At 35.2% G+C, this 144,179-nt stretch overlaps 4 protein-coding genes, 1 long non-coding RNA gene and 1 other non-coding gene across 10 annotated transcripts; 4 read left to right on the top strand and 2 right to left on the bottom strand.

Moving 5' to 3' along the window:
- Positions 1 to 7,736: 7,736 nt before the first annotated feature.
- On the top strand, positions 7,737 to 11,360 carry LOC147394200 (uncharacterized). Of its 2 annotated transcripts, XR_015181285.1 has the most exons (5): positions 7,737 to 8,059; positions 10,112 to 10,263; positions 10,381 to 10,452; positions 10,554 to 10,957; positions 11,059 to 11,360. It is a non-coding gene; the product is annotated as an uncharacterized LOC147394200 (long non-coding RNA). The 2 variants fall into 2 exon arrangements; XR_015181284.1 differs by having other exon boundaries at positions 10,112 to 10,452.
- A 20,232-nt stretch (positions 11,361 to 31,592) lies between these two features.
- On the top strand, positions 31,593 to 35,744 carry LOC147394199 (putative serine/threonine-protein kinase PBL7). The gene is made up of 6 exons (XM_086454524.1): positions 31,593 to 32,401; positions 33,056 to 33,313; positions 33,394 to 33,566; positions 33,730 to 33,809; positions 34,065 to 34,212; positions 35,200 to 35,744. Exons 1-6 carry the CDS (start codon positions 31,786 to 31,788, stop codon positions 35,545 to 35,547), a joined length of 1,623 nt encoding a protein of 540 aa, XP_086310650.1. The 5' UTR covers positions 31,593 to 31,785; the 3' UTR covers positions 35,548 to 35,744.
- A 19,347-nt stretch (positions 35,745 to 55,091) lies between these two features.
- LOC147394198 (putative fructokinase-6, chloroplastic) lies at positions 55,092 to 89,735 on the bottom strand. Of its 3 annotated transcripts, none has more exons than XM_086454327.1 (8): positions 89,425 to 89,735; positions 73,881 to 74,092; positions 68,349 to 68,561; positions 67,514 to 67,711; positions 67,277 to 67,414; positions 59,087 to 59,203; positions 55,377 to 55,511; positions 55,092 to 55,289 (listed from the first exon to the last, which is right to left on the bottom strand). In XM_086454327.1, exons 1-7 carry the CDS (start codon positions 89,591 to 89,593, stop codon positions 55,377 to 55,379), a joined length of 1,182 nt encoding a protein of 393 aa, XP_086310453.1. In that variant the 5' UTR covers positions 89,594 to 89,735; the 3' UTR covers positions 55,092 to 55,289. The 3 variants fall into 3 exon arrangements, with proteins under 3 accessions (XP_086310453.1, XP_086310452.1, XP_086310454.1); XM_086454326.1 differs by having other exon boundaries at positions 55,092 to 55,253; positions 89,425 to 89,734; XM_086454328.1 differs by lacking the exon at positions 89,425 to 89,735 and adding an exon at positions 75,332 to 75,371 and having other exon boundaries at positions 55,092 to 55,253.
- Positions 89,736 to 111,463: 21,728 nt separating this feature from the next.
- Positions 111,464 to 112,510, top strand: LOC147394196 (uncharacterized). The gene has a single exon (XM_086453241.1). It carries the CDS (start codon positions 111,464 to 111,466, stop codon positions 112,508 to 112,510), a length of 1,047 nt encoding a protein of 348 aa, XP_086309367.1.
- LOC147394197 (small nucleolar RNA R71) lies at positions 111,872 to 111,978 on the bottom strand. The gene has a single exon (XR_015181891.1). It is a non-coding gene; the product is annotated as a small nucleolar RNA R71 (small nucleolar RNA).
- Positions 112,511 to 122,991: 10,481 nt separating the features above from the next.
- On the top strand, positions 122,992 to 140,589 carry LOC147394195 (protein FAR1-RELATED SEQUENCE 6-like). Of its 2 annotated transcripts, XM_086453239.1 has the most exons (4): positions 122,992 to 123,146; positions 130,548 to 132,820; positions 133,455 to 133,529; positions 140,055 to 140,589. In XM_086453239.1, the coding sequence occupies exon 2, from the start codon at positions 130,548 to 130,550 to the stop codon at positions 132,588 to 132,590; it is 2,043 nt and encodes a 680-aa protein (XP_086309365.1). In that variant the 5' UTR covers positions 122,992 to 123,146; the 3' UTR covers positions 132,591 to 132,820; positions 133,455 to 133,529; positions 140,055 to 140,589. The 2 variants fall into 2 exon arrangements, with proteins under 2 accessions (XP_086309365.1, XP_086309364.1); XM_086453238.1 differs by having other exon boundaries at positions 130,548 to 133,529.
- The last annotated feature ends 3,590 nt before the right edge of the window (positions 140,590 to 144,179 follow it).

The raw sequence follows: 144,179 nt of genomic DNA, 5'->3' as shown, positions 1-144,179 counted from the left end.
CGAAGTACTCCATGTGCTGCTGTTTGCTTGAACTGCTACTAACTTGACGTTCTGCGAGAACTTTGTTGACAACACGTTCTGACTGGATTGCTGAATAAGAATGTGAACGTGTTGGAATGTTGAGCGCTGGATCTGCTGGATTTACATGGAATGGCTTGAGACAGCTGGCATGGAAGACATGGTGGATGTTGCGTAACCAGTATGGTAACTTCAGCTTATAGGAGACCTTGCCTACTCGAGAGAGGATGAGCATTGGACCTTCATAACGCTGTAGTAGTCTCCTGTGTGCTCGCTATACTCGGTTGAACCTTCTCAACTGATCTGTCTTGAGTAAAACTAAGTCATCAACTTTGAAACGATTTGGTCAATAATGTCCATCCGTTCATTTATTCATCCGCTTTGACGCTTTTTCAAGGTAAGATCTGGCAATTTCATTGTTGTCTTGCTAAAACTTTACAAACTTGTACGTCTATTCTGAAATAATAGTATGAGGAGTTAAAGGTTGTTGACCAGTAATAAGTTCAAAAGGACTCTTGTTGGAGGAAGAGCTCTTCTGAAGGTTGAAACAGAACTGTACAACATCAAGAAAATTCGCCCAATCCTTTTGGTTGGTAGTGACAAAATGCCTGAGATACTCCTCCAACATAGCATTAAATCTTTCGGTCTGCCCATTTGTTTCAGGATGTCCGTTGGTCGAAAAGTCAAGCTGAGACCCAAGTAATCTGAACAGTTTGGTCTAGAACTTTCCTGTAAATCTTGAATCTCTATCGCTGACAATGTTCTTAGGCATACCCCAATACTTGATGACATGCTATAGGAATAAGTTCGATGTTTCTTCTACTGAGCAATATGTCGAGGTCGGTATAAATGTAACATATTTCAAGAAACGGTCTACAACCACTAGGATGGACCCATACTCTGCAACCTTCGGGAAACCTGTGACAAAGTTCATAGAAACACTTTCCCAAGGCCTTTGGGCTCGATCTTATCTTGCTGGCAAATGAGGCAGGTCCTCACATAATCTAACACATCATTTCTAATGTTCGGCCAATAGTAGCCTCGCTCCAAGAGAGCTAATGTGCAGCGACATCCCGGAGCCCATGGAGTGTCGTGACACTCTCTCATTAGTTCTCGTCTTAGCTCGTCCGCACGTGGAACAAACATGTAGCTCTCGGTGGTATATAACAACCCATCCTAAAGCCAGAAACGACGTGCTTTCCTCTTTTGTACTATATCCAATATGGCCTTCGCCTGGGGATCACTGTTCAAACCATCATGAATTTTCTGCTATAAAGTCTGGTAACTTGAGAAACTTGTAGCTGAAGTGTTGCTAGCTCTGTTTTGTGACTTAGGGCATCGGTCACGCTGTTGTTCTTTCCTAACTTGTAATCCAAGGCCAAGTTAAATTCTACAAAGAACTCTTGCCAACGAGCCTGTTTTGGAGTCAACTTCTTCTGAGTCAAGAAATGACTCACGGCCACATTATCAGTCTTCACCTGAACTTGTGATCCTAACAAATAATGTCTTCAAACTCTCAAACAGTGGACGACAGTTAACAACTCTTTCTTTTGCGTGGTGTAACGTCTCTCAGCATCATTGAGCTTCCGACTTTCATAAGCAAATGGATGCCCATCCTGTAACAATACTCCTCTAATAGCAAAGTCAGATACATCTTTCTGAACCTCAAACGGCTTGGTGATGTCGGGTAAAGCTAAGACATGGTCTTACATAACAGCAAGCTTGAGGTTTTCAAACGCCTCATGACACTTGTCCGACCAGGACCAAGTGTGATCTATCTTCAACAAGTCTGTGAAAGGTGCGGCCCTTTTGGAATACCCTTGGATGAAACGTCGATAGTAGTTCACAAGACTAAGGAATGACCTGAGTTCTGTGACGGTAGAGGTGGTCTTCCATTCATCAATAGCTCGCACTTTCTCCATGTCCATCCGAATCTATCCATTACCCACAACGTGACTAAGAAACATGATCTGTTCTTGAGCAAATGAACACTTCTCTAGCTTGATATACAACTGATTGTCGCGAAGTACTTGGAATACCTTGCGTAAATGTTGAACGTGCTCTTAAAGGGTGGAACTGTATACCATAATGTTATTAAGATATACCATAACAAACTTGACGAGATACTATCTGAAGAGGTCGTTCATCAAGGTACAGAATGTGACAGGTGCATTTGTAAGGCCAAAGGGCATGACTAAGAACTCATAAGCACCGTACCTGGTAGAACAAGTAATTTTTGGCTCATCTCCTTCTGCAACCTATACTTGATAGTAACCTGATCTCAAATCCAATTTAAAAAATTGACTGCTCCAAGTTGATCAAACAAATCGACAATCAGTGGGATCAGATACTTATTCTTGACGGTAATCTTGTTTAGCATTCGGTAGTCTACACAAAGTCGCAATGACTTTCTGGAACAAAACAGGTACCCCATAAGTACCTTCGAAGGTCTGATAAATCCAGACTCTAGAAGTCCATCAAGTTGCTTGCGTAGCTCAACTAGTTTCGGAGGACTCATTCTGTATGACCCCTTTGCAGGAAGCTTGGCACCAGGTACTAGTTCGATCTGATGATCAATCGGCCTACGTGGCGATAGGACCTTTGGAAGCTCTTTCGGCATCACATCATCAAATTCTGTTAAGACCTGCTTTACCAATGAGGAAATTGAACTATGGTTCTGATCATCAGGTTCAACTCGTAAGGTAGCAAAATACGTTTGCTCACCTTTCTTCAACCCTTTTTTTAACTACAAAGTTGAAATCATTTTTCTCTCTTCTTTACCTATAGAGAGGGGAATGAAGTTTGGACATTCACTTAGCATGCCCAAAGTGTTGGTGAATGGCATTGGTACGGTCCTGTTCTGTTGCAAAAAGTCCATCCCAATGATGACTCTGAACTCATCGAGTGAAACTGCGAGTAGATCTAGCTTACCCTTCCATGTGCCTATCTTGATGGCCACGGACTTGGTCGACTCTTGTATAGGAGTGCCCTCGGAGTTAATAGCTTTCACACGATTTGAATCTTTTTCGAACCAGATATTGAGGTGTTTTGCCTCTACAAGGGCAATAAAGCTATGCGTAACTCCCGTATCAATCATTGCCTGGGTGGTCTTACCACCAATCTCTATGTCAACATACATGAGACCTTTACGTTGACGAATCTTTTGAGTCTCTGAGGTCTGCTTCATTGCATTCAACAGATGCATACCTCCCATGTGAGAAGAATAATTCTTATTTCTCTCACTTGAACTCTCATGACTAGGGTCACTTTGAAAAGTTAACAGTGCATTCAACTTGTTTTTCTACGGGCACTTGAATGTCATATGAGGACCACCACACAAGTAACACATAATCTTGCTGCGGTGATTGTTAGACTGGGTACCTATGTTCTTCGAAAGGGAGGAATCCCGTTGGGATCTCCTACTTGGACTGTGTCTAGATTCTCTATTTTTACCTTTAGAAAACCCATTGTTGTGTTCACGCTGCGAAGAGTACCCCTTTGACTGAGGAGGTACCTTATTTCTGCTCCCATCTACGAGAGAATAATCCGTCAACCGCTCAGCTACGACAATAACAATCATGAGATCTTGCACATGTTGCCTCTATAGTTCTGTCTGAACCCAAGGCTTAACCTTCTATAAACGAGAACAACTTGTCTTTCTCTGACATATCACGAATATCAAGCATCAAGGCAAAAAATTGCTTGACGTAGTCGTGCACGGTACCCGTTTGTTGGATTTGCCTCAACTTTCTGCGAGTAATGAACTCCACATTCTAGGGTAGGAACTGATTCTTCAGCTCCTTTTTGAGGCCTTCCTATGTATCAATGGAACATTGGCCACTTTCCATCTCGATGTACTTTGTTCATCATCATAGTTTGGTGTCACCTGCAAGATACATAGAAGCAGTTGTTACTTTTACCTCTTCTGAATTCAGACGAGTTGCACGGAAGTACTGTTCCATGTCGAACAGGAAAATTTTAAGCTCTTTCATATCGCGTGCACTACTGAAAGTACGTGGCTCGGGGACTTGCAACAGCAATGGAAAAGCATCACTACTGGTAGGCTGTTCATTATTGACGGCTCTAACCAAGAGACATACTTTCGTAATGAGCTCCGTAACCTGTTCCTATTAATTGACTATGGTTTCTCGAGCATCTTCCTCGATGTCAGTTACTCTAGCTCGTAGGGTCGTGGATTCTTCTTCCAGCATGTTCTAGCGACCATTTAATTGCACAATACCATCAACGAGACTGGATAGCATGGCTACCTTCTCTTCTAATACCTCAATACGTTCCTTGTTTGTACGTGGTGGTGGTGTATTTGGAGCGGGTTGGTCTGTAGTATTTGCAGTTCCTCTTGGCATTGTTCGCGTGAACTAATGAAAATTAGGAGAAGAGCTTGGGGATAAAATCAATGTGAACCTTAACCAACGTGATTGAAAGGCCAACTATGTTCAAACAACTATAATTCTGATACCAACTGTCACAGTCGTGTTCTTTCGAAGCGAGGTCGTGCAGCGCAAGGGGTGTCAAATCCACTTGTAAGCCTGTAAAAATGATCGTACACCACAAACGTAGTTAGCAAACAAGTAAACAAGGCAACACGAGGCAAAGTCCGAAGACAACTTTATTGATATAATATTGATTACATGGGGTAACGTGTTAGAAAAGTATAAAAGTGCATTACAAAGCAATAGATGATCCTAAAACACGCGGGACTTCCACGCAACTGGGTTTGAGGGCTTCGATCAACGTGGGTATAGGCTGGAGATTGGGAAGCACTAGCCACCCTTCCTACAAGGTTCATAAATTTCTTTCCTAGGTTTCAAGAAGGAAACATTAAAAGTGGAGGCCGATCATACTCCCTTATTATAGAAATGCCACTAAGCTAACAGATATGCCTTGACACGGGGCTGACATGTGCCTCTAAGCTAATAGATATGCCTTGGCACAAGGGCAGACATGGCTTCATAGTAAGCCTTACATAGTATTACATGGGTGCTCCAGGGTGACTCCGGGGCGAGCTACACCTAAACTCTAGGTTTCAGAGTACATGGCTGTTACACGGTGGCAACCGTTGGCATCAGGTCGTAAAGAGAGAGAAAGAGAAGAGCCGATGGCATTGGCAGCCGTTGGCGACGGATCGCAGAGACAAGAGAGAGAGCATATAGACGAGAGAGAAAGAGAGAGACGGTGGCAGCCGTTGGTCGCGGATCGCAGAGACTATAGAGAGAGAGCGTAGAGACGAGAGAGATGAAAGAGACGAAGGTTTTATAAAAAATTAAAAATCAAATATATATATTATTTTATTTTAAATTAATTAATTCGATTTTCGATTTGGTTCGATTTTTTATATTACCTGAACCGAGAACCGAACTGAATTCATCGGTTCTTTATTTTTTAAATCCGAAATTGAACTGAATTCAGTTTAAACCGAACCAAACCAATCCAAATCTCACAGTTTGGTTCGGTTCTTGGTTTGAACAGAATTAAGTTGCACCCCTAGTAACAATAACTCTCGTAGGGAAGGATATATGCCTGACAAGCTTGATGGTGGCCCAACTATTCTTGAGGCCAAACAATTATCATCAGGAAATAACGACCAAGTAAGAAAAATGACGAAGGGGAGGAGGAGAACCCATGAAACTCGTGCTAACACATGGGTCATTATGGGTATTGCACATATAGCATACCAACATTTTCAAATCATTGCCATCGAAGAAAAAATTTCTACAAATATCTATAGAGCCTACTGTTATGCATCAACAAGCCATCAACCATTGATACCAATACGTATTTTGAGGCTTTTTGCATGAACAACAACATTACATAGATGTCATATCAGAATAATATATACAAATCCAAGCTGATTTTTGAAGACAAATGAGCGATTACGAGTTCAAGGAAATTTGATTATGATTAGGATGTACAATAACAATGGGTATTCGAAAGGTATAACTCAGTAGAGGCAATCCTAAATCATTTTTAAGATCAATTAAATTAGTTAAAGAATCTTCTAACCAAACTTCAAAAAAAATTAAATGGAGAAGTAGACGGATCAAGGATCGAGGTGTCTTCAACATAAATAATGAATAAGCCCTTAGATTACATTCTAAGAATTTTATAATTGGAAAATTTCTCCTTGTGAACCACACATACCCTTCTAACTACTTTTGGAAAATCTACAATAAAGAAAATGACCAAGGATGACCTACAAGAAATTGAAAATGCTAGACCGTCTATACACCTATTTGCCTCCCTAAACACATGTTTAACATCCTTAGTGAAACATTATATAAAGTTTTGAATAAGTAATACTCATTCATCCTTCCAAAGTTCAAAGGTAGTTGTCCACCTCTTAACGCATTAAAGAGAATAAAGGAATCAATTACTATTATCCTTGCCATTATAATAAGACAAAAGCGGAGTAGAAGTGTTCCACACCAAATTTTAGATCTCACAAATGCCCCCCACCTTACATTTAAAACTTAATATAATCAGAGTCATTTTGGCCAAAAATCAAGAAAATTGCAACGCACCACGTAGGAGTGTCAATGGATAATTGAAAATTTGAATTCGTATTCGAAAATTTGGATATTATGCAAAAATTTCGGATATCGGATATCGGATTCGGATACATTTATTTATTCAATTTATTTTCAGATTTGGATATTGACATATTGAATATCGAATATGGCCGTTAATATCCAATCTGAAATAACATTAATATTATATTAATTATATTTGTTATATAGAATATAATATATAATAAAAATTTAAAAAAAATTTCTTCCTCAACACGTCTCCTCCTCTATACTCTCACTTTACACGCCATCTAGGGTTTGGGGATGAGAGCTACTACATCGATCTTATTTTTCAACAACTTCAGCCGTATCATTCCCTTTCCAAGTAAGTTCTTTATTTCTCTCTCTTTTGTCCACTCTTCCTCTCTCTCTCAATCAAGTTTTTGTGTTGATTTCTTCTCCAAGTTATCAAAAATGACTATTATAGTGCAATAAAAACAAGAGCTCATGACAAACAAGAAGTTTGAGGTTGAAGATGGTTTATTTTGATGATAAAATTGAAAGAATTGAAGATAGGTTTGAGAAAAATTGTGGGTTTTATATACATGATGAAGGCTAAGGCTTTTTTTTATATAGTGGATCTTGATTGAAGATGATTGATAGTTGGATTTGGGGGATATTTATTTATGTTTTTATGAATAAGTTTGAGAAAAATAAAATTTCTCATACAGGATGAAGGCTTTTTATTATTATTTATTATTAGTACATCTTTATTGAAGTTGAATAATGGCCGAATTTGAAGAAAAAATCAATTTTTTTCTCCATAGGATATTCAAATTCAAGTCGGATATTATTCAATATTCGATAGGATAATCAGATTCGAATCTGAATAGAATTTTATAGTATTCGATGGATTCGAATATGAGATAATTTTTTTTTTTTTTTGGATTCAAATATGAATATAGCTATATCTAAACCGATAGGCACAACGTCAAAAAATCCCAAATTCGTTACTATTATAGCATTAAAATCGACGGCCCAAAACTAACATTTACTTTTACTGGTCCAAAACCCAAATTTAAGCCCAACAACGAATTTCGACAGTCTGAGCCCAACGAACCACCGAATTTTTTTTAAATAAAAAAAAAACCTTAATGTCTTAACTCTTAATAAACTTCCTTCTCAGCATTTCAGACGAAAATCAAATCAAAAAAATTTGCAGAAAACACCCACACTTACTCACAGACAACTTTCCCTCTTGATTTGGTTCTATCAAACCAAACATTCGAGAACTCTGAGAGATCGAGAGCACCGAGCGATCGCTCACTCTTACTCATGTCCCTCAATCTCCCATTTCGGATCGATCGAGAGCATCGAACAAGCTATTGTCACTTCATCGATGGATTTTTAATCTCTCAGAGCTCAAATCGAAGAAGAAATTAGAGCTCAAGTAAAAAATCCTACGAATTGAAGCTCACTCATCAATGCCACCAATCAAACCACTCCAGATCTGATCTGTAAGTCCATCTCTCTAAAAAAAAAGCCCTAAAAATGTTTATTAGTTTGTTTTCAAATGATGTGATTCCATCCCTGTTTTGCTCGACTGTGTAATTTGAGCATGTTAAACTAATTTACTCAAGGGAATCGTGAAGGTGTCTCTTGATCTTCTACAGATGAACAACATTGCTAAGGTCATCTTCTTTGAAATCGAGAAAATATCTTCTCTTCTTGATCTTTGATAAATAAACAATATTGCAAAGGTTAGGTTTTACTGTTTAAGAAATAATTTTTTATATTTTTAATATCTGATTCGATTCATTTCTATTCTTTGGTTAAGTGAGTTTATGTTTAATTCTTTCAATTATTGCTACAGAAACCTTACAATTTGCTTGATTTTGTTAAAGAAAGTTTTAAAATTTGCAATCTTTCCTATCATATAAGTTGAAATTTAGGCATTTTAGTCTTTCTTCTCATGTTTGTTTAGAATTTTGAACTTATCTGGATTTTATCTTCAGCTCTGAATCTCAATTCCCAACTCAATTATTGAATATCTATATAAGAAACACTCAATACTTCCATCGGTTTAATTGTTAAATGGGTCAGATGTTCGATTCATTAGAACTTAATCAACTTACATTTATTTGTTATTGAAATTGAGCATTTATAGCGTTTAAAATTGTTGATTAGAACTTAATCATTTTGAGAATTTTGGTTCATGAGATGTTCCATTATTAGTCATAGAGATTAGCCCACCCTTCATTCTTTGTAAATTTTATTATGATTTACATTAGCTCCTCAGTCCTCCCTTCTTTAGAAAATTAGAAAAAAAAAGTTTATTTGATTAATTTGAGTAAGTAAGGGTTATCAAAGGTCCAAATGGATATAGGTTGATGGAACACCACGTAGAAAAATAATAATAATAACAACTCAGTCTTCTAAGGACTCAGGTTGTTGATTAGATTTAAAATGAAATGAAATAAAATAGATTCCTTTGGGCTGGCTAATCAAAGGCTTGACATCAGGGGCGAAGCCAGGATTTTCTTGTAGTGGGGGCAAAATATGATTAGTTGTATAGTCGAAGAACTTGAATGGAGGAAGGTGAGGGTGTGGGAGCAAATGGGGAGAGAGGTGAAGGAGTGGGGACAAATGGGGCATGTAATTAGTTGAAAATATAGGGGTGTCTCAAAGTTCTGTGGGGGCAATTGCCCCTACCAGCTCCTTACTAGCTTCGTCCCTGCTTGACATGGACATTTAAAATGTGAAATTTTGATGTCTTGATATGTGTGGTGCTCTCTCAATTGTTGAAAAGGCAAAAAACATGATAGAGGATCCGCTTCCAATGATTCCTTCCCCTCAATCCTCATTCTCATTTCCTCAATAAAATTTTTTTTTAATGTTTTGATGTATGTAACAGATCTTGGGGTTTTGTTTTGAGGGTGGTTGAGCCATAGTAAGGCGTTTTTAAACCTTACTAACATAGTTAAAGAAATGGTAAGTATTAGAATCCCTCTTGTTGTTTATAGAAATGTTAAATTTGCATTTTGAATATTGTGTCGGTTGTGTTTAATCTTGTTGTTTTCATGAAGATAAATGGCAATACTACCACTTCATGCAGACAATTGTTAAGAGTGATAGACCTTAAATTGAAGAAACTAGGCACTACATAGGACTTTCTTTTTTTTACCTTCAAGAGTTTGGAGTATACTTTTCATTGTGGGGATGATTAGCTTTCTTTGTTTTTGCTGTAGAATTTCTAATATACTTCTTTTGATGAATATGTATTTGAATTGCTTAGCTACAAAGTGACCTTATTGTGGGGATGATTAGTTTTTTTAACTATCCATTATTGGATGTTTTGTATTAGTTGATGTGTGGCAGTGTTTCTTGTGCTTTTAAATGGTAGCTCCATATAAAGTTTGGTTGCATTTGTGATTATGGTTTTAGTTAAAGAAAGACAAATGCCAAAATTCGGAATTAGTGAAAACAATTGTAAAATGGTGTTTATGCGAGGTTTCTAGTGATATTTTGTGGACAATGATAATATGACTCGCCGGGTGGAACACGTGTAGGTCCCTGTCGTGATGTGTGCAGAAGATGGTTGCTTTCCAGGACTTTATTGCTCTGGTTTACTAAGTAAACCATGTCTTTTCGATGGACATACAATGATTTTGTCTTCCCACTGGGGTAGCATTCAAGTAATACTTTCCATAAACATATTGAGGTAACAAGTAGTAGTTTTACATGTTCTGCATGGTGAAATGCCAACCTTTTTTTTTCTATGGAAAGTGTCTAGCAGTCCTATAGACCTCCTCAAGTCATGTATGGATTCTCGGTTCAGAAGGAGGCAATTGAAAATGTTAGATGGAGTTGGCTAGATGTGTCAAGTCCCATATCAAGATACTCTGAGAAGGTCATCTATACACATTCTTGGATTTGATAAGTTATTTCTATTAAACTTTAACTAACTTTTTTTTTTAATTCGTTAACCATATTTCTTATTAACTGCTACAGGTTAGATCTTTTTTGCCATCCCTTCAGTTTTGTATAATGAAGATCCCAGTTAGCAATCCTTCTGAAAATCTTACCAAAGGTATTGTACTGAAACTTACTTCTAGATCATGACTCCATTGGAAAAAAATTAATAGCAATGGTTATTTGGAATCACGGTTGTCAATTTGATGAAAAATCAAGTGATAGAGATCAGTGAGGATGATAAAGGTCTGGTGAATTTCTAGACCATTTCAGTTGGTTCGGCTTGCGGCTTCTCTTGTGAGGGTAATCCCTTGGAGTTGTAATGTGAGGATTCAACCATTTCAGCTGTTAAATTTGCTTGCTTTGGAAAACCACAGGGCACGTGTGGATCTATGGTGAAAGGCAATTGTGAGTCTGTTGATAGTTTATCGATCATCCAACCAGTAATTCTCTTTTGAATTGTATTCAATTCTTTTGTCCTTAATGATTATTATTATAGGTCTAGAGTGAAACACTACAGATATATTTATTTTCAATTTTGCAGGCTTGTATTTGTAAAGCAAGTTGTTCGATCGATATCTCAGAGAAAACTCTTGGATTGACCAATTGTAGCAATATAACTAGGAGGCTAGTAGTGGAGGTTGCCTATTAGGAAGCTTTTTCCCCCTTTTTTAAAATAAAAAATAAAACAATGTAGGCATTTATTTTGGTAGAGTTCCCATTTCAAAATTCTTATCTTAATTAAGAAAATAGTATCCATGAATTTAATTATCTGTAAACTATGGTAGAGATTTGAGCTTAACAGAAGTTTTCTTTTTCATTTAATAATAATTCTCTCTCTCTCTCCATTTGTATGTATGTATGTTGTTGTTTCTATTAGAGGATTCCCCATAGTTATCTTCAAAGAATTCAATTCAGGACAGAATCAGATTTATAAGGTTTCAATATTAACTTTTGTATTGGGCTATGATCCTAATTTCAAGCCCATGGTCCATTAGAGAAGCCCTATGCAATTGATTGGTAAGAATCCCCAAATCGACAGCCTATAATCGTCGAAAATATATTATTCGACAGCCTATAACCGTCGAATTTATAAAATTCTATGATTTTTAGCCACCAAATATTTTTTCGACAAAGCCCAATTCGACGATCGAGACTGTCGAATGATCCCATAATTCGACGATTTTGGACCGTCGAATTTTGGGTATTTTCACGTAGTGAGCTATCCATTGACAACCCTAGCACCACCCTAGAGAATCGAATTAGTTAGTTTCAAAATTAATAAAATATCTTTTTGATGCATGTGTGTTTGCACATGCTGCCTTTTAGTGGGGTATTAAAGCAATTGGGTGTGATGAACATCATGCTTTCCGCCAAATCTCAAAACTCTAATTTGTATTACTAATTATAAAAAAAAGATTTAATAACCCATTATGAAACAACCTTCATGATCTCTAAATTACCCCCCCCCCCCCCCCCTCTATTGGTTAAGTTTCCCAAACAAGCTCCATCACATTGAACAGACTAACCCAATAGTTAGCTTGATATACACCTTAGTAGGTGAATTGGTTTTAGGGAAATTGATTTTACCTAAAGGCAAAGGCTGTTTGAAGTATCAACCTCAAGGACTTGAGGAAGATCTTCGTCCAGAAAGAAAACATGGTTTATAAACTAAAATATATGTTGGAAGATCGACAAAATTTATCATCAAATGAACCATGTTGATGTAGCAGGAGCATATGAATCAATAGATTTGATAGGAGTTAAGATATTGTGTTCAATAGAATATGTAAAATCAATTTGAAACAATAGATTTAAGTGATAAAGAAGTAATAGATTGAAAGAAAATAAAAATATAAAGCTAAAAACTAATTAAGAGAGAAAAGATAACTGAATTGATATGTTTTTGAAATCCATTGAATTTCATTTTTAAAGCTTCTTATATAGATAATTCCATCATAATAACTTAGAAATCTTCTAAAATACTAAAAAGTAACTTTCCTAATTATCTATAATATAATAATAACTTTCTAAATATATTAAAAATCAGATTTGACACTTCTAAGCACTTTAATTATAGCCTAAAAAATTTGAACGAATTTAAATAAAAATAGAAACTAACAAGGAATAGTTCTCCTAAAGTAACTAGAAAATAGAAATACTACTAGAATTAGAAAATAGAAATTTTACTAAAATTAAAAAATAAAAACAAATCCTACTAGAATTAAGAAACTATTTAAGATTATTACTAAATATATAGATGTCCTACATCACATGTCTTATAGAGTTTCATTTTTTTTTCCTTTTCGATACACAATTCTTATATATTTTACCAAGAGCAGCATTTCATTGAGAGAATCATATTGGGTATGTTTGAATAGTAAGAATTCACGGTGAGTGTTAAACTTTTGAAAGTTGACAATGAAAGTTAATTATAACTTCAGTGTTTGGTTGTTTATAAGTATTTACCATGGAGTTGTGGTACATTAGAAGACAGAGAAAAATATTTGGAAAAAAAAAAAATCCAACTTCCTAAACCATTATTGAGGATGAAAGTAATATCTTTATTTATTTACTTCTTATTTTCTTATTCTTACTAGATGGGATTTATTAGAAGCAACAGTAGTAGCACTATTACATTTTTAATTTTTCTTTTCTCATTATTACAATAAAATAGTGATATAGGTTTTACATTATATATTTTTTTAAATTTACTTTTAATTTATTTATTACTTTATATTAATGTTATTTTCTTATTATTATTATAAATAAAAGACTAATGATAATTTAACGCTCTTCTTTGAGATGCACCGATACTTTCCTTGACCTGGCAGTTACATGACTATAAAGGATCTAAGATTTTGTGACGAGGGTATATAGGAGGCGTTTGAAAAAAAAACATCAAATTATCAGATTATCACAACACTAAATAAAATTAAAGATAAAAGAAAAGAGAGAGAGAGAGATGCCAAGTTTCACCTCTTAGGGTGAATGTTGAAAAGTTCCAATTTTAAGAAATTTGAGAATTTGGGAGTTGACAACTCACGTGAGTTAAACCCTCTCAACATACTATCTTTAGCCACTTGCGAGAATTGCCAACTCTTGCATTCAGCTTTCATTTTTCAAATGCACTCAATATCTTTCAGACAAGCCAAGAATTGACAAGTGATGTTCTCATCATCTTGATCTTATTGAAGTGACCTCATTAATACAATATATACTTGTTTGTTTCTAAACTTTTATTTTGAATTCTTTTAACTATTCTAAAGATTCTATCTTGTGGCATAACAAAATAGTATATTTATACTTGTTAAGGTCATCGGTATTCGATAAAGACTGATAACAACCTCTCCCAATGATGTTCATGGGATCGTACACATCATGTAAAATTTATGATTTGCAACTTATTTCTTCGCATTTGATTGGCCATGGAAGTAATTATATTATCACAACTTTTGAGTTTTCTACAATATATATATATATATATATATATATATATATATATATATATATATATAATAATACACATAAAGATTGATATTTAAATTTCCAATAGTAATCAACCATTTGCTACCAATGAGGAATTGCTTCTCATCTCAAATTGAGGTCACTAGATTTGCACCAATGGAAATCTTAAAATAGAGGTCTTTTAGTTTAGATTCTTCCATTTTATTGGTACGTACTGGTCATTGATACTGGAAAAATTGTCTCCTTTCTTTTGTTTCAGCTCATGATTTGAACAAGTTGCACATACACCCTAGTGCATGTCCTCGACACTGGATGAAAAGAGTTTTGAGATATGATTCCATGAGGAGAAGGTTAAAGAACCAATGTCTGTTGGCCATAGTTGAAAGTCTAAACAAAGCTTAGATATTGTCTTTGAAAGAGTTGTGGAACCCTCAAACTCATACTTTCATGTCATTTGCACATGAGTTTACCTTCATGGTAGAAGATATCGTCAAACTAGCAAAGTTGCCAATAGGTAATGAAGTAGTGTATGTTCTTTACGACAAACTAGAATGTATACGAATTTGAACTAATTTTTGAAGATAAATAAGCGATTATTAGTTCAAGGAAATTTGGTTATGATCAGGATGTGACATAACAATGGGTATTCGAAAGGTATAACTCAGTAGAGACAGTCCTAAATCATTTTTTAAGATCCATTAAATTAGTTAAAGAATCTTCAAACCAAACTTTAAAAAAAAAATCAAATGGAGAGGTAGACGGATCAAGGATCGAGGTGTCTTCAACAGGAATAATGGATAAGCCCTCAGATTACATTCTAAGAATTTTGTAATTGGAAAATTTCTCCTTGTGAACCACATATACCCTTCTAACTACTTTTGGAAAATCTACAATAAAGGAAATGATCAAGGATGACCTGAAAGAAATTGAAGATGCTAGACCATCTACACATCTATTTGCCTCCTTAAACACATGTTTAACATCCCCAGTGAAACATTATATAAAGCTTTGAACAAGTAATACTCATTCGTCCTTCCAAAGTTCAAAAGGAGTTGTCAACCTCTTAATGCATTGAAGAGAATAAAGGAATCGATTACTATTATCCTTGCCATTATATTGAGACAAAAGCAAAGTAGAAGTGTTCTACACCAAATTTTAGATACAAATGCCCCCCACCTTAAAATTAAAATTTAATATAATCAATGTCATTTTGGCCAAAAACCAAGAAAATTGCAACGCATCACGTGGGGGGGGGGGGGGGGGGGGGGGGCACGTGGGGGGGGGGGGGGATAGTCGAAAATTCGAATCCGATTCGAATTCGTATTCAAAAATTTAGATATTATGCGAAAATTTTGGATATCGGATTCGAATACATTTATTTATTCAATTTCTTTTCGGACTTGGATATTTACATATCAAATATCGAATATGGCCGTTAATATCCAATCCAAAATAACATTAATATTATATTATTTATTTTTGTTATATAGTAATATATAATATATAATAAAAGTTTTAAAAAAAAAAATCTTCCTCAACACGTCTCCTCTTCTATATTCTCACTTTACACGCCATCTAGGTTTGGGGATGAGAGCTACTACATCGATCTTATTCTCCAACAACTTCGACCAGATCATTCCCTTTCCAAGTAAGTTCTTTATTTCTCTCTATTTTGTCCACTCTCTCTCTCTCTCTCTCTCTCTCTCAAATTGAGTTTCTATGTTGATATCTTCTCCAAATTATCGAAAACAACTGATGTGGTGCAATAAAAACAAGAGCTCATGGCAGACAAGAGGTTTGAGATTGAAGATGGGCTTATTTTGATGATAAAATTGAAAGAGTTGAAGATGGATTTGAGAAAAATTGTGGGTTTTTGATACATGATGAAGGTAAAGCTTTTTTTGAGTGAATCTTGATTGAAGATAAATGATAGTTGGATTTGGGGGATTTTTATTTATGTTTTTATGAATGAATTTGAGAAAAATCAAGCTTCTCATACAGGATGAAGACTTTTTATTATTATTTATTATTAGTGCATCTTTATTGAAGTTGAATGATGGTTGGATTTGAGGAAAAAATCAATTTTTTTCTCTTTATAATATTCAAATTCAAGTTGGATATTATTTAATATTCGATAAGATAATCAGATTCGAATCCGACTAGAATTTTATAGTATTCGATGGATTCGATATGAGATAATTTTTTTGGATTCAGATACGAATATAGCTATATCTAAACTAATAGGTATCCATTGACAACCCTAGCACCACCCTAGAGAATCACATTGGTTAGTTTCAAAATTAACAAAATATCTTTTTGAAGCATGTGCATTTGCACATGCTGCCTTCTAGTAAGGTATTAAAGCAATTGGGTGTGATGAACATTGTGCCTTCCACCAAAGCTCAAAACTCTATTTTGTATTAGTAATCACATAAAGAAGATCTAATAACCTTCATGATCTCTAAATTACCCCCTCCCCCCCTCCTCTAATATTGTATTAGTATTAGTATTAGGAAACAACCTTCATGATCTCTAATTTACCCCCTCCCCCCCCCTCCTCTATTGCTTGAATTTCCCAAACAAGCTCCATCACATTGAGCATACTAACCCAATAGTTGGCTTGATACACACCTTAATAGGTGAATTGGCTTTAGGAAAATTGATTTTACCTAATGGCGAAGGCTGATTGAGGTATCAACCTCAAGGACTTGAAGAAGATCTTCATCTAGAAATAAAACATGGTTTATAAATTAAAATATATGTTGGAAGATCAACAAAACTTATTATCAAATGAACCATGTTGATGTAGTGGAAGCGTGTGAATCAATAGATTCGATAAAAGTTAAGATATTGTGTTCAATAGAACACGTAAAATCAATTTTAATCAATAGATTCAAATGATAAAGAAGCAATAGATTGAAAGAAAATAAAATATAAAGCTAAAAACTAATTAAGAGAGAAAAGATAACTAAATTGATATGTTTTTGAAATCCATTGAATTTCATTTTTAGAGTTCTTTATATAGATAACTCCATCAAAATAACTTAAGAACTTTCTAAAATACTAAAAAGTAACTTTCCTAACTATCTATAACATAATAACAACTTTATAAATATATTAAAAATCAAATTGGACATTTCTAAGCACTTTTAATTATAACCTAAAGAATAGAAACACATTTAAATAAAAATAGAAACTAACAAGGAATAGTACTCCTAAAATAACTAGAAAATAAAAATCCTACTACAACTAAAAAATATAAATCCTACTAAAATTAGGAAATTACTTGAAATTATAACCGGATCCATAGATGTCCTACATCACATGTCTTATAGAGTTTCATTTTTTTCCTTTTCAATACACAATTCTTATAAATTTTACCAAGAGCAGCAATTCATTGAGAGAATCATATTGGGTATGTTTGAATACTGAGAATTCACCGTGAGAGTTAAACTTTTGGACATTCAACTCTCTGAAGTTAAACTTTTGAAAGTTGACAATGAATATTAATTATAACTTTAGTGTTTGGTTGTTTATAAGTATTTACCTTGGAGTTGTGATACATTACACGATCGAGGAAAATATTTGGAAAATAATAAAAATCCAACTTCCTAAACCATTATTGAGGATGAAAACAATATCTTTATTTATTTACATTTTATTTTCTTATTCTTTCTAGATGGGCTTTATTAGAAGTAGTAGCACTAGCACTATTACATTTTTAATTTTTCTTTTATCATTACTACAATAAAATAGTGATATAGGTTTTACATTTTATATTTTTTTAAATTTACTTTTAATTTATTTATTACTTTATATTATTGTTATTTTCTTCTTCTTATTATTATTATTATTATTAAAAGACTAATGATAATTTAACGTTCTTTTTTGAGATGCCCTGATACTCTCTTTGACCTAGCAGTTACATGAGCATTAAGCTTTTTCTTGTGTATCCCGAAGCAAAGGATCTACGATTTTGTGATGAGGGTATATAGGAGGCGTCTGAAAAAAGAGCGTCAAATTATCATATTATCACGATTCTAAATAAAATTAAAAAGAAAAGAAAAGAGAGAGAGATGCCAAGTTTCACCTGTTAGGGTGAATGTTGAAAAGCTTCAATTTTAAGAAGTTGGAGAATTTGGGAGTGGACAACTTACGTGAGTTGAACCCTCCAAACATACTATCTTCAGCCACTTCCGAGAATTGCCAATTCTCGCATTCAACTTTCATTTTTCAAATACACTTAATATCTTTCAAACAAGTCAAGAATTGACAAGTGATGTTCTCATTATCTTGATCTTATTGAAGTGACCTCATGAATACAACAAATACTTGTTTGTTTCTAAACTTTTATTTTGAATTCTTTTAACTATTCTAAAGATTCTAAATTGTGGCATAACAAAATAGTATATTTATACTTGGTGAGGTCATCGGTATTCGATAAAGACTGATAACAACCTCTCCTAATGATGTTCATGGGATCATACACATCATGTACAATTTATGATTTGCAACTTATTTCTTCGCATTTGATTGGGCATGGAAGTAATTATATTATCATAACTTTTGAATTTTCTAAAAAAAAATTCAAAAAATACGAAAAAATACAAAAAAATATCGATATTTAAATTTCCAATTGTAATCAACCATTTGGTACTAATGGGGAATTGCTTCTCATCTCAAGTTAAGGTGACTGGATTTGAACCAATGGAAACCATAAATTTCATAAACAATAGAGGTTTTTTTTTTTTTTGTTTAGATAATGAATGGGGTTCTTCCATTTTAGTGGTACATACTGGTCATTGATACTAGAAAAATTGTCTCCTTTCTTTTGTTCCAACTCATGATCTGAACGAGTCACATATACACCTTAGTACATGTTCTTGATGCTGAGGACATCTCCGAAGAGCGGGGGATTTTGTGACATTTCTGATTGGCTGTCTTGTGTTTCTAATAAATTGTGTATATCTCTCTTTATTCCAATATTGGAATTAAAAAGACAGAGTTCAATAACTTGAAATGTAAACTAAATTTCATAATTCTTCCAAAAAGTTCAAAAAAAAAAACCTTTAAAATCATGAGACCCTAGACCATGTTATATTTGTGTAAAGCATGGTTGGTGGAACCCAGCCCAATTGTTGTCGAGCTTGAAAATCTAAACCAAGCCCACAGTCCACACCCTTTTTAAGATCATTCTGAGCCCATAAGACTCATGTTGGGCCCATCCAAGCCTAGTATAATATCCTTAAGTTTAAGTGGGGAAAAAAAAAGTGGCTCGTGAGGTATTTGATGCTTTCTCCATAATAGCACATATGGTATCACACATTCTCTCACTTTTCCTTTTATGATGTGAAATATTTAATTCTGCTAAAAAAAGAAAGGCATCGTTTCACGTGGGTTTCATGTTGAGATTTGAGAAGACTTGTCCTAACTCCTAGAGATACGCAATTGCTAATTAAATTTGGAGTAGCTCATTATATTTATAACCCCAAAAAAGCTTCAATGTGTTCTGAATTCTGATTTCTAACCATGGTTTTAAAAATACATGAGTCGACTCGAAACACAGCCACTTGATGAAACCAAACCGGCATCCCGAGTCAACTCAGAAAAGTCATCAAGACAACTGAATCAACTCAAAATTGCATCGAGTCAGATAATATTTAAAAAAAAAACTCAATGCTGAAGCCATTCGTGACTTTATATAATGACATTGTGGTAAACAAACTAACAAATATATTATTGCACACCAACTTTTGCTAATGCCACCCCAAATCATTTGTAAATCATCAAAGAATTAGCACGCATCTTGGGGTGGCATCAGCCAAAGTTGGTGTGGCGATAGAAGCCCTCTTGATTAACAATTTCATTGAGATGACTATTGGGCCCACTCTTTCTCATTACTATATAATATATAATATATATGGTCTGTTGGAACCAATCTAAAAATAAACAAATAAATACATGTTGTGTTGGATGGTGGTTGATCCACCGTATGTGTTGTATAAATGAGATTTGTTATCAGATGGTGCTCCTCATATCCCTACATGTGGGCCAGACATGATTGCTGTTGGACTGTCCTTAAGGTCTATGGGAAGGAGTACCATATCAGAGCCAGGAACAATGGAAATTAGTTTGGTGTGAGACATCATAACATTAACAGCTGTGTTTAAGAATTTTATTTGTGTACTTGTCAATTGTCATGGACTGATACAACACCCACCCAGCATCCATCAATATGTGTTAAATATTGGTCTCTAAATATGACAGGTGGATGGTCACTATTGGTCAGTTGTTATACCATCTCATCCCAATTTAATTGGTGTGGAACTACCCGCTAGTACGGCCCATGGTGAAAAAAAGAAAAAAATCCCTCCAAATTTGTAAAGTTCCCTCACTAAGGGATTATCATATTAAATTTGCATAATCGTAGAAACGGATAATATTTTTTAGAATCGTGATAATCTGATTAATCGACTTCCCTGATGTGATAAGTTTGAGAATCATAGATTTGTATGCCTTGGGATACATGATTCCCTTGGGATACACTTTTTTTTATGGGGAAGTACAGTTGTGTACATGGTTTTAAAACTCGACCGAGACTGAGACGTATCGCCCTAGTTAACTTATCGGAATTAAACGAGACCAACTCACAAAGTCACTTTTTTTTATCAAGATTTAAGACTCATGTTCAATTTTTTTATTTGTCTCAAGAGATGTCTTAAATGTATCGAAAAACTCATCCGAGAACGACTCGTTATCTGGCCTGGAGAAGAGACGAGATGTGAAACAGAGTTTTAAAATCATAGTTTTGTATCCCAAGGTTTATATATCTATGGTTCCCGAATTTGTCATGTTAAGAGAGTCGATTGAGTGTGTGCCACATGGGTTAGTCGAATTGTCACCATCAAGTTGGATTAGATATTAAACCAAGGACTTGAATGAAAGTTTATCAAATTGGTGTGACTTTGGTTCAATATGATTATATTGATTTATATTTATAAAATATTAAAATTATATATTATTTTATGTATTTTTATAAAAGTTAACATTCAATTAATGAGTGTTGGGTGTAGTGAGTGACCAAGGCATCCCTCCAAAAAGGGATAGGTATTGAATTCAAGCCCCTTGTTGGCTGCTCACATGGATTTTTCCCTGCTTACCTCGTCCCTACTAGTCGGGCCTATGGGTCCGCATCCCCTATCATAAAAGAAAAACGTTAACATTCAATGAAATCGATAGATCACTAACCAAATCAGATCCATTTCAAAATCCGATTGATATTATTAGATCCTCGATTCAATCTGATTTTTAAAACATGGAGTCATTTTGAAAGGAAAAAAAAAACCAAACATGACTCTAATTTTTTTTTTTTTTTTGTTTAAAAAGATCATATATTTTATACATAAATATAAGAGAATTTTATCAAAACGTGATCAACTTTTGACGAAATTTCAATTCCTGCTCATTGTTCATTTTAATTCCCAAAATGTGAACAGTGACGATCTTGAAGGTTTTAATGTTAGAATTTTGCAAGTTTAAAGTAACAATCTCGTAGGTATCAGATGACCATCTCGTAGATTCGTTACTTTTAGGAAGAACATCACTATATAAACCAGCGAGATTGTTACTTTGGAGGAATCAACTTGCAAGTTGCCAAGTTGACACACCCTACATCACCTCTTTCTATCATGAGTGGTCAAAATATTCTTGGGATGTTTGGTTGTGGACACAATTTTATTAAGAAAGAATTATCACCTCAAGAAGAAGAAATCTTATTCTTTCAAGAATAGTTTTTCATCAAGATGGAATGCTTTCTTGCCGAGTGCCTTTTGGAGAGCCCAAAAATAAAGCAAGGAAATACATGAGTCATATATATATGGGAAATGTTCCAGCACCCTAAGTTTTACCACACACTTTAACAAACGTTTTTTGTCCTACATGGGTTAGAAGTTTTGGAATGAGCTGATTTTTGGTGAGGATGATCTCTATGATTAGAAGATCATCCTCCCCAAAAATCAGCCCATTCCGAAATGTTTAGCCCCATGTTTACACGTTGAAAAATCGTGGACCGTCCATTTTTTGTAAATCAATTTTGATGGGGTTAGAAGTTTCGGAATGAGCTGATTTTTGGTGAGGATGATCTCTATGGTGAGGAGATCATCCTCACCAAAAATCAGCTCATTCCGAAACTTCTAACCCATGTAAGACAAAACGCGTTTGTTAAAGTGTGTGGTAAAACTTAGGGTGCCGAACGGGACCCTATATATATATATATATATATGAGCAGTTAATAGGACATAAGTAAAAACATATGTAAAAACAATCATTTTTCAAAATAGGGGCTAGAAGTTTTGAATTGAGCTGATTTTTTGTGAAGATGATCTCTATGATGAGAAAATTATTCTTAAAAAAATCAACCTAATCTGAAACTTCAAAATCCATCAAAAGTGATTACTAATTATTAGTAAAAAATCGATGGTCAACATTCAAAATCCATTTTGATGGGGTTAAAAGGTTTGGACTAGGCTGATTTTTTGTGGGAATGATCTTCTTATCATAAAGATCATCTTCACAAAAAATCAGCTGAATCCGAAACTTCTGACTCATATTTCGAAGAACCATTGTTTTCTCATAAGTTTTTACTTATGTCGCATGAACCATCCTCTAATATATGAATATATTCTTTCAAAATAGCTCTTCACCAATATTTTTTTCTTTTAAGAATAGTTCTTCACCAATGCTTTTTATTTATTTATATGAGCTTTTCAAAAAATAAATGTTAGATAAAAGTCTCGAAAGATATATTATTAGAATTTTTTTTCTTCTTCTGATAATGTTATATTTAAGAGTGGTGATAACATGACTCCCCCCACGTGGCATACTCAATCAACTCCTTCATATGGGGTGTGCCATAACCATAGACTTTATTTCTCGGGATACACAATTACACATCCTCATAAAATTTATGGTTCTGGCACACCCTACGTCAAGGAGTCAATTGAGTATGTCATGCAAGAGAGTCATATAATCACGACTCTATATTTAAACAAGAATACTTAACATGAATATGATTACGAAGATATCAACGATAGTTTTCTAATGGAATATGCCAAGGTGACATCATTAGTAAATCAGTAATGATTTTCTAAGTAGAAAGTCTTCACCCAGTTAATACTTGATTGTCGTGTTACGAATATAGAATCATAGATTTTTCTTCGGGATACACAAATGCAAATCCCCATAAGAGATGTGCATTTGTATATCCCGAGAAAATATATCTATGGTTCTATGTCTATAACACGTCAGTCGAATATTAAGGGAGTAAGACTTTCTAATTAAAATATCAACGGTCTTAGTAAAATCAAAAGTTGTGGTAGTTGCCAACACTCTGTGAAGTTTTTGACATTATTATCATTCACTTTTCTAACAATATAATTTTTTATCCACTAATACTGGGGTAACATAGGATTTATTGCGATTCTTACCATTTTGACGTGAAGGTGCACACATAACCGTAAATGTGTTTTCTTGTGACACGAGTAAAAACCATCTATAGTTATATGCTCACCTCCACATCAGAATTGCAGTAAATCCCGTGTCGCCCCAGCACCACTCTTTTTTATCACAACCTCACTGTAATATTTTAATTTTAAGTTTGGGAGTTAATGGGAAGTTTAATAGCTATCCAGTTTCAAAACCTTTGATCAAACTCAAAAGAAATCATTTTTTGAATTATTATTCTTTTTGGATTTGAGCATTTCGATGAAATCTAGAGGGTTGTGGTGTTGGATTGCTGATGTGATAATCTATTTGAACAAAACGACTTTTAGCAAGGCTAGAAATCTTACTAGGTTTGTAAGGAAAGTGTTTCGCTTAAATTTTTTTATTTACAAATTACTATTATAAAATTGCTATAATTGTTTTATAATGGATTAATAAACAAAGGAACATTCTAGAAAAAGTGATTAAAATGATCAACATGATGAATGATTTATTTTTGTCATATATTTTAGAAACTAGGAACAATTACTGCAAAGACCTATTTTTTTGAAGATATATATCAAAAAGTCCCTTAAAAAACATATGGACGCTTTAGTACCCAATTTATCAAATATTAGTCTACAAAGAATTGTTGAAATGAAAATATCATAATTACCTTTTCAATGATTTTTGAAGTTTCAAGAAACATGTTTATTTAAGAATATTTGAGCTACTCCTATGTTTTATAATTAATGATGCGCCCTTTGACTATGGTCATCTCTTATAGATTAATTTAAAGAAAAAAAAAACATGTTTCACTTATCAAAATTAGTAATTTTTAAATCAAATGGATGATGATGACTACACCATTGATGATGATGGAGATGGGTATGATCAACATCAAACTGATTTGGTCTATGAATATTAGATTTATTAAAATATATAAATAATTTTAAATAATTAAAACATAATTTTAAAACTTGATTTGAAAGTTCATCGGATTGATTCAACTCAAAAATTAGCAAGTCGACACACATGTGTCAAATAAAATTATATTGAATTTAGTTTTTAATAAGTAAAATATTTATTTTCTATTTTTCATAGAAATATTAATAACTAAATAAATTGGTCAAGTTTTTTAATTGACTCCCTATATTTTAAGATCAAAGACTTTGTAAAATTGTTAAAAGGGTATTTCAGGTATTGTCTTTAAAAAATCTTCAAAAAATCCTTAATAGACTAATGTTTTATTAAGTGGGACTCAAATGGTCCCTCTTCTTTAATAGAGGGTCATTCGATACATATTCTCAATAAAAAATCTCTCAAAGTCATTCTCCCTAGAAACTTTTGCAATTGTTTATTTTAATTTCTTCTTTAAAAAAAAAAAACATATTTAAATTGAAGGTAGTTAAAGAAAGAAAGGAAAATCCAACTAAAAAAAATATTTAAATTTAAGGTCTTGCCCGGCGAAGAAACTGTACTTCGATCACCCGCTACCTCTCTTTCCCCTACCGCGTTAGGTGGCTCATTCGTACATGAGAGACTTTCCTTTCATACGATGCCTGCTTCTATCCCTTGACTCGCCGCCTTCTCGCTATTTAATTCGATTGTGGTGGACGTCTAGCTTCCCTTGAATCGTACTACCGGTTGTCCCACCTCGGAAAGAGAAGATGAAAGAAATGCCGTATCTCTCTCAGATGGGAGGGGAGTAAGGAACCGCCCGAAGCATGTTCGATTGGAAAGTCTATCGCCAGCTGCATCTCCCACCTCGGACCCAGACACCCTATCTTCTCGATCCAATCCAATGGAGAAAAAAAAAAGATACATTGAAGTTGGAGGTTATAAAAGAAAGGAAAATCCAACAAAAGCCAATGGAACTTAGAGGGAGGTAGTGAAAGTAGTTTAATGGTTATTATGATTCTTCTCCTACCTCAACTTTATATGAGGATAGAAAAAAAAAAAAAACTTATAACCTACAAAATTAATCTTTTCTAGATTTTTGTAGTGTGAAATAAACAAAACAACAAAGACACAAAAAACACACACAATGATGTACGTGGTTTGTCAATGTACATAAATCCACAGATCAGAACAAGAACAATCACTATTTTCTCATTAGTTGTACAGTCCTAGAGATATTTATTTATAAAATCAGGAGTCACTAAACACATATAAATTTCATATATTACACAATTGCCTTGTCGTAACCATAAAAAATTTAGGTTTGAGGGTTCGCCTAATGAGATCCCTAGTGGGGGCGCTATCCCCTGAAATTCCTCAACTCTGCTTAGCACCAACAAAATATAAAATATCTTATACACAACATGTAGGACTAAATATTTTAATAAAAAAAATTCAAAAAATAGTTGCAACGAAGTTTTCATTAAGCTTAAAAATATTCTTTTCTGGTCATGGAATTAATTTATCAATTGATTAATAGTATAGATCTCAAGATTTCACTAGATAAACGAGCATTATGGATAAACATGGAAGAAGTAGGACCTATAATCCACTCAAAAGTGGATGCTGATAAAAATGAAATTTTGAAAATACTAGTTTTGGGGATTGATGGAACAATCTCTAATAAATATTAATTAAACTCACTTTCAATAATAGAAAGCAGGAGCGGATCCACTGTAGTGGTTTTTTCATATAATTCTTTGTAGTGATTTTGAGCTTTTGAAATATCACCACATCATCAAAACACTAAATCTAAACTCTTTAAGTTAAGAGTTCAATGACCGTTCATTTTCAAAATCATTCATCAGGAATTTTTTTTTTTTTTTAATTTGATTTATGCTTCGAAAATTAGAGGATTTTAGTGATATTGAATTTAAAAATGTTGAATTTGTTCTCAAAATCATTGTAGGGAGTGGCAAAAAAAAAAATTACTTTAGAAGATCCGCTCTCGAAAAGTGAAATGTAGGAATAATTCATTTAGTTGACTTCAAATCTCTGAAATTTAGGGTTTGGCGTTGTTGAAAGAAGGAAAAAAAAAAGTGAGAGAGAGAGATTTTGATGGTATAAAATGATTGTATTCATTCTTTTGGAATGGTATTGTTGAATGGTCCCAAGTAAAAAACATAAAGGAATCCTCTCAAACTAAAGTTGCTAGTTTCATTCATCGATCATTAAAAAAAATCCCCAAGACCTCAAATAGTGGGCCCAGAGCATGGAATGCTTGCCATGTGTCCTCATAATGTTCTTATAAATGTCTTCTTTTTTATAGATAAACCATCATTTTCTTCTTTAAAAAAAAAACTATAATCATCCCAAACCTTGATGGGTACTTGTTAGGAGAACATCATATATATATATATACATTTACATTTGTTACACGTTCAAGGATAGGAACCAATAATCCAAGTGGAGCCCACTTGGGAGATTCCAAATTACTAAAAACTCCCAACCAAATAATTATCTTCAACTTTAGTCCATAAAAATCCTCAAATTCCATTGGTTGATAAGATAACGAATCTCTAGGTAGGGACCCATCAAATTTATACAACGACGGCGCCCACTAATGAAAGAAGGTGGTTGGGTAGGAAGGTTTTGGAGGATGGATGACCCAACTTCAGTTTATAATGCTTTGATTTGGACTTTAAAAACAATGTTTAAAAAAAAATAAAAAAAATTCAGTGTAAATAGACTCATGAGATTTGGGTTGTGGGCTCCCTTTTCATGCCAAGAAGTTAAAAATCAAATTGATGATCAATTCGAAATCTTCAAAAGTCATTAAATTCAAATCAATGGTCCAATCAAAATCTTTTTCACCGAATATTTTGATTTATCACATCCCACTCCAATAATAATAATTGCAAAAGTTTTCCTAATAAATTGACCTTTAAAATAATACCTGACCATCTTGTAGTTGTCATGTATTCAAAAGTATTGTCATGTATACGAATAATGAATCTTAGTGATGTAATAAATTATATATTACTATCACGGTCATATTCTTTCGAAATGAGATCGTGCGGCGTTTAGGGTGATAGTCCGCAAGCAAGCCTGTCAAATAAGCTCACACACATAAAACATAGCTATCAATACAAGAGAACAGAGTAACACGTGGCAAAATCCAAAAGTAACTTTGTTGATATAATATGCAATTACACGGAGTAACACGTTACAAAAACAAATAAGATGTGTTACAAGCAACTGATGATCTAATACATGCGAGATGTCACATAGTTTAAATGAGGACTCAAAGTCAACGTGAGTGTAGGATTAATAAAAATTCAACAATTGCACTCATTCTCAACAACTTTAGGTACATAATTTAGCATTCTCTTATATTATTTTCTCTTTACAATGCTTTATTCATCTAAATCAACTTAAATGGCTACTCTAATTTATTTATTTTACTTTCGTTATTGCCTAAAATAAAATTACTTGAACCCATCGTTAGTCTTCTCACATGCAAATCACTGAACTTGTGAATCAAAAACCAAAAAGTATTACCCCTTCCTTTAAATATCAAAATTAATGTTACAAATAATGGTATTTAGGTAATTTCAATTTGGAGGGGTATTTTAAAATTTTTCAAAAATCAACTTGTTGAATTTTTGTCAAGAAGTTGACCTAACCATACTAAAATATGGTTGGATGCATATTTATTAATCAAATTAAATAAAAATAATATACTTTAAAGCTTATGAACATATATAAGCAAATAAAAAATAAATCTAAAATACTCAATTAAATTCCAAATGGAAATTGTTTCAAGTAAAAAAACAAAACCTTATTTTTGAAAACTCTTATCCTATTCTCAATTGTGTTTTAACAGATGAAGATATCATCAAATATCAAAAGATTGGAGATTCTTTAATGAAGATCTCTGCTCCCATCCCCAATTTTGGATTGGACATGAAATGTCTAAACTTATTGTGGAATAAAAATGTGATTTTATACTCTATTATACTTGTCATGACGAGATAGGAGATAATTGGTATTAATGGAATTCTTCACAACATGTGCACGCCATTGATTTGTCATTAAGGTTGGGATAAATTGTAAAAGATGGTTAACATAAGATGAAGATGATACGAAATCAACAAAGTGGTTATACCTAGAAAGAGACTCGTAAAGGTCATAAATCAGTCAAAATATGGAATGAGGTCGTAAATAGTCTCACGAATCCATTAGAAAGTCAATTTAAGGAGAATCCAAAATTAAAAATAAGATGTTCTAAAGGATAAATACAAAAAATCGATCAATAATTGAAGAATGTATATATAATAAGATATTAAATTCAAGTTGATGAAAGATATTTAAATTATGAATAATGATTTTCTGACACCCCATCACAAAATCATAGATCTTTTGCCTCGAGATACGCAAAATCATAAATCTCTTACTTGTGTGTCCCAAGGCAAATGACCTAAGGTTTTGTGATGGGGGCGTCAGATTATCACGACTCTTAAATTATTGTCTAACTTGAGCAACAGAATTGTGACAAACAATGGTGGATTTAGAGTAGAGGCACTTGTCCTTACAAGAGTTTTCAAATTCTATGGATTAATGTGTTATTGTAACAAGTTTTAACGGCGGATAAAGAAATATGTCACTATTGCCCTATAATTTTTTTTCACCCTTAATTGCCCCCATAAATATTTTTTTCACTCTTGACTGGCCTCACATGAACAAAATCCTGGCTCCGCCCTGGTGATAGATTTCCAAGTAATAACGAAATCCAAGATAATAGGCCATTGTACAACACAAAACAAAATCATCACAAAGGTTGCAATAAGCCTTGAAAGGTCATTAATAACGCAACAAATTAATTGAAATGAATAGAAAGAAATTATAAATCGGTCCACATATAAAATAAAATCATTGAGAATTTCAAAAATTATAGAAATTGACACAATTGACACCAATTAATAAGAATTCCAAAATTAAAACTTAATAAAATATAAATATTAAAGACTATTATTATGTATAAATGCGGATAAAACATATTTTAAAAAAAATAATTAAAGACATACTAATTAAAGATCAATATATTACTACGCATTGAATTATCTTTAGTGTGTAATTCATCGATCGATTGAAGATGATGACTAATATATGGAAAATTTTGTGAACGGATCACGAGGTGCAAGGAATATTAAAAGAAAAAAAATTCCTCGAAATCACCAATCTAATTGATTTTTCTTTTTGTTTACAGATCAGACATCAGTGGGTCCAAAGACAATAGGAATACAGGATCTCCAATGATCAAAAACTGAAAGATTACACTCAACCCTACATTCCCTATGAGCTACACAAAAAGAAAATGTAAGAATGTGGATTCTATTTGTTGTCAAAGGCCCGGCAAGTAGAATCTCCTCTTCGTCACCATCAATTCAGTCCAATGGTCCCCACCACTTGGTTTTCCTACTTTCCCATGTTGGCTTGACTTGACTCGACTCGACTCAATTGAGTCATCTCGGCCTACCAGGTCTGATAAGTAAAGAGAACTGCTATTGCCACACCAATAGATTTGCACTCAGTTGGTGTGGTTGAAGTAAAAGTTAGTGCGGCAATAGTAATTTAGAAAGAAAAAAAAAGGAAAAAACACTTTGAATCAATGTTTTAGAAATTAGATCCATATAAAAAGAAAAATTCATCAAATCGGTTAGACGGCGGTGGGATCCTCATTCAATTTCGATGGACCCATTTATATTTATTTACAAAAAAAAAAATATGTATATATTTTTTTACTTAAATTATCTTCATATATTATCACTTAATTGAATATATTTTGTTGCCAAATTTGGTTAGAAAAATTCTATAACTGGTTTGATTTGGTGTTTAAAACACTACCATGAATTGGTTTTCACATTAACTTGGTCAAGATTCAAGATGATTTTTCTTATATTTTTAATTTTAATAAAAAAATATTTTGATAATTCGATAGTGTAATTTGTGTATGGTATTTTTGATATTTAAATTATTTATTTTTAACAATTTAAGTTGTGATCTATATGAAGTAAGATTTTGTGATTAAACATTTTAAATTCGCCTTGACATTGGAAAATTAATAATTATTTAAGAGGGTTACTATTGACACCCTCAATTTTTACTTGTTACAGATCAATTTCTTAAATTATTTATCACACCCCAATTAAATATTAAAGCACACTTTTCAAACAATACAAAGGTTGAACTCAAATTATAATCTCAATATTACATAACAATATAATAATAGTTTAAATAATTTTAGTAGTTGTGTACAATTATGATTACAAAATTCTAAACCCGAAAAATAACAAATTTTATCAAAATAATAGGAGAGCTTCTATTGGCACCCCAATTTTTACATATTTACTTATGTACTTTATTTTTAATTGGGGTGTAATAAATAATACAAACTATCTTATCTAAATATAAATATATCTTTATCATTACTATTATAATGAAAGAAGGCATAGTAGAAGTTGTTCTACACCAAAATTTGAGTGGTCATAAATACCCGTGGTATGATATTTAAATTTAATATAATGAGAGTCATTTTAATTAAAAACATGTTGTTTGATTTTTCAAAATTATAAAAATATCTTTATTATTATTATTATTATTATTATTATCTAATCTTTAAAAAATATCCTTCAATTAATATTTTAAACTACAAATAAGCCCTTTTGATGCATGTGCTCGTACTCACAAAATTCTTTGAATGAGAAATTAGCCGTTTAATTTGGCGAATCGATGGCTTATCAATTGATCTTGAAATATGGTAAAATATTTACTTTTTCAATCTCTCAATTTCATTTTCTTCAACATTTAAATCGCAAGAACAAGACAAGATATTTTAGGGGTTTAAGGTGACGATGGATTTTGATAAGAAATCCCAAAATATTATTTTATATTTTCTGTAATTTTTCTATTTTATGACGAAAACTTTCATGAATTTATAGGAATTAAAACCACATCGAAATCCAACCTTTGCCACTATGCATGTGCGCACATGCCACCTTCAAGTTTTTTTATACAAAAAATAAATAAATCAATATTAAAGAGTGACTCATAGACATCTCTAATTGACTCGTTCGAGTCAACTCGGTTTCTTGATGAGTTTAGGTTCCATATTCAATCTGACTGGGTGTTGGGATTTGTGAGCATTTTCACCTGCACCTACAGGTCACACCTTCTCCCATTAATGGAAAATTTTAAATGTTTTTAACACTCCATCTCCATTCCTCCATTCTCTCTCTCTCTCTCTCTCGAAATCCTCCCCTTCAACTTCAAGCAAAGGCACTTGTCTACTTTTGCTTTGTTCACCTCTCTTTCTCTCTTTCTTTGGGTTCTTCTCTTTTGTGTTCTTGAGATCTGCTACAAAATGGGTTGTTCCCAACATACTTCTTCCATTGTTTCTGAAGAAGCTCTGAAACCCCAAACTTTTCCTAAAAAACACCAACCCATTTCTTCTTCTTCTTCATCCTCATTCATCACCATTGAACAAAATTGTAATGAAATGGATTCAAAAGTTAAAACCCTTTTACAAAAGATGATTTGGGAAATGGGTTTGGGTTTAGGTTGTGTTTTTCCACAAAGAAAACTAGTTCATCATCACAAACAAAAACCAGAATATCAACAAAATCAGGAGATCAATGAAGGAGCTTTAGAGCATAATAAAGCTTGGTTACTTGCTGAATCAAATGGTGGTGGTGAATGTGTCTCTGTTGATCCTCAATCGGTATCGGTTCACTCGTCTTTTCGGTTCAGTTTTGGTTCACAAGTTGAGTTTGATTCACTTTGCTTGAACTCTTCTTCTACTACTTCTGGTGCTACTGTTCTTATGGTAAATTTAGATTCTGGTTTGAGAGAATCTCAATCTCGAGAATTGAAGTGGAGGAGAATTGAGTCCTTGGAGAGGAGTATTTCTCCTGTTGCTGATACATTGGTTAGATTTAGTTACTCTGAGATCCGATTGGCAACGAAGAATTTCTGCAAAGGTATCAATTGAATTTGGGTTATCTTCTGTTCTTATAATTACTGGTTTTATTTAAGAATTTTAGTGAAATTTGTTGTTTGTGTGAAGTTTTCTGCAAAGGTAACAATTGGGTTTTCTTCTGTTCTTATAATTACTTGTTTTAATACAGTATTTTTGTGAAATTTGTTGTTTATTGGAATTTCTCCAATTGGGATATCTTCTGTTCTTATAATTACCGATTTTAGTGAAATTTGTTGTTTATTGGAATTTCTGCAATTGGGTTATCTTCTGCTCTTATAATTACTGATTTTAGTACAGAATTTTAGTGAAATTTGTTGTTTATTGACATTTCTGCAATTGGGTTATCTTCTGTTCTTATAATTACTGGCTTTAGTACAGAGTTTTATTGAAATTTGTTGTTTTTAGGAATTATACAACAGTACCAATTGGATTTGGGTTATCTTCTTTTCTTATAATTACCAATATTTGTGAAATTTTGTTGTTTGTGTGATTTTCTGCCAAGGTCCCAATTGGGTTACCTTCTGTTCTTATACTTACTGCTTTTACTACAGAATTTTCTCGAAATTTGTTGTTTGTAGGAATCATGCAAAGGTACCAATTGGATTTACTGCTTTTACTACCGAGTTTTAGTGATATTTGTTGTTTTTATGGGTAGGAAAAGTATTGGGAAGAGGAGCTTTGAGCTGTGTTTTTAAAGGTAGAGTTGGATTTCGAAGAACTGTGGTAGCTATTAAGAGATTAGACAAAGAAGATAAGGAATCTGCGAAGGCGTTCTGTCGAGAATTGATGATTGCGAGTTCCCTCCATAACCGAAATGTTGTTCCCCTTGTTGGCTTCTGTATTGATCCAGAGGAAGGACTATTCTTGGTTTACAAGTATGTTTCAGGAGGAAGCCTAGAGCATCATCTCCACGGTACAGTTTCAAGATCTTTTCATGGGAAATTCACTTTAATTTTGATTAATTTGAATGATTTCTTATATACCCATTTACAGAGAAGAAGAAAGGAGTAAAAGGTTGTTCTTCTCTTCCATGGTCTGTTAGATTTAAGATCGCAACCGGGATTGCAGATGCGATTGCATATCTCCATAATGGAACAGAGAGATGTGTTGTTCATAGAGATATTAAACCCTCTAACATCCTCCTCTCATCCAAGAAAACAGCCAAGGTGAGGAATGTAGCGGCTTTTGTGGATTTCTTTATGTTCTGATTTCTGAATGATTCTACGGAACACAGTTAGAACCACGAAATTATATCTGAGAATTTTTTTCTGTTTTATCAACAAAAAAAATAAAATCTGTTTAACCTGAAGTCTTTAATGGTGTTTGCAGTTGTGTGATTTTGGATTAGCCACATGGACTCCTGCTCCTTCAATCCCTTTCCTTTGTAAGACTGTCAAAGGAACATTTGGGTAAGATCTCCATGGAAAACATTTTTATTTTTTTATTTTATTTTATTTTGGATGGAGTAGTGAAAGAAGATATGAACTTATTCTCAGTAACTAAAGACTAAGACTTTGGATAGAGTGGAATGGAGTAACAGTATACGATCCCAAATGAAGGCTTTATTGTTGTTGTTCTTTTTCTTTCTTTTTTTGTTGTTTGGGTGGGAATATTTATTTAAAGACGGAATTTTCATTTTCCTGAAACTGTAATTTAACTTGCAGTTATTTGGCTCCTGAATATTTCCAACATGGGAAAGTGTCCGATAAAACTGATATATATGCTTTCGGGGTGGTCCTGTTGGAGCTAATAACGGGAAGGAAACCGATAGAGGCCAAAAGAGCACCAGGAGATGAGAACTTGGTCTTGTGGGTAAGTTATTATACTTGATTTAGTTTTCGCTCATTGTTTTTAAATCATTCGCCCCAATATACTAATGCTGTAATGACCCAAAGATTTGAAACATGATCACACCCTACCTACTAGAATAATTAACGAATAAAAATTAGAATATTGGCCTTGTTGGCTTATGTAACACAGACAGACATAAGCCAACAAAGCCAATATTCATCCTTTATTTGAATTACAATAGAATCATACCTAAAACTAAGTTCCTTCTCTAGGTTCATGCATGAATAAATATAAATACTTGTGTTTTTCGATAATTTGGAGTTAAATAAGCTACTAATTCTATGAAATAAAATTGTTTACATTTCTATTGTTATTCTTACCAAGAATAATAAGATCTACAAAAGACAATTACATTTAAACTATTATTTTTCCACTCTTGGTAGTTTCTGTTCCCCAAATTATCTGGATAAGGTTTTAATGATGATTATGACGAGTTTCCGTCCGAGTTTTTCAACAAAAGTTGAGGATCCACTGTTTTAGAAATTGAGTATCAATCACAATATGTAGCAATTTGAAGAACAAAAGAGAACCAAACAGAAAATAAGAATTACAAAATGAAGAAAACTTTATGCAGTTCACTATAAAAGGCTATGTTGATGATCAAGAGCTTCCAATATATGCCAATTGAATAGGTCCAACATAACTTGAAGGAAATTGTATAATTTTTTTATATTTTTTTTTAAGAAGTGCAGACCTTGGAAATTGCCCCCCAGATTGGATTTCGAACCATTTAAGGAGTCAAATGTTGAACAATGTTACAATTTGAGATATCCAATCCACATATAACATCCAAACTGATTGATACAACTCAGTATCACTTTGAAATTTTAATTATCCCTTTGTTGTTGCCAAGTCTTGAAGCAAATATATCTTGATACTTAGCTTGAAACTTTTTAAATCAATCATGAAAGTGAAAACAAACAACATTAATTCTTCTTTCTTTTTTAGGCAAAGCCGCTCTTACGAAAAGGAGCCATTGAGGATTTAGTTGATCCGAAACTCAAACTTGGACCACACAATTCAAGACAAATGACCCGTATGGTTCAAGCCGCTGATGCCTGCATCAACAGCGAAGAATTGAGGAGACCAAGCATCAACCAAGTAATTGAGATATTACGAGAAGAGAAATATTGCTCGAACAGGAACAGATCCGCTTTTTCGGGATATGGTTGTGTTGTTGATTGTTATCCTCAGTTACATGATCTACAAACAAATAGTGACATGAGGAGTCACTTAGCTCTAGCTATGCTAGGGGTTTCAGATCTCGAGGATGATGAGCACCTATACTGCCGTTGAAGCGCAAACACCTTTAATAGTTTGGTTTTCATTTGTATCATGTTGTTTGCTTGAAAGGGTAGAAAGAGGGAGAGAGAGATGTTCCAAAAAAAAAAAGGTGTAAACTGTAAATAATGAAAATGTGGGGGGATGTCTCTGTATATATTTCTTCGATTCAAGAAGGAAATTAATGAAATTAGCTTATGAAGTTTTAATTATTTACCCATATTATGTAAACTAGTCCCTCATCTTTACAAGTGAGAGATCACAATCTCCTTGAAAACCAGAAGAGAGAGAGAGACTGAAAGTTGCCCACTATAGTAACACATGTTTTGAAGCAAAAAAATTTGGCAAAAGCAAGCTTTCCAACTCATTGAAGGCAAGGGATATAACATATAATATGGGTTTCTTAAACCACAGGTGGAAGGGCAAATCACCTTCTTAACAACAAACTCTTGATCCAAATTCATCTTATATATATATATAATATATATATATAATATATATATATATATATATTATATTTTACTATATTTTCTTCAAAAATTTTAGAGAGCTTCTTTTGCAACACCAACTTTTGCTAATGCCACCCCAAGATTCATGCTAATTCTTTGTAATTTGCATATGAATTGGGGTGGCATTAGCAAAATTTGGTGTGTCAATAGAATCTCTCAAATATTAATGTTGTGATAGGGGATGTATTGAACAATTATACCCAAATTGGGGGCTGCAGGCTACCCAAATTTATCACCAAAACTTTAAGTCGAAATCAAGGGCAATTTTGGTATTTTAGTGCTTCACGTGTCGAAACCAGAGGCAATTTTTTAGGGATGGGCTGCTCATAGTCTTGAAACAGTAGAAATGCATTATTTCTTTCTTCTTTTTTCCGAAATACAATTGATCACAAAATTGGACATATAATGTTCTAAACGACCATTGAACCAGTCCAAGAGTCAAATTATTTCAATTTCTAATTTTTTATGACACTCACACTTTCAATAGAGCCATTTTTGGTCTTTTCAATAACTATGGTTCAAATAAGTGAACCTGATCGGGTCTAACATTCCAACTCTGAGCCCAACCAACCTTTTCACCTCCAAGTTCAAATCCTATCTGGTTCGGTTGGATCATCCTAGTCAGCTAGGGTTGAAAAAACAATTTAGATGAGAATATACTAAAGCTTTATTAGTATGTATGTAATATATAATATAAAATAGAGATCAAGATCATCAATATGATTTCGATTTTGTGATGCCTATGGAGGGATAAATTCTTAGACCTATGAGAATTACACATGTCATCAAGGAACGAGATGGTTCACATGGGGCAATCTTCCGACCTGGGCATGTGCGGTGGCACAGGTGGTTCACCGAGGGAAGGGGTTTAGAGGTCGAGGAAATAATATTCCGTAAATGAAAATAGCTCTAATCCTTGGGATTTAGGATTTGAGCAATTAAATTAGAAGGGACTTTAGAAAAGGAATGTCATACGATTCTTATCCCTAAGTAGAAGGGGATAAGGAAGGGAAACAAGCAAAATAGCAATCCCTCCGTATAAATAGAGGAGGATACCCACATCAAAGGTATGCAATTTTTCTTCACTAAAACTCTGTCGAATTTTCTCTGGAATTGACTTAGGCATTGGAGCCTCTGTGGAACAAGGAAAAAGAAGGATTCGAGGAGAAACAGATCATTCGATCAGGGAGTGAAGATCTCGAGGTGATCACAAAAATCATATTTGCAATTGGCATCGTTCATGGGAAACAACAAAAAATACGATGTACATATGCCAAACACAAGGAACAGTGGCCGAAAGGAAGTAATTGGACAAGCAATAAGGATGGTAGCAGAAAATCAATCTCCTGCAACCCAGGATGCACAGGGAGATTAGAACAACACTTAGAACGTGCAACGTTTGCTAGCTAACATGAGGGTTGAATTGCAACAGAGCCTTGAATGGTAATCAAAGGAGATCCAGGCCCTCAGAAGAGAGAATGAGGAATTGCGACAATAGAGAACTAGATCACCAGAAGGTATTGGGGGCAAACGATTATGTTTTGCATCAAGCTAGTAATCATGACCCAAAAATCCTAGTCGAAGGAGATCGAGTCAACAACAGACAGGATGTGCCACCTAACCCATTAACTTTGCGGAAGGTGGAAGATTTGCTACGGCGAAGAGAGGATGTTGCTGTTAGAGGGGGGACGTCGACCACCTAGTCCGCTTAGTCATCAGGGATCTAAGAACATCATCATTTACAGAAGCGATTCAGAACTCTGAGCCACCGAGGAAGTTTCACATGCCCAAGTGTGACTCTTTTGATGGAACTAAGGACCATGTAGTGTACGTCATGTACTACAAGAACCTGATGATCCTTTATCAGGGAATAACGCACCCACATGCAAGATGTTCCTGTCCACCTTACAGTCAGGACCCATCTTGTGGTTCCAAAGTCTGCCACAGGACTCGATCGAGAATTTTCAATAGTTGGAGGAGCTCTTTGTGGCTCAATATATTCACAACAAGCACAGGAAGGTCAAAGTCAACGTATTGTTTTACCTGAGGTAAGAGGAAATGGAGAGTATCTGTGCTTTCACGGCTTGGTTCCGCACTCAATTTTTATTGGTAGAGAACCCTGACAATGACATGATGATTCAAGCCTACATCAATGCAATCATACTAGGAATAAAGCTGCATGAGGAGCTGATCACCAACCCACCAGAAAGGTTGGAGGATCTGTACGTCACGACCGAGAAATACATCACCATAAAGGAATCCTGAAAAGTAAGGTTTGGGAGACAAGACCGACAGTGCATACAGTTATGCTAGGCCAAAATTGAAACTGAAAGCAAAGGGAAAAAGGAAGAAAGGGGGTCAGACAGGAAGAGGAAGAAAAAGGCTACGAGTCTAAATTCATGGAATTCAATGAGGGTCCTCACACCCCTAACAGAGAGACCCCTAAAGATACTTAAACACATAAAGAACGACCTTAGCTTCGTACCACCTCCCCTAAACTATTGAGACAGACAAAGGAAGCCATATTGTGAGTACCATAGGGCAAATGATCATCCGATTGATAATTGTTGGAGGTTGAAGCATGTTATTCAGGAAATGATCTACCAAGGGAAGCTAAGAAGGTATGTGGCAAAGACAATAAAGGAACCCAAGAGACAAGATACCCCCCATCCACCTTCGAGAGGACCTACAACATAGGAGGAATAGGTTCAAAAAGTGGTCAACATGAGCATCAAAGAATTTGATTATGATAGGGTGGTGAGAATCTCACATCGGACCAAGGTAAAGAAATCACGGCACGATAGGGAGGTTCACTAGGTTACGGATGGGGCAATCGTGGCTCGGGTGCCCGATTCAATTTGGGGAAGTAAAGTAATAGTGTTCACTCAAGAAGACATAAAAGGAGTTACCAGCCCACACAACGATGCCCTGTCATCACATTGGTAGTATGGAAGGTTGATTTGAAAATGATACTCATTGATACTTGGAGCGCAGTGGACATTTTATTTCTCTTAGCAGTCGAGTGGATGGGAGTGCTCGAAGAACCAGAACAAGATAAGGTCAGCATTTATGGATTTAATGGTAACCCGGTAACCCCAACAAGGGAAATCAGAATGCCTCTTGCAACAAGATCCAAGGTGGCAATGACCAAGTTCATGGTAGTAGAAACCGGTTCGATATACAACCTTATACTAGGGAATAGATGGATACATTCCATGAATGTGCCCTTAACCTACTACCAAGTCATATGTTTCCCAACCAGTCAAGGGCCCATGGAGATCAGAGGTGACTAGGTAGTAGCTCAAAACTATTTCGCTAACATAATAAAGGAGGGTTGGAAGAAGGAACATAACTATCGGATTGCGGAGGTGAAAGCTGACCCACCTAAGGCTTGGAATCGATAGCAATTATAGAAGGAATCATTGGCAGAACAGATATCAACAGTAGAACGGCTGGAGGAGGTAGATTTGGGGGAAGAGGGTATACACCGAGCCTTTAAGGATATACACCATGTCAGCAAGTGAATCAATCCCTTCTTGGGAGGTTACATTAGCATGAAGAGAGGGGGGGACATCCAAGGCAACGTCAGATGGAGTCAAAAGAACTTGAGGAGTGGAAGCGGTCAAAATATCCTCTTAAGGATAGAACCTAGGTAGTAGCCTTCCTAAGCTCAAAAATAGTAGCCTCAAGCTGGGTAGTGAGGGCCCACTCTTCGTCTAAGGCATCCTCTTACTCTTTCACACTCGCATCCAACTGGCACTAGAGCACGGCCTTCTAATCTTCGATTTTTGCCATTAGGTTGTTCTTCTCCTTAAGTTCCCCCGTCATCCCCTCCAACCAACTTTCAAAAGTCAGGGTGTTTTAGGTCAACTAACTCTACAAATCTTGGAATTTCCCTTACAGGTTAGTGACCTGACCTTTGAGGTCAGATATCTTCTTCATTTTAGCCTCCAAGGAGGAGTGCAAGGAATGAGAGCTCCTAATCGTGTTCAACCGCCCTCGAGCCAGGGAAGATGCCGTGTTGTACCTGTAAAGTGAAAATAAACTAAGAAAAATGAAAAAAGAGAGCATGAGAATTTAAATAGGCAAGATGAAAGAAGTACCTGGGCCAGGTGGCCACACAACTTGTCAATAAAAAACACCGGGTCTTTTTTAAAAGGTCAAGGACCACCTTCTTGTTTGAGGAGTCCCCAAGTTATCTTGGGGTTGGCTAGTGCCGAAGCCCCTCGAGAATCCTCATGGTAGTGACTTTCTCTTTTGGGAGGGCCTCTTGAGCAGAGGGGACCTCGGCTACATAAAAAAGGATTAGGGTAATAATTCAAGACCTGATGCTTGTCGATTTTAGGGTAGAGGAACCACTCCTTGTCGATTTTAGGGAGCCAGAGTAGGGTTTCCCAACCCTGATGCTTAAGCATGTAGTAAAACCCAGGCCTCTTTGGAGCCTAGGAAAGTTGAAACTGAGCTCGGATATCCAAGCGAAAAAAAAAAGTATTGATTATCTGACCGGGGCCTTGTGATAATAATTCAAGACCTCTCCGATAAGGGAAGAACGGGGAATCCCGATGCCAGTTCAAAACTGACCCCAGAACACCACTGTGGCCTCCTTTTCCCAAGCTTCCTCAGGGCTAGGTTCACCACACCACTCAGTGGCTCCGAAGTTAGGGATAATGAATGTATCCTTGAAATCTTCCATGGAAGGTTTAGTAGGAACATGGGGTTTTTTGCTCATGGTTCTTAGGGTTTGTTTGGATTGACGAAATAGGAAAAATAATAGAAAATGAGAAGGCAAAAACAAAATAGGGAAAAAAACATAGTAGAAAAAATGGCAAAGGAAAAACCAAAGACAAGAAAAAGTACCTAAGAATAAGGGAAAAAAAAGAGAAGGACAAACGGAGCTTGACTGAAAAAGTGTAACAGAGGATCTTAGGTAGCTTCGAAAGAAATAGAATGCAAGATGTGAAGAAAATCGCAACAGAGATCCAACAGTGCAATGAGAGAGAAGAGAAATGAAAAAGAGAAAGAATGCCTTTCATAGGGGAAATAACCTCAGATTACGTAATCAATAAGACAATTAGGGTTACATAGGGGATAGAGCTCATAATGTTTTGTTATGCCATCATTGCACCCCAAAAATGATAAGATCGAATGTCGTGTACCCTATGTCGAACCAATAAAAGAACACGTGGAAAGAAGCGACTGTTCGATTGAATGAACACTGGCATTAAGTACGCTTTTACAATGAAGCGACAACTCAAGGTCGTAGACTAGTCAGGAAATGACGCATGAAATGGTCATTTAATGTGCGTATTGGGACCTCGCAATCGACTTAACTTATGTCATTTTCAAGACTCAAGGTTAGGAATTTCTAGCTCGGGGGTCAGGTTGTATAAGTTGTATAAGTTGTATAGTTATCTCTTAGGTTGTGGAGGGATCAATTTTTCTACCTAAGAAATAACTACACGTGTCACCAAGGAACGAGAGGGTTCACAAGGGGCATTCTTCCTACTTGGGTTTGTGTGGTCACTCGGGTGGTTCACCGAGAAAAAGGACTTGGATGGAAGTCGAGAAAACAATGTTTCGTAAATGGAAAGGGCTATAATCCTTGGGATTCGGGATTTGAGCAATTAAATTAGAAGGGACTCTAAAAAGGGAATGTCACATGATTCTTATCCATAAATAGAAGGGGATAAGGAAGAAAAACATGCAAAATAACAACTCCATCCCTATAAATAGAGAAAGATCCTCACATCAAATGTATGAATTATTTTACACTAAAACTCTGTCGAATTTTCTCTGGAACTGACTTAGGCATCAAAGGCTCTATGGAAAGGATTCGAAAAGAAACAAAACGTCTGATTGAGGAGTGAAGATCTCAAGGTGATCACAAAAATCACTTCTACAATGCCTTAATCCATTTCCAACTTGAATTTGTGACAAGCTATGAAGTTTCAATCCAGGTAAAAAAAAAATCTACTCAGATCCTTTTGTAAGGAGTGTCACTCTCACTACCAATCCTTTCTCTAAGTGTTTTGGAAACTAATCATTCAATCTCTAGTCCCATAATAATGGAAGCCGCTCTCCACGAAGAACCTCACTCTATCTACCATATCAAGTATTAGAGCTTATGGCACGAGCATCATCTTTGGGGTTAAGGGGGGTAAAAGAGAAACACAATAAAATTGAGGGGTTATTGAAAAAGGAGAAGAAGAGGAAAGACAATAAAGTTGGAAAAATGAGATAAGAAAACAAACAATAGCGTAATTGTGAAAAAAATTAAAATATAATTACAATTACAAATTTCATTAAAAACCTCGGTGTAGAAGAACTTTCAAATGTTAAAAATAAATTAAATATTTATAACTGATCTATTATATATTTAATCAAAATTATTTTGCATTAACTATTTGGGAGTTGTGAGTAGAATAACATCATTGGTGACATTAGTCATGTTGTAATTACTAGATTGTTTGTTATGTTGCATTGTATTAACAATAGTTAGGGAAATTAAACATTCATCATGCTACGGGGCATGAGATGAGTGACAATAACATGACTAAAACCGTAGTAGATTATCTTTTTCAATTTAGACATTTAATTATGAAATATATATATATATATAGGGAAATGTTCAGCACCAAACATTTTGGCAAAACATTTTTCAAAACATGGGTTAGAAATTTTGGAATGGGCTGATTTTTGGTGAGGATGATCTCTACGGCGAGTAGATCATAATCACCAAAAATCAGCCCATTCCAAAACTTCTAACCCCATCAAAAATGATTTACAAAAAATGGACGGTTCACGATTTTTCAACTTGTAAACATGGGACTAGAAGTTTTGGAATGGGCTGATTTTTTGTGAGGATGATCTCACCGTAGAGATCATCCTCACCAAAAATAGCCCATTCCAAAACTTCTAACCCATGTAGGACAAAAATGGTTGGCTAAAATGTTGGCCAAAATGTTGGGTGCTGAACGGGACCCATATATATATGTTTACTTTTGTGAGGATTCCTAATTTTAAGTTGTAAAAGAATTTTTTTTTCATTTGAGGGATAGTAAGTGGCGATGGAGTAGGTAAGGCAAAAGAAAACTAATAATGCTTCAAAAGAGTTATATACCTTATAATATAAAATGAGATTATGTAATGAATCCATATTATACCCAATTATGGATTAGGTCTGGATCATACAAAATCCGATTTTGTCTAAAAAAACAAACTTCACATATTCAAATAAGGGAAGCGTTCAAAGGCCCTAAAGAGAGTCAAACATTGTGCCAAACATTTTTCAAAATAAGGGTTAGACGTTTTGGAATGGGCTGATTTTTTTTGTGAGGGTGGTCTTTATGGTGATGAGATTATCCTTGCAAAAAATCAGCTCATTACGAAACTTCTAACCCTAGTTTACAAGTTGAAGAATTATGGACTGTCCAATTTTTGCAAACCACTTTTGATGGGGTTAAAAGTTTCGGAATGGGCCAAATTTTTGTGAGAATGATCTCCTCATCATATAGATCATCCTTACAAAAAATTAGCCCATTCTAAAACTTCTAACCCATACATTGAAAAACTGTTTTGCACAAAGTTTGGCTCTCTTTAGGGCCTCCAAACACCACCCTTCAAATAAAATATATAAAATACAATTTATTAAATTTCTCACATATAAACACATTGCGACATGGTCGATCTAGAACCGATCTAATATGTTATCAAATAGGATAGAATCCTTATTGAAAACCAAATCCTTTATCTAAATCCAAAGTTATATGATTGGATCTATGATTGGATCGGATATTAAGAATGATCCAATCCATTGACAGCTCTAACCACAAGTAATCATGTATGTACTATGTAGTGTAAGAAATAATATTAAAAAATTTCACATACTTACCTCGAGATTCCCAAAAGAAATAAATGATGGCATGAGACTGATAGCTATTATGAAGAATCAAAAGAGAGATGTGTTGTGTAAAATACTGTAAACAATATTCATGGATCTAGGATTTGATCTTGAACAAAATCAATAGTTGAATAGAAAGGCAATAAATATTAAAATACATGGATTCACTTTTCTGATAATCCATGAAGAACACTTTGATCTTGATCTGCAAAGAATAGATGTACTACCCAAACTCTGCCTACACCTTCGGTGATGGGAACATCTATCTCTATAATAGAATAATCTGTGTGTAAAGAGAGGAGACGACCACATATTTATAAAAGAGGGTAATAGATTTTCTACCTATCATAGAATTCTAGTATTATGTGAATACCACTTAAATTTTGATAGGATGTTCACTAACCCATCATATTTGATGTTGGTAATCAATGCCAAATCACAAGCATGATTTTCAACTTTTACCCTTAATGTTTTGAATAAATTACAATCCAGTATTTATATAAAATTTGTATATGTGAAAAGGTCACAAAATAATTTTAATAATGAAAATAATAATAATAATTCCAACAATCTCCCATTTGGCATTCGCATATACCTTTTGTTTAAAACGACTCTCTGGATTATTACATTTTGAATAATTGAGTGCACTCTTTTGAAAAATAGTTATTCAAAACAATTCAAATAATCTTTAATTGTCACCTTCATTCAAAGATACCACTAATGATAAATCATAAATGTAACAAAGTGTTCATTTGTCGGTCCTAAGACAGTTCCATGATCTCAAAACTAATACCATCAATGAATTCAGGAATTTACCTTTACGTGAACTTTCTTTGTGGTATTAGGGCAATGTACACTCCTCAATATAATCTGTATGTACACTCCCTAGGTGTCCAGCTTTATACTCATCGTATGTCATTTTGATATCTTACTAGCAACCAGCCATATGATATTCCATCACCTTTCTATCCAGAATTAAGACTTCATCAACGTGATGCCAAATCACATCTAATCCAAGCATTTTTAAAACTTTACGAGTACATTTACTCACAAGAAAAGATAACATAATTATACAATAATACATAAATAATGACTAGTCATAATCAATTTCTTTAAGTAGCAATAAATAGTCTATCAAGAGTATCAACAAATCAAAAAATAAGCATAAAATAAACTTAATACTTAAATAACATGAACAAATGACATGATAACTCCCATATGAGTTACATGTTCCTTGAAAATCTTTGGCGGGAGTCCTTTTGTAAGAGGGTCAGCTATCATATTGCTAGAATCTATCTTAGCAATCTTGATCAATCTTTCACGAACCTTTTCACATTCGATGTACTTATTTCCTTTTGTCACTTTTTCATTCTTCGCAAAATCAGTAGCAACCTTGTTATCACAATAGATAACAATAAATCTATCAATGGAATCCATAATCTTTAATTCATCGATAAAATTATTTTACAAAACTGTTTGACGGGTTGCTTCGTAACATCCAATAAACTCTGAATACATGGTCAAATCTATCAGAATGATTTGTTTTGAGCTTTTTCATAAGATAGCTCCATGTCTAAGCATGAAAATATAACCTGAAGTAGATTTCAAGCTATCACGACATCTAGCATGATCTATATCAGAATAATCAACAACTCGAAGCTCACTCGATCTTCTGTATATTAGTGTAAAGTCTTTTGTTCTCTACACATACCGAAGTACTTTCTTTAGTACTCTCCAATGAACAATATTGGGGTTCTGCTAATATCAAGTCGGATACAAATCATTGCATACATAAGACTACCGACTATTGAGGCTGATGCATCGACGTCCATCTTCTCAAACTTATTCTTGAGATACTAATATTGGCTGAATACATCTCCTTTAATAACATCTCATTCTTGAAAGTACACATCACAATCATCTGTAATAGCAGGTCTGCGTTCTCGGGTATATCTCTTAATGGGAATGATTGGTTGTAGAACTGCGATCACTGTCGCTTGAGGATTGGGTTTTTGTTAGATTGTTACATCTTCTTCTGCAATGATTGTATGAATAGGTGAAGCCTTCAAATGAGGTAAAGGTTGCGAAATAAAATCTATTGGTGGATCACTACGTTTCTTTTCAAATATAACATTTATTCGTTTTTCACTCCCACTATTTTGACCATATTCAAGAAATCTAGTATGATTGGTTTCGACGATCTCCATATGTCTCGACGAGCAGGAAAAACTAACCCTTCAATCTCTCAAGATAACCAAGAAAATGACAAGTCGTAGCTCTAGTAGCTTCAAGCTTTCGTTGCTTAGTCATTTTTCCCTTAATACAATCTACACGGACATCAAAATCTGATAAATCGATAAGGCTTAGAATTCCTTCCTTAACTAAGGATTCTAGTGTTCTCTTCGAAATACGACTTAATCTCAAGTGTCATAACATAGAAGAGTTTTCTGATGAACTTAGATGCTTGGACCCTGGAACATACGAATCAACAGATAAGCATAACAGAGAAGAAACAAACGAACTATTCAAGACTAACTGATAAAGGCCATATAATAAAAAATCATGTCCAACAATATCATTATGATAAAGAACATGCATCTTATTATCGTGAAAAGTAAAAGCATAACTAGCAATATCCAATTTAGAAATAGAAATAATGTTCCGACTAAAAGACAGGATGTAAAAACGTGTCCTAAAATGTCATGTATCGAGAATGAGGCGATAAGCTGTAATAGCCTCAACCTGCAATGCCTTTGCATTCCCAAGAAAAAGTTTATCCTTTGGTCTAGGGTTTCTCTTACTTACATTCTTTTGCAACCATTTTTATACGCAAAGCAATCCTTCTTTATGTGTCATTTCTTTTTGTAGAACTAACAATCTTCATTATCTATTTTCCTAGTCTCTATCTTTTCCTTAATTATTTTTTGATTCTTGAAACCTTTGAACCCTTGTTCTTCCTTGAAGTTCTTGTTGCCTCCTTTCTTGAAGTCCTTATTCTTAAATTATTATTTTTTTGCTACTTATATGAACTGTCAAATGTGCTGACTCAACTTTCGAACCTTTCAATCTTGATACAAAAGAAAATCAACTGATTCAGATCCTATTTAGTTTGTTGTGTACTGTAATTGACTTTAAAAGTGTCAAAAGACTTAGGTAGTGATAAAATTTTCATGTGAACTAGAAGATCATCTTCAAAAATAATCACTTGCTCACGAAGACCAATGACGAACTTTGACATTTTTTGAATATGTTCCCATATATTTTTATTACCATCATATTTCAGATTCATCAATTGACCCAAATACTCATACTGAACAAATCTCTTTATTTTCACAAGTTGTTTCTTGATGATTTGTAATAGTTCCTTAGCTGTATCTGTGGTCTGAATACCACATCAAAAAGTCTCACTAATAAATGTTCGAATGATCATCATAGACAATCTATTAGCCTTTTTTCATTTATCAAAATGGGTCCTCACTAACTCCACAGAATCTTGAAGTGGAGTTGATGGTATGTCTTTAAAAAAAAATAAAATCAAAATCCATGCATCCTAGCAAAATGTCAATATTCATCCTCCAAGATGAGTAATTAGAACTATTAAGAAGTTCAATCCTTGTCAGACTCTTTTGAATCAATGACCCATTCATAGTTGGATTAAGATATGGTCAAACATTAATATATATTGTGGGATTCAACTCTTTCAATTCGTACCAAGGATTTTAGTTGAATCGTTTCAAAATGTTTTATTAAGGGTGAAACTTTTCATTCTGCAGGTACAAACAAGTCGCATCATCAAGACTCGCCTTTGGACTGAGATCTTAATATGCCGTATGTTCCTCAAAATTGCGTTGAAGTACGCACATAAACCTTGCCACTTATGTTCCAATTTAATACAGACACAATCCATACCTTTAGGCAAGAGAATTATCCTTCTCTCCCCTTCACACGTGTGACTATTCTATACACTCGATCTATACAAACATCCCTAAATCACCTTTAGATAGAAGTTAGTGATTTCATATAAAAGAGTGCCACAAAGTGATCTTAGTGGGATACTAAGTCTCAAAATTCAAGAACCCGTAATTTTTATAAAATAGTCACCTTTAGGTAAATTACTATTCTATTTCCAACACGTTCCTTGAACGATCACTCAAAGTGTCTTCCTTAATCCCTATAGGCAAGATCTATATCTAAATTTGCTTTTTAATTATTTTTGTTTTGAATGTGGATACATACAGTTGTGATAATAGCAACAATTAAAATTTTAACATAAAAGAAAGTAATTATAGATATATTCTCCAAAAGGGTACAACTTGATCTAAATTTTACTGTTATATGTTGGTGTCAAAGAATTATTTTAATAATTTTATTAAATAGATCTCGAAAAAATATTCAAAATGGACTCTTGTTTTGTCCAAATTAGAGTTAAAACAACTAAGTTATGATTTTTCAAAGTTTTTAAAGGAAAAAATTGGCTTTCTATGAGCTGGTTCAAACTTGAACCAACTGAACCGGTTTGACTCGAATCGGGTCAGATGTTGACCCAAACGGATTAGATTAATGAATCGAGCTGAAAGCATTTTTTTTATTTGAATCGGGCTTAACCCACACTAATGATCAATAAGCGTGGCCCAACAAAAACCCAATAGATCAGCCAAACGGACTTGGCCCAAAACGAATGAAAAAAGCCCAACCGAAGAAAATATCGAGCTTGGCCTGAAATCTAAGAGCAGTTCGTCTTCTTCATCAAGAAGACCGAATTTGCTGTATCAAAAAATCCTAACGCCTCCATCACCCAAACAACAGCCACCCCACCGTCGACCGGCAGGTCTGATCCAGGCGTTGGACGACTAAAACAATCATCGAATGTTATGTGCCTAGAAATTATTATCTTGTATCAAGATTTGATGCATCTTGATGTATTTTATTTTAATTATTTTAAAGTTTCAATTAGTTAAGGAGTCTTAGATAATGGGTAAGGGTAGTTACGAATTGTGTAGGAGTCATGGAGTTATGGTTATGGGATAGTTACTTAAATGAATAGGAGAGTGGGTAGTTTGGATAAGTAGGTAGTTAAGGTAGTGTTTCTTTGTATTTAAATTCATTATTAGATTAATGAAAATATGCAGAGAATTATTATTATTAAAAGTCCTTTGGGATTTGGAGATTCACCATCTTGAATTGGTGGCCTAGGAGGTCCTATATCCCTCGAACGAGATCAATCTCAATCTTTTTCTTCTTTTTTATTATTTTGGTGATCCAATTTAAGTGGGTACGTACCATTGGTATCAGAGCGGCGATTCTCACATGGAAATTGAGTCGATGGATGATGAATTCAAGGAGTTTTGCGAGTTTATGCGTGATGGTTTGAGGGAATGTTGTCTCATAATCAAAGAATTTCTATAAAAAAATGAAGAAATTATTCGAAGAAGAGAAACTATATTTAATGGAGTCGATGACCCTATAAATGAGAACTTAGATGTGATCGAGGATCAACCTCCACAATCATCTTTCTAAAGATGTGAGATAAATGCCAATGAGAGCCTCGTCAAGTATGTTGAAGATAAAGAACATCAAAGATCTAATGAAGAGGACAAAGGCGAAGTCAATATTTTCGAAAAATATTCAAAAATTTACTTTATCCTCCCTATCGAATTCAAAGCGTATGTCATCAAGCCATTAATTATTTTCAAGAATTGTCAAGACAACGACATCCAAAATGATTATCGCAAGGACATCATCGATTCTAAGAGACAAATAGTTTGGGAGTTATGTGTTAAGATGAATATAATTGATTCCAGTATCAATTGGGATCCAGGAGGTTTCGACCTTGAGGACAAGGTCGGTTTCAAGGAGGATGAAATGTTATGTGCCTAGAAATTATTATCTTGTATCAAGATTTGATTCATCTTGATGTATTTTATTTTAATTGTTTTAGAGTTTCAATTAGTTAAAGAGTCTTAGGTAATGGGTAAGGGTAGTTACGAATTGTGTAGGAGTCATGGAGTTATAGTTATGGGATAGTTACTTGAATGAATAGGAGAGTGGGTAGTTTGGATAAATGGGTAGTTAAGGTAGTGTTTCTTTGTATTTAAATTCATTATTAGATTAATGAAAATATGCAGAGAATTATTATTATTAAAAGTCCTTTGAGATTTGGAGATTCACCATCTTGAATTGGTGGCCTAGGAGGTCCTATCTCCCTCGAACGAGATCAATCTCAATATTTTTCTTCTTTTTTATTATTTTTGTGATCTGATTTAAGTGGGTACGTAACACCGAAAAACATCCGATTAAAAACGAGCGACTCATATCAGTAGATTTGATGATTTGATAATCAATTTTTTTTTTTTTAATTTTTTATTATTCGATTTAAACAGATCTGAAATCTCTTCGATTTCAAATTCTCAAAATCGTTTTAGCATATTTATTCGATTTCAGAATTTTCTTCGACTTCGGTTTGTAATGGATTTCGATTTTCTAATTATTACCAACATCACTTCAAAAATGATTTCGATTTGATTCAAGTTTTTCTTGAACTGAATTCAAGAAGATAAGTTTTAAAGGATTTACAAAAATCGATTGCCTTCTTGATTCGGAAAGAAGGCAGATTGTGTTTTTTTTTTTTTTTTTTGAAATAAATCAATTTTAAAAAAAATTAAAAAAATAATTATTTATTTCAAAATAAATATATTCAACTCAGATTTTAATCAAAGTTCTGAACAAGAATAAATCCATCATGACTCCGATAACAATTATTGTGTAAAATACTGTAAACAATATTCATGGATTTAGGATTTGATCTTGAACAAAATCAATAATCGAATAGAAAGGCAATAAATATTAAAATACCTGGATTCACTTTTCCGATAATCCACAAAGAACACTTTGATCTTGATTTGCGAAGAATAGGCGTACTACCCCAACTCTACCTACACCTTTGGTGATAGGAACCTCTATCTCAATAATAAAATAATTTGTGTGTAGAGAGGGGGGACGACCACCTATTTATAAAAGAGGATATTAGATTTTCTACCTGTCGTAGAATTCTAGTGTTATGTGAATACCACTTAAATTTTAATAGGATGTTCACTAATCCATCATATTTGATGTTGCTAATCAATACTAGACCACAAGCATGATTTTCAACTTTTACCTTTAATGTTTTGAACAAATTACAATTCAGTATTTATATAAAATTTTTATATGTGAAAAGGCCACAAAATAATTTTAATAATGAAAATAATAATAATTCCAACAAGATGATCAGAATATGTTAGAGAGATCCTTCATCAAGCCAGAATTGGCACGATGAAAATTGGTAAATTCATTGAAAGAGATGAAGTCATCTACATTGGTATCGATCTCAGTCATAATTCACTGAATCTCATCAAGATAAGCGGATCCAAGGGTCCGCAAGGTGTGTGTCCGAGCTGCAAAGATGTTATCTTGCCATCACCATTGGCGTCAAAACGCTTGAAGATCCTCTCAACCTCACCCATGTTCTTGTCTACATCTTCTTCTTCTTTGTTGTGATGTTGTGTTTGATCCTGATAATTGGTTTTTTAATTTTGTGTGTGTGTGTGTGTGTGTGTGTGTGTGAGAGAGAGAGAGAGAGAGAGAGAGAAAGAGTTAAGATTGATGAACATTTCCTTTGAACTCGGATTTCGGGCACTACATGTCGGATCTTGCAACAAATGAGAAGTTGTCTATTTTTGAGAGTTAGAATAAATCTTTAACTTGAAAAAGGAGCCGTTATTGGATTCAATATTAGTATTCAAATCCGATTCAAGAACAAACGCATCGAGTATGATAAAATTAGATTGAACCAGACTGGCCTTACTAACTTAGTAAGATTTCACTCATTGGGCCCACATGGATTATGACATTGGCAATCCAACACTAGGGGTGCAACTTGGTTCGGTTTAAATAGAGAACCGAGCCAAATCGATAGTTTTGGGGTAGTTTGGAACAAGTTATGGTTCGATTCTGGGTTATGAAAATGGAGAATTGATCAATTTGATTCGGTTGTCTATTCGAATTTGTATAAAACCGAACCAAAACCAAGAACCGAACCTTATGCAATATATATATATATATTATATATATATATATATATATATATATATATAGGGTCGGGTTCCGTAGACTCACATTACGACTCACATTGCGACACATCGTTTTGTCTTATATGGGCAAAAATGTTTGGAATGGGCTGATTTTTTGTGAGGATGATCTCTATGGTGAGGAGATCATCCTTGCCAAAAATCAGCTCATTATGAAACTTCTAGCCCCATATTTACAAGTTGAAAAATTATAGACCGTCCAATTTTTGTAAATCAATTTTGAGGGGGTTAAAAGTTTTGGAATGTGATGATTTTTTGCCAGGATGATCCCCTCATCACAGAGATCATCCCCACAAAAAATCAGCCCATTCCAAACATTTTTTCCCATATAAGACAAATGGTGTGTCGCAATGTGAGTCGTAATAGGGGTTGTAATAACGCCATCCATATATATATGAACAGCGTTATTACGACCCTTATTACGCTCATATTGCGACACACCATTTTGTCTTATATGGGCAAAAATATTTGGAATTGGCTGATTTTTTGTGAGGATGATCTCTGTGATGAGAGGATCATCCTGGCAAAGAATCATCCAATTCCAAAACTTCTAACCCCATCAAAATTGATTAACAAAAATTGGACGGTCTATAATTTTTCAACAAAAATTGGACGGTCTAGAAGTTTCATAATGAGCTGATTTTTGGCAAGGATGATCTCCTCACCTTAGAGATCATCCTCACAAAAATCAGCCCATTCCAAACATTTTTGCCCATATAAGACAAATGGTGTGTCGCAATATGAGTCGTAATAGGGGTCGTAAGAACCCGACCATATATATATATAGGGTAGCGTTCAATGGCAAACTTTTTGGCAAAACATTTTTCAAAACATGGGTTAGAAGTTTTGGAATAGTGAGGAGATCATCCTCACCAAAAATCAGCCCATTCCAAAACTTCTAACCCATGTTTTGAAAAATGTTTTGCCAAAAAGTTAGCCATTGAACGGGACTCATATATATATATATATATATATATATATATATATATATATATATATATATATGAATTATTTTACAAGTTAGGACATATATCAATGATCTTTTATGGATAAACTAATGTTTTTTTATGGATAGATTAATGATTTATTTTATGAAAATTTATGTCTATTATATATTTATTTTTCATTAAAAATGTGACTTATAATTTATAGAATATTGGCAACTCATAGAATCAAACCAACTTTAGTTCTGCTCTGATTCTTATTAAGAGGAACCGACCTATGTTGGTTCGGTTCCAATTTGACCTCAAACTGATCCAAGTTGCACCCCTATCCAACATTACAGCCTTCTAAATTTCATTAACAAAATTTAGGTTCAAAAATATATAAAAATAAATAAATAATATATAAATTGAATTTGATCCAAGGTGTTGAAAATGAATGGCTACCGAGCACCCAAATTTAAAATCAAAATTCAATAGTGAAAACAAACATTTGTTTTTTCAAATTTGATTCTCTACAATCTTGTGGTATTGGTCATGGTTTTGTCTGCCATAGGCACTAAGGGTCAAATAGTTAGAGGTTTCCAGGTGATCATCCTCACCAAAAATCAGCCCATTCCAAAACTTCTAACCCCATCAAAAGTGATTTACAAAAATGAACGGTCCATGATTCTTCAACTTGTAAACTAGGGTTAGAAGTTTCGGAATGAGATGATTGAGATCATCCTCACAAAAAATCAACCCTATCCGAACCTTCTAACCCTTATTTTGAAAAATGTTTGGCACATATATATACGTGGGGTGGGGGGAGAAGCGCTTGGAGGCCCTAAAGAAAGTCAAACATTGTGTCAAACATTTTTCAAAATAGGGGTTAGAAATTTTAGAATGGGCTGTGTTTTTATGAGGATGATCACTATGGTGAAGAAATCATCCTCACCAAAAATCAGTTCACTCTAAAACTTCTAATCCTAGTTTACAAGTTGAAGAATCGTGAATCATTCGATTTTTGTAAATCACTTTTGATGGGGTTAGAAGATTCGTCATCCTCACTAAAAATCAGCCCATGCCAAAACTTCTAACTCATGAATTGAAAAAATGTTCGGCTCTCTTTAGGGCCTCCGACTGAAGTTATCATATTGGAATTGATCGGATTTTGGATTTGTATTGGGGAGTATCAGCTCAAAATCAAAACCTCCATCTAGTATCGTTTTCAAGGCACAGTTTATATAATTTTAAGAAGATATTTTCCCCATTATGTATAGAGTCAATTATTGGAAAGCTTTACTCAATTACGATGCAAGCAGATTACATCGGGAACTTCTTAGTGCAATGGAACTTAGTGCTACCATTGTTACAAACTTGTTTTTCCATCTCAAATATTGAGACAAAGACAGTTTTTTTTTTTCTTTTTTCAAATCTATGAATCAGAAACATGAAGAAGAAGAAGAAGAAAAAAATGGGATCTAGGTCTTTTCATCTCGTCTCGAATGATTTTTAATTAATGCATATACGTTCACAATGCCTAATGCATATTTTGAATGCTTATAAAATTCTGATATTCAAATCCATTATTTATAGACTTTAATGCATCTTTTCATTCAATTAGGTAATCTTTTTTGATCTTGTAATCAATGGTCGTGATCCATCTGATCAAAATTCATCAAGAAGTAATGATTGAGATGGTCACAGTTTTTTCAAGTGAATAACAAGAATCGTCAATCACCATAAACGGGCTACACTTTTATTTCATTTTCTCCGATTCGATCCTACGGATGTGATTCAACAGGTACAAAATATGAAGTTGGAAGTAGGACAACATTCACCCTACGAATGTGATTCACCCTTATATGTTTTCAGCTTGGATCAAGGATTTTTATTAGATCATGATATTGCCCCAATCCAACTAGGGTCCAATTCAATTCTTACATAATCAGTTCCAATAGGACCTACCAGATCCTTATTGGAACTGATTCACAGCCCAATCCAATCCTTGTCTGATTGGTCCCAGATCAACCCGATCCGACCCAACCCCAATTTATTGACGGCCCTAGTTGGGACTCTCCAAATGCATCACATGAGTGAATGAGGGAAAAAAAGGTATCTTGATATATTACATCATTAAGAGTAGTTCTACAGTTGTGTTAAAAATCACCAAAGAAGATGTTTATTATTCTACATTCCGTGCTCTCTCAGAGTATATATAGCTTCACAGTAGAGGTGTTTGGGTTCAAGTACATTACAATCCCTGATAATAGATAAAAATGGTTGTCTCAGAACAAACCTGTAACTCAGCATCACCATTTCTAAGAATTACATAGAACAGTAAGAGGAATGCAAAAAAATTAATTAAAATGGTAGGACGAAATACCTATGCAACGATCTTAAGCAAGGCGTTCTTTACAGCGTCCATCGTTGGCAAAGCTGGAATTGCACCTCTCTCCATCACAGTTAATGCACCACAAGCATTAGCAAACTTGAGAGCTTCTCTTAGTCGCCCCTCATCCTATATATATATGTAAAATAAGTTTAGTTAATCAGTTATTCAATACAGATGTGTTGTTTGATAACTCGGGAATCCATGGATTTGCTCATTATAGCAGGAAAAAAGAAAATTTGAGGTGGCCAAGATCCGTTGTCTATGTGCAAATTAAACACGAAACGATTTTCTTTGAGAGTTTTGCACACCGATTTTCCCAGAAATCAAACACACCTCGAACCACAGTAAAAGAACTTAATTGTGAATTACGAATTGAAATTAATTATAACAAGCATTAATAGCTTATTTGATATATTTATTTCCTACAGATCCGTTCTTGGAAACAATTCAAAAAGTGTATACACAATAGCAACCAAAGTTATTTTGTTAATCATAACAGCAAACATAGAGCACAGTCTGTCTACAATGAGAATAGAAAAGGATTCATAACAAAAATATCGTCAGTGGGAAAATGATTCGTGGTAAGAGACAGGTTTCAAACATTTTTCGCATCATCGTCATTCATTAGAAAATGAATCCTATTTTGCTACAAAGTTTAGACCCATATGAGGATTTGACAACATTTAACTCAACCTTAAAAACCCAAAAGAGTCAAATGTAGAGATGTAAAGTTGGGTAGCTACCAAACTCCCTAGACTAGAGTATGGAATCTGGAAAATTGAGAAAATTAACATAATACTGGCATTTTAAGGACTGCATTGTATTTTTATTTTATTTTATTTTATTTTATTTTATTTCAGAGGGGAGGGGTGGGGTTTGTGGTTCAAATAATGAAAAATCATTAGAAGGGTATGTGGGTAATCATTAGAAAATTTTAAATTTAAGGGTATTATAACTATTTTAAGTTACATAAATTATATTTTTAATTAAAAATATCAAGAAATGGATATCCTTCTAAAGATCTCAATACGAGCTTTTTAATGGTTCTATTTTTACTCCAAATCGATCGAGGAACTAAAAACAAGTTAATTTGAAAACAAAATTACATTTGAAAGGAGGGAGAAAGTAAAACCTAGGGCATTCGATCATAAATATGTCACCCATTTTTATCACACCAAATATAGCCACGTGATAAGCCTAGCTCTTGACTAGCTCGAAGGAGGACTCATGTAATTGGCTATAGCTAAGGAAGTTACAAATAGCTGTTCTTAAGAGCTCTCCTCCGGACGGCCCCCTGTTATGGCCCCACGCGATGGCGCAATCCTACTACATTCGTCAAACTCTTTGCTCTGCCGGATGGTCGAGTGAGCCTTCGCTTCGTCTGGTTCCTTCTCTTTACTTGCTTTCGAAGTGACGGGATTCAGCATTACTATATGGTTATTGGATGATCTTTTTGATTCAAAAGAGAGAATTTAAACCACTTTAAGGATTTGATGAAATAGAACTAGGGAACTCTCTTAAGCCAGTTCAAGGAAGTGCCTTTTAGTCTTCCTGTTCGTCACTTTTCACCACTGATCTCATGTATGTTTAGCTCATCATTTGGTGAACCTAACACGATGGGTATTTTCTGGATGTTGGATTTAGCGTCTCTAATCACAGTTGTGAAACCGTAACGTTTTATCCGTGTGCTTCGGTTCATTATGAAAAATGCCTAAATTTGAAGCCTATCACCAATAGACCCACCATAGTGTGCACCAAAAGACTGCTCCTAGTGATTAAATTTGGTATAATGGCACACAGGATAGGAATTTTGAGCAACACCTCAAGTTTCCTCGAGTTATTAGGACACAGAAGGTGATGACAAGAAGTGTGTTGTAAAATTCTATTGAGATGTTACACAATCTAACAAAATGACAAAAATGCCCCTACTATGTAAAGATATTGAATATTAAAAAATGTAGCATAAGTTGATATTCTAAGGATGTTTAGTTATAAAAAGAGGGAAAAACACTATGTCATATGGTGTCTGGTTTTCATTGTAGGAAGTAAGGAACACAAGTTCTAAAAGAAAGGAAACTGCATTGCTCTTCAGAAAGCAAGACAGAGACTAGCAAAACATGGAAACGCTGAGGTGGCACATTAGGGAAAAAGAATTGAGAAATAAAGATGCCACATGTAAGAGAGAATTACTGGGTTTTTTTATCAGCATCAACTTTATATAAATACCTGCATTAAGAAACTATAGACTTTAAACGGTTCCTTCTTATTGCTTTTGGTAATGTGGGAAGCAAAATTTATGATAATTTCAAGGAGGGAATAATGTAAGGAAGATCTGTTTTCTACACTGGGGTTAGGCCAAGAAGCATACAGATTTTGAGTCATACCTATGTAATGCAGATTCATGATTAATGCCGATGAAATGTAAACAGAATTTTGAAATTAATTGGGTGTCTACTGCAATTAGTAAGATTCCTCATACTGCAGAGAGCAGAATACTTGGTTGATGTCTCCACCACAAAAACATTAACTTGAGACAGAATTTTTATTGCAATTAAAAACCTCAATACAATTTGGATTTTTCCTATTTGAGACAAAAGGTACATTGTTTGCAGGGAGAAGATTCCTAGAATCAATAAAATGTTAGAATCAAGAAGACATTGTCCGTTTAACTGTAATAGGAAACTAGCATGCCAAGGCATGACTGAGATTGCAGGAGATATACTAGGCTGACAGCATTAGGTTGATAGTGAACTAAATGGAGATTATACTAACTCTGAATTCTTAATAGCTCTGTTGGGTGCTTGTAGGATCTAAGCCTGGTGTAGAGAATTTTAGGTGGTAAGAGCAGAAAGATTAAACATGAGAATAGAAAAGTGTCTTGGTACTGTCATATCAGATGACCCCTGGTACGTAAGTGTGAGGATCATAAAGATGATTGTTATGTATGGTATTAAATCTTGTCCGAGACCGAATGACTTGCCCGAGTCATCTCAGGGGATAGACAAGGCATCTCACATGTACAAAATCTCACTAAACACAAAGATGACTAGGAAAATATTTCGAAAATCTTACCAAGTCAGTAAAACTCTCCGAGTCAACTGGGATTTTGTATATTTTAAATAAAATAATTAAATTTTTTTAATTTTACATATTTATTATCTAAATAAAATATGATTTATGATTAAAGAACTTCTAATCTACCTTATTTTATAATAAAAAAATTATAATTATTTTTATATAAATATATATATGAATTAATAATTGTACAACGAGTTAAATGGTTTATCTCGCCCAAGACGAGTTGACTTGTCCAAGACAACTCGGTCTTGTCTATGAACGAGACGAGATGTCAAAACGAGTTTTGAAACCATGCTGTTATGGCAAAATCGTAACATCAAGTGTTCCCCTGAAATAATAAAATTCAGAGGAAACGAGGACAGATTTTATAGGTGTTGTAGGACGATCTCCCAATAACAGTTGAAATTACAATTTGTGGGGGATACACAAATATGGGTAAAATGAATTATTTTTTCATTACAACTTGTGTCAGGAGTTATTATGGTTTTGGATAATCCCTTGTATACTAGTTTGAGAATCACAATGCTAAGAATTATATGTCATACACAATAAGAAGAGATATTGTAGGCAAGTACGGACTATTTTCACCATAAGTGTGTAAAAAAGTATAGGAAATGCAAAACCTGAAGCAAGGAGAGATCAGCAGCTAACTGTGATAAAATTCCAGCAACGAAAGCATCTCCAGCCCCAGTAGTATCTACAGCATCCACCTTTAAACCACCCACCCTTCCATTGAAGGCCTGCATAATTAAAATTTCATTTTTGATTTTAGGGAATGGAACCAACTAGCTTCTTCTTTAGCCATATGGCTTGTGATACTAAACACTCATGTTACACAAAGAACCAACTCCCTGATCATGGGAAGAGAAATCTCATCTATAATAAATTAGGTCTCTATTATAAGAAGATTACAGTTGATTTTTTGACTCTTTGGGAGTTGTCAAACCCCATTATCCTTTTGGGTTATGCCAGATTGGCAGCCGGTGTTGCCTCCAAGAAGCTTGATCCTTCGTTTCATTCAGGTCGGCCCCAAATCTTGATCGTTCCCAAGTCCAACCCCGGTTGCCATCCATTGTCTCCACAACATCACTTGACCTTGCTAACCCGGGTCCAACAGGTTGATCACTACATTCACGGCACCTTTTGGTCTTGTTGGTGGTCCAATAGGTCTCCATCGTGGTCTTCATGAAAGACTCTTGAAATTGCTGACGCAATCCTAATTGGTCCATGTTGTCAATTGCACCATGAGTACAAGCTGAAGAAGTTGAACTCACTTCCTCAACACAGTGGGGACTAAATACAGATGGCACATAAGTAGGACCAATTGTTGGCCTGGGTGAATGTATTGATGCCAAGCGTTACATGGTGCATTGGTAGGGTGCACTTTTTGATGTTGTCAGATTAGTTATGAATTTAAGTGGTAAACTTAACACACATGACAAAGAAATCAAAACTCTATACCAATTATTTGGGTTCGCAACATGAATCCTACTTTGCCATTAACCTCTATATATACTCCTAACTTCTTTGCACATGTCCAAAACCATCTCAATAGAGTTCCTTTATTTTATTCCCTATTGAAACTATTCTTAATCGCAAGTACCCTAGTTTCCGATTGTCTTCCTAGACTTTACCATGCATCCTTCTCAGCATCCTCGCCTCCACTACGCTTATTCTCTAAACATGTTGCTTCTCAACAGCTCAACATTCAGTTCTATAATAGAAGGAAGAACAAGAGAGAGAGAGAGAATGATATCTGTAACTCCACAGTTACAATATTATATTTATGAGTAATAGGTTGCAAAAATAAGAAAGACAATAATTTATTTTTTTTTTTTTGCTAAGTGATTGAGAAAGACAATAATACTTCCAACATACATCATATACCTTTATCCCATAAAAGTAAATAATTATAATGTCCCTAACTCTCCTACTGTTCCCTAAAGCATGGCAGGTCAAATTTCCACTGTCTTCTGAGATTTTTTTCCTTTAATTTAGTCGTACACAGCAACCCTGCAGTTTATCCATCCAGCACTAACTCAATGGGTTAAATTGCAGCACCAATTTCTCACTTAATGGATAATTGGACCTAAATAGCAGGAGTGGGCAATACTAATAAAACTCTAATATTTAAATTCTAGGGCTACAAACAACATAAACAATTCTTCTAATTGTGGTTTTATAAAAAAACAATATTATAGGGTTACAAAAGAGAAAAAAAAAAAACTAATATATGACCTAAACATAGCAATTCTTGAGAGCTCTTCTCATGACATCAAATTGTGAAGTTTTTGCACATTAAATCTATTAAGCGATATAATGTATGATATGTTCACACACACACAGATGGAGAAACTAAACTTTGTTCGTAAGTTACCAATGGATTGTTTTTTTTTTAATTAAACTAATAGGTGGCAAATGCAAACAAACATCTATTAAAAAATTATGATTAAAAATTTTTATAATTATTTTCAAAAAACTATTCCAAAACTTTCAAATAAATAATCTGACTTTATATCATATTTTAACATTTAGTTTATTATAAGGTTCTTTATGTAACTGAAAAATATTAGTAAGTGATTTTTGTAATTTTAGAAAACTAACAATTGATAGGGCTCGTGGGATTATAGGGGGCTTTTAATAACTTAAAATACTAAAGGTACTTTGAAGATAATATGGTAAAAAATATATATTATAATCTTACAAAACAAATAGGAATCGTGGGATTGTAATCAAGGGCGGATTTATAGTAGGGGTTGTGAGGAGACTTTTCCCCACAAGAATTTTTGAAGTCTGCAGTTTAGTGAGCTATTGCGACAGATTTTAGTGGTAGATAAAAAAACTTGCCACTATTGCTCCCCATAAAAAAAACAATTCCACTCTTAGTTGCCCCACATCTATTTTTTATTATCACTCTTAGTTGTCCCCCCAAAAATTTCTACTCTTGGTTGCCCCCACATGGGCAAAAAATCTTGGCTCCGCCTTTGATTGTAATTCTCACTTTGACAAAAATGACCTTGACAATAATAAGGTTAAATGCAAATTTTGGGGCAATTTTGGTTTTCCAAATTTTGTTAAACCACTTTACTCTGTCTTATCTCATTATAATAGTAAAGATAAGAGTCCTATTGAAACGTCATTTTATTTTTTATTTTTTTTATTAAATAAGAGTCCTATTGAACTATGATATTATTTTTTAAACTAAATAAATCATTGACAGACTAAATATAAATATGAACCAACGTTGAAGAGTCCAATTGAAACATGGTGGTAGTTTTTATTTTTTAAAATAAATTATTGATGGATAAAAATAAACAAGGAGTGAAAAAAGTTACTATCTTTTTTAGAGCTGCTATTGGCACCCCAAATTTTACTTATTACACCCCAATTTCTTAAATTATTTATCAAACCTCAATTAAAGATTAAAACACACTTTTCAAACATTACAAAGGTTTGGTCCAAATTATTATCTCAACATTAAAAAAAAAATTATGACATTCAAACAATTTCGAAAGTGCAAAAATAAAAATCTAGCAAAAAATATACGAGAGCGCTTCTATTGGCATCCCAACTTTTACTTATTCTCAACCATTCACTTATTTTGTTTATTTTTAATTTGGGGAGTTATAAGTAAAAGTTGGGGTGCCAATAGCAGCTTTTTTTTGTATCTTTTATTATGAAGGCAAAGGCATAAAGGATCACAGTGCTCACAGAATCCAGGATCCACCAATCACATGAGCCCCCAATTTACAAAATTACCTTTATTAGTAATGATAGAATTTTGTTATATTCTGACAGCCCCTAGGGTTGTTACTACTATGTGAGACAGCCCCTATGGGCCTTTTTATGTAATGGGGTGGGCTCCTCATACTATTTTATTATTGGTTTTTAATATATATGACGAGAGACCAAACCCTATAATCTGTATAGTGTTCGGCTCTCTCTCTCTCTCCATAATCTTCTTCTTCTCTTCTATTTTTCCTCTTGTTCTTGCTCTAGACTATTTTGGTTCTCTACTTGGTATCAAAGCAAAATAAAATTTCTTCTTCTCTATTTTTTTGGGGGCTTTTAAAACCTTTTTTCTACAATTGAACTTTTTTTTTCCATAGTTTTGTTGTGAAAAGAACTTCGATTCATTGTAATGATGCAAGATAAACCCTAGATGTGTATCTAAGGCATGGTTGTGTGCTTATGGTTGGTTGTGAATGAGTTTTGGGGCCACATAGTGTTGTTTTTCAGACCTTTTAGAAGGTTTAATTGCGGTGGGTGGTGTCTAAGTCAATTTCTTTTGGTCAAAATTGAAGTTTTTTTTTACGTTTTCTACCCTTGTGGCCCTTCTCTTAGGTGTCTTTTACGACGGTTGTTGCCTCTCTCAATATGTATTTTCTCCTCTTCGTGGTTATTCTAATGGATGAACGTAGCTCTTCAAGTGATGATTCGGCCAAGTAAATTACTTCGGTACGGTTGAACAGAAATAATTATCAGTCTTGGTCCCATGCTATAAAGGTGTTCTTACGAACCAAGAAGAAAGCGAAATATCTTGTTGAAGCTCCTCCTTCTGAGGATTCAAAAAACTATGAAGATTGATGGAGTGAAAATTCATTGGTTATGACCTGACTTTGGTTAAGCATGGAACCATCTGTAGCTTGCAATGTCCAACTCTTTGATATTGTAACGAAGATCTGAAGCCCTCTTGCAGAGATGTACTCTCAAGAGAGTAATGTGACTAGGGTATTTAAGTTGTTTGAACGCATGTTCACTACCAAACAAGGTGATAAACCCCTAAATGAACACTATAACAATCTAGAAGGTATGTGGGAGGACCGATTACTCTAAGAACTCCTAAACACTGTTCACTACCAAACAAGGTGCTAAACCCCTAAATGAACATTACAACAATCTAGAAGGTATGTGGGAGGAACGATTACTCTATGAATCCCTGAACACTGATTTGGAAGTTCAACGACGTCAATGGGAACTCAGAGTACAGTGTCTTCAACGATCAGATTTTGGGTGGTGAACGACTTTCTACTATAGTAAATGCATATTCTTGGCTTCAAAAGGCCTCACTTACGCACCCAACTCCTTCTATTAAGGAGTCATCTACCTTAACCACTAGTGATGGTACTCATGGGACTCCTCGTCATGGACTTGTCAATACTCGCGGTGGTGGTTGTACTGGTAATCGTGGTGGAACCTGTGGGGTTCGTGGTTTTGGTATTGTCTTTGGTTGTGGTACCAATAGGTCTAATTGGAAATGAAACTATTGTGGTAAGACAGGGCATACCTAGGATTATTGTTGGGACAATTAGGGACGTCCTGATTATACCCATAATGCATTTGATGATACGTTTTCGACATCTATTACTCAACCATCTGCTTCGAGACCCGTACTTAATGATTCTGAGTCTCAGGATAATCTTACTGCTCAACTTAGTTAGACCCTTCAGAAGTTGTCAGGTCTATCTTCTCCTTCATCTGTCTCACAACAACTATGGTCAATAAAGGTAATTTTGCTTATGTAGTTGCTCGATCTCCTTCATCTTCCTAGGTTCTTGACTCTGGTGCTAGTGCACACATGTATGGTCCTTCCTCCATCTTTTCTAATTTTCATTCATCTAGATCTCATATTGTTTTAGCCGATGGTTCTTCTCCCCCTGTCCTTAGCACTTGTGATTTTCATCCAACCAATTCCACGACACTCACTTCCGGCTTATTTTTTCTTGAATTTCCTTTTAATTTTCTATTTGTAAGTTAGCTAACAAAATCATTAAGTTGTTTTGTAATCTTTTCTTCTACCTCTTGTGCTTTTTAGAAACTCAAGACGAAGAAGACGATTGGTTCGGGGCTTGAACAAAATGGGCTATATTTTTTGGATTATGAGGAGCCAATTCCTGCTTTGAGTGTTGTCATCTCTCATCTACAGTGGTATTATCACTTAGGTCACCCATCATTGCAAAAGCTGCGTCAAGTAGTTCCAACAATGAGTTGAATTTCAATATTAGACTATGAGGTTTATCAGTTAGGCAAGCATCACCGTAGTAATTTTCCTCTATGTCTAGAGATTCGTCAATTAAGTCATTTTAATGTAGTCCATTCAGACATTTGGGGTCCTGTATGAATAAAGAGTACTTTTGATTTTTCTGATTTTGTCATTTTGGTGGATAATTACTCTAGAATGACTTGGATTTTTTTTTAATAAAAGACCGTTCTGAACTCCCCAAAATTTTCTCAACTTTTTATAATGAGATATTTGTTTAGTTTGAACATCATGTTAATAAATTTCGTTCTGACAATACTCTTGAATATACCCAAAACTATGACTGATTTTTGCAAAGACCATGGTATCATCCATCAGACTAAATGTCCACAAACTTCCCATCAGAATGGCATTGATGAATATAAACTTCGTCATCTTCTAGATGTCACTCGCACCTTATTGTTTAACATATCAATTCCTAAACTTCATTGGGTCGATAGTGTTCTTACTATTTGTTACCTCATTAATCGAGTTCCTACACCTGTTTAGGTAGTCAAACATCCTTCTCTTTGTTATATCCTAAAGCCAAGCCCTTTCCTCTTGTTTCGCGTGTCTTTGGGTGTGTATATTTCGTCCACATTCTTGGAACTAGTCATGATAAGTTGTCTCCTCGAGTTATCAAGTGTCTTATTGGGTTATTCTCAAACTCAAAAGAGTCATCGCTGTTATGATCCTATAAGGCGTAGATATTATACTAGTGTTTATGTCACATTTTTTTAGTATACATCTTTTTTCTCCACTTTGGATCGTTAGTTCAATTCTGATAGGTTCATTCTCATCAAGAGGATTTAGTTTTGCCCATTGTTCCTCTTCCAGTTTCTTCTCATCCTCGTTTGCTAGTTTATCAATGCTCTAAAAATTGCCCAATTGTATATTAAAGTCCAGCCGCAATCGAATTATCACTAGACTCTCCTAAGGATCCTTCACCTTTTGCCTCTTCTAAGGACCTTCCACATCCTCCTACCGTACCCTCATCCTCCACGCCACTTATTGTGTTACGAAAAGGTATTTGTTTTTGCATTCATCATCTTATTGCTAATTTTGTATATTTTCATTGCCTTTACTCTAATTTTAGCTCTTTTGCATTTTTGTTGTCCACTATTTTTGTTCCTAGTACTTATCCTCGAGCACTGACTTCTTCTAGATAGAAACTTACTATGAGATGCATGCCCTTTATCAGAATCAAACATGTGATCTCACCACTCTTCCTTCCAGGAAGACTACTATTGGTTGTCATTGGGTATACACAATAAAGTATCTACCTGATGGCTAAAGAATACACTCAGACTTATGATCTAGATTATTGTGAGACATTTTCACATGTTGTTGGTCTCAACTCTCTTAGAATTTTGCTATATGTTGCAGTAAATTTTAACTGGCCAGCTTACCAACTAGACATAAAAAAAAAATGTATTTCTTCATGGAGATTTACAGGAGGAAGAATATATGTATTAACCCCTAGGTTATGTAGTTGAAGGGAAAGAATATTTTGTCTGTAGGCTGAAGAAGGCGTTGTATGGACTGAAACAATCTCCACCTGTTTGATTCGACAAATTTAGCTCTGTGGCGCAGCATTCCACCTCTGATCATTCTATATTTACTCGATATTCCATCTCAAGTACTATCATTCTTATTGTGTATATGGATGACATTATTGTCACTGGTAGTGACTTTGTTGGTTTTGTTCAGTTGAAGGCTCAGTTGAGTACTTAGTACCATATAAAAGACTTAGGCCTACTTCGTTATTTCCTTGGGATTGAGATTGCATGTTCCAAGGATGGACTCACTCTATGCCAACGCAAGTATGTGTTGGACTTATAATATGAGATAGGCACTCTGGAATCTTGTCTAGTTGATACTCCCATGGATCCTTCTGTCAAGGTTGATGGTGAATAGGGGAAAGTTTTTTAGAATAATGGAAGGTATAGGTAGTTGGTTGGCAAGCTCAAATATCTCACAGTTACTCGTCTTGACATTTCTTATGTTGTGGAAGTGGTCAATCAATTTATGCATGCTCCTTGACAGTCTCATTGGGAAGTTATATGTCGTATTCTACGCTATCTGAAGGATGTTCCTTGTAAGGGTCTCTTGTACCATCCTTCCTTGACTATTTCTAGATACTTTGATGCTAACTGGGCCGGGAATCGTTTTGATCAACGATCCACCTCTATTTATTGCACATTTGTTAGTGGAAATCTTGTTAATTAGCATGATAAGAAACAAAACGTTGAGCTTGCTCTAGTGCTAAAGCTGAATATCATATAATGGCCCACACTACTTCTGAGATGTTATGTGTTCGTTTTCTTCTTCGCAACATGGGTGTTGATGCTCCATTACCTATACAAATGTATTGTGACAACCAGGCTGCAATCTTTATTGTCAGCAACCTTGTCTTTCGTGAGCGTACCAAGCATATCGAAGTTGATTGCCACTTTATTCGGAATTTACTCATGCATAAACAGATTGTCACATACCCTATGTGCAATCAAATGATCAGTTGGCTGATTTTAAAAATCAGTCATATAAAAGCACTTTTTTGAAAAAAAATTGTGGGGCCATGGCGCTTCCAATCTGCACGCAGTTCCGCCCCTATGTAAAGCCGTAGAAGATATCATAGTATAAAAATATATTTTTGAAAATCCCCCCCCCCCCCCCCCCAAAGTCTACATATAGTTCTGCCCTACCAACAACCTAACAAACAGAACAAAGGAGCATTTCATAGATAAATTTAACATTTGATAAATAGTTGAAAGACCGAATCTTGGCACCTTACCTTAGAGTAATACCGACAACCATCTGCGCCTTCAGTCACAAGCATCAATTTGAGATTTGGATGGAAAAGTTTACGAACAACAGCATCATCATATGGATCTTCTCCTTTTGTCAAAAAGCAAATCTCTTCTGCACTTATCTGGACAGTAATTTTAATCAAAATAATAAGAATTCACATTTTTCGTTCCATATTATGGACCCTCTCCGCATTTTTAACAAGGGGAAGGCAGATGGCTACCTTAATAATATCGGCAGTCTCCCATATGCTTAGGATTCCTTCTCTAGCACTCTCTTCAGATGGCCACAGTGGAAGTCTCAAATTAGGGTCATAGGACAAAAGCACGCCAGCTTCCTTTGCAGCCTTTGTTGCAGCGATGTGGGCTGACTTGCATGGTTCGGTAATCAGACTTATCGAACCATAATGGAATATTTTTGCCTATCAACAAATAAAGCATACTGAATAATTAAAGCAATAAAATAATCTTCAATGCATTATTTTCTATGAGATCTGCTATTGGCACCCCAACTTTTATTTATTCAGGTTTAGACCCATAGCTCAGTTGGTTTGACACATTGCAAAGCAACTTTGAGGTCGTGGATTCAAGTCCAGCTTACCCATCTAAAAAATAAAAATAAAACTTTTACTTATTTCACCCCAATTAAAAATAAAGAAAATGAGTGGAGCTCTATCATTTTTTTTTTCTGCCACATTGCTATTTTTTGGGTTTAGAATTTTATATGAGCCTAATCATAATTGTAAACAATTACTGAAAGAAATTGTTTGAACGATATAATGTTGAGATTACAATTTGAGCCAAAACTTTGTAATGTTTGAAGAGTGCGTTTTAATCTTTAATTGGAGTGTGATAAATAATTTAAGAAATTGAGGGGTGTAATAAGTAAAAGTTGGGGTGCCAATAGAAGCTCTTTTGTTTTTTATTAGTCAAAATAATTCTTTAAACACATCAAAATCTAAATTAAAAGAAATAAACCAAATCCTTAAAAAGCAAAACATGATAAGGTATAAGAAGGCATCCACACTTCCTTAATTCCATACAAAACTCCTCAAATACCTTCTTAATGAGATCAAGTTCGAGTTCAGATTCTTGAAGAAGCATATCAGCACTAGGGTTACGATAAAACATGAACTCACGCTCCCCATCAGCCCTCAATGTAACAAATGCTAAAGCAGTTCGGGCACCAGGATCGAAACGCATTCCCTCATTGTTCACATTATTCTGGTTTAAAATATCAGCAAGCATATACCCAAACTCATCTTCACCAACCTGTTCATGTTTTCACACAAAATTCAAGATACAAAGAGAGGATACATGAGAAATAGATGCTCAGGTGTCATTCTCAAAGTTTTATGGAACAACAATGACATTCATGAAATTCCTTGAGTTGATAACAAGATTACAATCACTAAATGGGTTGCAGGAGCAGCAACAATTTCTTGTCACCATCTGACACATGGCCAGCTTATAGTCCCAGGTTGAAAGGTAGTCTTATTTTCTACGATTTGCAGTCTATACCAGAATAATATTTACTAGAAAACTTTTTGATAAGTACAAATTTATAAAAACCAATTATAATTATATACAGTATGTGTTGGAAGAAAGTAAAAGAAAGAGAATCGTCTAGCCTCAATGAGGGCTTGGAAGTGTATATATAATAATAATAAGAGTGAATAGATATAAATGCCCTTACAAAGGAAAAACTAAACATAAAGACATGAAACTAATCATAACATATTCCAATACTCCCCCTCAAGTTGGAGCAAATACTAAGCCCAGCTTGACAAGATGAGAGAGTTAGTAACAGAAGGGCCAACAGATTTCATAAGCATGTCAGCAAGTTGATCTGAAGAAGATACGAATACTGTCTAAAGTGCACTAGATCGAGCTTTCTCCTTGAGTAAGTGAACATCAACCTCTATATGTTTGGTTCTCTTGTGAAGGACAGAGTCAAAAACAAGCATAATAACAGACTTATTGTTGAAAAACAGTGTGGAGGAACCAAAAACAAGAAATCCCAGTTCCGCCAGCAAAAATCGAAGTCAAATAAACTCACATGTGCCAAGGTCCATAGTTCGATACTTAGCTTCAGCAGAAGTGTGTGAAACCACACTCTGTTTCTTACCTTTCCAAGAGATCAGGTTACCACAATCACATAGAAACCAGAAGCAGATCTCCTATCAGTAATAGAACCAACATAATCAGTGTCAAAGAAGCAAGACAAATGAGGTTGAGTAGTGGATGAATAAAAGAGCCAAGCTAGACGTGACCTCAAGTAGCAAAGACTACAATAAACAAGATCAAGATGAGAAGTGCACGGAGCATACATAAACTGACTACACTAACCGCAAAAGTCAAATCTAGTCTAGAGTCAATCAGATAAATCAGACGGCCAATAAGTCTCTAATAAGAAGGATCAAATACCAAGACTGAAAGTTTCGACCATCCAAAAGGGCACTAATAATACGTTGGGCTGAGTAGTAGTGACCAAAAGAAGTATTCGATTCCTTGTTTTCTTGATTCGATTTCATAACTTCCAAAACCAAACGAATTAAAAAGGAGTAGAACAAGACAAAAGTACAGGAAGACTACACGAGATCTCTAGATAACTAAAGAAGATAGAAAAAAACCAAGGCAAAGAACTAAACTCACAGTAGCCTCACATAAATAGAAATTCTCCACAAAGTGGAAGAACAAAAAAAATATCGGAAGATTTGGTTTGAAGGGAGGTCGCATGCAAACCTAAGTCCAATGTGTGATCTTAAAAAGAGGGGAGCGGACAGCACTATTTCATAGCAGCCACTTTCAAAACAGCATCACAAAAACTCACTCAACACTATCGCAAGGTTACACATCCCTGTAACACAGCACAGAACTATCACACAGCCCTATCGCAAGGCCCTCAGCACTGGTGCACAGCCCATAAAACTTTCGCACAACCCTGAACATGAAGCCAGAAGCCCTATTCGCAGCAACCTCCTGGCAACATGGTAAACAGCCTACAATGCAAGCTTATCGCAAAAACAACCAACCAGTTTTATCGCAGCATGCGATTAGAACACTTCAGGCCAAAAAAGGAATAAAAGGGAAAAGAAACCCCCGAAGGGAAAGACCTTAAACGAACCTGCTGCTAGGTATGTTTGGTTCCAAGATCAAACAAGATTGTAGGAGAAGAGAGTAGGGTGATGGTGCTTCAAGTGGCCAAAACCAAAGAGAAAGAAAACCCCAAGGGGAGTTGTCGATGAGGTTCTAGAGCTCTAATACCAAGAAGAGTAATGGAAAGAGAGTCGTCCAGCCTCAATGAGGACTTGGAAGTGCATATATAATAATAATAAGAGTGATAGACATAAATGCCCTTAAAAAGGAAAAAACTAAACATAAAGACACGAAACCGATCATAACATACTCCGATACTGGTCATGAGTTGATATAAGTGAACTAATGGACACATAATTACGATCCATTTGAATTCTTATGCCGATCATCAACATCGAAGGCTTATCCCAAATAATTGGGGTTAGCTAAATGAATCTCATTCCTCCATTCAATAGTCCAAAGTCCCGTCAGGAGTGTCTGTACCCTCTTTCACCATCTCAATCCATATTCTTTGGGCCTTCCTTTCACTCTTTTAGAACCTTTGATGTACTTATGTTGCAAAGATGCAAAGATTTTAGAAACTTAGGTTGTGTGCACTATAACTGAAAATTATGAAATCCTTGATCATAGTTAGGGATTGAATGAACTTGGAAGTGACATCTAATTTAATTGTAACGTGTGTGGAGGACACATTAAGGATTGATTTTTCAGAATGGTAAATTTCTTCAAGAGTCTCTTAGGTATTAACTATTGGAAAACCATCCTTTTGTACCTCAACCCTCAGGTCTTAGGTTCAATACTAGCTTATCTCCCAAAAAGGAGGAAAAATATGCAAATTTCGACTTAGAATGTCTGACCCTTATCAAGGTTCAAAAGATGTCTATACTAGGGTACCTGGCACTCATTTAATTGACCTAACATATTTAACAGGTGGTATTAGCAGATGTATATTTCACTCCAAGATAATTTTTTTCCTATTGTACATCTTCATATACATTTAGGGAATTTTACTCCTTTTACCACTATATACTAAATATTGACGACTATTATTAACTCATGAGGAAATTTACAGGATCCTCATCCACAGTTTAGGCTTAAAGAATAACACATTGAGCTCCAAAAACGCAACACATTTTTTGGTAAGTGCTTGGGTAAGAATAGGAACTCCTCAACAACCTCAGATTAAGTACCAAGGGATCATCAACGAAATGTCCAATAGCTGCAGAACAAGATTGTATCAATTCTAAGTCAAGCTCCCAACTAAGTTAGAAGGGATGAATACCCGTCTCTAGGTAATGAGAAACAAGAAAGTATTGGCTTCAAGAGAAGACCTCAACATTGACATAAGAGCAAACCACGAAGATGGTAGATTGGGGATATTGCGTCTACACATAACTCACGAAATAGTAATCACTATTTGGAGATCCAAGAAAGAGAGGAAGATGTGTAAAAAAAACAATAGAGATGGGGAGCTTCCCCAAAAAAAAGGGGGGTAAGCCTATACAAGCAAGGTTATATTCTTTATTTGGTTTTTTTTCTGTGATTCTGACTAAAAACAATATTATTGTGAATCTAACTCATGAGAGTCTCTTTGAGAGGTAACACAACAGTACTCTAGAGTAGTGGATCTCGGGAAAGTTGACATTGTTGTTAATCTCAAGGTATGGGGGAGACGGAAATTACTAACACAACAACATTTTGTAGGGTAGAACAAGACTCATTAAGTAGATGTTGAATGATATTCTGAGACAATACAAAACTTTATGTGTGAGGGGGAGTGTTGAGTATATATTTTCCTAGACTCTTGGGTGTGTCATACCCCAATTAAGCCCCGTGACCCTCTTATATTAATAGTTCCCCCCCCCCCCCCCCCGCCCCCCTCTCCAATATAACACTCTTTTGGGGTCGTTGGTTGGTTAACAATCGTGACGGTGGCAGTGGTAGCGTTGGTGTTGGTGTTGGGGTGGTGGTTGGGAAGAAGAAGAAGAGTAAAGAGATTAGGGTTTAAAATTTGGGGATGGAATTTAGGGGTGAATTTCATTTTCCCATGGGGTATGGGTAGGAAAATGAAATCCAGACTTTGCTGGATTTTGGGATGAGGGTAGAATTTCATTTTCCACGAAAAAATCAATCAAACACATGGAAAATAGCATTTTCCATGCACAATGCTACACACCTTTATTATAATAGATATGTTTGTCATAAGATATCTTTACCAAAGGTACAAATACTATATCAAAGTATCCATCCTATGACAACTCTCAACTTACAGCTCTAATTTTGTGCCTTTTCGAAGGTATTGCATGCGATAAGAACCCAACTTATGTCAAACTTAGTTTAAATAAAGAAGGGATACAATAAATTTTCCTAACCACCAGCAAAACTAAGAATATAGGTGACAGACCCTCAAGTCCCAACTAGATTTTAGGTTAATTCTAATACTTCAGACATCACAGTTATAAAATGGCAAGTAAAGAGTTTTACATATAACTTAAGTTCAAGGTCTACATATTCCAAATTTTCATTTCTATTGAAATCCAGTATAGAAGCTAAAGATATACTAAATCAAGGTATCCATCCAATGAAAACTCCCAAGTTACCCTCCAACTTTGTGCCTTTCCAAGGTATTACATATGATACATGACAAACAAGAACCCAACTTAATGTCAACTTAGTTTAAATAAGAGAAGGGATTATCAATGACCAAAATTTTCCTAACCAGCAGCAAAACCAAAAAAATAGGTGACAGCCTCTCAAGTTCCAACTAAATGTTAGGTTAATCTGAAAGTTCAGAGTATAAAATGGCAAGTAAAGGGCTTCAAATATAACTTAAGTTCAAGGTCTACATATTGCCTGTTTTCTTTTCTGTTGAAATCTGTTATAGAAGCTAAACATCAAGGTACATAACTCATTAACATTGCTTATATATCCATGTGTTCATATTAGTAATTTTATCAAGTTTAAAAGAAGGTGGGTTAGTAGCTAGAGTTGAAGACTCTCCACTGGGCCAATGATTTCTTATGAAAAACCCATAGCAGCTGGGACCTGCGAAGGAAAGCTGTAACTACCCTAATACTGGGATTTTAACCGGCACTGAATCCACAGCTGCTAATTATGAAACTCAATCTACTGATTGAGGGTCCCGCCGTCACTTAAGTAGAATTTCTTCCTAGTAGGGGACTGGAACAAAACGAGAAATGTGACTAGCGAGGTCAAGCTATAGAAGAAAGCTTAGAGCTAAAAACATTTTAAGTATGGCATAGGAGCTATGGAGTAGAAGAATGCAAAGCTAAACTTGGTACCTAGTCTCATGCAATCAAGGTTAGAGATGAATGGATTGAAAAACTTATAAAGATTTTCAATCCATGAGGAACAATGATAGTTAGCTCTTAAAGAACAACATGAAAATAAAGCAAACGATTCCTGCTATCTTGCATTTATAACAAATTAGTTAAAAATAAACATAATAAATCAACAAAGTTTAAACGGCACCTTTCCAATAAAGGCTGATGATCCACCAAGCCGAGCTATGCCAACTGCAACATTAGCAGGTGCACCTCCTGGAGCCTTTTTAAATGCAGGTGCTTCAGCTAATGAAAGCCCACTAATAGTTGGTACAAAATCAATTAGCATTTCTCCAAAGCAAACTACAAGTGAGGACTCATTTGCGTCTGAGGAACCATTGTCACCTTGAAATGCTTTTCCTGGAACAAAAAATTGAAAAACAAAAGATATTAATTCATTATAAAAGAACCTGAACGCATAGAATAAGAATGCTAGTGTCCTGCACTTGAATGCATAGAATCAATATCTCTATAAAATTTGAATGATGTAGCTCGAGTATAAAGCATACGGAAGCATTCCACTATTACCAAATTCAGAATAATTTCCATTTTATTTTAATGATTATAAAATCCTGTTAGCATCCACATGATAAAATGGCATACTCCTGTCTGAGACTGTTAGCAATAAGAGTACAATTTTTAGTGTAATTTATTTTTATTTTTGTATTAAAAAATAGTATCCATAGGGACTTTACTTATTGCTCTTAGAAGTGCAAGTAAAGGAGTTCAATCTTTGCTATCCAAAAGCCTATAAATTTCCTCTTTTGTTTCTTTTTTCCTTTCAAATTTTATTTTTTTCAATTCGTAATTGAAATTTGTTTTGAAATAAAACAAAAAGACAGATTACAAAGAGATGAAGAAAAGAAAGAAACAATAAGATTGAAACTGCATTGGAATGGCATCTCCACACAAATGTACCAACTGCCCTTACAATCCCTCTTTTTTCTAACTCATCCGCTTTGCCATTAGCCATCAGTAGGGAAAACACAAGAATGGGATTTGTATGTAAAAGGTATATCTTTGTAACTTTCTTCTATAATGTAGGTTAGTCTCCATGTCTCTTCTTCCTAGAAGTCCATCCAATCATTTTTTATTTTGTTTTGGTAACAATCTATCATATCTCTTGACCATCCATTATAATAATCTCTTTATGTGGTATAAATCTTGAGACAAAGGAGTGGGGTCCACCGTTGTGTTCTATTATATAGATGGCATCCCATTACACCTTGTTTGGATTGAGAGACGTGGACAGAAGAGAAGAGAAACTCAATTTCTCTCCACCATGTTTGGATTGACAAGAGAGAAATAAAATATCTTAAAAGAGATCTAGGGGCATAGTTGGAATTATAAAATATTTTAAAAGATTTTCTCTCCATTTCTCTCATCTTCTCTCCACTTTTGGAGAGAAAGGAAACTTACCTTTTTTTCTCTTCTCTTCTCTCCAATTCATTTCTCTTCTCTGCTCACTTAACAATCCAAACAAGAGAAATGAAGAGAAACTCATTTATTTTTTCTTCTCTCCTCTCAATTTCTCTCAATCCAAACACAAAAAGTCATCAAAAACAACATTGCTCAGTAAACATTTTTGACCACTAGTACCTGAGTGTTTTGATATTGAAGACATGGTTTGATCACCTTTTTTTCCACCAATAGCCTTGCAAATGCTCTAGCAAACTGCAAATAGAAAAATCTCCACAATAATTGTCTTCTAGGAAATAAAGCCTTCATACCAACTACTAAATGCAAATCTCACAAAGCTCGTCATAGTCCAATGTGTACCAAACTGTGAGAAGAAAGTGCCCAAAATCTCCTTTGCAAGGTTTGAAGCATGAGATGGTTCACATAAAAAGTCACATATCCATCTATGGAAAATCAAGTTATGCAATGTTAAGGTTTTATCCAAAGAAGCTGGGCCTTATAAGAGACTAAAAAAGCCCACTCAAACAAGCCAAGAAAGTTAGTGGATGTGTCCAAAATGGAGTAAAAGGAATTCATTGAGAATAGACCATTCCAACTCTAAACCCACTATTTCACATCCCATCTACGTGAGAGAAAGAAAGAGACAGACTCAATCTCCAAATTCTTCACATCCTGAATCCAAAGTGCCAAGTTCCCAAAGCATGAAATCTTGTACCGAATGTTTATTTTTGGGGGAGAAAGAGAATGAAAGAAAGAATTCTTTTTTTAGAAGGGTTTAAGCAAAAGCATCGATTTTCCCAAAAGTGGGTCTTATCACAATAAATTCCCTATTGGATATTTCCAAGAGCCTATTTGAATACCTATCCACCCAATGCAAACGTATTAGAGCACAAAAAACAACACTCTCCCATCAGAAATGCCTATTTCCATACTTGGAAAGAATTATGCACCATACCACAGATGGTTATTATCTAAAATGACAAAGCCAATTCCCATGGAGAGCCATGCACATTATTTTGCTGATTAACAAAGTAGTATTTTGTGTCACTTTCTCACAATGCCAGAAGAAATCTTTGATTAACCTATCTAATCTTTTTTAAAATGCACATCAGAGTCGTGAACAAGGACATATCGTAACCTATGAGGCTAAGAAACATGTTTTAATCAAAACAAATGTACCCATTTAAATATAAAAATATTGGGTTTTCCCCTAGTTGCAAGGACACTTCTAAAAGAATGAAGTACATGCGTTGGATTCAACACTTTGCAGACTCTTGTGCAAAAGAGTTGGGGAGAACCCCAAACCACATTGACTTTCTCTGATCTCGGCCTCTAGAAGCTCAATAGTGAGAAATTGAGGAAAATAAGATCATTCATAGTGCACCTAGCAGAGGATGTTTTTATGTATGGTAGCTATGTGAATTTCGGCTAGGGAAATCCCACACTACTTCTAAAAGTTTGGAGTCGCGAACATTCATGAGTTTTAGGGTGTGAATGATCACTCAAAATAGATTTCCTTTAGAAAATCTCTGTCCAAGAAAAGTGGTTCCTATGCTCAAACCTTAAAAATTTGGGTAAGGGGATTCAATTGAAGAGTGGGGAAGGTGTTAGGCACGCCACTTTCCCCATTATCAAGATGGTGACCTTGAGAACTTGGTCAGTTTGGAAAACTTGAGATGGTGTGTGGAGCCAAAATATGAGAAAATGAAGGTTTTAGATTAGAAGCCTTCCCAATTTTGGACATAAGCATTAGGATGACCCAATTAACGCAGGAAACCCTTGAGCAAGTCCAATTCATGTTAAATATTAAGTAAAAAACGGCACAAAATAGGATTTGGATGCAAATGCAAAAATTCATGTGCTAAAACCTGTATGGAATGAAATTTCAGCAATCTGCAATTTAGACTATTGGGTAGAAATCCCTACCAAACCCCAAGCTAACCAACTTCGATTTGAGGAAATTTTTTAGAAGCACTAAATAGACTTCATAATGATTCTACAGAAAAAAGAACTGAGCAATTTGAAACTCTGGTTTGGGAGATATAGCCTTCAGAAATTGTTGTCCCTGACTTTATATTGGCACGGACACATGCCACTTCTTTGCGTTATAACTCCTAAATGGCTTAAAATATTGTTGAGCCTTTTGGTGAGCATAAAGTTGACATAAAAAAGGTCTTCTTATAATTGGAATCACCCCAAAAATCTTTCTTTTTTGGGAGAACCATATGTCATAAACGAGCCCAAATTTTCAGCTCCACCACTATTTTACAAAAATTCTCCCATTCATTTGGGAAATGCTTTAAAGAGTGAAAATTTATGGAATGATGCATGAATTGTTTCCTTCAAGAGGACTCTGATTTAACATAAGAAAGAGGAAGGTGATCCTATGAGAGAATATCCCTCTAATTTTGCTTTATTGAGAATTATATTATATGACTGCAAGTTTACCTTGAAAGAGATTTTGATTTAGGTATAAACAAAGGGTATCACTCTAAAGAGAGGCCTCCAATACGTTTATCATGCCCTCTTATGCATGATTTTAATGAAAATAGATTCTAGATCTAGGATTCTCCTCCAATAATCCATTTTCGGGTCCTTATTCAAAGGCATCGTACCCTCTTTTGCACACACATGCTTCTAAGACTAATAAAAGGAAAATGAAAGGGTTAAAAGAAGAAGAGCCTAAGAACAGACTTCTAAGCAGAACTGCATGCTACCTTGGTTCTTTCAATCTTCAGCTCATCTTGTGTTGATCTTAGAGAAGAAAAAATTATCTCTTAATTTTTAATGATAAAATGTACAGCCTGTATATAATGGAAGAAAGAAAAGTTCCTTTCACTATATTCGATAACAATATACTAATTACCACCAAATCAGCCAACTACAAATATAGGAAACCACAAAATAGGAAACAATTGAAGATTAGAGAGATAAGAGTAATATTATTATTATCTGCCCTAATTAGGCTTTAACTAAGAATTACAAGACTAAACAATGGAAAAGACTAAAAAGGACAACTAACTAAAAAAACACTCTAATAATCAGAATTAACACTCTAATAATCAGAATTATTCCACACTCTCCCTCAAGTTGGTGCATGGATATCAACAATGCCCAACTTGGATAAGACACCTTCAAAGGTAGTTTTACTAACACCTTTAGTAAGAATATCGGCGAGTTGTTGAGATGTTGGAACAAACGGAGTACAAATCTGCCCAGAAACAATCTTCTCTCTAATAAAATGTCGATCAACTTCAATATGTTTTGTTCTGTCATGCTGAACCGGATTTGTTGATATGTTAATGGCTGATTTATTATCACAATATAACGAAAAAGGGACTGTTATGGAAAGACACAAGTCAACTAGTAAGGTCTTGAGCCACAACAACTCACACACTCCAAGTGCCATAACTCTGTATTCTGACTCAGCACTGGACCGACAAACCACATCCTGCTTCTTACTACGTCAAGTTTCAAGTTGCCACCAACTTTAGTACAGTACCCCGAAGTGGATCGTCTATCAGTCACTGACCCAGCATAATCTGCATCTGTCCACGCCTCAATGCGAAGATGACCATGATTACTAAACAAAATACCTCGACCAGGACGTCCCTTAAGATATCTAAAATGCGATAGACAGCAGTAAGATGAGATGTTCGAGGCAAGTGCATAAACTGGCTTACAACACTAACAGCATAGGCAATGTCGGGGCGAGTCATAGACAAGTAGATCAATTTACCCACAAGGCGTTGATACTGACCAATATCTGACAAACACTCCCCCTCAGAATCAGCCAACCTGTGATTCTGCTCAATAGGAGTATCAGCTGGACGAGAACCAAGCTGACCAGAGTCACTGAGTAAATCGAAGACATACTTACGTTGAGAAATAAAGATACCAGAATGGGATCGCGCAACCTCAATACCTAGAAAATAGCGAAGATGCCCCAAGTCTTTAATCTCAAATTGACGTCCTAAGTAAGTTTTGACCTCGGTAATGCCATCATTATCATCTCCATAAGAACAATGTCATCCACATAAACAATTAAAGCAACGGTTTTGCCGTGGGAATGACGTAAGAAGAGGGTGTGATCAGCAGAACTCTGATGGAATCCAAACTGCTGTATGGTCTTAGTAAAGCGCTCAGACCATACACGAGGAAACTGTTTTAGGCCATAAAGAGAACGACAAAGGCGACATACATGTGTAGGAGAAGCAGATATAAGAAACCTAGGAGGTTGGATCATATAGACTTCTTCCTGAAGATCACCATTGAGAAAGGCATTCTTCACATCCAACTGAAAGAGAGCCCACCCTTTAATAGCGGCAACAGAAAGGAGAACGCGAATAGTGGTCATTTTGGCAACCGAAGCAAACGTCTCCTGATAATCAATCCCATAAGTCTGAGCATAACCCTTGGCCACCAGACGGGCCTTATAACGAGCAATAGAACCATCCGGATTATGCTTAAGTGTGAAGACCCAGTGACAACCCACAGCTTTCCTTCCAGGCGGAAGAGGTACAATTTCCCAAGTTTGAGTCTTTTCTAGAGCAGTTAATTCATCAATCATAGCTGCTCGCCACTCAGGATGGGTAATAGCATCTGCAACAGTAGTAAAAAGAGAAACAGAGGCAAGAAAACTCCGATAGGAGGGTAAGAGGACAAAATCAGATATATAATTAGAAATAGGATAAGTACAAGTGCGCTTACCCTTACGAATGGCAATAGGACGATCATCACAAGGTACAGACGGAGGCGGAGCTGGAGGCGAGGAGGCGAGCTGACCTGGCATAGGAGTGATGGTAGTATTGCGTAGACGTCGAAAGTAAACCTGCAGTGGAGGATGTGATAGACTGACAGAGGGTGAAGAAGGAGGAACGGGCATGGGAAGGGGAAATAAGGAAGGTAAGGGATCATCAAAGAAATCTAAGGGAAACCACTCAGATTGAATGCCAACGGACCCATTGTAGTACGGAGTATGTTCAAAAAACGAAACATCCCGAGAAATGAAGCGCCGGCGAGAAGGAGGATGGTAACAACGGTATCTTTTCTAGGTAGAGGAATAATCCAAAAAAATACATTTCATGGCCTTAGGGTCAAGTTTAGTACGAGTTTGGTCAAGAAGTTGAACAAAACAGACACACCCAAACACGCGGGGGAGGAAGTGAAAATAATGGACGATCTGGAAGGAGCAGAGAGAGGGGCGTGGCAAACTGAAGAGCTCGGGAGGAGGATCGATTAATAATGTAAACAGCAGTAAGAACTGCATCGGCCCAATAAGATTGTGGCACGTTCATGCCAATAGAGAGGGCACGGGCTAACTCCAGAATATGACGATTTTTTCTTTCGGATCGACCATTTTGTTGAGGAGTCTTGACATTGGACATTTGGTGCTCAATGCCAGACTCTAAACAAAGTTTCACAACCTCACTATAGGTGTACTCTGTACCATGATCAGAATGGAAGGTTTTGACAGCACAACCAAACTGGGTATGAACCATAGCAAGAAATTGCTTGAAGATCCCATAAACTTCACTCTTGTGTTTCATAAGATAGACCCAAGCGGTACGACTGTGGTCATTGATAAATAAGACAAAATAACGAAAACCAAGAGTGGATGTGACAGGGGAAGGACCCCACACATCAGAATGAATTAGGTCAAACATAGCAGGTGCAGTAGTATTCATGCTAATAGGATAACAAGAACACACATGTTTAGCTAATTGACAGGTTTCACAAGAAAAATCAAGTAAAGTATTATTATTAAATAAATCAGGGAACATGTGTTTCAAATAGCCAAAGGAAATATGGCCTAAGCGTAAATGCCAACGCATTACAAAAGTTTTATTAGAGTAACTACTACTACTAAACTTAAAAACAGAATAAGTGCTAGGTGAACTGGGTACGTCCAAGATATACAAGCCATTCACTTCACGTCCAGTGCCAATCGTCCTCTTCGACTCCAGATCCTGAAAGACACAATGAGAAGGATAAAATATTACACTACAATTCAAATTTTTGGTAAGACTACTAACGGAGATCAGGTTAGTAGTAAGTTGAGGAACATGTAGTGTTTTAGTTAAGGATAAAGAAAATGTAACAGGTAAATGACATTGACCAGCTATAGAAGATAAAGACCCATCCGCAAAGCGAACCTTACGATGACCAGAACAAACACTATAGGTTTTAAAAATGGAGGACATACCAGTCATGTTATCAGTGGCACCAGAATCAATGATCCATGGTGAGGAAGTGGTGGAAACACTGTGTGCAGATGCAAAGGTACCTGAGTTAGCGAATGTAAATACTGGCTGAGATGAAGTCTCCATCTGATTGAAGAATTTCCTGAACTTGTCAAGCTCGGCTTGGGATAGAGAAACCGAATCTGAGGAGATGGTAGTAGCTGCAGGAGGTGCTAGATCAGTAGTTGGCTGAGAGACTACATAGCTTAAGAACGTTGAGACTGGTGTCGTTGTTGATGAGGAGGACGACCATGAAGTGCATAACACCGAGCCTTCACATGACCCAACTTCCCACAATGATCACACTTATGTCGCTGACGGATAGGTAGAGACCCACTAGGAGGCTGTGGGGAAGGTAGGCGAGCAAGCATAGCTGAGTGATCTCCTGAAGAATGAGGTAGTACAGTAACGCGACGACCCTCATCAGCCAAGACATAAGAATATGCAGTCTGTAGGGATGGAAAAGGATCCATACCCAATGAAATCTCGCATACTCATCCCGGAGTCCAGCTAGAAACTGAAATACTCGATTCTTATCTAGAATCGATGCATATAATGCCTCATCAACAGAGTCCTTCCAAGCATAGGACGAGGAGTAGAAGGTTAACTCTTCCCATCGAGCACGTAACTGTGATATATAAGAGGTGACTGAAGAGTCACCTTGTGAAATGCGGGAAATATCACGTTCCAAATTAAAGATCCGGACATTGTTTTGACGTTGCGAATAGATATTCTCTGCGGAATCCCATATCTGTTTTGCTGTCTTGGAGAACATGAAACCAGCAGCAATGTGTGGTTGCATAGATGTAACTAGCCAAGATCGGACCATAGAGTCATTAGCAAACCATTGGGGATAAGTAGTTTCAGTTGGTGCAGGTTTTTTTTCCGCCCCTATGAGATAACCTATCTTTCCTTTTCCACCAATAAACATTTCAACCGATCGAGCCCAAAGAAGATAATTTGGACCATCTAACTTCACAGTGGTAATTTGGATGCCTGGAAGAAGACATTTCAGAGACCATAAAAAAAATGTCTATGTATTTTGGCTTGAAGGGAGGTCAAACTAAAAACAATGTCTATTTATTTTTTATTTATTTTTTTTTCTGCTGTTGTTATTGTCAAACACCAAAACAAAAAAAACTAAAGTGATCGTAACTTCCAGCCAAAGGATCTAGGGTGATCGCAGCCTCCCGAGAATAAATCTGCAGTGATCGCAGCCTCCAAAATAAGGTCTGCTGTGATCCTAAACCACAAACTGCACCTCTGCAGTGATTGTAGGTGTTTGCAGCCTCCAACACAGGGTCTGTTGTGATCGTGGACACCTAGCTGCACCTCTGCAGTGATGATAAACCTCAAATAAGGATTCTGCTATATTCGCCAGACCCAAACTGCATCTCTGTAGTAATCGTAAGACCCAACTGCACCTCTGCAGTTGCCGTGGAAGTCAAACTGCACTACTGCTGCTGTCGTGGAAGTCAAACAGCACTTCTACTGTTGTCGTGGAAGTCAAACAGCACTGCTACTGCTGTCGTGGAAACCAAACAACACTTCTACTGCTGTCGTGAATGACAAACAGCACCTCTGCTGTTATCGTTGATGATAAACCAACACTATATCATCATGTTGTTGTTATTGTTAACTCCAAACAACAACCTTGCTGATAGAACAGTCTGATCACAGGCTTCAAATAGATCTAGAACCCCTATCGCTTGATGCGATTAGGTGTAGAGTGGAGGAGAACCCCCGTAGGGGTGATAGGGATTGAAGACGAGAAGTGTGGAGGTGATTTAAGAAAGAGGAAGATGATGAAGGTGTAGCAGACGAAGCAGTAATTGAGATCGAGAGAGCCTTGCTCTGATACCAAATTGAAGATTAAAGAGAAAAGAGTTATATTATTATTATCTGCCCTAATTAGGCTTTAACTAAGAATTACAAGACTAAACAATGGAAAAGACTAAAAAGGACAACTAATTAAAAAAACACTCTAATAATCAGAATTAACACTCTAATAATCAAAATTATTCAACAGAAACAAACTAATAGAGATATCAGGAATTTTCCAGAATCTCCTTATTCCTAAATTAACGCAGTCAACTAATAATAAAATCAAATTGTTGTATCAGTATCCTTGAAAATCAGGGATTGGATATTTCCACACTCCCCCTCAAGCTAAGCCTAGATATTAATCAAGCCAAGCTTGGTACTCAATTCTTCAAACTTCTTCCTTGGTAGAGCTTTGGTGAGGATATCTGCTATTTGTTGACTTGTTGACGTGTATAGTAGACTAACTATCCCATTTTCTATCTTCTCCTTTATGAAGTGGCAATCTATCTCCACATGTTTTGTCTTGTTGTGATGCACCAAATTCTTTGCAATGTTAATGGCTGACTGATTGTCACAAAATACCTTCATTGGTTCAAAAGTGATGATTCCTAGTTCCCTCATTTGTCTTTCCAATCATATTCCCTCACAAATTCCGAGTGTCATAGCTCTGAACTCCGCTTCTGCACTGCTCCGAGAAAATACTGGTTCCATGTTACTAGGTTTCCTCACACATACGTACAATAACCAAATATTGACCTTCGGTCAATTATTGATCCGGCCCAGTTAGCATCAGCAAACACTTCAATATCTTTCCTTGTGTTTTTCCTGAAGTACAAGCCTTCACCTAGTGTCATTTTAAGGTACCTTAGTATCCAGTTGACAGTTTCCATATGTTCTTCAGTTGGATCACTCATGAATTGACTGACTACACTAACCGAGGACCCAATATCAGGTCTGGTGTGCGAGAGATAAATCAGCTTCCCAACAAGTCTTTGATATCTGCCTTTGTCCACTGGAACACTGTCCTTATTAGCTCCAAGCTTAGTACTTGAGTCCATAGATGTTTCAGTCGGTTTGCACCCAAGCATTCCTTTCTCTTTAAGAAGATCTAGTACATACTTCCGTTGTGACACTGAAATTCCCTTTCTTGACCAAGCTACCTCCATTCCAAGAAAGTATTTTAGGCTCCCAAGATCCTTGGTTTCGAATTCTTTGACAAGTAAGGTTTTGAGCTTGATTAGTTCATCTTCATAATCACCTATTAAGATGATGTCATCTATATACACAATGCGAATCGCCAATTTTCCTTCGATTGAGTGTTTGATAAACAAAGTGTGATCTACTTAACACTGAGAATACCCCACTTCTTCACTGTTTTGCTGAACCTGTCAAACCAAGCTCTCATTGCTTCAGTCCATAAAGGGATTTCTTGAGCTTACATACCTTATTCATAGTTGCCTGTGTTTCACAACCAGGAGGAATGTCCATATAGACTTCTTTCGTAAGGTCTCTATTAACATCAAGTTGGTGAATAGGCCAGTCAAGATTGGCAGCCAATGATAGTGGTACCCGGATAGTGTTTAATTTGGCTACTAGAGCAAACGTCTCTTGGTAGTCAATGCCATAGGATTGAGTGAACCCTTTTGAAACCAGTTGCGCTTAAAAATTTTTCCATGCTTCCATCAGCCTTGTATTTGACGGTGAATATCCATTTACATCCTACTAGATATTTCCCACTCGGTAGATCTGAAATCTCCCAAGTTCCATTTTTCTTTAGTGCCTGCATTTCTTCCCATACTGCAGTTTTCCATTCCGGAATTGAAATGGCTTCTTGAATGGATTTAGGAACCTATAAACTTTGTTCAGATTAGTTACAAATGTTTGGAAGCTAGGTGACAACCCTTTATAAGAGACAAAGTTGTAGATTGGATGACTAGTACATGACTTCCTACCTTTCCTTAAAGCAATGGGACAATCAAGGTCATTAGCAGTAGACTCATTAGTTAAATTCAGAGCTAGTATTACCTAGTGAAGTTTCATGTGTTCTTGCATTCGATTCAGATTCTTGACTTTGCTCGGGAGGTGCTTGTTACTCTAAATCTTCTTGAATCTTCTCCTTCCGAGAATATTCAATGAACTCACCATTGGTTGCAGGTTTCGGACATTGGACAAGAGTTGAAGGAGGTGGAAGATTTTCAGATTCTGTTTCTGTTTGGTGACTGTGAGTAGGAGTAGTGGAGATAGGAGGGATGGTGACTTGTGGACTTGGGTGATTGTTGGTTGTTGTGGCATCAATATCCCAAAGCTGGTATTCCTGTATGAGATTCTCCCCCTGAATATCAGATTTGGGGTAGTAAGGTTGATGTTCAAAGAAAGTAACATCCATGTAAGTGTATAGTCTTTTTGGAACAAGGAAATAGCATTTGACCCTTTTTAGTTTGGAGAGTAACCAAGGAATATACACTTGAGGGCTTTGGGGTCGAATTGGCTCATGCGGGCGAATGAAGGTGCGAACGCTCTGGACAACGACATAGCATTCTAGCCACATCATGAGCCACACTTATGATACCACGGAGCTTCGGCATCGACAAGTACTCCACGAGGATGTGTGACGTCACGTGGAGGGACACTTGGCCCAATCAGGAGGACGTCCAGTCTAGGCATATCCACCCAACAGGATCACATCAATCCCAAGCCTCCACGGAGACTAATACTGACAAAGGGATAGGTGTGAGCCGTTTATTGGAGGAAAGAATGATATCTGATAATGCCAATAACATGTGGGGAACACAATGATGAGATGTACAGACAAAGAGAACGTGATCGTTAGAACTGTTTAGAGGACGCCACCCATAGTCTGTGGAGGTAGTGGAGGTATCTTTCGAGGCACTAGTAAGATTGAGCCACCTGTCAGCGTCCACATTGCTCATAGAGACTAGCTGAGAAAGCTATAAAAGGGAAGACACCCCCACAGCGGATAGTGGCTCTTTTGGATCGGTGAAAAGAGAGATTTTCTACAAAGACCTTATCTACCATCAACACCTATTTTTTGTATTTTTATTTATCATTTAGCACAAACTGGACTTGCTCAAGGGTTTGCCATACTAATTGGGTCATCCTAATGCTTAGATCAATAATTGGGAAGGTTTTTAATCTAAAACCTCCATTTTCTCATATTTTGCCTCCACATACCATCTCCAGTTTCCATAAATGGCCAAGTTTACATGGTAACCATCTTGACAATGAGGACAATGGGGTGCATAAGACCTTCCCCACTCTTCAACCAAATCCCATTACCCAAATCTTAAGATTTGACCACAAGAGTCACTTTTCTTGAAAAAGTATTTTCAAAAGAATATTGTTTTGGGTGACCATTCACACCCTAAAATTCATGAATGATCGTAACTCCAAACTTTTAAAAGTAGCGTGGGATTTCCCTAATCGAAAATCAAATAACTAAATGTCAAAAATATCAAAGGCATGCAAAGTGATGTATTACAACAGCCATGGATGCTTTTGATTGAGATATAATGGATAAAATAAAGTTATTTCTCTCGATACATGTTCCAAGAAATTCAAAATTTCTTGACTACAATCATTTCACCCAAGAAACTAGGTAGATGGCGAAAGGAGTACGAAACTATCAAACTTCACCCACAAAATTTGGATCTAAGGAAATTAGAAAATACCATCAAGCAAGATATTAAATTTTGGTTTTAATATTTATTTCATCAACTTAGAAACGGAAATATTTCATAGAAATAGTTTGATCAAGGTGGAAATAAAAACGATTTTCATGGAAATGATGGGAACATTGAGAAATTTTCCATTAAAATTATTGGAAATGATACAACATACATAAAAATATACCCATAAGTCATCCAAATACAACACAACCATTTAGAGTATGGAACTAAGATCAATAGCATTTTGCTAGGTGGTCACTCACGTATATGAGAGCCTGACAACCAAAAACAACATTCTCCATGAAAATAAAATAATAATGTCTCATTAATCACGTACGCCTTCATGCTAAAACACTTGATCATATAAAGAAACCATTAAATAAATTATAATTTTATTTTTTTAATATTATGAATAGATTATTAATATATCCAAGTAATTAGGAAATATATGATTGCATGTGTCCTTTTATGACGTGCTAATTTGCTCAGGATAATCAAAATAAGATACGTAAATATCTATTAATCATAACTAGAAGTGGCATGTGCAAACCCAAATGTATTACAAAAGTTAGGATTTATACATTATTTACATTTTTAATAGTTATTCTAAAATTTGAAATAGTCAATTTAATATAGGATCTTGCTAACGTTAAAGTGCAATAAACACACTTTGGAAATTGGACTCTGAGGGTATTTTGGTAAAAAATAATTTTTTAAGGGCAATTTCGTTACAAAATCCAATTTCCAAAGTGTATGTACTTCACTTTAATGTGTGACCTTAGGGCACACGTTAACAAAATCCTTTAATATATTATAAGATTTTTTTAATTAAAATATTAACTCTTGTAGATATAATAATAAAAAGGATATTTTATAATTTTAGAAAGTTAAAAACTAACAAACGTGGTTATAGGAAGTCATGGCATTGAAACTCTATTCCTTTTGACCAAAATGACCTTGATAATAGTGAGGTTAAATGTAAAAGTGGGAGAATTTTTGTCTCCCATATTTTGGTGTAAACAAACACCTCTTCAGCCTACTCTCACTATAATAGTAAAGATTTATTTATACTAATGAAAGAATACTGCGTAGTTTACAATTCTAAGTGTATTCTACAACCAACTTATTCTTTTATCAATTTACACATTTTATTAATAAATTTTAGAATATTCTTTTGAAAAATGAATATCTTGATCGATATTTACTGTATCTCGAAATATTTCCACCAAGGTTTTTCATTTCAATAAATGAAGTTTGATTGTTTTAGTTGAAATTTACTATTTACCTAAACATATCGTGAAATGAATAACAGCTTTTATCAAAATATACTAAAAAAGAAGTTGCTTATTAAATATTGAATCGAGCCTTGTGGAATGAATGGTAGTCTAATCGGAATCAACTGGTCCTTCTGAGAAGCCCAATTTGGAATTATTAAGTATTAATGCTAGTATTGTCCCTGATATATCTTAGAAGCTCGGAATCATCACTAGACAAGGGAGTTTATACTGATGTGATCTCGATATACACGAGATGCTCAGGATGGTTACCAATTTGCGAAGTTTCTAGTGTGTGATCCTCGATGAATTCGAGAAGCTTGGACTAATCTTATGCAGGTGCAATCCTTGACATGGAAAAGAAGAGCAATACAAATTTACAAAGGTTAAATAGGTGTGATCTCTGATACATCCAAGAAGCTTAGGGTGATCCACAACTTACGAACATTGCGTTGGTGTGATACCCAATACATCCAAGAAGCTTGTCGTGTTCATCAATTTGCTAACTTTATGCTAGAGTGAGCCACATTACATCCAAGAAACTAGGGGTGAGCACCAGTGTGAAAAGTTTTGCACATAGGAATTTTTTTATGTTGTTACAAAATTTGTTATGTTAGTTTGGGAAATTACTGATAAAGCTGGTTAGGCCAACCAAGCTAAAATTACGAATGGATATATGCATAAAAATTTCTAAGTAGAAAAATTCCATGTAAATATAGCTATCAACAAGCTCGAAATTAAAGTTCATTTTGTGTCAGGTCGAGACACAATTCCGTTGGGATAAAACTTCAATACTTAGAAAAAATTCAACATAAACCAAGCTGGTAACAAAACTCTATGACCATATCTCATACAGGTAAACAAAAGAAAATGGAATTGAAACTCGAATTAAGAAATTAATATTAACTAACAAAGAGAATCAACAAACTAAAACTACCAGCTTATCAAAATCAGAATAAAAAAAAACTAAAATTAGACTGATTAATGTAAATAAATCAGACGAACTACATCATTCGAATTCTGGCAAAGTGTTTAAATTCTAATAAAGAGGCAAAATTAAGCTACTTGCAAGACGAGGAAGAACGCTAATTCAAAGTTCTGCAACTATAACTCATCGTTCTCAGTGACTCAAAACTCGAAACTAAGATCATTCTCGACGAATCAAACTAAAATTTCACCACACACAAAAAAAAAGAACAATTTTTTTCAAGAAACCTAGTGAGAGAGTGAGATTCAAAGACTTGTACCTTGAAATCTACGCAGACGATGAACAGGAGACAACGAGGGAAAATTAAAAGGCGTTGTTGATTTAATGGATTCCCTTGTTGAAGTGGAGAGACGATTGATCGAAATTCGAGGGTGTGAAGCAACGCCATTAAAGCAGAAAGCAGTAGCAGCAGCGTAGTGAAGAGCCATAAAACGTTGTTTCAGTGAGAATCGCTTCTCTCAGAAGTTCTTCAAAGCTCAAAGAGATGATCAGATCGGCATTGTTAATAGCAGTTTTCGTTGTTGTCGTTGTGGCGTAGAAATCGATGTTTTGAGATTAAATATTTAAAAAAAAAAAAAAAAAAAAAGAAGATGATGATGATTATTGTACGGATTTTAAGTGATGGGAACAGTGGAAGTTACAAAGCCAAATGAATTGAAGACAACTCGTTTTCTTTTTTTTTTGGGTTTTTTAATAGTCGGTTAAATTATTGGGTATTTTAATATTTTCCCCCCATGATATAGGTAATATTAGGGATATCCCCACAAAAGGTTGGATGAGGTACAGAGGTGTAAATGGATAGTCGAAAATTTGAAATCAAATTCAAAAAATTAGATATCAAATTCAAATTCGGATAATTTTAAATATTCGAATCCTTATTGGATATGGATTTGAATATTAACATTTAGAATTTGATAATATCTGATTTGAAATAATATATGATATATATTATTTTATTTAATTAATTTTTTTTATAAATAATATAATATTATTATATTATTATATTATTATATTTATTTATTATATAAATAATATAATATATAATAAAAAAAATTTAATAATGAAAAATCAGTTGGATAAGGAAAAATTATGTTTTTTATATATACAAATTATTCGAATTCTAATCGGATTCGAATTCGAATATCAGATAAAAATTTCAGATTCAGATTCGGATATTGTTGTATCCAAATCGATAAGCATCCGTTGACAGCCCTAATGAGGTATGCAAACCTTGACCTACTTAAATCTCTCCATGTAGTTAGAGTTAGTATTTCTACTCGTTTTGTTGTTCTTCATTGCGCATAAATTTGAACCTCTAACACTAACGACTTCACATTCAATTTTTGGGTATGGAGATGGGTGTTCAAGTTGAATATCGTGTATTTCATGCAATAGATGAAGATTTGAACTCTAAAGTGAGATCCTTTAAATATTTTAGACAATGATTAATTTTTGTGAAAAAAATGAAGAAAAAAAATTCTTCTTGGGTTATTGCGTAGGGGTTTAACACTGATAGATGTATTTACAGGAGGGAGGTCTAACTAATTTCTATTCCTTCTTTATTTGATATTCATTGTTTCAATATTTTGCATGTGGAGATTACAAACACTAGATCAAAGAATGCCCTTGGGTTGAGCTACTTTATAGGAATCGTAGTTAGACAAGTGTCCAAAAATTATTGATATCGAAGCAACCCCATAGCCTTTGGCTTTGGACACAAATTTCTTAAATGTCAAATATGCGAGAACTTCCAATAGTTGATTGAGGTTATGAAACAACTCAAGAATGACGAGGTATCTACATCTTCAAATACAAATGCAAATAGTTCCTCAATTTGTATTCATCGAAGACAAGTTAGAGAAATCATCAAGATTGATTTAGACGATCTTTGTTTTAAATTTGTAGAGAAATCCACAAAATGAAGATGTGATGAAAAGAATTTTTATTTTAAAGAAAATGGTTGGATTTTCCTTTATAACTGTGATATGTGTGTCTCGTGAACAAATCTCATCAATTATTTATTAATGAACAACCATCAATTATTTACCAATGAACAACATTCAATGTGAAATCTTTCAAATAATTTTATTACTGAAAAAGGAAGTGACATTACAATATTTTTTTCACTAAAAAAACAAGTGACAAAATGACTCATTCAAATTACAAGACATTTGACACAATTTACAGAACAAGTGACACAATTACAAAACATATGACTCATTCAAGTTAATTGACATTTGAAACAAGAAACAATAAACAAAAACCTAAAAACTTTAATCATCCTCCAATACAATTGTCCACTCTAATGTGTCCTGTGAGTGGCAATCTTATGGTTATCGAAGATGCTTAAGCCAATAAACATGGTATGAAAAACTATGAAACAATTCAACCTAATGGTTTTTAGGATATCATGTCTAGCCTCTAAGTATGTAGTATGACATAGTTATTTGCCTAATCAAACATGTCAATATAAACCTACTTAAGTGATTGAGCACTGCAGAACTGATTGATCTCATGGTTAATCTTGTTGTATATCCATGTGTAGACACATCCTTAAGCATTTACCTGATTCAACAATGCGTCACTTGATAGTTATGGATTTTTAATTGTAAAGGGAATTAATTGTGTATTAATTTAAGCCGTACATGTGTCCAAACCGATTAAGAAGTACCAAGCACAAGTCAGCATATGGGGCGCTGCCCTACAAGTGGGGCAGGTCAGAGTAAGGACTTCTCTAGTCTGGCTGGTAAGGCAGCATAGCATTAAGCAAGACCAGGTCTATCAAGTAGGGCAGGCCAGGTCATAGGGTAACGGTAAGGCTGATGCGTGCACGTCAATCTCAGAGATCCCGAAAGATATCTCTATAGTTTAGTACGATCAATTTAAGAGATCCCGATTAGGTAAATAACTTTGTAAAGTCAATAAATATTCCCTGATTATAGCCTACAGAGGGGGAAACCCTATGAACAACTAGAGGATAAATAGCACAGTAAGCACTATTGAGGGGGATATTTTTTGGGAGATTAAAATCTACCTAGTTTTTAGAGACTATTTCTCAGCTTTTTTAATTTGAGCGTGGGAGTGATTTTGGCAGGTACCACGTCGTCGGAGAGAAGGAAGTACTAGAAACGACTTCGGATTAGTGCGGTAGGATTCATCAAAACCCTACCAAATTCTGATCTCACATAATTGAGCTGTCTGTGGGAACACCAATAGCAGGTTGATTTCAGTTGAAATAATGGTAAAATCCACAAGAACTAACGAAGTTAATGTATCCCCACCAGTGGCACCAGCTGCAAATACACAACTCTTAGCGATGTTAGATACTATAAGAAAACAGCAAGAGGAGATGTAGAAGAAAATGGATGACTTAGGTGCTGTTTGTTAAACTGAAAAAAATAAGTGCTGAATAGCATTAAGCGCTGAAACTTATAAGCGCTGAATTTAAGTGCTGAAAAAGTTGTTTGTTTAGATGCTGAATCATGTTTGTTACACATTGCTGAAACTGATAAATTGTCTTTGTTACCCTTACAATCATATTATACATTGTTTACATGTTTCAAATGCTTATTTATTATCAAACACAATAAAATATATTATTTCTTATAAAATTAAAATATAATTTATTTTTAAATAATAAATAATACTCAAATCTTCAATTTATAAATAATAATTTCTATTTATAAAAGTCCACAAATTTCAAATTAAAAATAATAATGTCATACAAGTCACCAAAATTTGAAATCAATTTTAAAAGAACTTAATTTTGGATGAATAATATTCGATGGAAATGAAGGATGTGTAATTATAAAAGCACCCTATGAATTAATAAGGGCAACCCACACTATAGTCATTTTTTGTTTTGTTTTATATGGATTAAAGTTTTTGGAATGAGCAAATTTTTAGTGAGGATGGTTTATATGATATAGAGATCATCCTCACCAAAAATCAGCCTATTTTGAAACTTCTAACTTGTTAAAAATAGTTTTCAAAAAAAAAAAAATGGACAATTTACGGTTCTTGAACTTGTTTTGATAGGGTTAGAAGTTTTAAGATGTGCTGATTTTTTGTGAGGATAATCTCCTCATTGTAGAGATCATCCTCACCAAAAATCAACTCATTCCAAAACTTTTAACCTATATAAGACAAAATAATTTAGCTATGGTGTGGATTTATTAATTTGTAGGGTGTTTATATACTTATCCATGGGATATAAGAGGTAATATCCTTTTAAGAATAAGAGCATACTTGTCCATGCTCAAAAAAACAAAGGGCATACTTGTCCGTGTTGAAAAAAGGGAAGTGCTTACCGCTTCAGCACTTTTTTTCAGCATCAAAATAGTGCTGAATTTTTTTCACTTATTTTCAGCAATAAGCACGAGTAAACAAACGCGCTATTTTGACAAAAGTGCTGAATTTAATTTTTTTCAGCAATAAGTGCTGAAAAATAGCGCAAACAAACACCACCTTAGTTGAACTAAATCGGAACTTGAGTCTGCGTCTTGATAACCAATCGACGAGGTAAGATAGCTTACCAAGAGATCCCTAGTCAGTAAGCAAAGATGATCATGCCTCAAGTACGGATGTTCGCAAGAAATTCATTCCGCCACGTTCTACCCCTTATTTAGGAACGAAAGACTTAATGGAGCATCTATGCCATTTTCAACAAATGCTCACATTGTGGGAAGAGAAGGAAATGTTGATGTGTAGGTTGTTCTTCTCGAGTTTGCAAGGGAATACACTGGCATGGTTCCATAAATTGCCATGTGGGTCCATCACCTCGTTCGAGGAACTTTGCACTGTCTTTGTAATACAATACATTGGTAATAATAAGAGCGGTGGAGACTTCGACGTGTTGCTCAGCATAAGGTTGTGATCTGGGGAGAGCCTTAAAAAGTTCACGAGATTTAGATAAGAAGCAATGTCTCTTGAGAGTTGTGATGAGAGAACAGTTGTAGTGGCGTTCAGAAATTCCTTACCATCTAGCTCAGGGTTGTATAAGTACCTTATGAAGAAGAGACCAAAAATTTTGAGCGAGTTATTCGAAAGAGCAGAGAAGTACATTCATTTAAAAGATAACCCTCAGAGCTCCTCTGGGAAGAGTAAGGTGATACATACTGTGGAGAAGCTCAGTAAGTAGCATCAACCACAATAGCAAAGCAGGAAGAGGCCGCTTGAGCAAAATGGGGAGATGAGAAAATGAGGAACATATTTTTCTATGCTTCCCAGCAAGATCTTACCACTCATCGCTCATGAACCATATTTCGAATGGCCTGCGCCACTTCTTTGAGATCAGATAAATCGATATGAGAGATACTGTGAGTATCGTAAGAAGCAGGCACATACCACCAATAGATGCCAAGCCTTTAGGAGGTTCTTGTAGAGGTTGGCAAAGTAAGCAGATTAAGAAATCTACCCAGAAGATAGAGAGAATATTAGCCCCGAGACAAAAACCATAAGCTTGACCAGCCACCTATTGAAGAGTAGGATGGAAGGGCAGCAGTGATACATATTGTCCTCCGGGAGGAGAGTAGAAGGTCAGGCCAGAGCAAGACTGACGAAAGGATCAATAGAAGAAAGGCTGAACACTTGACTCACTTCTTTATAGCAAGGAGTGGGCTAACAGAGCAGATAGAACCCTTCGATGAGCAAATGGTGGCGTTCACTAAGAAGGACCTAGAGGGGGTGGTAAAGCCCCATTATGATGTACTTGTGGTAACTCTGTGGGTGGATCCTTTATACTCAAGAGGGTACTAATTGATAGCGGTAGCTCTGTCAACATCTTATATGCCCTCAGCAGGAATGTACTTACTCTAGTGGAAGCATCGTTAATCGGATTTGATGGGAGATCTAATCAACCTTGGGGGGAAATAGTATTGCCTATGCAGGTGGTACTAGTTATCTTGATGACCAAATTTATGGTTATTGAGGCGGGTTCTCCGTATAACGCCATTCTAGGGAGATGATGGATGTATGAGATGAGAGCGATTCCATCTACATACTACCAGGTCCTTCGATTTCCCATGCCGCAAGGGATGTGGGACATCTTAGGCGATCAAGTGGTCTCCCAAGTATATATGCTGGACAAGAAGGAGACAACAAAGGTCAAATATCAACAATAGCAATTACAGTGGGGGAAGAGTAAGCCCAGTAAACCCCCATACCTAGAAGGCATCCAAATGGTAGATATGGGAGAAGGCAGGTAGATTGGAGTGGGAGTAGAACTAGCATTGGAGGAATTAATAAAGCTAACGGATTGCTTGAGAAGGAATTGGGATGTTTTTTCCTGGTCCATAGAAGAGATAACAAAGATCAGCCTAGAGGTGATCTGTCACCACTTAAATGTAGAATCGACCTTCAAGCCAGTCAAACAGAAGCCAAGGAAACTAGCACCACAGTTTAAGGAAGCAGTGAATAAAGAGGTGAGTAGGTTGATCAGGGCTGGATTCATTAAGGATGTAAAGTTCCTAGAATGGATAGTAAACATCGTGGTAGTACCTAAAAATAATGGGAAGGTTAAAGTCTTTATAGACTTCACAAACTTGAATAAGGCTTATCCCAAAAATAGTTTTCCAATGCCAATAATAGATCAATTGGTAGATGCAACTTTCAACTACGAGAGGTTGTCCTTCATGGATAGCTACTCTAGCTATAATCAGATACAACTCAGCCAAAAAGACCAAGAAATGACAGCATTCATCACAGAGCAGGGGCTCTATTGTTATAAAGTAATACCCTTTGGCCTAAAAAATGCGGGGGTTACTTATCAAATGTTAGTAACATAACTTTTCAGAGACCTGTTGGACAGAATAGCGGAAGTGTATATAGACAACCTACTAAGTAAGAGAAAAATGAAGGAAGACCATGTTACAGATTTAGAATAAGTTTTTTCCTAGATAAGGAAAATAGGGATGAAGCTCAACCTAGAGAAGTGTACTTTTGTATTAACTTCAGGAAAATTTCTAGGTTACCCAGTCACAAAAAGAGGAATCGAAGCTAATCCAGATCAGATAAGAGCATTATTAGAAATACATTCCCTAAGGACTCAGAAGCAAGTAGGAAAAGTAGCTACCTTAACTCGTTTTATTGCCAGGTCTTTTGATAAATGCAGACCCTTATACTAATTGTTGCAAAAAATTTTAAGTTTGATTGGATAGAAGAATGTGAACAAACTTTATTAGAATTGAAGAGATACCTCGGTAAACCACCCATACTCTCAAAGCCAGAGATATGAGAAGAGTTAGGATTGTAATTGATCACTTCAGAGCATGCACTCAACTCAGTCTTGGTTAGGATCAGAGCAGCAACAGAGCAACCCATTTATTTTCTGAGCAAAAACCTTCATGGATGTAGAAATACGCTACTCAAGACTCGAGAAAATGAGATTAGCCTTAGTCTACACAGCGCTATGCTTGAAACAATATTTCTAGGCACATCGAGTGTAAGTCATCACAAAATTTTCCTTAAAGCCTGTATTGGGAAAGACAAAAAGGTTTGACAGAATAGCAAATAGCAAAATGGGTAGTGCAACTAACGGAGTTTGGGCTCAAATTCAAACCTAGAATTTTGATAAAAAGCAAAGTAGTAGTCGATTTTTTGGTAGATTTTCTAGTGGAAGAGAAAGTAGATTTACTGATAGAAGAATTAGAACACATGGATAGTGAAAAAAAGTTGCAAAGTGGCCCAGGATAGAAAGCCTATGTGGATGGATTATCCAATTTTGAAGGATCAGGAGTCGGGATAGTGCTGATCACTCTAGATGGGTCAAGAATAGAAAATGTGGTTAGATTGGGGTTCAGAGCATCGAATAACAAGGCAGAGTATGTGGCGATGTTACTTGGCCTCCAATCTTTAACAAGACTGGGGGTAACTGAGGTCACAGTCTATAACGACTCGCAGTTAGTGGTAAATCACATTAATGAGACATTCGAAACCCGAGATCCCAAGATGTAGCTCTACTTAGAGAAGATCAAGTCCTGTTATGCATCATGCAGGAGAGATCAAAATAGAGCATAAACCTCGAGCAGATAACAGGTATGCAAATGTTATAGCCTACATCGCCTCCATGTTGGCTGGACAAGCCAGAAAAGAACTGTTGTTGGGATACCAGGTACGTCTGGCAACAGACAAGCACGGGCTGACTAGCTTGGTAGCAGTTATAAAAGACCAAGGATGGATAAATCCAATCTTAGCCTTCTTGCAGCAGGAGATCTACCCAGTGATCTAAAGGAAGTCAGGCGAGTCAAGAGTCGAGCAGAGAGGTATATTGTCCTAAATGGGATTCTATATAGGAAGTCTATTGGAGGATTGATCAGGGTCTAGAAAGTCATTTCAAGAACCCTAATTATATAGACTTTATCAATAAATTGCATATTAAATCTTCTCATTAGATATAGTTCATGGTTAGTCCATAATAATTCTTGTTTTCAATTTAATTATGCATTTCGGAACTAATTACTATTATTTCGTGTAACAGGAATTATTCGCAAAGTTTCAAAATGAATCTTGAAAATTCAAAACTACCACTGTGATATAGGATCTAAAACAAGACCATTGACCAAAATTCAAGTCAATTGATCAAAACTTTATCGCAGCGCCAGAGTCAACGGCGACGACGCGGTCAACTAAGAAAGTCAAGCCTCGAATTTCGTATTGAAACTTGGTTGCTGGATACCATTCACAATAAATTATTTTTAGTATTTTTTGTAAACACAAACTATCTCCGAAACCCTAATTTTCATAGAAAATCCTAATCTGGTCTCTCTATAAATAGAAGACCAGACCAAGAGTTGAAAAGACTATATTTTAGATAATTAGTTTAATTTTTATTTTATTTCTTTCTGAATTTTATGAAAGTTGTAAGGAGACTCTGTCGATTTCAAGTCAAGCAATAAAGATAATTTCTTTCTTTTATTTCTCTTTTCTCTCCATATTTTCTTTATTTTATTTTTATTTTATTGTTCTTGCGATGACTATTGGCTAAATCTCTAGTAGATCGGTTGAGGAAGTCTTAACAAGATTTATCAGTGTGTTACTGTTCTCTTAATGATTTAATAGTTTTATTGTGATAGTGTAGGTATTTATTATTAGGTTGAATATTAATTATTTTCAAAGTTTTGATGGTCTTTTTCTTTGATAAGTTCAAGAAGAATCATGCTCTACAGAGAATAGTTAATGTTTACCTAATAATCTCGACTTAAATTATTGCATACTTTTTATCTCGTTTATATTTTAACTACTTGATTTTCCGATCCATAAACATTAATTTTATTTAGTAGATCGAGATAAATAGAGAACCATAATTCACTGATAAAACTTGTGAAGGTGGATCCAATTGATTTACACTTCTCTCTCATATTTCTAAGTTTATTTTATTTTAGTAGTTTATTTTAGATAAATCATCTTTTGCAAACTATTTTTAAATCACTTATTAAAATTGAATTGGATTGAAAGTAAAAAAATATTTTGGATTAACGTTGTCTCTGTGGTTCGACCCTTGCTTGCCAATGTTTTCTTTTGTTCATTATTTTATCATCAGCTATACAGTTTGAACAATGATCACTCTTGCGGTGCTTACCCCCAAAAGAAGCAAAATAAGTGTTGAGTGAAATCCACGAGGGGGATTGTAGAAATCATTCAGGGACACGATCTTTGGCCTATGAAGTACTCTTCCAAGGTTATTGTTTGCCCTATCTGTAGAAGGATGTAGCGCTACATGTCAAGCACTGTGATAGTTGCTAGAGATACGAGAAGATAATCCAACAACCAGCAATACAGCTCAATTCCCTTGTCAGCTCGTGACCCTTTGTGTAGTAAGGAATCGATTTAGTAGGTCCATTGCCTAGGTTTCACGGCCGTGTTCTTTCAAAGTGAGGTCATACAGCGCAAGGGGGTCAAATCCACTTGTAAGCCTGTAAAAATGATCGTACACCACACACACGTAACTAGCAAACAAGTAAATGAGGTAACACGAGGTAAAGTCCAAAGGCAACTTTGTTGATATAATATTGATTACACGAGGTAACGCGTTACAAAAGTAATAAGGTGCGTTACAAAGTAATAGATGATCCTATGACATGTGGGACTTCCACGGAGCTGGCCTTGAGGGCTTCAGTCAACATGGGTATAGGCCAGGGATTGGGAAGCACTAGACACCCTTCTTACAAGGTGTATACTTTTCCTTTCCTAGGTTTTCAGAAGGAAACATCAAAAGTGGAGGCCGGTCATACTCTTTTATTACAGAAATGCCACTAAGCTAACAGATATGCCCTAGCACGGGACTGACATGTGCCTCTAAACTAACAAATATGCCCTGACACGGGGGCTGACATGGCTTCATATTGAGCCTTACATATTGTTCCGTAATCTATTCATTTAAGGCGACAAGGGCTCCTTGGGTATCTTCCTCGAGGTCATCTACTTTAGCTCTGAAGGTCACGGATTCTTCTTCCAACGTGTTCTAACGATCGTCTAATTGCGCAATACCATCAACGAGACCATATAGCATGGTTACCTTCTCTTTTAATACATTAATGCGTTCCTTGTTTTTACATGGTGGTGGTGTGTTTGGAGCGGGTTGGTCCGCAGTACTTGCAGCTCCTCGTGCCATTATTCGCATAAACTAATGGAAACTGGGAGAAGAGCTAAGGGATAAAACCAACGTGGTTGAAATACCAACTGTAGCTCTGATACCAACTGTCACGGCCGTATTCTTTCGAAGCGAGGTCGTATGGCGCAAAGGGGTCAAATCCATTTGCAAGCCTGTAAAAATGATCGTACACCACACACACGTAGCTAGCAAACAAGTAAACGAGATAACATGAGATAAATCCCAGAGGCAACGTTGTTGATATAATATTGATTACACGGGGTAACGCGTTACAAAAGTAATAAGGTGTGTTACAAAGCAATATATGATCCTATGACATGCAGGACTTCCACGGAGCTGGATTTGAGGGCTTCAATCAACGTGGGTGTAGACCGGGGATTGGGAAACACTAGACACCCTTCCTACAAGGTATATAATTTTCCTTTCCTAGGTTTTCAGAAGAAAACATCAAAAGTGGAGGCCGGTCATATTCCCTTATTACATAAATGCCACTAAGCTAACAGATATGCCCTGACACGGGGTTGACATGTGCCTCTAAGCTAACAGATATGTCCTGGCATGGGGGCTGACATTGCTTCATATTGAGCCTTACATACTGTTACATGGGTGCTCTCGGGTAGGGTGAGCTTACACCTAACTCTAGGTGACAGAAGTTATGGCCAATCTAACCTTCTTGCTGATAGCGACAGACTATTTCACTAAGTGGACAGATGTACTCCTTATAGTCAGAATTCGACAGCAAGAAGTTTAGAAAGTTTTCTAGGAGAACATTATCTACAAGTTTAGTTTGCCAAGCTCCATAATATCCGATAACAGAATACAATTTACTAGAGAGCAAATCAGAAACTTTTGCAGTGAGCATGGAATAACACAACTGTTTTCCATACTACAGTACCCACAAGGCAATGAGTAAGTCGATGCTACAAATAAAGTATTGATAGACACTTTGAAGAAGAAGTTGGGAGAAGCAAAGGGTAGGTGGACAACAGACTTGTATTGAGTCTTATGGGCTTACAAGATGACCGCTGAAACTTTTACGAGGAAGCTTTCATTTTCCATGGCATACGAAATGGAAGCAGTGATCCCTACAAAGAATAGTTTCCTTACAGTACGATCTAAAGTAGTCCAGACTGTAAACACCCCATTTTTGCATCCACCTAATTAATCAACTCGTCAACCCGATTGCAACGGTTCCCAATGATGGATGATTATTCCAATGCTTTATTTTTTACTAAATATGTTTCAGAAATCCAGATGAGGTATCTCGAACTGACAAAACTGTAGAAACCACGCTACACTAGGAAAATATGACCCTAGAAACATAGAAATCATCATCTTGCAAACAAAAAGAAGTTTTACGATAAAAATCACTAAAAAATAATTAAATTACCAAAATACCCATAATCTTAAAACATCCCTAGAGCCCACGTTACGCTTAGGAAAACCCATTCAAACACATAAAATAACAAATCGAAATCGAGTAAACCATTTTGCCAATTTTCACAGAATTCGATAAAATTACGAAAATGCCCCTCATAAAATTCACGATCATTTTGCATAAATTTTTTTATAAATGACACAAACCAATATTCCCATTGAATTCCTTACGAAAAATTGATTCCAAAACATCCTAGAACATTGAAAAACGACTTAAAACGTAAAAAGTCATCTCCAAGGGTAAAACAATAATTTTATAATTTTAATAATTAAAAATTTTAAAATTAATAAATAAAATATTAAATAATGTAAAGTGAAACATTAATAAAATTAATTTAAAATTTTGAATCAAAAAATCGATCAATCAGGGTTTCAGGCAAAATTGTTGATGGTTGCCAAGATATTTATTCAAGGACCCCTCCATCTGGGGGCCCAAAGAATTAAAGATATAATAAAAGGGATTCTCTAAAAATTAAAGTCAATAAAGTAAGACTAAAGTCAATCTTAAAGTCAATCAAGTAAGATTAAAAGTCAACAAAGAAATACTAAAGTCAATCTCATAAGACTAAAGTCAAAACCCTAATCTAAACTAATCAAGTCAATCTCATATGACTAAAGTCAAAACCCTAATCTAAACTAATCAAGTCAATCTCATAAGACTAAAATCAAAACATTAATCTAAACTAATCAAGTCAATCTCATAAGACTAAAGTCAAAACCCTAAATTAAAATCCTAAAGACTAAGTCAATGTCATAAGACTAAAGTCAAAATCCTAATTAAAAGCCTAAAAGAAACTCTAATTAAATCCTAATTCTTTTAAAAAACTTTATAAATAGGAGCCTCCACACCCTATTTTCGTATCCAAAAATAAACCCTAAGAGAAGTAGGACAAAAAGCTTCCCTAACCTCCCACAAACCCTAATTTTGAAACTCTAACTCCTTACCTAACACCCCTACCTCAACTTTAGCTCAAAAAATACCTAGAAGCCCTTCAAAAATACCTAGAAATCCATAAACAAATCCAAAGAATTCAAATCTAAGAAAGAGATACTTTGCCTCGGAGCTCAGAGATAAGATCCGGAGATAAAACAAAGCAAGGAATACTACACAATGAGCTATTCTATCAGATCTGAGGGAACAAAATCGTTGCGTTCGAAAAAGATGAGTATTTTTATTTTGTTATTATTATTTAGGTCTTGTTAGCAATGTAGGTTTATTTGAAAATTAGTAGAGATCGGCGTTTGCCGAGCAGAGTTGGTGCCTGACACCTTCTAACCCCGTAACGTGATCCCCGGACCCGTATTTTTCTTTCGTAAATTAGTTTATTTGCCTTTTAAAGTCAAAGTTCAGTTCCTAGACCGTAATAAGTAGGTGGCGAATCCCAAACCTCAAAGGTCAAAAGTGGATTCGCGCACCCCGCGGATCGAGGGCACTTTCACAGACTAGTAAAAATGACCAACAGATGGTTGTAGAACTAGACCTACTGGAAGAAAAATGAGACGCGACACTAGTCAGATTAGAACATTATCACAATAAACTACAAATCTACTTTAATAAGAAGGTCCCCCCACAGTTTCACGAAAGAGACTTAGTGCTACAACGGATATTCCAGAATACGAAAAAATATAACAGTGGCAAGTTGGGTGCAAATTGGGAAGGGCCATATAGAGTATCAAGAATAGGCCAAAGGGGAGCCTACCATTTAATAAAAATGTCTGGTCAGGAGCTGCCTAGACCGTGGAATGCATGTAACTTGAAAATGTATTATTAATAAGTATTTTGCCTTCATTTTTCTAAATTTTTACGCAAGAATTAGTAGGGAAGAGATATCCAACCAATATCCGGGCCTATGTGGGTCTTCTCTGCTTTCATTTGCAGAATAAAAAGCTAGTCAGAACCAAACTCTGACACGAGTAACAAAATCACTATGTGGATCCAGCTAGGATCCGAGCCTACGTAGGTTTTCTTTACTTTTATTGGTAGGGTAAGAAGTTGGTCGGGATCTTACTCTGTCATGAGTTCTAAGAGCACAAATATGGGATTTGGTCGGGATCTGGGCCTACGTGGGTCTTCTCTACCTTCATTGGCAGAGTAAGAATTTGGTCGGGACCAACTTTAATATGAGTAACAAAAACACTATGTGGATCCAACCGAGATCCGAATGTATGTGAGTCTTTTCTGCCCTCGTTGGCAGTGTAAGAAACTGGTTGGAGTCCTGCTCTATCATGCGTTCACTAGCAATAAATTTAACTGAATGACAAAGCTGAAAGTTAAAATAGAGTTAAAGCTTTCTTCAAGGACAGTAACTCGAATAGTCGTTCATATAGTTAGCCTAATAAAAGGTTCCACCTAAAGTAACACTTACTTCAGGTAGAACCTAGAGGGAAAAATGTGGTAAAAGTGAGCTGATTGTTAAAGCAGAGAGTAAAAGTAAGCTGATTGTTAAAGTAAAAAGTAAAAGAAAGTTGATTGTTAAAACATAATAGCAATTTAAACACACATGTAGTATGTAAGGGGTAGTGCGAATAGCGTATGAGCAATCTAACCAGCATAAATAGAGCAGTAATGAAATGAGAAGGGCGTAATATTGAAATGCGCCAAGTTAGAAAATAGGTTTGCAGGACGAGTGTGTAGCATGAAGTGGTAAAGAAAAGGTAAAGTTGCAGATGTGATAACAAATGTATAAATGCAAAAAAAATCACTAATAGCAAAAAGAAAGTACAAATAATAGATCCCAAAGTTAGGATAGTACAAAGTACAGTAACATAATAACTGATAACAGATCATCATTCAGGAAAGGAAAGCTGGCTAGTCAATGGAGAAGTCTGGGTAATAATAGCGGGAGGATCAGCCTTGGTAGTAGGAGCAGCAGGAAGATCGACTTCAGTAGCAGGGCTTGAGAGGTCAGCGATTTCACCCTGGTTCACGTCAGGAACGGATGGTTGGTCAGAAGGGTGAGTAGGGGACAAATCGTTGAACTGAGCTGAAGAATCCGTTGTCAGGGCTGGATTCAATTCCAAGGTAACACCAGCCTCTAGAAGGTCGCTAGGAGTTCGATGAAGGATATCAATGAGGTTTCCTTTCTCATCCAGCTGGAAAGGGGGAATAATCCTAAGCATCCAGTCCAGCGTACATACTTGACAGGAGATATTAGAAGAGTATCATCCATGTCCTCTTCATCGTCTCCTTTTTTCTCATCCTCATCATACTGAAGTCGAACAGCCTCAAAGCCTTCGTGGTAAGCTTTTGTAGAAGCCTCATTGACCAACCGAAAGTATTGGGCCTGTAGTTTCCCCAATAACTTCCTGGTCTCAGCCTAATCATTTTTAGCATGATCCGTCCTGACCGAATCAACACTTGCTCTCAAATAACCTAGTTCGAGCTCTTGCTACTGCACCTTCTCTCGAAGCTCCACTAGCTCTACGTCTCTTTGTTGCACTCTCTCTTTGTAACTGACCAGCTCTAGTTGAATAATACCTTGGAAGCCTGTTAGTTTTCTATTAGAGGCCTCCAAGGCTAGGTTGGCCTTGGAAAATTGGGACAGAGTAGCCTCCATATCCTCTTTAGCTTTATCGAAAAATTGGTTAGAAAAAGCCAGCTCAGCTTGGAGTGCAGTTATTTTCTCTTCCTACTCTTTGGCCAGGATAACTGCCTGGTTCTCAACCTCACTCCACTTCAAGAATGTCAGGGTCCCATCCAGGCGAAAGCACACCAGAAGAGTCTTTCGTAGTAAAGGACCCTCATGCTCAGACTCCTCTGAAGGGGAAGAACTCCTCAAGCTTTTCTTGATTAGCCAACACTTTTCCATGGTTGTAGGTTAGGGGCAGGGCTGTCCTCCCTAACGGTGGCAAAACTCTGTCTTGCCTACATCTGAATCTCTACGGGAAGCTCTACAGAGACATCAACAACATTAGTAGTAGCATCAGTAGTAGCCGCAACAGAAACAGAAGCAGAGGTAGAAGTAGGGGCAGTAGGCTCTCCAAGCACTACAACAAATTGACCAGCCTTTCTAGAAAAGTTAGAACCTCGAGAAGTCTGACTTCTCTTTTTCTTCCACCTCTTGGCTGGGACAATGGGAAGAACAACCCTAATGGCAAGGAAATATGAGAACGGAAACTCCAAGAAGTTGATATCCATCACATTGGAGGACCCTGACAGAATCCCAGAAGGGGGGGTCAGAAGCAAAATGGATCAAACATTTCAGACCCTGCCCGCCCGAGGTAAAGGAAGTCAGATCAGTGGGATCATGTCGTCTTGGAGGTGACCAATGGGGGGGTAGAGGTAAGAGGGAATGGACCTAGATCTTCCATGGTCCTCCCAGTTTGGCCAGAGAAAACTCTTCATGTAGGTGGCTGAGGATCGTCAACAATGAGATCTTCCACTACCATCCCTTCTACAACCCTAGTTTGGGGGTCCATTGTCACGAGTCTCCAATTTTTGGACGCTCTGCGTTGTTCCTTCTTAGCCTCCACAACCACAAGAGTAGAAGAATCTGTGAAAAGAACAAAGAAATGGTTAAAAACAAGGCAAACTCTGAACATAACTAGAACGAAGACATTGCCAACTTGAATTCTAACTTGAAAGGCTCAATTTGGGAAGGAACGAGAGTGGTTGTATGAACGAGAAAATTTTTGACTTTTGCATGCCAACGCATAGAATCTAAGAGTGAAATGGATTCAAGCAAAACATTGACTTCACTTATTGAGCCATCTATGTTGAAATTTTGGCCAAAGTGGGCCAAACATCTTTCTTGGGGATCAAAATGCCCTAAATCTTAACACATTCGATTGACTAACGCATCTATCATGTTCACTTCCTCCATATCATCATTAACATCAATTCCTTGAAAATTATGGAAGACGTTCAATTTGACTTTTATATCCCAAAATGCTAAAGTCATAATCTCGTTTCTACAACGAATAACTGTATCAAAAGTTGCTAAGAATGGACATCTTAAGATGATAGGAACATGACTATGCAGATTAATAATTGGTTATATGATTAAGAAAATAAAGTCAATCGAGAAATATAAATGTTTGACTTTTACTATCACATCCTCAATTATACCCTTGGGAACCTTAATAGACCTATTGACTAAACTTAATGTGATATCGATTTCAAAACCCTCAAACCCAACTGTTTATAAACCAAGTAAGGTAAAATGTTCACACTTGCCCTTAAGTCTAAGAGATATTTTTCAACAACTTGATTTCCAATATAAATGAAAATTGTCAAACATTTAGGATATTTAAATTTTGGTGCAACCGTTTGTTGGATAAGAGACGAAGTTTGGACTACCATGATGACTTCTCGAGGAAATGATGTTTTCTTCTTAGTTGTGGTCAAATCTTTAAGGAATTTGGCATGAAAAGGTATTTGCTTAATGACATCTAAGAATGGGATATTAATATGCACATTTTTAAAAAACTTTAAGAACACTCTCGAATTACTTATTTTTCTTATTATTTCTAAGGTAACGGGAAAATGAAATTTTTGGAATTGGTGTAACAATGGAAAGATTTTTAAAAAAAAATTCTTCTCTTTAAGAGATTCTATGACTTTTTCTACTATAACTTTGCCCTTCTTTGGGACATTATATTCCTTGTTAGTAGGTTGAACCTTGTTATCCACTTTTTTTCCTAACCTCAAGGTGTGGATAACTTGGACGGAGTCTTGTGAATATTTAGAATGGCTTTCTACTTAGTATTGACCCTTTGGTCCGTTGGGAACCATAGGTTGGCTTCTAGGGTTAGGAACAGTTTGACTGGGAAATTAACTTTTCTCTCTCCCTTCGAGGGAAATAACTAACTGACCCTACTGGATTTCCATCTTAGCTATGGACTGAGTAGTGACCTGATTAATTTGGGTTTGGTTTTGATTGATTTGCTATTGAATTTAAATGAGTTGTTATTGTTATTTCACCAATTCTACCATCATAAATTGTAAGGATGACTGTTGTTGTCTAAGTGAATTATAGTTGGGCATAGAATCTAGGATTATAGCTCTACATTCAATAGATTATTGAGATTGATAAGGTACTTGTGGAACAATGGCTTGGTTCATGGAAAGACTGTCTTACTTTAGATAGTTCCTATTGTCAGTACGAAAAATTAGGATGGAACTTATCATCTGGATGATACGTTTGACTATAAGAATTCAGAGTTGTCTTCCTAAAAACATTGTAACCATTAACAATATTGGCTTGTTCAGCCTTAATGTATGGTAAGTTGGGACAACACTCAATTAAATAGTCATTATCGTCACACAAAACACATAAAGGAGCTGGCTCGACTAACATTTACGAAACTGAACGAGAATCAAGGTGAAGATTAAATACTGAGATGGAAAAAACATTTAGCTTTTTTGTGAGACTATTCATACCACACACTAGATTGAACATAATATTCTTGAGATCATGATTTACCTTCATCTCATACATCCCTGACTTCTTAACGGGGTCATGTCTATCAAACTCTCTGTTATTAATACTCCAATTTTGAGCACTATTGGCTAACTCAACGAAAAAATTATACGCTTGGTTGAGAGTCTAGTTCATAAATTGGCTTTTATGCATAGATTCAACTAAGGTACGTTGATTCATGGTTAATCCTTGATAGAAGCATTGCACCAATTGTATTTTGTCAATGCCATGATGTGAGTATTTGACTAATAAATCATTGAATCTCTACCAAGTTTGGGAGAATTCTTTATTTGGACACCTTCTAAAATTCCTAATTGTGTTTTTCATTCTCTCAATTTTTACTACGGGATAAAATTTGATTATGAATTTCTTGGATAAACATCTCATGAAGTTATGAAATTAGGCGCTAAGGAGTTCAATCATGCAATTGCGTGGTCCTCAAAGGATAATGAGAACAATATAAGCTTGACATTTTCATCATCTAGATTCTGATTTCTAAAAGTTTGACATAAGGTCAAGAATCGATTAAGGTGGGTGTAGGGTTGTTTTCATTTTAAACTGTGAAATTTATGTTGGTTGCCCTACTTTCAAATTGAGGGACATTGTTTAATGGTAACATAATGCATGTAGGTAGGGTAGAGAAAATGAGAACGAAGACTTCATTGAGAGTTTGCTCTCGATCACCCATCATATTCAATGAAGATTTCCTACGAATTCTACTGATAGTACGTTCGATCTTAGGATCAAATGGTTCTAATACATCACTTCGTAAACATCTACTACACATGCAAATCACAAAGTCTATCAAACAATCACGAAAGAAAAGACTGGACCTAGATAGGTTGCTTAACTCTAGACAATTCCTTATCAGGTAGAAATGACGCAACTAGCCTTCCGACTCGGTTCTATGAAATTAAGTTCGGATTTCCTGATAGAAGGTGACACGCAATGCATAAGCAATGACACTCTTAAGTCGTCTTATTTCTAAAATAGACCGTGTATATCCCTTCAAAGGGTAAAATCTTACTAGATACCAAAGATGATCGACAAGCACAATCGGCACAAGTTGAAGTAGATTTCTTCTATTGAACTTGTAGGCCTTATATCTAATTGATTTTAATTAATTTGATTGGATGACTAATGTAATTAATTATCCTAATTAGAGTAAGGTATTAGTAATGACTTTCAATCTTTATCTTATGGAGTCATCCCTAGGAGAGAGGTGCTCTTTATTAACTAATTAACTAATTGAAGTGTGTACAAATTAAAAAGTAACAAACAAAGGCAATGAGTAACCCACTAGAAAAAGGAAGGCATGGGTGAATCGAAATTATCTCCCATGCTTGACGGGGGAAAACGAGTTAAGTCGACTTATGCCACCAACTCCGATTTTGGTATGTGAACGTAAGGAGCTATGACAATGTTGTCCAACCGTCGTTCTTCCCTAATCTATTACAATCTAAGCCTTCTTAGATAATTATTTAACTAATGTAATTTTACAAATTACCTAATACAAATGTATCTAAAATAGGAAAATAAACTTAACTAAAAATACATTAAAAACATAGAAAGGCAGAAAGGTGGAATGAGTTTTGGATCTAATGGATAAAACTTGAGATATTTTGTTTTTTCAAAAGAAAATTTTGTTCCAACCTCAAAAGAGAACATAATGTTAGATATTACATTGAATAGAAAAAATAAAAATAGAAACTAAATCTACTGTTACAATCCAAAGGACAGAATAAAACAAGTGTTGAAATCAAGACTTCCAGGTCTCTGGATTCATTACGCTACAATGATAGTGACAACATCACACTGAAATTTGGGGATCTATGTCCACAATTTTCACACAGGTCTTAAGTGTTCTTTCCGATTGTAATGAAGTCAATTTTTTTTTATTTCTTGATTTTTTGAGAAAAATTATCAACAGAAAACATAAATAGAAATAATGAAGAAAAATGATAAAAATAACTTTGTAGACACCTCATTTTTACACTCACCTGATTAACCAATTCGTCAAATCGATTGCGATGGTTCCCAATGATGGTAGAATATTCTATAGTTTTTATTTGTTGTTAGATGTGTTTTCAAAATTTGGATGAGATATTTCAAGCAAGTAAACTTTATAAACTATACTACGCTAGGAAAATATGACTAAAAATATAGAAATCATCATTTTGAGATAAAAAAGTCTTACAAGAAAAATCATAAAAAATGATCAAATTACTAAAATAGCCCTGACATCATCAGAACATCCTTATAGCTTACATTACACTAAGGAAAACCCTTTTAAATGCATGAAACAATAAATTAAAATCAAATAAACTATTATGTTAATTTTCACAAAATTCGACAAAATTATGAAAACGCTTGATAAGTCGGTTTGTAACTACTTATACTATGTAATTTTACTTGACATTTTGCTAATTTGAGAGTGATTTTATTTAGTAATCGTTCTTTTTTATTATTTTAGGTAATAAATGGTCAAGAATACGAAAAGGAAGCAATTCGGGGTGAAATCGGAAGAAAAGATGAGGTTTCGAAGAATGGAGTACAAGAGGCAGAGGCCGCCGCAGCAGTGGATACATGTCCGCCGCGGCGCTCGTATTTAAATCAACAAAGGCCCCAAGACAAAAGTTAGCCGCCACAACGGTGGGTACATTCCTGCCGCGGCGCGATCCCGTTTTCTACACTTTGTCTCGTGTTGTTATTATATCGTTTAGATCCGATTTAAAGGGGATTGAACCCTAATTGTATTCAAAACGTATGGAGGCTATAAGTAGTTGATTTTTTTGGGTTTAGAAATCTTGGAGGCTAGAGAAGAAGAGGGAGATGAGATCAAGTGATTGCTACGGCAATCTCGAATTTTACTGGTTTATTCTTCCTTTCTTCTATGTTTAACTTCAAGATGTTTGTTTCGTATTTCGTTATGAACTAAATTTCATTTCTAGGGTTGAGATGTAACTCAGATACAATTTCGTAGTTTTTTTATTCAAATTTAATTCCTTGTTTTGCAATTACTTATTTGTGTGTCTATTTTGAGTTTAATGCTATCAAATCTGAAGGCCAAAGTTTTGATTGATTTATTGATCTAGGTTTATAATGAGAATTAGAATCTATGTTATATCAATAAAATAGATCACGTTAGAATGAATGAACGGTAGAGGTACTTTAGCATGTTTTAAGAGGTTAGTAATTCAATTTACAATAATTCCATAGATTTTATGACTCTTTGGTATTTAAATTCACATAGAGATGTGCTGAGTTAATATTTTAAGGAGTAATCTAGTGTATTTCGAGAGAAAACACTAGTTGGTTTAGGGAATTAAACCTCCAAATAAGGCAAAGCAGGTATTACTTTGAATAATCAATTACGTAGGAGTATTTGTAGTGAAGTCGAAAGCCCTAGGTTTTTAATTCATAAGAATCCATTCTTTCTTGTTTCATTGTTATTTTAATTTGTAATTCTATAATTCTCGATTCATCAAATAGTAATTTAGGTGATTATTTTTTGTACTTAGTAACTTAATCCTCGTGGGAACGATATCTTATTACTTGAAACGATTAGTGCACTTGCTAGCATAAATCATATGAATCAAGTTTTTGGCGCCGCTGCCGGGGATTAAAGATTACTAATATTAATACCAATTGCTTTTATTACTAATTTGATTTTTATTCTTACTTTATTCATTTTTCTCTTTTTAGGTTTTTCCTAGTGTATGAGACGAACAAGTAGTTTGGATTTAGTGTCAATCGACCTTGATATCAATAAGACACTTAGAAGGCTAAATAGGGAGCGCAAACAAAGAGCTAAACAATGAGTTTTAGCAATGGCGGAAGAAGAGAATAATGGTGGTGGTGGAAATGCAATCCCAAATAGAGCACTAAAGGATTACTCTATTCCTAATGTGGGTGTCTCTAGCATTCGAATGCCACCTATTCAAGCAAACAATTTTGAGATCAAGCCTGCCATCATTCAGATGATACAATCTTTGGTTCAGTTTAGGGGGTTGGCTAATGATGATCCAAATCTGCATATTGCAAATTTCTTGAAAATTTGTGATACATTCAAGCACAATGGGGTGACTGATGATGCCATAAGACTGCATTTGTTTCCGTTCTCATTGAACAACAAGGCTAAGGCATGGTTGACCTCGCTACCTTCAGGAACCGTTACTACATGGGATAGACTGGTTAATGCCTTTCTGACTAAGTATTTTCTACCAGCGAAATCTGCGAAGATGAGGAACGATATAACCAATTTTCTGCAGCAAGATCAAGAATCTCTCTATGAAGCTTGGGAGAGGTTTAAAGATCTTTTAAGAAAGTGCCCGCACCATGGACTACCGTTATGGATGCAAGTGCAAACGTTTTATAACGGTTTGCTCTCAAACACTCAAACCATGGTGGATGCAGCAAGTGGAGGAGCATTCTTTAACAAGACACCGGAGGAAGGATATGAACTTATTGAAGTCATGGCTAGTAACAACTTCCTGAAATCTGATAGGAATGCACAGAAAAGGACAGCAGGAGTTCATGACATTGATGCTTTTACTAATTTGGCTGTTCAAGTTGCTATTTTAAATAATAATTTTAAAAAAATGAATGTTGCTGCAATTTCTAATGTAGTTTGTGATAATTGTATAGGGAATCATCCTACTTTGGAGTATCAAGGCCCATATGAAGTAAATTCTTCTGAACAAGTGAATTATGTGGCCAACAATCAAAGACAATATAATCCTAACTCCAATTACTACAATCAAGGGTGGAGGAATCATCCTAACTTCTCATGGAGCAACAATGCGAATATGCAAAAATCGCCTTCTTTTTTTCAATCTCAAGAGAAGAAACCAACCATGGAAGAGGTCTTCACCTAATTTATGCAAAAGACCAATGCATTCATTGATGATACCCAAACCAATTTTAGAAATCAAGGTGCAAGTATTCGCAACCTTGAACATCAAGTTAGGGAGATTTCCAAGCTATTGACGAAAAGAGCTCAAGGAGCACTCCCAAGTAATACTGAGAAGAATCCTAAGGAGCATATGAAAGCTATAACTCTTAGAAGTGGGAAAGGGTTAGAACAATCAAAGGGGGGTAGCAAGCAAGCAAATGAGGATGAAACTGCTCTTCCTAAAGATCAAGATGCTACCGCTCATCAATTCTATTTTCAAAATAACAAATAAAATACCGAGCTTCAATACCTTATAAAATATTTTAAAATAAAATATAAGTCATTCTAGAAAATAAATAACTCTTTTCATCAATCTTCAAATATTTAACTTTAAAACATTGTTCTTAAAATTTTCAATAAATAATTCTTAATCATAAAATAAATATGTTAGAAATATAGCTACAATCGCTATTGAAAATAGTTAATCGGATAAAATTTAGATTTTATAAATTAAAATAAAACAGATTTTATAATTAAGTACAAACAATGGTAGTGTCTTTATTTAGAGCATTGAGAATCACAAATGGATACCATCCTAGTCAGAATTACAAATTATGTTTCTCACTTAATTGATGTGGAACCCCACTATTAATTCCTAATTTTGTAATCGGTCACTACATTTATCATGATTGGGTAACTATTTATTCTGCTCAGGTTGACCGTTGATTATGACCATAAGAAGAAGGTTTTCTTCATGATTGTCAAAACATTAAACTACTAGTAGAAAGTTAATAACCATTGACTCGTCATTTTTATTTAAGCCTATCAAACGAACATATGGTTTCCTAAGATATCTCTATACTTTTCACAACCACCGTTACATCACATAGTTTACCGGTAAAGATAGAAAGGAACGTCCTGAATCTTAGTTGTGATGCTACTCCTCTATGCATCCCATATTACATAAGAGTTTACCATCGCAATTATTCATCCTAAGATAGTATATTACTCCGAATGTGATATGATAAACTGTCCCTTATGACTTTTGCAAACTTTTTAATAGATCTCAAAATATCTACATATAAATATCTTTTATTTTGAAAATAAAATAAAATGAAATATACAAATATGTGGAAGGGGTATCCGATTTCTTACCATGCTGCTCCAATCCGTTACCGCCTCCCGATAATAGAATTATAAATAATTATGCAACCATCGCCTCATGATAACATAAAGTAAATATTAACTCCTAGATATCCATTTTCCACCAAACGCAAATAATGAGAATCCATACTCTTGTTTAAATAAATCAAGACGTCGCATCTACAATGCGATTCTTACAAATTTAAATAATTCATACCATTTTCTTTTTCAACTCCACCAAATCTTTGTATATTCTTTGAAGAAGAAAAATTAATTTTTTTTCAATAAAATTCAAATATCAAAATTTATTTAAAAAAGTATTTTAAGAAAATGATAAAAAAAAATGGACGCAGATAGGTTATGTAGATAATTTGAGGTAAAATCATCGACGATTGGTTAAAACTATGAAAATTTGACTAAGTGTCGAAAAGTGATTTTTCAAATTGAAAATGAGTTTTTGGATATTGAAGTCTTAAATAAGAGATTTAACATAACATAATTTTTAAATCTTAGTTCAACAGAAATTCCAACAAGACGAGAATTGAAAATCTAACAAAAATATCAAAAATTATGTTTTGTTCTTGAACCCAAAAATTAGATTTTTATTTGTTGAGATTTAAAATTTTAAACCATTCTCATTACTTCCAAATAAGGGTTAATCCTTTATTTTCGTTAGATAATTTAAAGTAAATGAAAAATTCAAAGTAAATATGACATTTATGTAAGTATTTTTACTGAAACTAAGATGCTGAAAAATGTACAAACTGGTGGGGAAAACAGTGTTGGAAAAAACTAAACTAGAGCTTTTTAAATAAGGTTGGGCAACTAAGGTAGTTCGATAGACCAAACTCAATAGTTGTTGGGGTGATAAGTCGATTTATCGAGGTAGATAGTCAATCAACCGAGCACGTTGGGTTGATCGAACCCAACGTTTCTCACCCTCTAGTTGTTCGTGGGGAGAATGATTGGTCGATCAAGCAGAATGGATTTTGTTATCTCCTTTGACGATTTGTTCCCAAATTCGTCCAAGCTCTTTAAAATAGTTTCCAAATCGATTCAACACGAAAATACATTAAACAAATAATTCTAAACATGATTTTGTAAAAATTAATATTTTTCCTAATTTATGATAAAACATACAAGGTTTTGAATTGAAAAGTACAATGCATTTAGAAAATCTATAACACAATGTTTAATAGGCATAAAGAGCAACATACAATATATCTGTCAATCCTTGAAGGTAACTGTCATTTTCTCGATGGTTCTCTTAATGTTCTTTTACTGGCAGCATCGACTACTCCATTCATCTTGGGTCTATAGGGTACAGATTTATGATAAGTAATCTGAAAATCCTTACACACTTGGACATTTCTTTGTTATTGAGGTTTTTAGCATTATTGGTTATTATTCCACTAGGAAAATTGTATTGACAAATGATATTATTTTTGACAAACTTTATGACGTTACCTTTGTAATGTTGGCATATGATGTGACTTCTACCCATTTTGTGAAGTAGTTGATAGCAATCAGGATGGAATAGTGTCCGTTTAAAGTTTGAAAAGAGATTTGTCCAATAACGTCAAGGCCCTAGAGTGAGGAGGACCAATGAGTGGTTATGTTGTATAATTTTGAAGGTGGAACCTGATCTTATTGACATAGATGACATTTTTGAATGTGCTAATAATAATCGCTTTCCATAGTCGTCTAGTAATATTCCATTCTCATGATTTTCTTGGCGAACATATGGCCGTTCATGAGGGGTCCGCAGATTCTACCATATATAGTCTCGATTAGGTGCTTGACATCCACTTCTGACAGACATCGTAGGAAGATCTCGTGCTACAACTTCTTATATAGATTCTCATTACTTAGAAAAAATTGGAATACTAGTTTCTAAATGATTCTTCAATCATTTGATGTTACATCTGATGGGAAAGTATGATCTTTTAAGTATACATTGATGTCCTTATATCATGATTTTTTTCAAGTTCTTCTATTTCCACTAGAAGATAGTAAGTTGGCTTATCTTGAATGCCAATCTCGATGATTAGGCCTTCTAAGTTATTAATCATAAAAACAAGTGTGTCTAGTACATCTATGAACTGGTTCTTGGCTTGTGGTATGTAGGTCAATAAAATTCTGGTGAAGTTTGAGCTCAATTCTTTAAGATAGTTGTGATAAGAAATCAATCTATGTTCCTGAGTCTTCCATTCCCCAATTGTCTGATAGACCACTATACTTGAATCTTCAAATACATTTATTCCATCCACCTCGAGATCAATTATTGTTTTCAATCCTACAATACATGCTTCGTACTCTGTTTCATTGTAAAAACAATGAAACTTTAATCTAATAACGATCGAAACATGAGATCTGTCAGGTTTGATCAAGACTACCCTTATTTTGTTTTCCTTTTGGTTTACATATCTATCGAGATACATCTTCCAACTTGGCTCTTCATCATTGTCTTCTTTAGTAAATAGTATGGTTTCATTAAGAAAGTTTTTTTTAATGATTTATAGTCGGTCAGTAGATACTCGGCTAAGTGGTTGGTTATGATTTGCCTTTTGATGACTTTTTGGGTGACATAGGTGATGTCAAACTCAGATAGCTGTATCTGTTGTCTTATTTTGATATATAAAAAATGAAATCCATGTTTAATGTTTTCATTTGGGTCAATTAGATTTGTATAAAAAAATGCTATAGTGAGTACTGTTGATTGATATAATGTGAGTTTGAAAATGTTTAGTTGCTCATCCCTAGCTATATGTACCAGTTAATCGTAGTTTCTTCTATAAAATTTTGCATATTTTTAAATGATTCAGTATGTTTATTCGTTCATGTTAAGAGAAGTTATAGGCAGAAATTGTTTGCTTCCATACTAGGTAACCATTGTTACTTATCCTTCCTTCTCCATTTTTTTTAGTTTCAGATCCGAAGTTTGGGTAGGCAGGCGTAGAACACGAGTGAGGACTATCTGGTAGGTCAGATAGACAATCAGAATCCGTTACTTGGTGAGTACTGAGGCTATACCCCTTGGGGGTGTCGATTTGTCCAAGAGTATTATAGATGTTGTACTGAACGTTAGGACTTTTGTTAGAGTGAGGAATATTTGTATAATCCTTTATTTTAGTTATCCTTCCATACTCTGATCTATCGTATATTATTAAATGTATATAGGCTTTCGCTTGTATTATATTTTGTATGTATATATGCAGGATAATGTATATACATTTATCGGGTGCAGGTTGAACGCTTTGGAATGCTAACATAAATAGAAGAAACCATGTTGAAATTTCGAGGCACCACCTGGTGCCTCGAGATTTTTTTCATAGGACGTTGTGTTAGTGTTTGGCGGGGTGTCACAATTCTCGTTCCTTTTCTACGGTGCATCCTTTCTAAGTAACTTGAAAATCGATTCGTAGATAAGCATGAGTTGCGTAGTGAATTGATTAATATAATGTATTCTACTTAGAAAAGCTCTGAAGTCTTTCTTCGATATAGGTGCTTTCATTTCAAGAATGTAGTTGGTCTTTGTTAAATCTATTTCAATGCCTATTCTACTGACGATGAATCCCAATAATTTACTTGATATTGCCTTGAATATACACTTTGTTGTATTGAGCCTTAAATTGTATTTCCTCAATCGATTAAACAACTTCTTCAAATTCACCAAATGGTCTTTTTCCAGGCTAGACTTAACGATCATGTCATCTACGTAAACTTCCATCTCCTTATGAATCATATCGTGAAACAAAGCTGTCATTGCACGTTGATAGGTTGCCTTGATATTTTTTAACCCGAATGACATAACTTTGTAGTGAAAAATGCCCTAGGGTGTGATGAATCTGGTATTCTTTTGTCATTTTTATCTATTTGTAGCTTGAGAAACCATCCATGAAAGAAAGCATATTGTGTCATGTTATGCTATCGACTAGAGTATCAATGTATAGTAATGGAAAATTGTCCTTATGATTGGCACTATTCAAGTCCCTAGAGTCAACACCATGCATACTTTTTCGTCTTTTTTAGGTACCTGAACAACGTTAGGAAGCCACTCAAGATATGTGGAAATTACAAGAAACCCTGTCTAGAACTACTTCATTATTCCGTCATTGACCTTGAGAGTCCATTTTGGTTTTAGTCTTATCAACTTTTTCTTGATCGACTTGCTTCAAGAGCAATTGTAGTGTATAAAAGATGAGATCTATATCTAAGCCCAATATATCCTTATAAGATCACGTGAAGATGTCTTTGTAATTATGCAATAGTTTGATCACTTTTTTCCTTTTGTTGAGGTATTAACAAGTTTTAGATTTTGACGATTCGTGGGTCCTCTTTAGTACCGAGATTAATCGAGTATGTATCCTCAATATTTGGTTGAATCATTTTCTCGTGACATTTTATAAATTCATTGATTTCCTTAAGAGGGTATTCTATTTCGTCCTCTGACTTTTCTTCGATCCCCATAAAATCAAAGTCGAGTTCAAGATTAAAGTCATATTCATCCTTTTTCAAACTCTATTATGTCTAAGTATTCATTTGATTGAGACAAATCTCTTAAATTTTGAAAAAAAAACTCCAATTTTTTTATTTTTGGAAAATATATGATTTTTTGAGATTTTAAAAAGTTTTTTTAATTTTTTGATTTTTATATTTTTGGGCGATATTTGATTTTTTGTTGTTTTGCGAGGTTTTCGATTTTTTTGGACATCTGAAATAAGAAAAACAATCATACAAATTCATTAGTAAAGATCGGGAGTCCTTAAAATAGTTTTTTCCCAAGGATGAGAACTCGTTATGATCCTTGGGCAATCTAGATTCATCTAACAACATTTGTTTAGGCTTATATAACCTCAAAGGTGATAGGAAATTCCTCCAAATTGCTTAGAATTTTCCATTCCTCTAAGGAATATATGAGATGAGAGGGTGGGTTCCTTGGTGATTCAGAGAAGACCATCACATCCGACTAACTATTGTTAGGGTTGGGTAAACTAATCCCAAAACTTGGTAGAGTGACAATTGAATCCCAATCAAAATTGATAGGAAATGGTGAATCTCTTCTTCGTTCATTGTGACTTCCGCTTTCGTGAGCTCTTTTTCTTCCTTCTGTAGACTTTTGTTAGAATTCTCATTGAATAAGATATCAACATCGTTTAGAAAAGTTGATTGAGACTCAACACTTGAGTCTTTTTGTACACATTTTTGCTTTAAACTTACAATTCTTGGTTTTCTTGTTGGTTTTGGTGGTAGTTGCTCAAATAGGCTGTTGGGTTTAGCTTGCGATCTCAGGAAGCTGTATTGATATGATGAACCTTGCCTAGGTTTTAAACGTTTGGTTAACAGTTTTGTCTCCTTGCTAATCGGAATGTCTTCTTTTTGTTAATCATGTTTGAGATGTCCTTTTTTTAGGCCTGAATCTAAGACCAAAGTAGGGGGTGTGTTTTTTTGCAACAACTAAAGTAGCTTTCTTTTTTCCTCCTAGACCCAAATCCTACTTGGGCTGATAACTTGCCTTTTTCATGACTTGTCCAATCATCAGATTTGTTTTTGACAATTTTGCTATTATGTTCTCATTTTTCTTCTCAACGTGATTGATGGCAACAGATTGTTAGGAATGGGACAATGATTTGTCCTTCATTATTTCTATGTATATGAATGGGACATCCGAAAACAGACTAGACGAGATTAGACTTTTTGTTATGATCGATATCATTTTTTGTCCCTTGATGAACTTGACTTTTGGGTGTAAGGAAGAAGGTATTGTTCCTGCAATATAAATCCAAGGTCTTCCAAGAAGAAGTTTGAATGTTGTCAATATTTCTATGACTTCAAACATTATTTTGAAACTACAAAAACCAATAGTGACCAACAATTCCAATTATCTTAGATAATCCCTTCTTGAGCTAATGAAACCTCGAACAACCTTGTTGTTGGATTTGATGTAGGACCAATCTTCATTTAATTTGCGAGAGATTTCTAAAGGACAAATATTTAGGACTGAATCATTGTCAATTAGCACTCTTACAACTATCATATCCTTACACATGACCATGATGTTCAATGGTTCTATGTGTCCCTATCCCTTCTGAATGAACTCATTCTCGGTAAATAGGATTGGATTAGGGGCCCAAGATTTGTCCCACAGTCTATTCTAGTTGTGTTGGTGAAGTAGTTGTAGGTACATGTGATTTGGCCAAGACCTTTAAGAGTGCTTCTTGACGTTCTTTTGTACTTTGTAAGAGATCTAAAATACTAATATGAGTAGATAGTTTATTCAATTGATCCACTATTAAACTAACTTTTGCAGATAAGTTTAATAATGTTTGCTACCTCCTTATCTGACACTTTACCCCTTTTCTTCTCCGTTTCTTTTAATCCTTTCATGTTGTCTTCAACTACCTCGTTTTTATCATTTTCTTTCTTCTTTTTCTTTATCCTCGTTTCCTCCATTGCTTTCTCCCTCTTTTTCCCAATTTTTAGTGTTTTCCCTAGTGCCTTATGACACCTTCTTATCTTGGTCATGTGATAGATATCACCTATCATAGCTTTCTTTATTGTCTCTATCCCTATCAAGGTGATGATGCTCATCTCATAGCTCCATGGGATGGCCTGGTTGGAACTGTATGGGAAGGGTTTAGGTGAAAATATGGTAATTGCGTGTATAGGTATAACTTTTGAGAAATTCTCTTTCAAATCAATATGAGAATTAATAAGAAACAAAGATAATGAAGTTCAGTGGGACAAAGTTGAATGAAATAAGAAGGGAGCTCCAAAACATTAGTTCATAGTGTGGATGGGTTTGAAAAAGAGCCTTTTTACAAGAGAAAATCTAAGGAAGGGATGTGTTTTGTGGTTTCACAATGTATTATGTGTCAAAATGATGGCGAAGATGATGATCATTAATTTTTCAAACGTGAGTACAAAAAAATGGTTTGGTTGGAGATTCTTTGTTGTTGTGGATTTGTTAAATTGAAGTGGACTCAATTGCTATGGAGGAAAATTTCCTGATTGCCATCCAACCAATCTTTATAGGTTTGAAGGATATTATTCCTTATTCTTTGTTCTACTTGACCCTTTATAGTATTTCGGGGGAAATGAACCAAAAATTGTTTGAAGAAAAGGCTTTGGATACTGGTCAACTTCCTTCTATTATTCAAATTGAGATTCAATATAAATTTGAAGGAAATAAAGTCTTCCACAGTTTTGAAGAAGATGCGCTGAGGTGATGGGATTGCAACACTAACAAGAAGAGCTCAACTCATCAACAAACTGTTAAATGGGATACTGGTCAACTTCTCATATTATTCGAATTGAGATTCAATACATATTTGAATGGAATGAGGTCTTCCACAATTTTAAAGAAGATGCGTTGAGGCGATGGAACTGCAACACTAATGAGAAGAGCTCGACACACTAACAAACTTTTAAATGGGTGCCTCCTGTTGAGGGGTATTTAATGCTAAATTTAGATAGGTCTCACTCGAACTCAGGGAGTGGATTTGGCTTTGTTGGAAGAGATTATCTTGATAGATGTTAGTTTGTTGGGATGAGAACCTCAAGCTTCAATGATGTTCCATCATTAGAGCTCCAATCAATATACAAAGGTCTGAGATGTTTAATTAAAAAAATGATGGACAAACGTGATTGTAAATGCCATCCATTTTATGCGATCCATTGCTTAGACAATAAGATAAAACATTTTGTGGAAGCATATAACTGTGATTCAAAATATTATTTCATTTTGAAACGTTTCGACTAAAATGTTTTGCTTTTTCGACTTTTAGAGACGAAACAAGGGAGAAATCGAAATATTAAAAGGTTTCCGTGATTTCTCCACATATCCGAAAGAGAAAGAGAAGATTTTGGCGGATTTACTACATATTTATAAGAAAAAGAGAAGATTATTGGGATTTCATCACAAATTGAGAAGATTTCGATAATTTTTTCTTGTTTCCTTCTTCATTCCTTCTTTCTTTCTTCTTCTTACCTTCTTTCGTATGTAATTTTTTTTCTAGAACAAACGAACTTTTTCGGGTTTTAATCGATGGCATACCATTGACGATGATCTTTTATAGAAGACTGGGTCATTTTGGTTGCAATATACTCACATGGGCCATGTTTTATAAATATTTGAGACACCCTTGTATTTTCAAATTGACGATATGCCTCTTGACCATGGTCTCCTATGAAAGACTCAACTGAAAAATGTTTATATTACGTTTCAGAATATTTCGGTATCATTTCGATTATTGAGAAAATTGAAATACTGAATCAAAATGAGATTTTAAACCATGCATATTACGATCCTTCGAGTCATTGAAGAATTAAGAGTAAAGTTTTCAAAATTCATTTTTGAATTTGTTTGGAGAGAATCCAACAGTGCTGCTGATTGGTTGGCGAATTATGGAGTTCCCAATCCTTTACTATTGTAAAAAAATCAAATAAATGTCCCCATGCTTTATTGCTCATTTTGTTAAGAGGATTTAACATGTAACTTTCTTCGACTTTAACCTCCTTTAATGAAAGAGTTGTGATCTTAAGTGGTGTCCCATTCCTATAATCAGGAATGGTGTTAACGTGTCACATTTTGATTGGAGTTGAAACACGTAGGACTGCTTGTTTAAGGGTGATGTCTTTTAAACACGAACTAAAACTTGCCACATGGACACCGTTTGGGATCCTCATTCTTAATGATAAGGGTAGGACCCTTTATAGTTATTTCTGATAAAAAAAAGAGTTGCAGAAAATATCGTGTCCATGTAGCATGTGTTATTGGAGAACAAACACATTGGTCTGTGTGTTGGAGTATACACCATACATCTTATTAATGTGCTTAACACTCTAACACTGCGTGCCATTCGAAAAACGACTTGGTTAGGAGTCCAATGTTACTTAAACTCCTATCAAAACACGTCGCGTAGATACAATTTGTATCCTTACTCAAAAAACATAAAAAAAATGTAAAATGTAATCAGAACAAATAAATTTGGGTGCTGATTTTGTAATTCAACCTGATAGGGTAATTTAAAAATTCATTGACGTAGCTGATGCAAGAACGATAGATTTTTCCCCGATACACAATATTTTATGGGATGTGCACATGTATATCCCGAGGATAAAATCTTCAGTTCTTGCTGTGTACACGTCGGTTGAGTTTTACTCACTTTGTCGGGATTACAAAATCAAAATTACACAATAAATTTACGCCGATGCGAAATCACTATGAATGGGGATTAGGGAGGATTTGACATGTTCGACTCAAATCGGATAGTCCGAGTCAAAATCCGGAAAACCGAGTTTAAAAACCACGTCTCGTTTCTTGAAGTCCAAAACCCCACAGAAACAAGAAGATAAAAACGAGGAGAGTTCCTCTTAACATATCTGACGATCCACATCAACTTGCTATAACTAGCTTTGCTTCGATCTGATCATCTAAAATCCATCTCTCTCAGGATCCCAATCTAAGATTCAATGTAAGAGCTCTCTCTCTAATTTCTCACAAATTTTGTCTAGGGTTTTGTTCTGCTAATCTTTGAAAAGTTTCCTTTTTTCCCCCTCTTCTTTGTGAATTTTATCTCCATAAATTGATAGTTCAGTAGATATACGGAAGTCTCTCTGTCTCTGTATGACTTCTTGTTGTTTTTTATTTGTCATTTTCACTGTAGTGTTTCTTTACACTGCATTGTTGGTTCCAAGCTTATCGTTCGTTCATTTTATTCAGTTCTTGATAGGGTTTTAAGTGAAGCTAAACATAAAGCATACAAAGTTTTATACAGCATGTTGGAAACTACAAACTAGAGATGATGAGAATGATTGTTTACAAGTTGCTACGTATTATATAAAGAAAATTAACGGCCTAGATCATGTTAGATGGATTAAAGGTGAAGATGAGAGTCTTAGTTAAAAATTGAGAGATTAAGGAACTGGACTGGTGTTATTTTCTTAAAAAAATATTAAATGAAGATCATACAAGATACTTAGGATTAATGGAACTCATGGGATACCATAGAGTACATCTACATCCTTAGAATTATTAGGAAATTAAAAGTGAAAACAACACTAGCAAAGATAAGAATGTAGGGCTTTAGGATCAGATGATATTTTGATAAAAATATGGAAATGTGTAAAGGCGAAATCTTGATTACCAGCGCGATTCCTCCTGATTCATCCCTATCAATCGATCTTTATTGTTATTGATGCACACGGACAATAAAAATCACACAAAAAACAATTAAAAAAAAGGGGAAAAAGAGAGAGAAGACAATAAACAAGATTTGTTCACGGGGTTCGTCTCAAATCTGGACTACGTCTCCGGACTCTAAAGAGTTATTCTATCATTCTTGAAACTATTACAAGATCTATAATACATGGTCCCCTTTTTGTTTCTCATCCCTTTACATGGTAGTCCCCCTTTAATAGAAAATGATAGGACTAATTTAGAAAGAAATGAATCAATCTCTTCCCTCAAATCAAGGAATTCTCAATCAATCATTATTAAAAAATAGATACTTCCTAATCTATTAGAAGGTCTCTTAATTAATAATGAGATTCTGATTATATTTAATTTAGTTAATTAAATTTGCCAAAATACGCCTCATTGGTTCCACGTGTCAAATACCAATTTTTACCCACATGATTGAAGTCTCTGGTTATCAAGTTAGAAAGAGACGAAGATAATGCAATTGAAAAGTAGATCCTCCAAAAAAGCCCTCCTCTCAATAGATTCCTCTCTTTTTTTAGGATTCTCGTCCTTCCCTTGATTTTAGGGATCCCCAATCGAACTTCAATCTTGGGATTAATGATGAAAATTTTCTATAAAAATGGAAACAAATTTCCTTTGGAAAGAATGTGATTGACTCAATCAACTACTCCTAGATTCTCAAGATTCATCCTTCGCTCTAGCAAGGTGAAGGATGGCTCAACTCTCTATTCCTACTCTGGTTTGCCTTGCTATCGCGGTGGAGCAAAAAGGTAGATGTAACTTGGCACTATGTGACTTTTGTACGCATCAAACTATGATGTGCATGAGACCCTTTGTCAAAATAGTAACATTAGAAGTAAATTGGATTACATTCAATATTTTTCATGCACATCAATTTTGATGTATTTGACAATCCTAAAAGTTACACTACACAAAATGGGAGGAAGGAAATTGATCTATGGGCTTTGTGTGTTGGTGCACATAATTTTTTTGTGTTGAACCCAACTGAGTCAAGTTTAACATTTGAGACCCTGAGAGACGACGGTCCTCAGCGACCAAGTTTTCTTAAGTGGCAGAACAACCCGAGTGACCAAGTTACTTATAACAACAAATCATGACATGCCAAAGAAAGGCATAAGAATCCAACCTGGTTTGAATGACCAAGTTATAACAACTAACCAAGACATGCCCAAGAAAGGCATAAGGGTTGAAAACCATCCTGAGTGATTGCTCTGCTTTGAGTGACATAAGGGTCCTTCCTAAGTGACAACTTGGTCCTGGGTGACCCTCGGGTCCTGTGTGACCATCATCTCAACTAAAGACGAGAAGGGGACAAGATTTTCATGAAGTAAAGTGGAAATATGAGATTAACTTAATATTCTTGTAAGCAGATCTTGGCCTCACTAATTTTCACCTACAAAAGGGGGCTAGTTGTGGAGGTAAAGATTGATATTTGACACATAGAACCAATGAGGCGTATCTTGACAGATTTAATTAACTAAATTAAATGTAATTGATATCTCATTCTTAATTAGAAGACATTCCAATAAATTAAGAAGTATCTATTTTTGGAAAACAACTGATTGAGAATCCTTTGATTTGAGGAGATTGATTTATCCATTTCTAGATTAGTCTTTTCTTTTTCTATTTAAAGGGGAAGGGGGGCTACATGTAAAGGGAGGAGGATAAAAGAATAGGAGGCCATGTATTGTAGATCTTGTAAGAGCTTAAAGAATAGTAAAATGGCTTTTCAGACCTCGGGGACGTAGTCTGGATTTGGGATGAACCCCGTGACCAAACTTGGGTATTGTCTTCTCTCTCTTTTTTCCTTCTCTTTGATCGTTTTTTTTTTGTGTGGTTTTGATTGCTTGTGTGTATTAATAATAATAAAGATCGATTGATAGGGGTGAATATCGAGGAATCAATGGTAGTCGAGATTTCGCCTATATAAGATGCATGGAAACTATTATAGAGTTTCTATTGGCACCCCAACTTTTACTTATAACATCCCAATTAAAAATAAAGAGAATAAGCGAATGGTTGAGAATAAGTAGAAGTTGGGGTACCAATAGAAGTTCTTGTTCTTTTTTGGCTAGATTTCTAGTTTTTGGGTTTAGGATTTTATATGAACCTAGTCATAATTGTAAACAAATACTGAAATTGTTTGAACGAGTGTTATAATGGAATGTTGAGATTATAATTTTGAGCCAAACATTTGTAATGTTTGACGATTGTGTTTTAATCTTTAATTGGGGTGATATATTATTTAAGAAATTGGAGTGTAATAAGTAAAAGTTGGGGTTCCAATTGCAGCTCTCAACTATTATTGTCTTGGCTAATTGAATTCTCTAGTAATTTTTCGAGGACTAAAGATGCTGGATTAATGTGAAAAAAAAGTAGCTCGGTACCTATATATAATTATATATAAGCAATGAAGTTGCACTAGCTATTGGGTCATTAAACTTAAGAGTCACATTATGAATTTTTTTTTTTTTTTGATAAGGAACATTATGAAATTTTGGGAAAGATTATAGATTAAATGCTATGAATAGAAATATAGAAAGTAGAGACCCAATTTGGTTTTATGACATGGAAATGGAAATCAACTATCGAGGTATTCTATTTACTTATACAAATGGTGAAGAACTTCAATGAAAATAGGACTATATATTTTGGTTGACTTAGAGAAAGCTTATGAAAAAGTACTTAGGGAGTTAAGTTGGTAGATATTTGGGAAGAAGGAAGTCCCAAGCGGATATAAACATAGTTGTTCGGAGTAGGAGATGTGGAAGGGGTGGAGGTGGCGACGGCTTTGTTAGGAGTCCAGAGGTGAGTTCTTTCATCCATGTATTTGGGGCTTCCCTTGGGTATGGGTTACAATAGTAAGGAGATTTGGGAGCCAGTTATTGAAAGGATGAGAAAAAAATTAAGCTCCTGGAAAGCAAAACTTTTATCCAAAGGAGGGAAGATCACTCTCATAAAAAGTGCTTTGATTAGTATTCTCATTTACACCTTTTCGCTGTTCTCTCTACCTAGGAATGTGGAAGTGCAATTGGATAGAATCTAGTGGGATTTCTTGTGGCATGGAAAAGAGGGCTCAAGAAAACATCATTGGGTGAGATGGAGTAAGTTATGCTTGCCTAAAAAGAATGGGGTCTGGGTTTTCGCAATTTTGGTTACATGAATTCGGCTTGCTGGGGAAGTGACTTTGGAGGTTTGGGGAGGGGGGAGAGAGTCTTTGGAGGAAAGTAATTGTGGATAAATATGGGGTGAACGAAAATGGGTGGGAGAGCGGTCCGTTTATAAGTGCATCAGGGTGTGGGGTGTGGAAAGGTATTCTTAGAAGACTTTCGTATCTTAATAAAATAGTGAAATGTAAGGTGGGGAGGGGGAGTAGGGATGATTGGTGGTGTGAGAATGGTCCTCTTAAGGATTTTTTCCTGAATCTTTTTGCTTTGTTGTTGAAAAAGAATCAAGTTATCTTGTGCTTCAGAAGTCTTGAGAATAAGGTGACTAATTGGGATTTTGGGTTTAGAAGTTCTTTTAATAATTGGGAGGTGGATAATCTTGGGTGTTTCCTTTCTTTGGTGGAGAATAGCTGCATGGAGAGCTCTTTGGAAGATCAGAGAGTGTGGGGAGGTACTAGGAATGGGAAGTTTACGGTCAAGTCTTTGTATGATGGTATTGCTCCTAGTATAACACCGTCTTTTCCTCACTCTTTTGTCTGGGGTGGCAAGATTCCTCTGAAGATTTCGACTTTTCTTTGGATGACGGCCTTAGGGAGACTCGCAACTATGAATCAATTAATTAAGAGGGGCTTTATTTCGTCAAATCATTGTTGTATGTGCAAATCTCAAGTGGAAACAGTGGATTACTTACTTATTCACTGTCGGGTGGCTTATCACATTTGGGTGCATTTCTTATCTTTGTTTGGTATCGTGGGCTATTTTCCCAGATCAGTCAAGTCAGCTTTGGAGTCTTGGTTGACGTGGGGAGGTTCTTTCTTGTCTTCCAAACGGATTCTTTGGTTCTTGGTCCGTTTCGCAATTTGTTGGGGTATTTGGAATCATCGCAACTGCTGCATTTTTTAAGGAAAAGAATATGCACTAGAGGGTTTAGTTCTTTTTATTTTGGAGCTCATGTTTTCTTGGAGCAAACTTTATAAGGTGTTTAAGGGGTCTTCTTCGAAGATTTTGCTCTGAGATGAGACAGGATTTGTTCGTTGTCGTGAGAGTTTTGTTGCTTGTCCTTTGTTGTTTTGCTTTTTTTGCTTTGTTTCTTTTCTGTGTTTTGGGTTGGTCCGCTTGACCCCCCCTTGTTTGTCCTTCTTTTAATAAAATTATCTTTATCGATAAAAAAAAAAAAAAAAAAACATAGTTAAGGATGCATGTAGAGTTGTGACTAGCATGGGAACAAATAGAGTGGAGATAACTAAATCTCTGTACAATTAGTTTACATTGGTGTCGATATTGTATTTGTGTGCTGTAGTTACAGATGAACTAATTATTAATGTAGTTTTAAGCTTTGCCTAAAAAAAAAACCCCTTAAAGATGAGTAGGACCTTTGGTGTATTCTATTTGCATATAGCAGATACATGAAGGGCCTTATAATAAGTAGAACCAAGATAAAATATATCTAGAGCAACTTTAGTGACAATGCCCATAGAGAGGAAATGCATTTACAAAATTGAGGTTAGAAATACCCCAAACTGACCATTTTCATTTCGTTGCTTATATTATTCTTAAATATGAAGAGATAAAAGACGATTAATAGAACTAGAGTTGGATGATTAAAGTGGATGTGTGCTTCTAGAGTGTTATGTGAACGATGCATCCCCTTCAAACTAGAAGGAAAATTTTATAAGACAACAATAAGACCGGCTATACTTTGTGTTGAATGTTACTAATCAAGAAACAACGTATGTATGGATTTAGTGCAGTGGAGATGGGGATGCTAAGGTGGATGAGTGGAAAAAAGTAGGAAAAATAAAATTAGAATGAACATATAAGAGAAAATGTGTTAGTAATCCCAATAAATAATAAAATTGGTGAAGTCAATTGAAAATGCGCAATTTGAAGGTTCTAATAAAACAGCAAGAAGACCAAAAGCATGTGGATTGAAGTAGTGAGAGTGAATATGAATACACTAGATCTAATAGCAAGGCATAATTGAATGGAGGAACAAGATTGTTTTAGTTGACCCCAAGTTTTTGGGTAAAGTTTTAATGATGATGATAATGATGACGAGGTTGTTACTTTTCTAGTTGAACTTATATATAGGAAAGTTAATTAAAATATTTTACTAATTGGGTTTTGGATGTTGCTTTCTTTGAGGAGTTTGTATTTAAATGGGAGACCCTTTGTTCCCTGTAAGGCTTTTGTTTTGTTTGTTTTAGCCCTTGTGGTTGGTCACCTCAGCCGCCTTGTTTATTAATATATTTCTGCTTTACCTATCAAAAAAGAATTAAATTAAATTAAATTAGAGAGCATACATATGACTTGTAATAGGTGATAAACAGAGGTAAAATTGATTGAGATCATAGTTATCATATGGGATTATGTGACTATTAAGTCATTAGGTCATATATAGTATGCGATTGCATACTACTCCAACAGAAAAAAACATGACGATTGGAGTATTATCTTAATTTTTTTTAGCCTATATTCTTCTATATATGCTATATACCCACTTTCCCCATTCATACACCACTTTAGGCTATTTCTTTCACTCTTCTACTCTCGTATGCTTTCTCTAACTCAGATTTTCACTACTCTTATTCTACATTAACTTTTACAAGACTACGACTATTCAAGCTCATTTATACATTCATATGCAGGTTCATAAATCACAGTTAAATTCAAAATTTTGAGTTTATGTATTCTTTTATACTTGTTAGACATGAAAAATATAATAATAGTCACCTTTTTATTCATTGCTCTTTCTCTAGTGAGGTATGGGTCCATTTCCGTACTTTATTTCAAATCTCTTGGTGCTTTTCGTATTCTTTATTGGATCTATTTTAAAGCTGGCATTTCAAATAAAAGTCTCATAAAAGAAGAATTCTCTGGTCTTTAATCCCTTTTGTTGTTTGCTGGGAATCTGGTTGGAGCATTTAGGATCTTCTCTAATCTTTTGAATCTCCATTTCTTTTAATAAGATGAATTCCCTAGTTGACTATTCATCATTATTTACTTGGTTACACATGCTGATGAAAGTGGGTCGGAAACCATTTGACAATCTCCTTTGAAAACCATTTGTCTTATAGAAGTTTCGGATGTTGAGGAAATCATCCTCACAAAAAAAAAAAAAAAAAAAAAAAAATCAGACCACTATGAAACCTCTAACCCCATCAAAAGTGATTTACAAGTTGAAGAATCATGGACCGTCAATTTTCACTGTTAACTTCTAAACCACTTTTGACGGGGTTAGAAGTTTTAGAATGACTGATTTTTTTTGCGAGGATGATCTCATCATAGAGATCATCCTGGCAAAAAAGCAGCTAATTCCGGAACTTCTAATCCATATAGGACAAAGGTTGAAACCTGATCCCAACATGTGTGTGTGTGTGCGTGCGTCCGGAATGAATTGTTGCTTCATTTCTCTTATTTGTGTAAGATTTGCTAGATGACACCTTTTATAGATTGATAATTGTTGGTTTTAATTTATGTTCTAGATGGAAGACGTTTCTCTCAATGGCGATCCATTGTTTAGGGATGATGGCAATGAATATGAGGTGGAAAGAGATTGTGCAACAACAGAGTTTGATGCTCAAAATGGTGAAACTCAAGGAAAGAAGGAACCTGTGCCACCTGCTGTCGGGATGGAGTTTGACTCTTATGATGAAGTTTATAACTTCTATAAAGCCTATGGTAAGGAATTGGGATTCGGCATCAGAGTAAAGAACTCGTGGTTTAGGGAAAAAACTAAAGAAAAGTATTGTGCAATACTTTGTTGCAGTAGTGAGGGTTTTAAAAAGAAACGAGAAACGACTCGTGTAAGATCGGAAACACGAACCGGTTGTCCTGCAATGGTGAGGATTAAGTTAGTGAGCAACTTTAGGTGGAAAGTGACTGAAGTTGCACTGGAACACAACCATAATCCAGCAAGCGTACAACACCGTAAACCACATAAGAGCATCAGTGCTGGAAAGAAAAGAAAGTTACAGTTGGATAGTGATGGAGGAATACAACTGATTAAGTCATGCCAAAAACGTGCTGTAAATGTCGGGATCTATGAAAACCTAACTTTTGATGGAAGAGTTGCAAATATTTTTTATCAGTACAAGAGATTGGAGCTTAAAGAAGGAGATGCACTAGTCATTTATAATTACTTCTGTCGCATGCAGTTGACAAGTCCGAACTTCTTTTATTCAATGGATCTCAATAATGAAGGACGGTTACGGAACGTGTTTTGGGCTGATGCTAGGTCAAGAGTTGCATATGGTTACTTTTGTGATGTAGTTTCAATCGATACTACATACTTGACGAACAAATTTGAGGTTCCATGTGTTCCATTTGTAGGATTAAACCATCATGGGCATTCCGTGTTGTTGGGTTGTGGATTGCTTGCAGATGAGGCGATTGAGTCGTTTGTTTGGTTGTTCAAGGCATGGCTTACATGTATGTCTGGACAAACTCCATTTGTTATAATCACTGACGAGTGTAAAAACTTGCAAAAAGCAATTGCCGAGGTATTCCCAAGAGCCCGTCATTGTTTCTCTTTGTGGCATATAATGCATAAAGCTCCACAAAAATTGCGAGGATTACGGCAATACGAAGCAATAAGAAGGGCACTTAATAAAGCAGTTTACGAATCATTCAGGGTTGATGAATTTGAATCAGCTTGGAAGGATATGATCCAACAATATGGAGTCGGGGATCATGAATGGCTTCAAATGTTGTATGAAAGTCGACAACATTGGGTTCCGGTTTTATTGAAGGACACACTTTTTGCAGGCATATCCACAACAGAAATGAACGAGTGCATGAATGCATTTTTTGATGGGTATGTAAATAGACAAACTTCTTTGCAGGAGTTTTTCGGAAAGTATGAAACTGCTTTTCAAAAAAAGCGGCAAACGGAAACCAGGGAAGATTTTGATTCGATACATTTAAATCCCGTACTAAAAACAAGATGTTGTTTCGAATTACAACTCTCTAAAGTGTACACGAAAGACATGTTTACGAAGTTTCAGTACGAAGTAGAGGAGTTGTATTCGTGTTTCAACACATCACAAGTACATAGTGATGGGCCAATTGTAACATACATAGTCAAGGAACGTTGTGAGGGTGAAGGAAACAAGAGGGAGATCCGGGATTATGAAGTTTGGTATAATGCTGCTACATTGGAAGTTTGTTGCATTTGTGGTTTATTTAACTTTAAAGGTTATCTGTGCAGACATGCATTAAGTGTTCTTAACTATAATGGTGTGGAGGAGATCCCATCTCAGTACATATTGCCTCGATGGAGAAAAGATTTCAAGCGCATATATGTTCCAAATCATGGCCCCAGTGGCATTGATGTAAATTACCAAGAGCAGTGGTATGATCATTTGTACAAACGAGCTGTTCAAATTGTGGAAGAAGGGGCTATATCTCAAGAACATTTCAAGGTTGCTTTGATGGCATTGGAGAATTCATTGGATAGGGTTCGCCTCGTAGAAGACAATGACTTGAGTACAGCACCCACAGAAATACAGCCAAGTACCATTGAATAATATTAAGGTGCAAGATTCTTTGTGAGGTATGCTTATAGTCTGCCAAAGAAAAATATGTTGTATTTGTAGAGGAAATCTGAAGGACACTCGAGAAAAGGAAAAGAAAAAGCGAAGAGGAAAGAAGTATGTCAATGCCTTCATGAACTCTGGAAGACTTAACCATGGATGTACATAGCGACATTCTTTTACATAAAGTTGGCATCAATTTTCATCTTGAAAATATGTTTCTGGTATGTTCTCTTGCTTTCTCATTTCTTTTTGTAAAAAAAAAAGGAATATGATCTGCATTTCAGGAACAACTTGCACATCTATATATATATACACGTCGCAAAAGCATCCATCATTAATCTAATTCTTTGAGGGTAAATTATACTTTGACCCTGTGTGGTTTGGCATAATTCATGTTGACCCCCAAACATTTTGATGAATGCACTTACCTTCTGTTTCACACATGGCATTTAAGTTCAGATGTTATTTTACTATTTTACCCTTTCATTTGATCTTTTTTATTAAAAATAAATAAATTTGAAGCTATAGAAATGTCCCCATCTAAGCATCCAAAAGTAAACCCATGTTTTCATATGAATATTTTTGTTTATAAAAAAGGGTAAAGTGGTCTTTATTGAAAGTAAAAATCATTTTTTAAATGTTTGGATGATGGCAAGTAAACAAAGGGGTCCGTTAGATAACTATAGGTGAGGTAAGTGCAATTGTCAAAACATTAGGAGGTCAACATGAAATTATGCCAAACCATAGGGGGTTAAAGTGAAATTTACCCATTCTTTTATGACTCTAATTTAATGGGTTGTGATTGTGATTCATGTTGGGCATTTGATAATACGGTGGTGTAATGCGCAAGGGAAGGCTGCTGCCTGTGAATGATTTGATGAGGACTTGGTAGGGCAACTACTTCCATGACGATCGATGCGGCATGTGAAGGTAATTGCTGCCCTAGATTTTGAATCTTTTTATGGGCATGTAAAATTGATTAATTCTTTTGACATCAGTATTTGGGGCACAAGAAAAGCTGGTTATATTACAAACAGGAGTAAAGATATTTAGAAAAAAATTATATTGCCAAATCAACTTTTTTCTCAATTTGAAGATTTCATGTTCAAATGGGCTGAGGTTTGTGAGTTGTGAGGGGCTGTTTGTTTTGTTGTTATTTATTGGTGCTCTTTGTTCTCTATTGCTTTTGTTTGTCTTTTTTGGTGTCCATCTTTACTCCTTTGTATGGTTCCTTTTCTGTTAATAAATTTTTTACCTATCAATATATATATATATATATATTTCTTCAATTTCTTTCTCATCCCTCTCTCATTCTCACAATCAGCCCCTTTAGAGTGGAAGATATATTCTCACCATACTAGAAACTTAAATAAAAGAGCATATTTCAAGAAGAAAAAGAAATAGAAAGGGGGAGCAGTCATTAAAACAATTGAATGGTCATCCACACCCCAAACACCATATTAGTTTTATTGTTTTGTGTGTGATAAAAAAATTGGTGTAGAAGTATAAGCTCTTTATATTTACTAATAAAGGTTTGTACGATTGATGATTGCAAATAATCATTTTCTTAGTAAAATTAATTTCCTAAAAGAACGGTCTTTTTAGAAATGAAATTCTTGTAAAATGTTTGCCAGTGTTTGATTGCACCAAGGAAAATGTCAGAAAGAGAGATTGTTTTTAGTTTTGGCTATTAGAGTATTATATGAAGTATTAATAATGTGTACCATGACACACCAAATTATGTTTTAAGATTAAATCAAGTAGTTAGGAGACTAGGATTAGATTTGAAAGCGAGATTGTTTTTAGTTTTGGGCATTGGGGTAGCGCTTTTAGAGCGTCTAAAAGGATTCTTTGGAGCATTCTTCCGGGAGCAATCTTTTGGGGCCTTTGGAAGGAGAGGAATGGACGTACTTTTGAGGGCAAGGTGTTAGAGTTGAACAAGCTTATATTGTCCATTTTGGGTTTCTTGTTTTTTGGGAAAGATGTTCAAAGAATTCAAGGGCATTTTCTTCGAAGACTTTGTTGTTAGATGGGACCTTGTTTGTAATTTAGAAGCTGTCTTCCTCACTCTCTTTGATAAGTTGTTCTTTTGGGGCCTTCTTGTTCCCTTTTTTAATAAAAAAATTAAATTATCAAAAATATAAATTATTCAATTATCAATAAATTATTTGTTTATCATGGTATTATAACAAGACCTTTTTTTTTTTTTTTTAAACTTCAAAAATGAGATTTTCTTGTGAAAATGTGCAATCATTCACCTGCAAGTCGCATGTGAGGAAGCTAGCATCGGCACCTCTCATAAGGGAGCCAAAAACATCTTTTAGTTGAAAAATACAAATAAATAATCAACAAGAAATATTTCTAAACAAGAACCTATCTAGTACCTAGGTCAGCTCCACTAATGAAGAACCGAACTGGTCCAAATTGACCCTAGAACCAAATCAAACCAAAAACCAAACCAAACTAAGGTCTGTTCGATTATTGGGTTGGCAATATATACATTTTGATAGATAAAGAGAGTGGAAAATACGAAGTAGATCGAGAAGACCTACGCAAAGAAAAGGGTTGGCAGTCTCCTATAAACCAGCTTCCGAACGACATATATTTTAATTGAAAAAACAAATAAATAATTAACCAGAAATACTTCAGATAGACATTAATCTGTGTCCTAATTCCTAAGCAGTGAAGCACAATCAAATAATCAATCATCGATCACTTCCTTCATGCTCCAATCCATAAACATGAACATAAACATTATTCTTAAAGATTTAAGATGTTGGATTTTAAAGACAAGAATGGCTGGGATTTCGTGTAGGGAATCCTGCTATAAAAATCAGGTCCATATATATAATATGCAAAATAAATTTAATATATGGTCATTTATTTTATAAGGGGTCTGTTCTTGGTTTAGTTCAGTTCTATAGCAGCCCTAAACTGAGGTCGGTTTTGCATTTTCCCAACCCAGAACTGAACCGAAGATTGTTCCAAAACCGAACTAAACCAACCCAAACCTACCGGTTTGGTTTGATTCTTGGTTTGAATGGATCAAGGTGAACCGCTACTTGTCTGTACACCATTTAGGTACTTTTATTCATTGATCTGGGTGCACAATCATATTGTTAGGATTGGCTTTTGGCAAGAATACAACTTCCTAAATTGCAGTCTTGAAGGGCTTCTGTGGGTAATTCATTCTAGGAAGGTCTTATACTTCTATTCTATGACAACTACATAGGAATCAATCACACCCTTTTAAAGTTTACAAGATGCATAATAAGAGTTTAAACAATCAAGCCCAAATTTTGATTTGGTGGGATGATAATGAAGTGGATCCCTCACAGGAGCTTCTTTAATTGATGGAGGATCCAGATGAGTAGTTTTGGCATTGCAAATAATTGTGGGCAGTTGTATGAGTTGGGAGATCTAATTATTATTATTATTTTTTATGCATTAGGGGTAGTTTTGATTTTTGTTTCTTGTTTTTACAGGATGGAAAGTAGGTTTGGGTTATGGGATACTAGGTAAGTCTTATTTTATGTTTTTGGTATATATGATGAATAAAAAAATTTGCAGCTCACTCTCTCTCTTGGAAATGTGAAGCTTCAAGAAATCCTAGGTGTGATTCATAGGATAATGTTGGTGTGATACCGATAGATCTATCTCTTCAACCCTAAGTTTGATTTCTAAGATAATATTAGCGTGATACCAATAGATCTACCTCTCCTTTATAGTGGAGCTCAACCCAATTGAGTCCCAAAGTAAAGCACCTTCTCTTGAGGAGCTACACCTAACCGAAATCCTAGAAACCTTTGTTTATTGCCTCTTTTATTTTTAACCACAAAAGACCTATTTCTTGTTTCTTTTAGAGTTATAATCGATTTCTTAAAGTCCTTTAGTGTTTCTTTAATCCTTGAAAACCCTAACCGCAATGTTTATATCCCCTAGAGTTCCTACATCAATTTTGTATCAAAGCCTAGGTTCTACCATGGCTACTCGCAGGGGCGGAGCCATGATTTTCTCGTAGTGGGGTCAAATTATTTAGGATTTTGGTTAGAAGTTGAAGAAAAAGATATTTAGGTAATTTTCAAAGTCTTTGAGAGAAGGTCCAGTCAAGAGGCAATGCCATCTTCAAAAAAATTGGAGGGGGGGGGGGGGGGACAAATGGGGAGGGAGATGAGGGAGGGGGGGTGAATTGGGCATGTAATTAGTTGAAATTACAGGGGTATCTCAAAAGGTTTTTTTTTTTTTTTTTGGGGGGGCGTCCAAAATTGGAGGGAGGTGAGGAAGTGTGGGCAAGTGGGATATGTAATTAGTTGAAAATGCGGGGTCTCTCAAAGTTCTGTGGGGGCAATTGCCCCCACTGCATCCTTACTAGCTCCGCCCCTGCCTACTTGTAGTGGTAGAACTTTTACAGAAATGTTGAGACGAGTTCCAACTTCTTAATCCCGATTTGTATGAGAGCTATTGTTATTATTATTAAGTAAAACACTTCCATTCAAGGAGGACAAGTCGTCCTCAAAGATTGATTACAACAACTAACTCCTGGAATCTCTAACAAGGTCCCACGTAAAATGAAAATCCTCAACAGAGAAACCCCTGAACTCCCTGTTTTGTTTGCACCAATGATACATAGAGTTCACAATACCAAAAATAGTATCTTGAAAGGACTGTTCTTCTCCATTGAAGATTTTGCGTTCCTCTCTTTCCAAAGACAACAAACAACAAAAGCGGTCATGTCCCAAAGAAACTTCTCTTTACCTTACATATAGCGCTATTATTCCTTTCACTCACCAAGGCCAAGTCTCTCAAGCCGGGGAGAAGGATTAATCACAATCCTTTAAAGTTTACAAGAGGTGTAATAAGAGTTTGAGTAATCGGTGGATTATTTTTGATTCAATGTTCTTTTTGTTAGAGAGATATGGTATTGTTTCTTTTATTTGTTTCATGTTTAGTGGGTGTTTCCCAAATCCATATTATCCTTGTTTCAAAGTTGGATCAAGGCCTTCTCAAGGAGAGAGAATCTTGTGGGTTCTTGTGCCCTTTGCTGTGTGTTAGGGGGTCTGGAAGGAAAGGAATAGAAGAATTTTTTTAAGAGAGTGAGCAATCTTCTCACAATTCTTTTGGAGTGTAAACTGTTTGATGAATTCGAATGGGTATTTTTTGAGGATTTTGTATTTAAATGGTACCTAATGTTTTTGGGGTCTCCATTCAATTGTTGTATTGTTAATTTGGCAGGTCTCCTCGACCTACTTGTCTTTCTTATGAATAAAATATTATACCTATCAGGGGAAATTTTTTTTTTTAAACAATCAGGCCCAAACCTTGATTTGGTTCGTTGATAATGATGTGGGTCCCACATGGGAGCTTCTTTAATGGATGAAAGATCCACATGAGTTATTTAGGTATTAAAAATAATAGTGGGCAATGTACTTAGGGTTGGCAATGGATAGGTTCAGTACCAAATTGTTACTGATCCGAAATTTGTAACCCTAGAGCTAGATTTGATCAGATCATTGAATCTTTTAACCAAATCCGATCCTATCCGATTTGTAGGGGATGTTGAAGATGATGCATTTTAGGGAAAAAAAATTAGGGTTTGTGTATAGGGAGAAGTTGAGGAAGTGGGTTTTAGGGGAGAAAAAAAAAATCAAAATTTCAAATATAGTAGGGTTTAAACGAAGTATGATTGAGCAAAATTTGAAAAAGAGAGATTGAGGGGGTGGATCTGAGGAACCTTGAATCAGTCAAGAAGATTCGTCTCTTTGTTTTAGTAGATGGTTCGACTGAAGGGATGCAAGGGCTGGATCCGATTAAGAAGAATGGTTGAAGTTGAAGGAGACGGTTGCTCGCTCGATACCATCTATCTGCTCATATTTGGTCAAAGCACAAAATTGAGAGTGAGAGAGAGAGAGAGAGAGAGAGAGAGAGAGAGAGAGAGAGAGAGAGAGAGAGAGAGAGAGAGAGAGAGAGGAGAAAAGAAAATAGGGGGTTTAGGGAAATCTGGTTGGGGATTTGGGCCTTCAATTCAGTTGCATACTTTTATCCAGTTTTTGAAACTAGACCACAGTTAAATGCTCATATTTTTTTCTTCTTCTCGCAATTACGACGGGATAGATGAAAAGGGTTAAAGGTTAATGTTTATAGGTTAATGATTAAGAGACTTGAGAAATGATTAAGGGTTGAGGTTTGTAGGTTTCAAGAATCAAGAAAGGAGTTTCAAGATTCAAGAATCCAAGTCTTCAAGAAATCAAGTATCAAGAATTTAAGATATCTTGAAAAATCAAGAAAACAAAGTTTATTGGTTGAATTCTTGAAAGGATTAGGGGGGATTTCTTAATCTCTCACAAGTAAACAAAAGAAGATAAAGAGGATAAGAAGAAGATTAAAGAAAAGAAAAAAAAATTATATTTACCTTGGAATCACCCTAATGATTTTCATGGTATCAACCATGTTGAATGCACCAACATTCAAAAGAAAACAGTAATTTCTTGTTTATTCCATTCATTCTCTCTGTAAATAAACCCTAATACAATCTATATATAAAGAAAATCAACCAAAAGTCCTAAAACAACCAAAAAATAATAACTAATCTAAAATAATCTTAAGACCTAATTAAGTGAAAATCTAAATAATTACAAAAAATTCGTCAGAACCCTAGACTTTTGACTTGATTTATTAGAGAGAGACCTTGATTGTGATTGAGGAGAGATGGTTTTAGGGAAGAAAAAACCTAGGGTTTTTTTTAGACATGAGAGGGTTGAGGACAATGGATATTTGGGAGGAATTTTTTTTTTTTGTTCTTGTTGAAATTTTAATGAAAGGGAGAGAGTGATGAGAGAAAATTTTAATAATTATTTTTTTCCCTTTGTTTTCTAACCGTTGGATTATAGGGAATCTAAGGGATTACTTATATCTTACATTAACATGAATAAGTAAAATCGGATCGGGTTTTAGTTGGATTGGATTGAGGTATATCCGAATCTGATCCAAAAATTTACTGGATCTGTAAAACCCAATCTGAAAATCGAAATCCTATTTTTTCTGACCGGATTTGATACCGGATAAAAATTGAATCATTGCCAGCCCTAGTACTACTTGGGAGACTCAACTATTATTCTGTTTTATTTGTTTTTAGCTTTTTTATGCATTAGGGATATTTTAGATACTTGAATCTGATATGAGGACCTGATTGATTACATTGAATTGTTTGTTTTGGTTCTGCAATTTTTTGTTTGATGCAGTTGTTTTGTGGTGAGGAAAAAAAAAAAAAAGACTCCATTGATTTGCTTGAAAGAGATATTTTTGAAGAGGCCACACTCTTAAATATAAGTGTTGATTGCCATCTCTAGCACTTGATGCTTACATCTAGCACTTGATGTAAACATGATCTGATGCCATAGCAATCGATACTACATACCTTCTAGCACTTGATGCTTACATCTCAATATTTTGTTGCAGTGTGAAGAGTCCGTTACTTTATTGTTGTGGTGAAGGTGCTGCTGCTGCTGCTGTTCTTTGTCTTCTCAGCGACACTGCTTGACTGACTTCTCTCTTCCTTTTTGTTCCCTTGAAACTGTCTGTCTACCATTTCAATGAAACATGACCCAAAGGAATCAAGGTCACTGTTAACTAAAGTTTGTGACAAAACATGGGAGGCCATAAACATGCCCTATTCAAGTTAGGATCAGCAGCCAATGTTCAGGGAGTCAGCGTTTTTACCTATATGGGTTAAAAACTTTCGTAATAGGCTGATTTTTTGTGGTGAAGAATTGTGTACTGTCAATTTTTACAGTTAATTTGCAAACCATTTTGATGGAGTGGAAGTTTCGGAATAGGTATATATATATATATATGATCTCCTCACCATAGAGATAATCCTCACAAAAATCAGCCCATTCTTAAAATTCCAACCCATAGAGGACAAAGTGTTGGCTCATCACGTTGGTTGTCGAACCCTCTCTCTTTATTAAATTTAGATAATCAACTTCTTGGATGAATTGGATTTGGAGGTTGTCTGCATCGTGGGTTGGTGACGTTAGCTTCACAAATTGTCTGGTTCAGCTTGTATCATCTCAGGGCTTGTTTAGTAACTTATAAGCATTTTCTACATTTCTTCCAAGGGATCATCATTTCATGAAAACTCAAGATATATATTCTAGACAAGTTTAGAAATGATTTCAACTTGTTCCAATTAGGAAATTTATAAATCAAAGGGCAAAATCTCCGTTGGCTTCCATTGATTGGATTGTTTCGGTGGAGCCTGGGATCCATATTGGAAATAATTAAAAGCCTAGTAAGGTAATTAGAATTGTAAGACGTACGAGTCAAAGTTGATGTTCGAGTATCTCACATTGATTGGAATCACTACAAATCAAATGGATGTAGCGAAGAACTATGCTACTTCTATTCTCACTTGAGAACAAGATTGCCTTTGTAGGTACCCTCACAATACACTTTCAACCTTCTAAGGTCTTATTGGGATGATACATATTTTTGGGTGATTTAGACCACCACATGTTTTGATGAGTACCATTTTCTCTAAGCTTTTCAGTGATTTAGCTCATGTTCGTTTCGATCCATCATGTCCCTCCAAAGTTTCTCTTTTGGAACCCAAAAGTGTAGAGCCTCAGGCCTTATTGGCCGAGGATAATTCCTATCCTGGCCCAAGGATCCCATAGTTATCCAGATCCTCTTGGCCAGGAAGAGCCTTTGAATCCACAATGGTTAAGTTCTTTATCTATTATGAGGCTATGAAACTTTTGTGATTAAGCTCATCAAGGAAACATTTGGTAGCAGTGGTTCTTCAACATTGTGTGAAACTTACAATCCCATGGGTCTGTCTAACTATTATTATGCATGTTTTTTGGAATAACTCATGAAGATACAAATTAGAAAATGTTTCCATAAGTCATACCAGCCTCAAAGGCCTATATGAACTTAAAAAAATAAGTACAAATGCAATCACAACACTGCATGTGATTTGTTGCATTATTGATTCCCCTTTTATGTTTCATTTCATTTTACTTCACTTCTGAAAATTGTCTTGAAAAATGAAGTTTATCTTCTTGGTATGCAATGAAATGTCTTTTAGCTTCTGCACAAGTTTAGAATGATTTAAAACAGATTCCCTTAAAGTCAAATACGTATTGGTGACATTCTTTTCCGTGGACACACGTACACCCTACAAACACTACATAATATTTGGCTATGTGTACAATCTGAAATACTTACAACAACATTATCAACCTGTAACAAATAATAACATCCTATGGGCAAGTAATAGAAACTTATGCATTCCAAAATTACTAAGAATGCAAACATTTCAAAAAATCCACGACGTAAACATTCTGAACAGATTGTAACCTGTACTAGCCTAAAAATACCATACTAACCAACCTGTCATAGACGTGGGAAAAGTTTTTTGTTTACCCACTCTTTGACATATGCATTATAGGATGTTTGATCTACCTTTCTTCCCCGATGAATCTGATTGGCTTCTCCGGTGAAAGGCTAGGTATCTGATCGTCTTCTCTAACTTGCTGGGATACAGGTGTAGTGTCTGCCAAATAGACTCCGACAATCAAGATCCAACATGGTAAATTGCAGGAAAAAAAATAGATAAGAGAGAGAATATCTGATTTTCTTCTCTCATGTCTGTCCCTTGGATGGAGAGGCATGTCTCCTTTTTATAGACTTGGGAGGGCACTTATGAGCTGATTCATATTGTAACTAATGATCTCATAGTTGTATTAATGCCCACTAAATTTTAATTAAGTCACCACTACTTGTAGTAGGTTTTATTAACAGTAGGAACTCGATATCGACTCATTTTCTCGAGTTGACTCAGTTAATTTATGGCCCATACAATTTATTCGGATTGCCAAGTTGATTAGGCGTTTCTATTATATATGGTCTAACTCTTCATTAACAGTAGAGGCCTATACTTGATTAGTTAAATTATATTAATTATTGCATGTCCTAAATTTCTACATAAGGGGGTAGTGAGTTGGGTATTCATGATTGAATTCCTTAACTATTGTATAGTGAGAGCGGCTAGCTTGGCTGAACTCCCTACACAAGAGTGTGGAGAGTGACTAGCTTGACCGAACTCCCTACATTCTTGCGTAGAAAGTGGGGCTAGCTTGACCGAACTCCCTACACAAGAATGTGGAGAGCGACTAACTTGGCCGAACTCCTTACACTTGTGTGGTGAGTTCGTCTAGCTTGGTCGAACTCCCATTATTGATTGTATGGAGTTGGGTCACACTCTCTTGGTGTTTGGGTCACAATACATAATGTTATAAAACAAGTTCAACCAACCAAGAACTTTAAACAGCAAATTCAACCAAAAATCCCTAAAAATACAATACTAACCTGTCATAGATAATGTTAAACAACAAGTTCAACCAACTGAACTTTAAACTACAAATTCAACGAAAAATTTATTACCCAAACATATTAATATTATTCTAACATATTAAAACCTAAAGATCCCCTATCTGATCACGTAGTTCATCTAACTCCCTCTATTTGTATTGTGCGTCCTCCATTAGAAACATTTCAGTTTTAGTGAGATTATTCCTAATGATCTCATAGCTTTCCTTAGTATGTCGTATTAAAGTCCTTAATGCTCATCGTCATAGTATGGAGCTACTTTCCAAGAGAAAGGGGATCGACTGTCTGGATAAGATCATCGAACAACTACAACTTATAAACAATTGATGCAATTAAAAATAATGCAAAACGAGTATAGAATCTACAATAAAAGTAATGTCAAATTGAGTCAAGAACAGAATGCAAGCAAGCATTTAAAAAAATCTAGAAAATAATGCGTTTAGTAAGAACATAATGCAAACCAAGAATAAAGTCCATGAGGAATAAGTGTTCCATAGAAAATCTCCAAAATAGATAGCCTCAAATAGGTTTATTCAAATTATCAATCTAAGAAAACCCCAAGAGATTTTAGTGCAACCCACTCGAAAGCAGAAATAAGAAGCATTTTGCCAAGACCAGCAGATGAACATGAGTGTAAGAGCAATTCCAATGCAAATCACTACTTTTTGTCTCTATATTGGCATCTTCTCTGATTTTAGAGAAGATGCTCTCCGCCAAACCAAAATGAACTCTATTAGGTAACACCCTCTAAATCACTATTCAGGTTTCTAATTTATTGTTCACATAATTAAAAAATAATAAAATTGCTATTTGCAATCCACTTGTTATAATTCAATTAAATGTGTATACGAAAAAATATATAAAAATTATCTCGAACCTCTCCACATGCCTGACAATTAATAGGTTGACCCATTAGACTTTTGTGGAATATAATCTACTTTAATCCATCCAACACCTTCTCTCAAGTCAATGAGTCAATTCACTAACCTTTTATAAAAAAAATCCTTTTGTCAATTATTGATCCAAAGTGTCCAAAATAAAAGAATAAAAAATAATAAAAACAAATGATTCAAGTAGGGAGTTTGATCAAGGTAGGTCGTATCCATGTGAGAGCATTAACTCGTCGATGCTCTAAGACTGAATAATCACAACGCCAAATCAATTTGTACCCTTTTTTTAAAATCAAAA

Source organism: Akebia trifoliata, chromosome 9 (genome assembly GCF_017979445.1).
Source record: "Akebia trifoliata isolate Shusen 1 chromosome 9, ASM1797944v1, whole genome shotgun sequence".
NCBI lineage: Eukaryota > Viridiplantae > Streptophyta > Magnoliopsida > Ranunculales > Lardizabalaceae > Akebia > Akebia trifoliata.
The sequence above is the reverse complement of the archived record's forward strand: the minus strand, read 5'-3'. Positions and strand labels throughout refer to the sequence as shown.

Bases quoted from the DNA above. Each gene is read 5' to 3' on its own strand.
- LOC147394195 (XM_086453239.1), top strand. From the start codon at position 130,548: ATGGAAGACGTTTCTCTCAATGGCGATCCATTGTTTAGGGATGATGGC.
- LOC147394196 (XM_086453241.1), top strand. From the start codon at position 111,464: ATGGCGGAAGAAGAGAATAATGGTGGTGGTGGAAATGCAATCCCAAAT.
- LOC147394198 (XM_086454327.1), bottom strand. From the start codon at position 89,593: ATGGCTCTTCACTACGCTGCTGCTACTGCTTTCTGCTTTAATGGCGTT. The intron at 68,562-73,880 runs GTGCCGTTTAAA...AAACATGAACAG, and splicing joins CATCAGCCTTTATTGGAAAG to GTTGGTGAAGATGAGTTTGG. The intron at 67,712-68,348 runs GTATTTGAGGAG...ATTTGTTGATAG, and splicing joins AACTTGATCTCATTAAGAAG to GCAAAAATATTCCATTATGG.
- LOC147394199 (XM_086454524.1), top strand. From the start codon at position 31,786: ATGGGTTGTTCCCAACATACTTCTTCCATTGTTTCTGAAGAAGCTCTG. The intron at 33,810-34,064 runs GTAAGATCTCCA...TTTAACTTGCAG, and splicing joins ACTGTCAAAGGAACATTTGG to TTATTTGGCTCCTGAATATT. The intron at 34,213-35,199 runs GTAAGTTATTAT...TTTCTTTTTTAG, and splicing joins ATGAGAACTTGGTCTTGTGG to GCAAAGCCGCTCTTACGAAA.